A 111,252-nucleotide genomic window follows, 5' to 3' on the forward strand; every position below is an offset into this window, starting at 1 on the left:
GATGTCTTCCCAGGTGCCCTTGCCCTTTAAGATTAAAATGCTTTTAAATCTAACCCCATTTTTATACAGTGTAAAATGCATATCGTTCCCTCTTTCTAAGATTGTAGGGTAGAAGGTGGTTTGTAATTTTCCCGTTCACCCTGGACTCTAAACTCCTAACACAGTTCAGTTGACGGACTGCTTTATTGTTTCACACATTTTGTCTTTGTTCTCCACCAAATCTCCCGAAGATGTGGAACACAACCCCTTTCCCTTGGTTTCCATAATGATTCATTCACGGAAAGCTCTGACATGCAGAATATTTATCTTGATGTTTGGGAACACGGAGGACGTATTTGTGTGTGTTGGTGTGTGCGTGTGTGCATTTACAGCAACACTAACAATTACAAATTGAATAACAGACTTCCTTACCCTTTTTAAAGTCCTCCTCCTTCCCACCATTTCAATGGGCCTTTCTCCCGCTGTCCCCTTTTCTTGGCTGTCTCTTAGCAACAATTCCCGACTCCCATACTCTACCGCAGTGAATAATTCTTCCCACTGTATTGTACAGAGAAAGTCAACTTTCTCAGTCTCACACCCTCAAACTCAGCCTCCTGCCCACCCGTGTATATCCAACTTTCACTGTTTATTAGGACAATATAAAGGCTCACCTACCTACAGTCTCATCCTTGTTCTTGCCCCTATATTTAAGATTTCCCTACTGACAGGAATTATGCCAATTCCTTAAAAGAAACAGTAGTAGCAGTTTGGGTTTTAAATAACATTTTAAAATTTCCTTGTTACATAGTTATATAAACAAAGTGTGATGGAAGCCCTTCCCTTGCTTTTCTTCCTCCCTCCCTCCCTCCCTTCCTCCCCCTTTCTCTGCTACATTGGAAATTATCCCTACAGGTATTTCTTAGAAGTCTCATGACACTCCATGCTAATACTACTGAAGTTGGACTAAAATTCAAGAAAGGAAAAGAAATCTGAAGGAAGGGTTGTACTACAGTGTAGCCAATCTGCTGACTCATGCATGGTACACTTTGTTTTCTGGTTAAGTCTATAATACAAGCCTTCTTCTAAAGCTGGAGTGTTCCTATGACAAGAACTTGGAGAGAGGACACTGGGAGGATGAATCATTCTCACATCTTGCGGATAATCATTCCCTAATCCTATTAACTACTCTTGGCCTTGAAAAGGAGTTATGAACTTAAAATTGGATTAAAAATGAGATTTGTAGAATCAGAAACCGAAACTATCCCAAATATTAAGTTTAAAAATTTTTTTGTTTATATTCCTCCAATCAAGTAAGTTTTTTTTTTTTTTAAGAGCCAATCAGTCAACGATTTCTCTAAGCTTTAGAATTGCTTTCTGCATCACACACACCTCTTGGCAGAAAGGCTGGTGTAGCAAAACATGAATTGCTCTGCCAAGAAAAAAAGAGCAGTTAGTTGCCTGGGCAGTAGTGAGGCCATATGATTGGCATTATGACTACGCCTACTTGGGTTTAAAGAGGGATTGCTTGAATCATTTTACTTTCAGAAATAAAATTAGGGAACTTCATTTGTTCATCATACATACATTTATCAAGCAGCTATTTTATGCCATGTTCTATGCATGTGCTTAAGATACAAAATCAGGCAACATAGTGAGATCCTGTCTCTAAAGAAATGAAAACAATTATCTGGGCATGGTGGTGTGTGCCTATAGTCCCAGCTACTCAGGAGGCTGAGGTGGGAGGATCCCTTGAGCCCAGCAGTTCCAGGCTGTAGTGAGCTATGACAGTTCCACTGTACTCCAGCCTGGGTGACAGAGAGAGACCCTGTCTCTAAAAAGAAGAGAAAAGAAATCAAATAAAACATATTTGCACTTAAGGAACTTATAGCCTAATGAGGAAGGCTAGTTTATACAAAAACCATATATGTAGGAATGTTGTAAATATCTGTCTTTATAACTTTTCAGGTCTGTTCATTACCCCTTGTTTGTTTTTCCAAAGCAATTAGCAGTAAAATACTTAAAATGGTAGGGGCCTTTGTGTTTATTTTTAGACCTCTCACTAATGCTTTAGATGAATTCTTATAGTAGACAAGAAATAGTGTTTCTCCCGACTCCTGGTCTGGTGCACTTTCCATGACACCACACCATGCTTTAGAAATGGTGTCTCATGGCTCTTTACCCAAGGGTTCGTCCTTTCAGTATTAGCAGTTTCCAACAGTTCCCAAATGACTCGCTCATCTTTTCAACAATGGTAGAGTTCTCTGGAGGTCCTCAGTGCTGGATGGTTCAGATTCCATCTCTTGGTATCATTTTTAGAGGGTGACTCAAAGCAGAAATCTTACCAAGCTTTATAATGGTAGCCATAGAAATAACATATCCTTTCAAGTCTCAGCTGTGAAGCAAGCCCACATAACACTACATTGTAGCCTATTCAACTTAACTGGCCTCCCTGTTTCCATTATTCTACAGAATAATCTTTAAAAAGTGTAACTCAGACCATGTCATGCTTTAAAACCCTCCAATGCTTATTGTTGCATGTAGGTTGAAAGAAAAAAAAAGATTTCTTACCTTGATTTAAAACCCTTCCTGATCTGATCCCCTGCCGACCTTGGGGACTTCATCTCATACCACCTCTAGTTGCCTCCTGCACTCCAGACTACTGGCATTCTTTCAGTTCCATGATCAGGCAAAGTTCCTTTCTGCTTTATGGCTTTTTAAACTAGCTGTCTCCTGAGCCAGGCATGCAAAGAAGCATTGAGTAGTGACCTATCTTGGCCAAGGCATTCTGGTATGGGAGGAAAAAGAAGTGGAGGCACACTTAGCAAGTGATGGATAGGCTTCCAAGAGCAAACAAACAAAACCAAAAAAAAAAAACACCCTCTTTCCTGTAAGAACTACAAGGGACAAGGGGATTATTGTTTTTCCGGCACTAAGGTAGATTATTTACTTGCTTTGAGTTGAGATCCCCTTTAGAGTGTAAATTTCTCAAGGAAAAGGACAATGCATGTTTGTGGTTCAACAAATAAGGATGGGCAGGGCACAGTGGCTCACCCCTGTAATCCTAGCACTCTGGGACGCCAAGGTGGGAGGATCACTCGAGGTCAGGAGTTTGAGACCAGCCTGAGCAAGAGTGAGACCCATCTCTACTAAATATAGAAAAATTAGTTGGGCGTGGTGGCGCACACTTGTAGTCCTAGCTACTTGGGAGGCTGAGGCAGGAGGATCACTTGAGTCCAGAAGTTCGAGGTTGCTATGAGCTAGACTGACACCATGGCACTCTAGCCTGGGCAACAGAGTGAGACACGGTCTCAAAAAAAAAAAAAGAAAGAAAAGAAAAAACAAATGAGCATGCACAACAGTGGCTGCCGAACCCACTTATCACCTGAGGATCTTACAGAAAGGGACATTCCTGATTCAAAGAATATGTGAAAAAATTCTTGATACTTATGATGCTCATGGAAATTTGAACACTGACTGGATATTTAATAATATTAAGCAATTATTGTTGTTTTAGGAATAACTAAAGCATTGTGGTGAAGTTTCTAAAAGTTTTTATCATTTAGAGATCAATCTTAAAATATTAGGGATGAAGTGATATCTGGGATATGCTCCAATATAATATCAGAGAGGGGGAAATGTAGGGGAGGGGTATTTTTTACAGGTTTCATCTGAGTACATACCTATCAGACAAATATTAGAGGTTATCACATCATCTAACTACATTCAGCTTTGCAAGACTAGAAATCCATTTTCTGAGCAAAATATGAAATTATTGCATTGTATATATGATATACAAAGGCAATGACAGCTTCTGTGTGATTTACTTCAAGCTGCACTTGTGGGTGTGTTTATGTGTATACATGTGAATCTACCTGCGATCATATCAAAAATCATATAAAATATGAATTTGGTTACAATTTTCTTCTGAAACCTCCATTTCTTTTCATTATTTCCATAGCACCCTAAAAATATACAGGTGGCAGGACTGGTACACTAAAGCTAAATAGTACATGTATGGGAAAAAAAACAGAACAAAAATTCCTTTCTTCAGTACTGTGTGTGGAAACTAAAAAAGAAAAAAAAAATTCCTTTCCACATAGGGTCAGAGTCAACATCATTGGCATCAAGTAGAATTGACAACATTGGCCAGAAGTCAATAGCTGAATGAGGGGGGTTCATTATACTCTTCTGTCTTCTTTGGTATATGTTTAGAATTTTCCATAAGAAAAATATTTTATAAAAATAGAGATTCCTGGGTCCCCAGCAGATTTTGGGTCAGTGGGTCTAGAACCTATGAATCTGTTAGGTTTTCATCACCACCACTACTAGGAGATTTGTCAACAGTACTCCTTATTGCCTACCTATGTATTAGTGCTGGGCAGTGGGGGAGGGTCTTGTTAGTCAAAGCTTTCATTCTCTAAATATCAACCTTAGGGAAAAAGTATCTGATTAGAGTAATTTACAAAAGGTGTGCATTTAACAGTTAATCCAAAGGAGGGATGTTTGCATTTTAAAGGAAAATCTAGTAAATCTGAAAGAACAAAATTTCTTTCAGGGGGGAACACTAGATTTCAGATTAAAGAAATCACACTTAAAATTGTACCTCTACACTTCTATCTCACATCAATTTGTCCCTAGGTCAGTACAATCCAGCCACAGTCACCCCTTGCTTCCTCAAACATTCCAAGCTCATTTGTGCCTAATGACCGGCATTTTAGCCATATGTTTTGTTCTAGGACACTCTTTTCCCAGATTATTCCATGGCTGGCTCATGTACTTCATTCACATCTCAACCTCAAAGTTGCCTTTTCAGGAAGGCCTTCCCTGACACTCCTCCTTCAGTACCCCACCCCTAATAATAACTCCCTTTAACCTTAAGCTGTTATTTCCGGGTACTTTTCACTAAATGAAAAACTGTCTTATTTGCATACTAATTTATTGTTATTCTTCTTTATCAGGAATATAAGATGTCTGACTACAGGGTTCTTGTACTTTTTGTTCACAGATACATCCTGACCTCCTATGACAAGGTCTGGCCCAAACAGGGACTTAAATAAGTATTCCAAACTCTGAATACCAGAAATACGTACATTTAGAAGGGTACCTTCCTGTGTCCCCACATTATATCACAGGTTGCAAACTCAAATGCCACAGAGCTCGGATGGGTGCTAAAGGTAAAGAAAAACTAGTTATCACTTGAACTGATCTAAAGGAGGCAGCTGCTCTTCAGCTTGAACCACTGTTGCCAGGCTATAATGCACATTTTGTAGGGTCACATCTTCCCATTTATTCATGAGATGTCAAAGATCCATTTTTTTATATCTTCAGTTTTAACTGTTAGCAATCAATCTGAAAAAAAATAGCATGTCAGTCACCAGTTTGCAAGCTCATACAAGTGAGACAATTAGAGATTAGCTAAAAGGAGGCATTGAGAAAAGATATTGAGATTGTACCCTATGGTATTGTTCGTAATGGTGGAAATGGGAAATAACCTAAATATCCATCACTATGGGAATTTCCAAATTTGTGACAAATGTATTTGATAGAATATTACATAGCTAAAACAAATGAAGTCTAGCCATATGTATCAATGTGGATAGATCTCAAAAACACAGAACAGGGTGAAAAAATCAAGTTGCAGATCAATGCATCAAATATTCATGTAAAACTACAGAAGTCCAAAGCCATTCTACATACTGTTTATAAATACATAGTATAGAAACGTAGCTTGGGAAGATATATATCAAATTCATAATCCTAGTTGCCTCTAAGAAAGGAGGTGGTAAAGCAGGAATGGGAATAAGAAGCACCTGCCTTATTTGTAATGTTCTATTTCTTTCATTTAAAAATATGAAGTGACAAAACGTAACAACTGTTTATTCTGGATAGTGGGTACATAAGCGTTTGCTCAGTGCTTTTCTTTTCAAAACATTTCAGAATTTTTCAAAAATGGAGGGTGGTAGAAGAACATGGGAATACTTGAAGCCAGAAGACTTTGCTCATCTGTGTTCATCTTTCCTCCTCTGTGTTCGTCTTTGCTCTGCCTCTCTGGCAGAGCTATAGTCTATAGATACAGTTTCCTCATTAGCAAATGCGGGAGGAGTACGTGGTGGCCCTCCAATCCCTTCAATCTAACAGCCTTTGGATCTAAAACCTTCCCACTCCCAACCTCCAAACCAGGAGGGCTACCCAGACCAGGGAATGAAACATGGATTTCTTCCCTCACTTAAGACAAATCCTCTGTCTCAACTTGTAATTCCTTCTCCAGAGGCTGTAAGTGTAGTGGATGGAGAACTGTCTTCGGCGACAGAGGCACCTGGATTCATCAGCCTTTCTGAGCCTCAGATTTCTCGTTTCTAAGATGGGGAATTATAACACCCACCTCATAGAACTGTAGTGAGGTTTAAGGATAATGTATGTCTAGTGCCTGAAAAGTTGCTATTAATAGTAGTAGAATCTCATTTACGGGCTCAGCAGCAGGGTCGCTGAAGAGAATCACGCTCTTCACCCTATCTGGTAAGCCAAAATTGCTTTAGCTGAGAGAAGTCAGGGCAGCGAATCGGAAACAATCAAGGACAGTTGCTATAGCGACAACCTGGTTCCGCCTCCGGGTTTGCTCGAATAGCATGCTGGGAATTGTGGTGCGTGGGATCTGACAATAACCAAGGGGCGGGGCAGCTTCCGGAAGGGATACTACCTTTCCCGTTCCTACCTGCACCACGACCCCTTATTGCGTCCTGCTTCTGAGTCATAGAGCCTAAAATGAAACACTCAGCCATAGGTCTTCCTTTCAACGCCCGCCAGAGTTACACGTGAGGGCACGACAGGGGAAGCAATGAAGTGCCGAGGCCGGAGACGAGAGCGACACTGGAGAAGCAGGAAGAGGCGGGGCTCCCGCCCAGGGCACGGAGGCTCCGCCTCCTTGCGTCATTTCCGTAAACAAAGGCTGCTGCGGAGGCGCGGGTCTCAGGATGTGATGCGAGCTTTAGCTGCTGCTGAGGTAGTAGTTTCGGAGACTCCTGGATCTTTGCAGGTTGAGGAAGGGGGCCCCGATCCCCTTCTTCTTCAGGTATGTAGTGGAAGCAAAGGAACCCCCGAGACTCCCCGTTATCCCTTTCCCACCACCCACTCTGGTCACTGCTGGGTACTGGGAGGTAAGAGGTCATCGCTTTGGCAGATTGGGGAAGGGAGATGAGGTGAAATCAAGAGGGACCGCCACCTGGTCATGCTTGGAGGCAGGACCTGGCACTCAAAACTATTGTGTGAGTCAGTAACTATGAGCAATTTTCTTACGCCTTCTCTGAAATGCCCCTTGCTGCTTGGTATATAAGAAAGATTTCTGCTCTTGTGACAGATGTCACCTTCCCAAACCGGAAAAGTCTCCAGCCCTGGCCCCTCAGAATATCGTAGATTTATTTGCATTACTTTACTTCCTAGACTTGTTTTTTCTTCCTTTTCTTGTATCGCCAAATGTGTATTAGCATCTTTAAATTTGAAGACCAGTGTGTTTATGTGTACTATAAATTTATAGAGATCCTTGCCTTTTCAGAGAACTGATATCCTATCATCTCTATTTGTTGGTCTTTTAAAGTTCCATTTAATTTGTGCTGCATGTTGAAACAACTCTCAGATCACTGCTTTGTTACTAAATATACTTCTTAAAGGAAAAATCGTTAGCCAAGTTTTAAGTGAATTTACAATTGGTATCTAGGATTAGAGACTGGGCATTATAGCCTTTCTTAGAAAGCTTTTTCTTGTTTGGAGGTATCATAGCTCCAGTTGTGATTGTCTAGGATCGGCTTGAGCCAATTTGAGCTCAGTGGTTTAAATTCCAGTGCCAGTGGCACTGAGTCCAGACAATAGCAAAAAAATATATTTTCATTAAAATTCTCAAATAATTATTTTCAGAGTGACAGCAATGAGTTTGAATCTTTTTGAATAGCCATAGCATGATTAAATTCAATACCAGAAGTATAAAAAAGGCTTAATGTTTCTAAGGCAGTTTACAGTCTGATGAGATAAATAGCTGTATAAATTTCTTATCTTATGATACATCAAACAATGGAATTAAGAAATATTTAACACTATGCACAAATAAAAAAGAAATATAGAAAGATATTTTTAGATAGATAGGTGTTAGGAAAATAATACTGGTTAATACATAAAATAAGGGGAAGGTATAGGGATAGATAGAAGGCCTTACACATATTCCACATGGAAGGGCCATTTGTAACTTCACAGTGTTAACTTTTTTAATATGGGCAAAACCAAACATACATCGTAAAGATTCATGTTTCCTTGTACATGGGTGGAAAAATATATTCAAAATAGACAAGGAACACATTTGATTTTATAGACCTTTTCACTTGGTCATGGAACTAGAATCAGTATTATACTGAGGCAGAAACTGAGTTTCTGCTTGGTAGTTGAAGTAAGGCTTCCAGTTGCTGTTTAGAATACTGACGATAATTATATATCTGTTTGAATCTAGTTGGTTCTTCCTGAGAATACATTTTGGAATGTATTCCACCTAAGACCTAAAGTCCACCTGAAGCTTGAGTCAGGCTGGAAATATTACATAGATGATTTGTTTATTGTTTATGTATTGTTCCCCTTGTGTAATATAGGCTTCTCGAGGGCAAGGAGTTTGTTTTGTTCAGTGTGGTCTCCACAATACCCACAATATTGCCTGGCTTGTGGGAAAGAGCAAATAAATTTTTATAGCAAGAAAATGGTAAAAAAAAATTGTCTACCAGACGGTTTCCTAAGGGCTTCTGTAAACATAGTAAAGTGGATTAAACTTAAGAAATCTATATTCTCACCTTCTCTTATGACCTCTGAAATTCTTGATCCTTTTTCAGTCTTTGAAATGGGTCTTTGAATCTCTTTCATTTTTGCATATTATAGCATACATATGTGATTGCCATATTTCCTTATTTAGGTCTTAAGAAGCTGGCCTTGGTGCAAAAAGGATCTCAAAACAATGGAAGAGCGGAAAGTGAAGAGGAGGAGTCCTAAGTCTTTTAGTGCCCACTGTACTCAGGTTGTTAATGCCAAAAAAAATGCCATTCCAGTTAGTAAAAGCACAGGGTTTTCAAATCCTGCATCACAGTCAACGTCACAGCGACCAAAGTTAAAAAGGTGAATTATTTTCTTTCACATTTTCACAGTAAAATACTATTAAAGTAAATCCTGAATCAACTTCATCTTATAACATTTTTGTCTTGCTTTGACTTTTAAAATAATTGAGCAGCTATTATATGTGATTTAGGTAAAAGCATTTATGAAAGTTACAGTGCATAGAGATTAGAAAATATGACATGAATTGTTGGTTTGAAGACCCTTACTTTGTCTTATAGTAAAATACACAGAACAAGAAAACTTACAGACAACATTGATGAGCTAGCCAGAAATGGGAAAAGTGATAAAAAGTCAGACAGTCTTTTTTTCTTTTACTATGATGAGTGTTTGGGCCTTGGTAGTTTTTGTTATCATTATTATTATTTTTTTTTTTTTGAGACAGAGTCTCGCTTTGTTGCCCGGGCTAGAGTGAGTGCCGTGGCGTCAGCCTAGCTCACAGCAACCTCAAACTCCTGGGCTTAAGCGATCCTACCGCCTCAGCCTCCTGAGTAGTTGGGACTACAGGCATGCGCCACCATGCCCGGCTAATTTTTTCTATATATATTTTAGTTGGCCAGATAATTTCTTCCTATTTTTAGTAGAGACAGGGTCTCGCTCTTGCTCAGGCTGGTCTCGAACTCCTGACCTTGAGCGATCCACCCGCCTCGGCCTCCCAGAGTGCTAGGATTACAGGCGTGAGCCCCCGCGCCCGGCCTTATTATTATTTTTTAATATATATAATTTTAGAGATGGGATCTCACTATGTTGTCCAGGCTGCCCTCGAAACTCCTAGGCTTAAGCAATGCCGCCACCTCAACCTCCTGAGTGGCAGAGACTACAGGCATGCTCAACCATGCCCAGCTTGTAGTTTTTATTTTTAAAAGACCGTTGTCATTGTTTTGTAGAAATGATTTGTATTTATTGTAAAGAATTGTAAGAAATTCAAAACACTAAAATTCCACCACCTAGAAATAATCATTATTAATATTTGAAGACAAATGAACATCATTTGTTTTCAGGATACTTAAAGGAAACAAGTGACAAGTTTAAATGTGTTATATATTAATATTACTGTTGCTTATATGTGAGTATTCTGTAGTATTAGATATTTAGAAGAGAAGATTACAGCTTTAGAGAAAAAAGCATTGTAGAATCTCAATCTTCTTTCCAATTATTAAATAAATTTACTGACATGCAAGCTCACCATGGAGAATCAGTTAAGGAAGTGCTGTAGCACTCTTTAGCCATTGGGTTTATAGAAAAGAAAAAACAAGATTGATGCCTCGATGATCTCTCTTTGAGGAAATAAAAGGGACATAGCCAAAGACACGAGAACATTTGGAAAAAATATTCCAATAAGTATTAAACGATAAACAGCAAGTGTTATGAGGGTTTGCTTTGAATAAATTATTATAATGAGGAGTTTTCCTCTTGGAGGAGTTTAATTTAGAGCCAGGTCTTGACGAAGGTTATGGTTGGTAGAAAAAGAAAGCCAAGAGATTTAAAGATAATTACTCCTTTCTCAATAGTAGTTTATTTGTATCATTGTCATTGCCATTTTTTTACCTGGTAAATTTATTTCTATACCCTTTTCTAGATGTAGGCTTCCTGATTCTGGGTCTCTCTCTCTCTCTCTGTATGTGTGTGTATATATACATATACGTATGTATATATATATATCCTATTTATCTTATCCTTATTGTGGTGAGTAGGTTCTGGGGAAGATGTCTTCATTCCAATATTGTGTAAAAATTAATTGAGTACTGAATATACTTACATGTAAGTATCTGTAGTATGCATTGGGTTATAAAGATAACATACAACTCTTCCTTCCTTTTTCCTGTTTTACCCCCACTTGTTTGTCCGTCTTTTTCTTCCTTCCTTCCTAACTGCTTTCCTTCTTTCCCTCTCCCTCCTTCCCTCCCCCTCTCACTTTCTTTCCTTTCCTTTTTTTTCTTTTCCCTCCCCCCCCCCCACCTTCCCTTTCTTTTCGGAAAGACAGAGTCTTGCTATTGCCCAGGCTGGTCTCAAATCTCCTGGCTTGAAGTGATCCTCCCTCCTCAGCCTCCCAAAGTGCTAGGATTACAGGCATGAGCTACTTCGCCCGGCCCCCACTTGTTCTTTAAGCCTTCATTCACTTATCACCATTAGGAAGCCTTTTCTGGCTGGCCCTAGGCTGAGTGAACTGCTCTTTCTCTTTGTTCCTATGTCACAGTGCGCATAGCATCATCACTGAAGTATTTGGGAGCCTTTTATATGCTAGACATATATAATAAGAACTAATTTACTCTAGGAGTTCCAAAAAGGCTTTCCTGAGGAAATTTAAACTGGGGCTTGAAGGATGTGTGGGAGGTAGCCTGGCAAAGATGGCAATAAGTGGAAGGATGCTAATGTAGGCAGAGGATGAGCATGTAAGAAGATAACAGAATAGATTTCTAGGGAACTAAAGAGATTCAGAATGGCTAGAGCATAGACAAGGGAGCATAGGGTTTCTTAAGGATGTTGGACTTTATCCAGCAGATCATCCAAAGCTCCTGAAAGGTTTAAATTAAGTAAATTATATGATCTGATTTTACTTTTTAGAAATGGACTTGACTGCCCTGTGGGGAGAGAAGGAGGATCACAGACCACACACATAGGCAGGGAGACTGGTTGGGAAGCTGTTTGGTCAAGAGAGAGGATGATGGCAGTGGAGGAGAGAACTAGAGAGATTAGGTATTTTATGGGTATAATCAATAGGACTTCATGACTGCATGTGGGGGCCTTAGGAAATTGGAGGAGTCAGGGATGACAGGTTTTTAGCCTTCCATTATATGGTGAGTATGAATTTCAGTGTCTTCCTTTCTCTTAAGCACTCCTGCCATACTGTTGGCTGTAGAGTAGGGAACCCGTAACCACTTGCTGAACTACTGGTAGTTCTTGGAACAAATAGGATGAAGTTTAGAAGGGAAAAGTGTAATATTTTTTACTGAGAAATGAAATGTGAACCATAGGATAGTAAAAAGACTTAGCAGTTCTCTTTTAAGTTTTTTTGCAGTCCAAAGAATTAGCATATTATATAAATGTATTAATCACACTTTTTATATGCCTTAGTAGTTATATTTTATACATTTGTTTGAGATTTTTCACAACCTGTTCTTTCTTTTGGTTTCTGGCTTGATGTTACTGGTTGTATTTAGTTTTGATTTTATTCTGATTTCTTTCTTTTTTTTTTTTTAAGGAAAATTCCACTTAATCCACTAAAAAATTAAGCAGGAGCTTAATTTAGAACAGCCTAAAAAGATATAATTAAAGTTAATTGTATCATCTTTGCAGAGTGACAAAAGAAAAGACCAAACCACAGGGCGGAGAAGGAAAAGGTGCTCAGTCAACTCCAATTCAGCATTCCTTCCTCACTGATGTCTCAGATGTTCAGGAGATGGAGAGAGGGCTTCTAAGTCTTTTGAATGATTTCCATTCTGGAAAACTTCAAGCATTTGGTGAGCGAGACATGTTTCTCTACTACTTTTTTCTCTAAGATGTTAGCATCCTATTTTCTGTATTTATTTTGCACCTCTATTATTCTGTATTTCTTCCTTTTTAAAGTGTCATTTTGTTTTATAAAAAAAAAAAGAGCCCATAAGCATAAAATGCAGTCATCCTAGATTTTATTTGTCATGGAATATAATTTTCATTCTAAACCTTCTGGGAAAAATTTTTCTTAAAAAGGGAGGGTTAGTTGAAATGTTAAAGTAGGATTGCTATCATGTTAAATAGAATAAGTATCTTGAAAGTATAACAAATGAAAGGGACATTCTTTGTCAGCTGAAATATTTTAGACTTCGTGTCTTAGTTTGGAAAAGTATCAAGATCACTTCCCTTTACGCTTTTAAGCTTAAACTTGTTTCTTGCCTGGGATTCCTGATTTAAAGTCAAGAATTAAAAGAATATGGTTTTCTTGTTCTTTCATGAAGATATAAGCATAGTTAACTGATTAGCCTAATAGAAATTCTGAATATTTTTGATATTGAGTTCATGATCGATATTGTCAGAGTTTTCATGTACAGTCTGCAACTTACTTTATAAGGCTTTTCTAATGATAAAATTATTTCCAAGTATTTTTAAAACAATTTAAAAATTATTGAATATGTACATGTCAAATCTTTTACAAATGCTCAAGTGTCATCAATGTACATAATGATTTTTTAAGTTTTGTCTTTCCCTTCCTTGTGTTTTTGTTGCTTGGCTTCCATATTCTTTTCCTGTTACTCCCCCTACGTAACCCTCTGTTGCATCCACCTCCCCTCATCCCAACCACTTAACCATGTTAACAATCAGGCATATATCTTCTCATATTTTTCTCCAGATTATAATACAACTATATATACGTGTATGTATATATACATAATAAATACACACACATACGCACACACGTAAAGACACACAGACTTTTGTTTTCATTATTTCACACAAATGGTATCTTATATATACTTTTCTGTGTCTTGCTTTCCTCCTTTAAACAGTATCTGATGGAAGTCTCTCTAAGTCATTTAGTATAGCTCTAATTCATTCTTTTTTAATGGCTACGTAATATTCCAAGTTGTGAATATACTTTATTTAGCCATTTCCATGTTGAAGGGCATTACTTTGTTTCCAGTTTTGAGCCACTAAACACAATGGTGTAGTACTGCAGTCTGCAAACGCCCCTGGCCGTGGACCAGACGGATATGGTTTGTGGCCTGTTAGCAACTGGGCCGCCCAGCAGGAGGTAAGCAGCAAGGTGAGGGAGCGAAGCTTCATCTGTATTTACAGCTGCTCCCCATTGCTCTCATCACTGCCTGAGCTCCGCCTCCTGTCAGATTAGTGGCAGCATTAGATTCTCATAGGAGCGCAAATCCTACTGTAAACTGCGCATGCGAGGGACCTAGGTTGTGCTCCTTATGAGACTCTAATGCCTGATGATCTGAGGTGGAGATGAGATGGTGATGCACTGGGGAGTGGCTGCAAATAAAGATTATTATTAGAGGTGTGGCTGTAAATAAATGTAATGTGCTTGAATCATCCCGAACTATCCCCTTGGCCCCTTTCTCCTCGGGTCCGTGGAAAAATTGTCTTCCATGAAACCAGTCCCTAGTGCCAAAAAGGTTGGGGACCACTGGTGTTGTAAACATCTTTTTACTTATACTGTTATGCTGGTACTTTTATTTCTTTGGGATGGATTCTCATGAGTGGGATTGCTGGGTCAAAGCATATATGTAAATTTAATTTTAGCAGAAGTATCCATATTGCGTTCCAAAAAAATTACTGCCTTTCTATGTTCCATGAGCAATTTATTAAAGAACACTTTTCCCTAAATTCCCACCAATAGTAGGTATTATCAGTCTTTTATTTTTGCCAGTCTGTTGGTATAAAGTGAGATTTCTCTTATTACTATCAAGTTTGAATATCCATGTGTGTTTGGTAAGCAGTTGGATTGTTCTTTTCAAGATCGTCACCCAGTTTTCTATTTGGCTGTATATCCTTTTGTTGTTAATTGTCAATTGCTAAGAGTCCTTCATATGTTTTAGATACTAACCCTCTGATCTCTATTATTCATTTATTTATTTTTACTAAATTTATTATCTATGGACTTTGTTTATGGTATATTTAACCTTGTAAAAGTTTGTATACTGAAATATGTCTGTCTTTTATAGTTTCTGGGTTTCCAGTTTTGGTTATACTATTATTTGAAAAGAAGACATTAAAAGCACATTATTTATTTTGCGTTGTTTTATTAGGCCCCTACCTCCTTGCTTTAGCCCATCCCAGTAAAGTGGTCTGTTGAGAATACTTTCACTTCCCCCTCTCCTCCCCTCTTCTCTCTTGCCCTTGAGATGAAATCTCCGAACCACTTTTTCTTCTTTGCTTTCTCCCAGCACCCTCCCTGCCCCTACTCTATGGTGACTTTGTATTTTTCGATTGAAGTCTTAGCTAGGTCTGTTACTTGACTGATTGCTCTCTATAAGTGTTGCCGGTGAGAATTCCATTGCCAGTCACATTCTTTCCTACTAGGCCATTTATTTATTTATTTATTTTGTCTTGAAGCTTAAAAAAAAATTTTTTTTTAGAGGTTAGGCGTTTACCAGGAGGATATGCTTAGGACTGCGTCTTTTCTCATCAGTCCTGCTTGGGAATCATATCTGCTGACTCATCTTTCCTCTCATGGAACGTATTTTCTACTGTTTATTATTTCTCCTCCATCTATTCTTTTTTTATCCTCTAGAGCTTCTGTTGTTCTCATGTTAAATCACCTAGATTTGTCCTCTTATTCTTACATCTTCCCTTGTGATTTCTGCCTGTTTTCATTTTTACTGTATCTGTCTCTGTCCCTGTGCACACACACACACACATACACACACCTCGAGGTATTTCTGTTTCTTCCACTTGCCCTTCCAGGTTACTAATTGTGGAAAATATCATTAAAATAGAGGAAATGTGATGTATTTTACTATGAAAAAAGGATGATTTTGAGAGAGGTTCAGTATTAGTATTGCTTAACATAATGTAGTATAGTCAATTTATGAAGATGTTATCAAGCTGACTAGAGGAAACTACTATAATTCACATTAATGCATATTGATTTAAGATATATACTTCAACTTTAGCTGAGGTGTGGTATACTTTTGTGGTACCTTAGGAAAAACTGAAAGTTTTTTTTTTTTTAATTATAGTATCAAGGGGTTATAGGGTCTGCACTTAAACTGGATGAAAATATAATATGTCATATATATAAATTAGTTGTTCAGAGCAGGTAATGTCACTTCAGAGGACTCTACTCAATAAATAACATGATACCCGTTAGCAATGAAGTTTTCTTTGCACTACTGTATATACCACCAAAAATATTACTGTGTTGTGTTGCTCACGTTTCATAACATTTTCATGCTTCACGAATGTCTTCATTTATATTTCTTAAAGGAAGAATATGTAATGGTTGGCAAAATGATTCATGGTTGAAGTTCTTATAGAGCCCTTAATTTCATTCAGGTTATTATAAAATGTTGGGTCACTCAGTTCAAATGCCAGTTTGTCAAATTGGACATGATTAGATGATGCTATTGTTTCTATGTTTAATATTACTATTGAAGAAAATATATTTTCTCTACCTAAGGGATGAGTTTGCTCTTTCAAAAAAAAAAAAAAATCTTTCCTATGTGATTTTATTAAGTGCCTAAGGTCATTTTTTAGGTTGGTCATTTTGCTTTCCTGATCATAAATTTGATTTGTTATTATACATAGAAAATACAATCATTATCGATCTATTTATAAAAGAAAGAAAACTGATTTCTTTTAGAGCACCTAGAGTTTAAAAGTTTTTCCTCGGCCGGGCGCGGTGGCTCACGCCTGTAATCCTAGCACTCTGGGAGGCCGAGGTGGGCGGATCGTTTCAGCTCAGGAGTTCGAGACCAGCCTGAGCAAGAGCGAGACCCCATCTCTACTAAAAATAGAAAGAAATTATATGGACAGCTAAAAATATATATAGAAAAATTAGCCGGGCATGGTGGTGCATGCCTGTAGTCCCAGCTACTCGGGAGGCTGAGACAGGAGGATCACTTGAGCCCAGGAGTTTGAGGTTGCTGTGAGCTAGGCTGACGCCACGGCACTCACTCTAGCCTGGGCAACAGAGTGAGACTCTGTCTCAAAAAAAAAAAAAAAAAAAGTTTTTCCTCAAGTCTATTGGTTTGAAATGTCCTAATCTCTTCATTAATGTTCTTGAATGTTCCCCAGGAAATGAATGTTCCATTGAACAGATGGAACATGTTCGGGGAATGCAGGAGAAATTAGCTCGCTTGAATTTGGAGCTCTATGGGGAGTTAGAGGAACTTCCTGAAGATAAAAGAAAAACAGCCAGTGACTCCAATCTGGATAGGCTTCTGTCTGATGTAAGTATAGCTCTTTTTCTTTGTTCTTAAAAAAAATTTTATGTTGCAAAAGAAATTCACCTTTTTAACCATTTTAAAATATACACTTTGACAATTTTTCACATATTCACAGTGTTGTGCAGACATCACCACTGTCAAATTCTAGAACATTTTTATCACCCCAGAAAGAAACCCATACCTCTCAATTCCCCCTCCCCCAACCCAGCAACCTCTAATCTACTTTCTGCCTTTATGGATTTGCCTATTTTGGACATTTCATATAAATGGAATTATACAATGGGTGGCCTAAATGGATTCTTTCACTTAGTTTAGTGTTTGCAAGTTTTATCTACTTTGTAAAAACTACTCTTTTTATAAAGTAATATGTTGCAAGGAAATTATAATATTTACATCTAAGCATGTATTCTCAGAATACAGATACTGGCAAATCTAAAAGTGAAATATTTGCTTCTGTACATATATAATAAGATCTTAAGATATAGAAGATAGTATTCAAAAGACCTTTTCCTGGCATGATTAATACATTTTGTGTCATTTACTTGGGTGGTGGTTACCTTTTTTAAAATACAGAGCTGTGTTTGGTGTTTATGGTAATTTAGTACATTGCCATGTGTATTTCTCTGCTAGGGCTGCCGTAACAAAGGACCACTGATTGGGTCGCTTTAACAACAGAAATTTCTTTTCTCACAATTCTGGAGGCTAAAAGTTGGAGATGAAGGTGTGGGTAGGGCTGGTTTCTTGTGAGGCCTCTTGCTGGTTTGTAGGTGGCTGTCGTCATGTTCACATGGCATTCTCCCTCTATGCTCGCCTGTGTCCGAATTTCCTCTTCTTACAAGGGTACCAGTCACATTGGATCAGGGTCCACCCTAATAACCTCATTTTGACTTAATTACCTCTTTAAAGACCTTATGTCCAAATACACTCACATTCTAAGATAATGGGAGTGAGGATAAAACATAGGAAACACAGTTCAGCATATAACACCATGTATGATTGTGACACTGGAAGTGTTCATTAAATTTGCTTCTTCAAATCCTTTTTGGACAAAGAAATAAAATTGAATTCAACACACTTTAGTTTTAGATTCTCTATTCACCAGTGAGAAAAAGAGCTCATTTCTGTTTTGGGTTTTTTTTGTCTATCTTTTGAATAAGTTAATGTGAAGGACATTGTATGCCTATCCTTTTAAAATTTCAAACCTATAATATTTTTATTTCAAGTATCTCATGTTCAGTCTTGTAAGTATTTCCTTTTGACAGTTCATGTTTTATGTTTTATTCCCCTTAAATGTAGGCTTAATTTGCTCTACACTTAGGAGAATAACTGTGGTGTGGTGAAAAGAACACTGAATTTGAAACCAGAAAGCCTTTGTTTAGTCCAGCATTTGCATTTGGGTTAATTGTACTGAGCAATTTAGTTAACATTTCTATAATTCAAATTTTTTTCTGTGAAACAGGAGTGCTGTGGTCTGAATGTTTGTGTCCTCCTAGAAATCATATGTTGAAATCCTAACCTTGAAGGTGATGGTAGTACCTTCTAATCAGGTCAAGAATGGGATTAGGGCCCTTATAAAAGAGGCCTGAGAGAGACCCCTTACCCTTTCCACCGTGTGAGGACACAGTGAGAAGGTGTCCTTCTATGAACCGGGAAATGGGTCCTCCCTAGACATCAAATCTGCTGGCACCTTAATCTTGGACTTCCCAGCCTCCATAACTATAAGAAATAAATTTGTGTTCTTTGTGAACCACCAGTTTATGATATTTTGTTATAACAGCCCAAACAGACTAAGAAAAGGGGTGATCAATTCTACTCCATACAGAAAACTGAATGACATGTGAAATTTTTTTTTATAATCCATAAAGGTTTTAAAGATTTTGTTCACGAAAATGGCAACTTTTTTCTTTTAAAAACTGTTATTACAGGCTGGACACAGTGGTTCATGCCTGTAATACCAGCATTATGGGAAGCTGAGGCAGGATGATCCCTTGAGGCCAGGAGTTTGAGACTAACCTGGGCAGCATAGTGAGACCCCTGTCCCGTCTCTACAAAAATTTTTAAAAAAATTATCTGGGCTTGATGGTATGTGCCTGTGGTCCCAGCTACTCAGGAGAAGTAGGCAGGAGGGTTGCTTGAACCCAGGAATTTGAGGTTACAGTGAGTTATGATCGGGCCATTGCACTTCCAGCCTGGGTGATAGAGCGAGACCCTGTCTCTAAAAAAAAAAACAAAAAAACCAAAACCCAAAAAATTGTTATTGGAGGTGATTGTAATTATAGCATTATAGCATGGCTTTAGGAATACTTACAAAACTCCAGTTTTTATCATATGATTTCATTCTTTCCTCATATTCTTGTTGCATAAATGTTAAAGCTATTTTATAATTATCTTGCAAAAAGGAATTTCCCAGCCTGGAAATTTTTTGAAAGTTTTTTCTTTAATATTTTTCCTTTTCATTTAGAGAAAGCTTATATGAAAAATAATTTATTTTAAAACATACAGTTAACAACTATTTATATTTATCTTATAAAAATTAAAATTAAATTTGTTTCTTTGTGTTACAGTTAGAAGAATTGAATACTTCCATGTATCCTTTGCCTACTATCAACGGTGAAAAGTTTATAACTTACAATTTCTGGTGAATAGTCCCAATCAAGTTTTAGAAACATATATTATTTAGATATAGTGAACAAGGACATGTAGTATTATTTACTAAGGCCACCACTCTTCTTTGGTTTCCAAATAGAATTTTCTCATTGTTTGGTATGCTGAAATTTTGTTTCTTTCTGGTTCGTTGTGCTTTGCTTTGTATTGTTTTTGAGTTTTTAAAACAAATTTATTATTTTTAATCATGAGAATTGAGGACTAAGCTAGTTGCTATATAAATTATTTTGAATCTTAGGATTTTGAGGCTCACTGGCAGTCAGATATCCAGAAACAATATACTATACTTAATATCATCATTTAGAATATTTTAAATGAATAAAATTGAAAATTAAACATCATTTAAATGCAGCCTTCAACGGTAGCTTATGAAATGACATTTTATAATTAAGTGTTTTTAATATATTATAGGATTAGCATAGAGGAAATTACCATGGCACGTGTAGAATATTCAGGTTTTTCCATTTCAATTTAGAGTAATTATTTCAGTAATTTTTCAAAATGCACTTTTGAACATAATTATAGGGATAATGGTAAGGTACCAATAAGAAATGATTTTGCCTATCAAATAATTTAATTTGAGAGGTAAGACATCCCTTTTAACAAGTTATTGAGATAGAAAGGATACTGGTTATGAAGAGTCTAGAGATTGAATTTTTGATACTTGGTTCCACATTTTGATAATGTAATCTTGGGTAAATTGTTTAACATCCAGAGTGTCCTCTGTCATACAGGGTAATTGCTACATGTAATGATGTGAATGTGAAATTTTCCAAACTAGTATATATAGACTATATATATAAATTACTATCATTGCTATAACATATGCATACTGTTATTATTTGATGAATTGTGCAGTAATAACAAGAAATAGGGAGATTTCTTAATAACAATTAAGAAATACCTCATACGTAAATCTGGTAATAACAATTAGTAGCTAATCTTTATTAATAGTTACTATTTGCCAAGAATTGTATAAAGGGTTTTACAGGCATTATCTCATTTGATCCTACCCTTCGAAGTAGGTGGTGGTATGCCCCCCATTTTGCAGATGAAGAAAATAGTTTGAGAAGCCACATAAACTGGGGAGAGATTAATGTAAGATATTATTATCAAGAAAGACTTAAAAAAGAGGATCAAATTTGAGTTAAGGGATTTTTCCTAAAAGTAGTTTCTGATTCTTTGTTCTTTTCATTATATTCCTTTAATGCTTTATATACTATACTTTATATTCTTTCTATGCTATGACACATAAGGATCTTCTATCCTCTTACCTAAGTTTTGTCAAACATTCAGACTTAATTGTTTCACCACATTCCATGATTCAGCCTGTGGTGGAATTTATCCACCACAAACAGAGCAACATGGTACCTTGTATGAAAAAGAGCATAGGCTTTGCAATGCTTGTTTTCAAATCTTGGTAAGCAACTGTGTAACCTTGAACAAAGTCTGGCAAGTCTAGTTTCCTCATCTTTATTAAATGTTATCTCCATACTTAAACTTTACCCTCCTAATTTCCCTCTCTGACATTATTGCCTCTGTTATTTCAGTCTCCAAGATTATATGCAAATTCCTCCTATGACCGTGACAGACTTCGCTAATCAGTCATGGCACTTTGTACCATTGAGGCTGGATATGGACATGAAATCTATTTGCCATCTCTTTATTACAATTGTCAGGCATCATCAGTTCTGCTTTTATTCTTTCTTCATTCTCTAAATGATAAAACAGGCCCTTGTCACCTGATTTCATAACTTTTCAATTTTCTGTTCCAATTCTAGAACTACACTGTTCAATATGGTAGCCACTAGCCACATGGCTATGAGCACATGAAATGTGGCTAATTTGAATTGAAATGTGCTATGAGTGTAATATACACACCTGATTTCAAAGACTTAGCATTAAAAAAAGAATATAAAATATCTCAATTTTTATAATGATTACATGTTGAAATGATTTTTTTCAATATATTGGGTTAAATATATATGGTTAAAATTCGTTTCACCTCTTTTTCCTTTTTAATGTGGCTACCAGAAATTTAAAAATTCTATCTGTGGCTTGCATTGTATTTCTGTTAGTATTGTTCCAGACTTTAGACAGTGCTACAAAATTAATCTTCCTAAAACATCACTTTCTTCTTGCCTTTCCTGTTTCTTACCAATTTTTGGAACCATGTCAAACCTTTTAAAGGCTTTCACAACCTATATATCTTGTTACAGTTTTTATTATTTTTCATTCCCACCAGGCTGGTTCTCTGGATGCCCATGTTCATTCTCACCTTAATGCCTTTGTTCAGGTTGTACTTCCTACCTAGAGTTGCTCTGACTTCCCTATTCTCCTTATCAAATTACGCTCACTTCCGTAAAGCTTTCTGTTTGTACCTCAGGCTAGATCTGTTGATTTTTACATGTGTTAAATTTCAGCCTTCCAACTGGATAAGAATGTCTTTGATGGCTCTGCGTATGTCTGTACATTTTTGCAACCTCTGCCATACATGTATTGCTAGCATTTAGTTGGCTTCAGTGTATTCATATGATTGTTTGAATTGGGTCTTGAAAAGTAGGTAACAGGTGGATAAATATAGGTGGAAGAGGAAAATGAAATACAATGATGATGGGAAAGTAGATTTCCATCCTATTTTCAATCATTTTGAGGAATAAATAAGAGGATTATAGAAAAGATTTTAGAGCTGTGATGATTTGATTTTATTTTGGGACTTTTACAAAGAATTGTTTTCCCAAAGATTATAAGGTGGTATCTTCTCAAATGATTTTTTTTTTTTTTTTTTTGAGACAAGAGTCTCGCTCTGTTGCCCGGGCTAGAGTGAGTGCTGTGGCATCAGCCTAGCTCACAGCAACCTCAAACTCCTGGGCTTAAGCGATCCTACTGCCTCAGCCTCCCGAGTAGCTGGGACTACAGGCATGTGCCATCATGCCCGGCTAATTTTTTCTCTCTATATATATTTTAGTTGGCCAGATAATTTCATTCTCTTTTTAGTAGAGACGGGTTCTCGCTCTTGCTCACGCTGGTCTCGAACTCCTGACCCCGAGCTATCCACCCGCCTCGGCCTCCCAGAGTGCTAAGATTATAGGCGTGAGCCACCTCGCCTGGTCTCAAATGATTTCTTTTAATCCATTGTCTTTTCATATTTGTCTCTCATCAGCTCCTTACCATGAGCGTGATTTATGATGCATTGAAAATAATTCCGTGCTCTCTTGGAACCTGGAACATAGTCTTGATTCAGTGATTTAAAAAAAAGTCTTCAAATTCTAGTAGGCAGTATAATTCAGTACATTTAAAAATTGTCTTCCCACAGCCAAGTGTCTCAAGCAACACAGGAGCTTTCCCTTTAAACATATTTCTTTCTTTCTTTTTTAATACCTCTGTCTCTTGACTCCTGAGTATAATTTTCAGAAGTTTAAAAGAAGTACTCCTGTCTGGGCATGATGGCTCATGCCTATAATCCAGCACTTTGAGAGGCCAAGGTAGAAGGATCACTTGAAGCCAGGAGTTCGAGACCAGCCTGAGCAACATAGCGAGATCCTGTCTCTACAAAAAATTTAAAAATTAGCCGGTGTGGTGGTACTTGCTGTCTGTAGTCCTGGCTACTCAGGAGGCTGAGGCAGGAGGATCACTTGAGCCCAAGAGTTTGAGGTTACAGTGAGCTATGGTCCTGCCACTGCACTCTAGTCCGGGGCGACAGAGCAAGACCCTGTCTCAAAAAAAAATAAAAAAGAAAAGAAAAAGAAAAAGAACAAGAACGACTTATAGAATGGGAAACAAATTTTTTTAAAAATTTTCTTAACTGATGAATCCAGACAAAAACTTCATTTGGCAGATGCACAAGATGTTCCAAATACTTCTACTAGCTAAAATGAAATGCAGTTTGCTTTCTTGTGAGTTGAAGAGAAGCAGCAGTCTTTACTTTTCCAGCCAAATCCAGTAGCAGAATCATCCACAATAAGGAATTAAAGTAATTAAAATGCAACTGCAATGATTGTTTTCACATCCCGCTTTTAGTAAATTTGACTCGCTGTAATTCACCATAACTGCAGGCCTGGGTCTTGTTGAGGCTTAATCAGGTAACGCGGGGCAGAGGTTGTGCTGCTATGCTTTATATTTTGTTGCCTTATGGGGTTATACTTGAAATGCATTGTGCTAATAATTAATGTACCTGATAGGGCTGAAGGATTCATCCTTCCTGAGCTCACCACATTTATTCCAGTGTTGATCATAAGTTGGTGACGCACAGGCTCTTTGTGGCAGTCCGGCTTCAGTTTACGTTAGACAATCGGTACACACGCTGCTGTGTTTTCCAATGGCCAGTGATAACAAAAGGTTAAATATGTATTTGTGAGATTTGCTATTTTTAATAAAGTGATTGTTTTAAATTAGTCTCTGTCTGTTTTGAAGAAACCATATACTATTCAATCTGGGAATACAGATTCAATCATCAAAAGTAAACTGTGTTTATAAAATTTGAGGTTCTGTAACTTCTTTGCAAATTCTGTGCCTTGTGTCCATTTAAAGACTGGTATTAAAGAGCATTTAAAAAGCATGGGCTTTAACATTACTTAGACCTTGATTTGAATCCCTAGCATTGTGTTATGTACATTTAACCAGGTTGAGTTTAATTTCTGTTTTTAATCTAGAAAATGAAGTTAGTAACCAACTTGGTAGTGGTTTTATGAGGAGTAAGTGAAAAAGCAGAAATAAGATGCTTAGCACCACGGCTGACACCGGCGATGACCAGCAAACATTAGCTTCATCACCTTTTAAAACCAGCTTTATTGAGGCTAGGCGCTGTGGCTCACACCAGTAATTCTACCACTTTAGGAGGCTGAGGCAGGAGGATCCTTTGACCTAGTAGTTGGAGGCTGCAGTGAGCTATGATCATGCCACTGCACTCCAGCCTGGGTGACAGAGTGAGACCCTGTCTCAAAAAAAAAAAAAAAAAGCTTTATTGAAATAATTGATGTCATAAAATTTATTCTTTTAAAATATACAATTCAGTGGCTTTTAGTAGATTCATAGTATGCCCAACACCATGATCTAATTCCAGAACATTTTCTTCATCCCAAAAGAATCCCATTAGTAGTCACTCATTCCCCAAAACCCTCAGCTTTTGGCAACCATAATCTACTTTCCCTGTCTATGGATTTTCTAGTCTAGACATTTTATGTAAATAGACTCATACAATATGTGGGATTTTGTAACTACTTTTCCTTAGCATAATTTTTTCAAAGTTTCCAGATTCATCCATGTTGTTGCACGTATGAGTACTTCATTTCTTTTTGTGGCTGAATCATATTCCATTGTATGGATATACCACATTTTGGTTATCTATTTATAGCTCAGTTACCTGTACCTGACGGAAGATGCCCATGCTTTTGCCTCAAATAAATACCTAATTGGGGGAGGGGAGGAACACATTGAATGATATTTTAAAAATCTTGATTTTAGTAATTTTTGGCATTCTGAATTAGAAGTATTTTTATCAGTTTGTCTAATTGGTCCTTTTAATATACCCCTCTTAAAAATTACAAAGTCACAGAACTGTATACTTCATTTGAAACTTTTCATTTGGGTTGAGAGAATAGGGATTTTAGGGGGAAAGTAGCACTCTAGAGTCTGGCAGGACAAAAGGAAACTTTGTCATGTGACATGTTTTTCTTGGATGGGTTCTGAGATAAAGCAAAAGCTGTTTCCCATGGGTTAGTGACAGGGCAGCAGATTGACTGTTTATTCACTTGGTTCATTTGCCCTTTGTGTTAAAGGACCCCATGCGGGTCCCAGGTAGCAAAATTTTAGTTTATCTAATTTGTATCTTTTTACACTCCTTAAACATATGTATATTAAAGGCAACAGGATAAAAATGAGGTGCCTGGATTAGAATATTAGGGCTGGGCTCGGTGATGCATACCGATAGTCCCAGCTACCTAGGAGGATCGCTGAGCCCAGGGGTTCCAGGCCAAATTGTCCTATGATCCCGTCTGTGAATAGCCACTGCACTCCAGCCTGGACAGCATAGTGAGACCCCATCTCTCTCTCTTTTTTAAAACTATTAGAATAAAATGTATTGTTTATTACATAGATGTTGCACATCCATTTTAGAAAAATTTGAATTACAGGTGATCTTTAAAAACCTACTACCAGAGCAAACTATTTAACCTATTTTCGTACACATTTCCAGACTTCTTAAACATGTTTTTTTTACAAAAAAAAAAAAAAATAGATCATACTATTCATGTGGTTTTCTTGGCTGCTTTTTGTACTTAATGTATTGTGAACATCTTCCCATGGTGATAACTATTACTACAAAAGAAAAAATTTTAAAGGCTTTACAATAATTGAAGGCATTTTGACCAGAACCATTTAGAAACTAATTTGGAATGCCTTTTCCTTCTAATTTTGTACCTCCTGTATAACGCTAAAATTGGTAATAACAAGTATTAAAAGTTTCTGAGGATTTACTGCAGATGAACATGATAAAGAATAAGAAGCTCTACTTTTGCCATCACACGGCCTTAAAATTGCTGGCTTTATTTGTCACCAAGCAAACGCTGGCTTCAGTGTCCAAGTCTCTTCTTGGGGTCCCATAGCCTTTCGTCTGGCATCTCTGCTCCGCGCCTTGCAGAGCTGCGGGGACGTGCAGTGACCCACAGGGATCCAGGGAAGATTTCTCCCTCCGCAGGCTCCCTGGAGGCAGGAAGAGGAGCGGGACTCGCCTAGCGGGACTCGCTGCGGCCACGGAGAGAGGGGCGCACAGCGCCCCCAGTGCCCGGCGCTCCAGCCGGGAAGGTCAGGGTCGGCCGCGGGAGCGCAGCGCTGGGCTGGACTGCGGGTCCGCGTTGTGGGGTCCCCATGGAGACGGGGCTGTCCCTGCCCCACCCATCTCCTCGGGCTGCGGAGAGCTCTCGCTTTTCACTGCGCGTCCGAGGAGACAGCCGCCGCCGTTCCTGGCCTCTTGGCCATTTCCCGGAGGTAAAGCCCCTGGCTTTTCAGCCGCGCGTCCTTTGCTTTGGGGGCCCGCATGGGGCACGGGGCTTAGGTCCCTCAGTTTCCCCATGCGGCCCCAGGAAGACCCTAAGCAGCGCTGGGGCAGGGCGCCGGGCCCTCCCTCGATGTCCCTGGAGGCCCTTCACAGCTCTGTAAAGGACCCTCGAGAGGCTCTGGGGAGAAACCAAAACGATCCACATGGAGGACCAGGTTTGAGTTGGGCTGTGGCGAGGAAACTCTTACCTCCCCTGGAGCGCTCATGTGGGGTAAAACTAAAGCGAAGTTCTTGAGCATTTGGAAAACACTGATTTTCATGAGACTCCATGAAAATCACCAACTCCCTCTCTCCTTATGCCAGTTCGCACCCTCTTTCCTACTTTGGGGTCCAGAAATGTGGGGAGTAGGGTGTGGGGTGAGGGAGTGAAGGAGAAATACAGAAAATCTGTGAATACGGGTCGTGGTTGTAACTATAGCTCTAAGAGTGAATATGCTAAGATTTATTTGATGAATAGGACAAAACAGTGGTACTTCTGAATATTTATCTTCTTAAAAGCGCTGATGCTGTGCTTATTAATAAACCTTGCCGTAAGCATCAGAACAGAATATATCCTGACGTCATCTGTATCAAAGCTCAACGCAACCCTTGCCATTGTATCCAAGCCCGTTACAGTGTTCTGCAGGGACTTGACGCTTGTGCTCCTTAGCAACCTCAAAAATCATGTTCTATAAACAGTGATTTTAGTGGGAGAAAGCAGAGGTTAAGGACTTGAAAGTTCTATAGCAACAATACAATTTAATTTTTCCTGAATGCATTCAAATAGTGCAGTTGCTTTTTATTTGTTACAGCTTTAATTTTTTTAGCTTTAACCTTGTAGATCAGTGAGCACATCCAGCATTTGAGAATATCAGCACAAGTATGCTGTTTTCTGTCACCACCTGTGCTATCAATAGTGCAGATTTCCTCGAGACATGCTATCACTTTTATGATCCATTGTGCATTCGTGTATTTAATACAAATTGTATACTGGGTTACGTTTTTACATGCCCAGAGTGTGGGAGATTTAACGTAAGTGGAATTGTCTTTCATTTCTAGTTTTTCACTAATCACACACACTTTTCCTGTACTCTAGTTCTTTGGTGCAATCTTTAGAACCAGACAGCCTCTCTTGGAAAGCATATTTAAGGAAGTAAATTTTAAATAATAAATGAATCATTGCACAACTTGCATGTGTGAACTGCAGAAACACTCAAACAAAGGTACATACCTCTGTGCCAAGGAACAATGTTTTGTTGTCATCTTCTAAGCCACTGTATCCACTGTAATGGAGCAGGACCAGGCCAACTTGCGTTTCTCCAGCTGTATAACCTTTGGAAACAGACTGACATCGTGGCTCTTCTGATTTATCCCAGTGATGATTTAGCTGTCTGCATAGATTGGCAATTGCTCAGCCATTGTATCCCTAATCTGGCTTTGGTTGTTATGAGGGGGGTAAAAAATTCTCTCTACTCTCACATACTTGCTTAACACAACATTTCACCTCTGGTCACCAAAATGTGTAGAGATTTCTCCCCACTGACAACCAATTCTCCAGTGTCCACCAACTCAGTGTCCTATAATTTAACTCAATTCTGACACTATCTACCTAGAGCATCAGATCCCACAGGTTAAGGAAGGACTCAGTCCCACAAAACTAACCACTGCTTCAGATGCCAATCACAATTCCCAGCTTGTGACCTGTGCTTCTCACTTACTGGTTATAAATCCTGGTTCTTATGTTTACCCATTTATTGTAAAGACTATCACAAAGGACACAGATGAGTAGTCAGATGGAAGAAATGAGTAGGGAGAGGCACGTGAGAAGGGGTGGGGAGCTTCTGTGCCCTCTGCAGGCTCACCAGCGTCCAGGTACACACACATGCTCAGCTATCTGGAAGCCCCCTGAACATTGTCTTTTTGGATTTTTATGGAGGATCCATTATGTAGGCATGATTGATTAAATCTTTGTTTATTGGTGATCAATTTAACCTTCAGGTCCTCTCCCCTCCTCAAGGTCAAAGGATGGAGCTGGAAATTCTAAGCCTCTAATCACATGGTTGGTTCCCCTGGCAACCAGCCCCCATCCTGAAGCTATCTAGGGGCCCATCAAGAGTCACCTCTTTAGAACAAAAGATGATGCTATCACTCAGGAAATTCCTAGGGGTTTAGGAGCTCTGTGTCAGGAACTGGGGTCAAAGACCAAATGTTAGGACAAAAGATTTTCTGAGCACCCCTATCTACAAGGGTTTTAGGAGTTCTATGTCAGGAATGGGGGCAGAGATTAATAAATATATTTCCTATTATTTTGCAATATCACATTGTCACACAATAGGCCTCTTCTTTTTTTCCCCAAAGGATAAAAGTGTTAATGTCAGTTGCCAAGTTCCTCATCAATATGTCAGTTGTGAAGGCTAGTCGGCCATGACATAGAAACTGCATTCCCAAATAAATCCAGAGCGGTCTTATATCCAGTTCAAGTTACACTCACACTTTAGGAAAAATCCAGTACAATTTTTAAACTTAATAGCCAATTACTAGCTGTGTGACCTGGGGTGATTTTCTTTACCACGTTTTTCTCTTTTGTCATCTAACTCCTAGGGTGAATGTGAGGGTTCAACAAGCTAGTGTATAGGGAAGAGATTTCCTAGTGCAGTGCCACTCGGTGTAGACACTCAACCAAAAATTAAGATGTTTATTTTTGTGTCATGACTGTAAAAATGTATGAACTCGTGTGATTTGTTACATTTATGACACCTGCCCCTTCCCATTTTGATTTTGGTACTTGGTATGTTTGTTGGATCCAGTTACAAATGAGAAGAGCCACAGATTTGGTTTTCCTATTTTATTCCCTTCTTTCAGAAAACTTTAGAAACAGTTAAGGCCCTTGTTTTACTGACCAAAGTAGCTAAGAGGCTTCCAGTTTGCATCACCCACTCTGGAGTTTCAAGTCAAAGTCAAAAACTGTGCTGTAAGTGAGACGGCAGCCGGCTCCTTTACTTTTCCAGCAGTGACATGGCACTTCGTAGAGAAGAACAAGACAATACCTAAATGACCAAGGAAGAACTTCATGGTGCAGTATTTTGGCTTTTGGAGAAAGGACACATAGGAAAGATGAAAAATGGATGAGAATTTGATTATATACACCTAAGCTTTGAATCTCTCTTGGTATTAGAAGAGACTGGTGATTGTCATATTGTAAACATGATTCACAGTAAGTATTCTTGCCCCAGAGTGAATTCTCATCTGAAATGAGTACGTTGAAATATTTCCTTTTTAAAAAATTTGCTGATGTCATGAAAGAATAATCTGTCATATCTACATATTAATCCAATTCTAAGCTTATTTTACCATATGACTCATTTAACATAATGATGGAAATTGCTAACAAGAGGATCACACAAGTTGATAAATTGTTACAGTCGTGACACAGTTGTCAAATCCTAATAAGCAGTGAAGGAACTTGGTTTTTCATTCTTGTTAACTTGCCTTTTAGACCTTGAATATGGAAAATTGGTAGATGCATGTCTTAGTCTGTGCTGCTATAATGGAATATCTGAGACTGGGTAACAAGACAAAACAAACAAAAAACAAGAACAAAAAACCCCAGAAATTTATTTCTCATAGCTCTGGAGGCTGGAAAGTCCAAGATCAAGGTGCCAGCAGGTCCGGTTGTCTAGTAAGGGCTGCTCTCTGCTTCCAAGATGGTGCCTTGTTGCTGCATCCTCCAAGAGGAATACTCTGTCCTCATGGAGCAGAAGGCGGAAGGGCAAGTGAGTTGAATGATGTGTGAAGCCTTATAAGGGCCTGAATCTCATCGCAAGGGAAGGAATCCTCATGACCTAATTACCTCTTAAAGGCTCCACCTCTTAATACTATAACATTGGCCATTAAGTTTCAACACCTGAATTTTGGAGGAGACACATTCAAATCATAGCAATATGAACAATTATTAATTTATTCATTCAGAAAACACTTGCCAAATGCCTGCTCTATGGCAAACACTGTTGTGGGTAGGCAGCTTCTAAAACGGTTCCCAGTAACCTCAGAGTCCTGGCATTTATGCTTTTGTGACTTCCTCCTCTTAAATGTGGGCTGGACTTGCTGCTAATGCAGAAGTTGGCAAACTTTTTTAGTAAAGGTCTAAATAATAGATATTTTTGGCTTTGTAGGCCATATGGTCTTTCTCCCTATTACTCAATTTTGTTGTTATAGTATAAAAGCAACCATAAACAATACATAAATAAATGAGATTGGCTATATTCTAATAAAACTTTATTTATAAAATCGGGTGGTAGGCCAGATTATGGTCTGCTGACCATGTTTTCAGACCCCTGTTCTGACTAATCAAAAAGTGATAGTATGGCCGGGTACCATGGCTCACGCATGTAATCCTAGCACTTTGGGAGGCCAAGGCAGGAGGATCGCTTGAAGCCAGGAGTTTGAGACCAGCCTGAGCAACATATTGAGACCTTGTCTCTACAAAAAATAGAAACATTGGCTGGAAGTGGTGGTGCACAGCTGTAGGCCCAGATACTCGGGAGGCTGAGGCAGGAGGATTGCTTGAGCCTGGGAGTTTAAGTTGCACAAAGACTCTGACTTCCATCTTGTGTGCCCTCTCTTGCTTTCTCACTTGTGCACTTGGGTGGACTTAGCTCACATTTTGTGAGCTAAGCTATACAGAAGCTCACATGGGGGAGATGCCTCTGGCCAACAGCCAACAAGGAACCGAGGCCCTTGTTCCAACAGTCTGGGATGAACTGGATCCTGCCAACAACCACTTATGTGAGCATGAAAGTCAGTTCTTCCCCAGTCCAGCTCTGGGACAACTACAGCCCCAGTTATCACTTGGACTGTGAGAGATCCAGCTAAGTGATGCCTAGAATCCTGACTCACAGAAACTGTGAGATAATAAATGTTTGTTATTTTAAGCCACTGAGATTTGGGACAATTGTTACCCAGTATTAGATAAATCCTATGATAACCACACTGGATAATCAATACATACTATGATAGGCTCCATATAACAATGAACAAGGGAAAACGCTACATACTATTTTCTCCTCTTGGAGATTCATTGTGAACATTAGCATATTAAAATTTTTAGAACATCCTACAAAAAAGAAACAGGTCTAATTTTGGTTCAATGAATCATTTTCCAATCATATTTAATCACAGACCCTGTTTTCTGGGAAAATACCTATTAACGTCTTATGGAACTACTCTTTGGAGGAATATAAAATGCTGGAATAAGAAAAGAAATCATTCCACTAAAGCAGTGGTGATTGCCAACCTGCCGTTTCTCTCTGGGCTGAATAGCTAGTCAGACAAATTGACATCTTACATAATGAAAATAACCTTATGGGAATTTATACATATAGGTACATGCACATAATGCACTGTACTATGCTCACATATTTAAGCCCACCAGCAGAGACAGCAGCTATTATTCTTTTTGTCATGTTCGGTTCATTATGTAACTCAGTAATTCCTTAACACAGAGGATAAGAATAACTTTGATAACTTGCTAAGTAAAAAGGCTGTATGTTGGCTCTTGGAGGGATTTCACATAACAACAGCTGGGCATCTTATGAAACTAAGAATTTGTTTTGATTTAATGTTGATTCAGAAGGAGGTATTTAATTTCCCACATTGCCATGAGGTTTTTATCTGAACAACACATTATTATAATGCAGTTTGCCAAGACACATCCCCGCTTTGTTTTACACATGAGGAAACTGAGGCTCAGACACTAGATTACTTGCAAAGCTTCCATTTGGCAGAGTCAGAGCAGGGATCCGAATCTGACACTGACTATGTCAGGCTGGTCTTCTGTAACATTTCTAAAATTGTTCCTAATATGGTACATGCCTTTCTAATATATTCATTTGAAAATGAGCTTCTATCTCATTGAAGTGTAATAAGAGTAGAGGTGCTGCAAATGTTTGTCTTATTCTGGAATTCCTTTGACTCTTTAATGGTTTCTTCAGCTACTTCAGGCCATGTTGCACTCTCCCTTCTTGGGATTTATAGCAACAGAGGATTGCTTAGAAACTTAGATGTTTCTGATACTTGGATCCCAGCTAGAGTAGCACTGGCAAGAGGTCATCTACCTTGAGCTTGACTATCTCCAGTAATGGACAGAATCTCCTGAGACAACCAGAACTGGGAAGTGATTTTTTCCCCCACTTACATTGAGCCAAAATCTTCCTCTCTGACATCATCCATTGTTCTTAATTTTGTCCTCTAGGGATTCAAAAACCATGTGTAATTGATTTTATGCACATATATGAAAAGCCTTTAGATAGTTGGTGTGTATGTGTATAGTGGAGAAAGGGCCCCAATTTCTTTTCTCTTTTTCTAAAAACAGATAATCTCTTTTCTATAAATGGAAAAATCCATCTCTTCTCCTTTTGATTTGTCATTTAACAAGTGCCCATGTACTCCTGGGTCTATTCTGGAGTTGCCCTTCTGTTCCACTGATTTAGCTGTCTGTCCCCAAACTGATACCATATCATCTTATTACCACAGCTTTAGAGTAAATCTTAACATCTAGAAACACGTCTCCTTTCTTTGTTCTTCCAGATTGTCTTGACTGTTTTTGGCCCTTTAAACTTCCAGAAATAAATTAAAATCAGCTTTGAAGTTACACACACACACACACACACACCTCACAATATTTCTCTTTTTTTTTTTTAACTGAGATTGCATTGAATCTATAGATCAAGTTGAGAGAATTAATCTCTCACTCTACCAAGTCCTCTAATCCATGAATAAGTCATATCTTTCCATTTATTTAAGTCTTTAAAATATTTTAAATAAAGTTTTATAATTTTCTTCATAAAATGTACACTTTCATTTTATCTAGCTACTTAATAGTTTTCATGTTATCATAAATGATAACTTTAGAAACTTTTCGATTGAAATAGAGGCTATAAAAATATGCAAATCAGGAGTGTAGAGCTCGGTGAATCATAGAGAGAAGGGAAGTGTGGGCTCCCACCTCTAGGTCAGTACCAGCACCCAGATCACCTCTCACGTCCTCTCCCCATTACTACCCTCTCTTTTCTCCAGGGTAAACTCTATCCTGACTTCTGACACTATGGTGTAGAACTTTATATAAATGAAACAATACAAAATGTATTATTTTGTTTCCATCTTCTTTGGTTTAATGTAGTATGTGTTTGATTCATCCATATTGTTGTGTAGCAGCAGATTATTCATGTCATTGATGTATAGTATTCCATTACATGCACATATGGCTGTATATTTATCTGTGCAACTATTGATGGATGCTTGGGTTGTTTCCAGTTTGGAGCTATCTGATGCAGTTGCAAATATTCTTGTTGATATATTTTAGTCCACAAGTTACTTTTTCTGTTGGGTCAAAGTTTTTCAAAGTACTTACACCAATTTACATTTTTACCAGCTGTAGGTGAGAGTTTTGAATGCTCATCAACACGTGATTTTGTCAGTCTGTGCTGGATAACAAAACCATCCCAAAATTCAGTAGCTAGAAACAGGAATTATTTATTATTTTTCACAATTCGATGGGTTGGCTGGCCTCAGCTGGGTAGTTATTCAGCTTCATGTTTTGTAGGCTAGAGTGATTCATGTGGTTGCATTCACCTGGGAGCTTGGTTGGAACTGAATTATATAAGACGACTTCATTCCTACATCTGGTACTTTGACTGGGGTGGCTGAAACATTTGGGGGTTGGCTCAGCTTTTATCTATATGGTTTCTTGACATTCAATATTCTCGCCCAAACTCCCAAACTTATTTACATGGCCTCTGGATCCCAAGAGTACAAAAATAGAAGTGACAAGTTTTCTTAAGGCCCATGCCCAGAAGTCACACATCATCACTTCTACCACATCCATTGGTTAAAACAAGCCAGTGCTAGTGCAGATTTGAGGGGAGGCAGAGGAATAGACTCTCCTTCTTGATGGGAGAACTGGTATTTGTGTAGAGGGATGGGAGCAATTGTTCCTGGCCATATGGACAGACAATATACTGTGTTCCTCCCTCTGGCCACAACAATTCACACCTGTAGCATGCAGAATATATTTACCCTGCTCCAAGACACCCAAGGTCTCATCCAATTATGGTAACAGGCTTAAAGTCCAGTCTCTCTTGTGATCTGCATCAGGGTCAATTGCAAATGAGGCTCCTAGTGCATAGCTCCTTTTGATCTGGAAACCTGTAAACTGAAAAGGCAGGCTCTCTGTCTCCCAGACACCAGCTTGGAATGGTGACTCAGAGACTTTTTTCAAATTTTCTTAGGTTTTTTTTTGTTGTTGTTGTTTGGTTTGGTTTTTAATTCCAAGCCAGTCATGCTTTCACTAGAACAACTCTCTTTACAAAGCCCCAATTTGTGGGCTTTGTATGTATCTAATTGTAATCTGTTGCATTAGACAAAAGTTATACCCACAAATCTCTTCGAGATAGGTCCTCCTTTGCGCTGGGCCATGAATCAGGATGTCATGGGACAAAGACTTTAAGATTCTTTGAAACTCCTTTATAGTTGACCCTTGAACAATGCAGGAGTTGGGCCGCTGATCCTCTTTGCAGTCAAAAATCCACATATAGCTTTTGAGTCCCCCAAAGCTTAACTAATAGTCTACTCTTGACTGGAAGTCTTACTGATGACTTAAAGAGTTAACACATACTTTGTATGTTATATGTATTAATATATACACTGTATTCTTACAATAAAGTAAGCCACAGAAAATAAAATGTTATTAAGAAAATCATAAGTTGGGAGGGTGGGGAGGCAAGGGCAATATACGTAACCTAAACTTATGTGCCCCCATAATATGCTGAAATAAAAAAAAAAAGAAAAATAGATTTAAAAAAAATCATAAGGAAGAGAAAATATATTTACTATTCATTAAGTAGAAGTGGATAATCACAAAGGTCTTCGTTCTCATCTTCACACTGAGTAGGCTGAGGAGGAGGAGGGAGAGAAAGGATTGGTCTTGCTGTCTCCGGGGTGGCAGAGGCAGAAGAAAATCTGCATATAAATGGACCCGCACAGTTCAAATCTGTGTTGTTCAAGGGTCAACTGTACTTTTTAAATAACAGGATCGATCGTTTAAAGACCTTCCTGAAGAGTCTTACACTCTCCCCCTTGACTCATCCTGATTTGATCTTTGCCCTGAGGCCATTTATTACTTTGAGATTCTTTTGCCTCTGGAGATACTTTTACTAGATAGTCTTTATTTCCACTAAATTTTGCCCCACAACTAAATAGACCTTTGAAGTTAGTTCATGTCTCTCTTACTGGACAGCTAAAGAAGCCAACCGTGGCTTTCTACATGCTGCTTGGAATCTCTTTATCCAAGTCTCTGTATTCATTGGTACGTTTTCTACCATCCTCATAAAAGCAGGCAAAAGACTAAAGTCTCCACTGCTACATATGCAGGTCACCTTCTCTCTAGCCTTCCATAGAAACTTAACTGCTTTTCTGGACTCCACTGAACGGTCTCCTCAACACCTGGTCTCCTCAACACCTTTAAATTTCCACTTGCTGCCCACTCCTGATGTCAATGTCATTATGTTTTAAGTTATATTATGGAAATAATCTACTTCTGGATACCAATTTTTTTGTTATTGCTGAATAACAAACCATCTCAAAATGTGGTGGCTTCAAATAATGATCATTTGTCATTTCTTGTGATTCTGAGGTCAGCTGGGCCCAACTGGGCCGTTGTTCCACTTCACATGTTACTGACTTGGGTCATCCTTTTCATCTCTTACCACTGCTCCACGGTGCCGCCACCTTTGCCACACATCCAGTTCCATATATGCATGGGTCTGTTCCTAGACTCATTGATGTCTTCCATTGGTTTATTTGTCTATTCTTGTGCCAATATCTCATGCTCCTATTTACACTAGCTTGATAATAAGTAAGTCCTGATATCAAGTAGAGTAAGTCCTACCACTTTGTTCTTTTTGAAGTTTTCTTTGCTATTCTCGATCCTTTGCATTTGTTTCTTTTTTTTTTTTAACAACAACAACAACAGAAAAACAACCAAAGTGTATTTATTTAATATACATCGCAAGAGTTCAACCAGAGACTTAATTTACAAAACAGAAACAAAACGAAAATAACACCACAGCTCAAGATACAGAGTCCTATACAGAAATCAAGGAAAGGACAGACCATCTAAGGAAAAAAATAAAAAGACAATGCAGGGAGAGGCTGGATAGCCCAGGTCAGGGCTCCTGGCTGGATACCTGCTTTGAGTAGGTCTCTTGCAGGTACCTCTTAAAAGCTGTGGGGTTTTCCCAGAGCTGAGCAGCATGTTGTGTTCAAAGGGCTCTCAATGTTGGGTTCTCCTAGCAGGTTCTGAATGGAAAGCAGGGTGGTCCAAGACTGATGTCTTGGGCAGATCATTTGTCCTTCAGGATGTCCAGGCAGATGTTACCCTGGGGTGGTAGTAAGGTGTGAGGAACATCACCATGGGTGTGTTGGGGTAGCCACTGAGGAACTCTAGGGAGAGCTTATACCTCAGGTCTTCATATACTGTGCCAGCTGCTCCATGGATGGTCCCTAGCCATTTGAAAAGGTTGTCTGATTTAGGGAAAGCAGAAATTCCTTTGTCACCAGACATCATGAGGGTCATCAGCTCCTGCTGTATTCTTTTGCCCACGGGGCCCAGGTGGCTCTTCTGCTGGGCTCGGCCCCTTTACGGGCTACCATGATGCTGGTGGCAGCTGGGTGGAGCTTTTGGGAGGCCACCACGCAGTGCTGGCAGGGAGACAGGCACTGGGAAAACACGGCTGCAACTGCTGACCCTTTGCATTTCTATGCACATTTTATAATCAGTTTGTCAAACACACACAGACGCACATACACCAAACACCACACCACACTTGCTGGGTTTTGATGAACGTGTGTTGAGTAATAGATTAATTTGGAAGCATCAACATCTACACAGATGTATATTCTTCTTTTTTTTTTAGATCTTATAAAATTTCTTTTGATAAAATTTTTAGTTTTTTATGTGGAACACTTGTCCCTCCTTGGTTTAAATTGGATTTTTAAATGCTATTATAAATGATATATTGTTGCTTAATAAATATTTGTTATGTGGAAATACAATTGATTTTTATATATCAATCTTGTGTACAACAACATTGCTGAGCTTTATTTATTAAACATGACAATTTAGCTGTAGATGCTTTAATATTTTCTATGAATAATTATGTTATTAACAAATAATGATAATTTTATTTTTAAAAAATGATCATACATTTTATTTTATTTTTTTGGTTTATCACATTGAAAAGAACCTCCAGAACAGTGTTAAATAAAGGTGATAGTAGTGATCAGAGAGAAAGTTTTAACATTTCCCCATAAGTTTCATGTTTGCTATAGGTTTATTGTATATGCCCTTATTTGGATTAGAAATTTCTCTTCTAGTCTATGGCCATACCACCCTGAACACGCCCAGTCTCATCTGATCTGGGAAGCTAAGCACGGTCAGTCCTGGTTAGTACGTGGATGGGAGAAATTTCTCTTTTAGTTCTACTTTGCTACATTTTTGTCATGAATGGGTGCTAAACCTAATCAAATGCACTTTTTTGTTTCTACTGATATCATATTATTTTTCTCTTTTGTTTTGTTAATGATGATAAGAACATTGAGTTTTGTAATGTCAAACCAAATTTACATTGCAAGACTGAATCCAACTTGGTGGTGATATTATCTTTTTTGTATATCTGGGTTTGGTGTTCTAATATTTTAGTAGGATTTTTGCATCTATAGTTACAGTAATAAACATGAAATATTTCTTTCTTGTAAAGTACTTTGTGGGTTTGGGGATCCAGGTTATAGTAACCTCATAAAAGGAGTTGGAAATAATTCCCAATTTTTCTATTCTCTGGAAGATTTTGTGTAAGTTTAGTGTTATTGCTTCCTTAAATGTTTGGTAGGTACAGAAATTGGTTCCAGGAGTAGGAAGCTGCCATAACAACAGCAAGACATTCCAAATTACGTGACATTACCATCCAGTCTGACAGTATGAAATTGTTACTGGAGATATGAGAAGATAGCAATCCATATTATGCAGTGGAAAAAGTTATAAACCGGTAGTCTGGAATAGATTAAAGGACATATTATATACCTAATGAGTTTGTACTTTATGTGAAGAGGTAGAAAATGAATGTTATTAGAATGAATTTATTACTACAGGATGCATTTGCCAAGGTGTTACAAGAAATAAAGGAGCTCAGAAAATATCTGACTGGTTTGCAAACAGGAATGAAAATGAATTCAGAGAAAGCCCCAAACTCAGGAATTTGCAAGGCTGGAAGGAGCAATTTTATTCATGTCTTCAACTAGTAACGAAAAAACTGAGAAGGCCTTTGAGCAACAAATGCTGCTTGAAACTCTACCTAGTGGCAAGGACCAACTCAAAAGTATGGTTGTCATACCATAGTTAGGATCTCTGAATGGAACAAGGTGGTCCCCAGCAAATACTTCCAGTTGGAAAAAGTCTCAGGGAAAAGAGACTTAGTGTTTGGCTCTTCCTAAGGAAGCCTGATAGGTAACTTTATATAGAGAAAAGAAATATCTCTAAACAATTGGGCCATCTGACACTGCTTAGGATCAAATAAATAACTTGAGATATATCATGAGAAATTGGCATTGTCAAGGGAATCACTGGCAGAGTCTAAAAGAGAATGTGATTGTTTGAGACTAAAAATGATAATTGGACTCCAGCCTTCTATAGCAGGATTTCAGAATTGCTATGGACCCTTTTATATGTCATCCTTCTCCTTTAAAAATGGTAATATCTACTGCAGTTCTCCTTTCCCTGTTATACATTACATATATTGTATGTAGGGGCAAGGACCAGATAACTTATCTTTTTAGTTCAAAGGTCTCTGGATCAAGAGAAGCTATATGTGACTCTGTAGACAGTGTTGTGAATCATTCATGTCTCCTGGACTCTGACCTAAAAGTATTGATGAAATGGAACTTTTGGGTTGTCTCCCTTAAAAGGGGCGGGGGGGGGGGGGGTCAGTGTGTTCTGCGTGTGCAAAAGGAAGGGAACTGACCCAAAGGGTGCTGTGATAGGTTGTATTACTGTTTGTGCTTTTGTATAATCTCTCCCCTTCAGTGTGGGGTGGACCTAGTGACTAGCTTTTAACCAACAGAATACAGCAACAGTGACCGGATGTCGCCTGTGAGTTTACGTTATAAAGAGACTGTGGCTTCCCTCATGTGCCCTCTTTAGCTTTCTCATGTGCTCCCTGTGACAGAAGCCAGCTGCCATGTGAGCTGCCCTACGGAAAAGCCCTGTGTGGTCAGGAAGGCAAGGGAGGCCTCCGGCCAATGGCAAGTGGGAGCTGAGTTCTTCTGGCAGCATGAATGGGCTTCAGAGCCTCCAAATGAGACTAGAATCCTGGCCAACACCTTGACCGTAGCCTTATAAGAGACCTTGACACCGAGAGACACCTGTTATGGACTGAAATGTATTTCCCCCCAAATTCACACGTAGAAGCCCTAACCCCCCATGTGACTGTATTGGCAGATAGGGCTGAGAAGGACATAATAAGGTTAGATGAAGTCATGGGGCCTTAATCCGATTGGACTGGTGTCCTTATAAGAAGAAGAGACACCAGAGATCTCTCTTTCTGCATGCACACAGAAGAAAGGCGGTGTGAGGACACAGCAAGAAGCAGCTGTCTACAAGCCAGGAAGAGAGGCCTCACCAGAAACCAACGCTGATGACACCTTGATCTTGGACTTCCAGCCTCCAGAATTGTGAGAAAATAAATTTCTGTTGTTTAAGCCACCCAGTCTGTGGTAATTTGTTATGGCAGCCCTAGTAGACTAGTACAGTACTTGGATTCTTGATCGACAGAAAATTGGAGATAGTGTTGTTTTGAGCTGTTAAATTTTGGAGTAATTTGTTATGCAGCAATAGATAACTAATACATTAGCCTGATTTTTTTCTTTATATACTTCTTGACTTCTGTCCTCAAAAGATGGGCAGATAAAGTGTTTTCTTCCAGCACTTCAAATTCTTACTTTCCAGGGAAAGAAAAAAACCAATCTTCCTGGCTGATAAAGAATCATGCCAATTTCTGAGTCATTAAAAGTATTTCCCGGCCGGGCGCGGTGGCTCACGCCTGTAATCCTAGCTCTCTGGGAGGCCGAGGTGGGCGGATCGTTTGAGCTCAGGAGTTCGAGACCAGCCTGAGCAAGAGCGAGACCCCATCTCTACTAAAAATAGAAAGAAATTATATGGACAGCTAAAAATATATATAGAAAAAATTAGCCGGGCATGGTGGTGCATGCCTGTAGTCCCAGCTACTCGGGAGGCTGAGACAGGAGGATGGCTTGAGCCCAGGAGTTTGAGGTTGCTGTGAGCTAGGCTGACGCCACGGCACTCACTCTAGCCCGGGCAACAGAGTGAGACTCTGTCTCAAAAAAAAAAAAAAAAAAAAAAGTATTTCCCAAAACATTTTTATTTACCTCCCATTTTCTCAGCGAAGTGAAAAACAACTTGTTTAGATTCAGATTTGAATGCAAGTAGGTAAAGGACAGAATAATTGCAATGATTTGGAGTTCATGGGTATATTTGTATGGCTTATACTATATATATAAACATACACATACATATGTGAATTATTGTAATTCTATATATATCTATGTATTATAAATATGAATTACTGTAATTGCATAATTCCTGTAAGGACAACTTCAGCATATTGGATGTTTCTAGGTGATCTTAATTATACATCTATTGAAATAAAACCGTAGTTCCTACAAGTAGAAGAAAATAATTTGCTGAGATGTCAGCTGGGGATTCTTCCCGGAAAACCCTGGAAGTGGAGAGCTACCACACAAGATTCAGTGCCTGGACGCCTTTTAGCAACAAGTCATTAAATAGACAGGTGAGTTACATAGTCTAGAATAAAACTAGTTTTATTCGTAAGGTTAATTTTAGTGTGATATATTGGGTCTCATGTTGCCATATTTTTAAAGAAAACCCCTCTAAATAATTTAGTTTTTGAGTCAGTTTAAACAAAAATAAACCTAGCTTTGTCTATCCCAGAGACAGTCTCTCCTCACCCCAGTCCCCAGCTCCTACCTTATGGGCGGATCAGATCTGCCTCCCTTTTCCCTCTGTACCTCCAGACACAAAACAGAGACCTTAGAGACACACATGGGTTACTGCAGGGGGGAAAAAGATGAAAGGAAGGTGCTTTTAATGCTAGTGGTGGTGCTGTGGGAGTGTTCATGCCTGTCTCTCCGTGTGCTTCTGTAATCTTCTCTCCCCTCCTGTGCCAAGCGCATGGTTCCACGTGGCCTGGAGATGCCCACTCCTATTTTAAGGTCATGCAGGAAGTCATCATTCAATGGCTTAGGGCAGCTCTGGCAATGGAGAAGGCAAACTGGGTTCTCGGAGCTCTCCTGGGTTCAGTCTCGTCGCAGTGGAAGGAGACTAGACAGGGTGAGGGGCTAAAGCCTGACTTATAAGACAGTGAGTTTGTCTATGTCCATCTGAGCAAAGTTGGACTGAAATCCAGGTTTGGGGACTCTGGTTCTTGGTGTATGTCTTCCCTGGAGACACTACTAACAATGGCTATTTAGCAATACTTACTAGCTTCCAGCGTGGAGGGGGCCATGAAGGTCCATGGTTAGTGGGTTGGTGAAATCATACCTACTTCAAAAGGTCCTGTTTTCACAATTAAATAAGTGTAGCCGGCATGTGTTTTCAAGATGAAATGTATGGACTCTGTTTCCCTAAGCCTCCTTAGCCTAGGTAGAAACAAGAGCCAGCAAAAACCTCTGTGTTTTTCGGAGGCCCTCCGTAATTACATCCCCGCCAGTGTTTTCCACCAGCCCACCCAACGAGTCTGGGCTCGTTGGTATCCCTGGGTAAAAACAGCTTAAACTGAAAGGACAGACCCCAACTACATACGTGAAAGTGCTTTGTGAGTGTAAGACGATACGCAAATATTAGTTCTGAGGTTGCTGGTAGATTGCCTAAAGATGGTTTAGCAACGAAGAACGTGCTGAACTGTACAGTGACATGTCATTTCCCCCCTTACAGCTTTTTCAGGAAAGAGTTGCTCTTATAAGTCATTGGTTTGATCTCTGGACTAACAAGCAACGTCAAGAATTCTTATTCACGATTTTTTTACGATGCAGTAAATCACAGCTAAGGTAAGTGTAGCCTAATGATGTCATTATCATTGGTTCTTAAACAAAACAAAATACAGTAAAATTTTATATAACCGTTAAGGGATTATATTTTTTCCTAGGGTAGAAAAAACAATTGCTATTTTAAGATTTACAAACAGACTCTGCTTCCTCCTGGAGGCTGAAGTGGAGTCGCCGTGGGAGACTTTACCACCTTCATATTATTGTGGGACTGTTTCTTTTTGGCAAAAACTTGCCAATAGCTTCAGCCAATGAATTTTTAACATCCTCTTAGGATATTAAATTCTCCTGGGAACTATAAGACAGATAATGTATTCCAAATGGATATCTGGGACATAGGTAGGCACTCTGTAAATAATCGTTAAATAAATGGATAGATCTGAACAATATATGACAAGTGACAATGGTAGCAACATTTAGGAATGTGGGCAAGATTTGTACAGCAGTGGTCTGGGATTGCCAAGGGGTTCTTGTTCTTTTTCTTCCCCCTCCCTCACTTTATGTCTGTAATTTACTCTAAAACACTCTGCATAGACAGTGTGACATTGGTTAGTTGAAATTACACCCAGGGGCAGTTAGTGTTCTGATCAGGAATTAACGGATTGAGAACTCTAGGGATCATTAGCTAGCTCTAGATTGGAAAGGTCACAAAACCTCAGTTTATCAGATACTTTGCTAATTAGCATGGCAAATATCAGTCATTAGTTATTATCAGAGCAATCAGTGGCTTGTTGACAAGCTAGATGAGTGTTAGAAACCTACTGGTGAAATTAAAGGTGTTCATAAAGTGTGGACTGACCAAAATATTCCAGGGAGCCCTCCAGCTGTGCCCGGACCTGAGTGAAAGACTCCAGCGAGGCTGGTGGCAGGTGCCTGAAAGAAAGATTTCCTCCCCAAATAGGTGGACTTGTGTCAGTCCGGGGGATTTCTAGTATCCTGAGGTCAGCAACGAGGGTAATAACAAAATGCTATTACACTGTCTTTTCTCAACTGAATGAACCTCTCACCCCCAGCAGAGAGAGCTGGGACTTCACCGAGCTTACAGAGGAGACTGTATGAAGTGGTTTGGGCTTATGTACTAATGTTAGTTTAGGAAAACTCTAGGTGTTTGTTAGAACCTGGTGGTGAGGTAGCTAGCTAACCTTTCAATTTCTTAGGAAGCTACCAAAAAGGATCTGAGAATTGTGCATGACCAAATTGGCTTGTTTTTGCTTACAATACCGGCCTCCCACTCTTTCTTACACTTTTTTCTTACACTTTCTTACATTTTTTATGATCATGCTCCATGGGAGAGAGGCAGGAAAAGGTCAGAGAGTGACTTCCAAGGTGCCATATTTTGAGCCCCAATCCTACAAATTAGGTTATAAAACCTAAGTAGGTTATAATGGCCTCTGATGGGCCATTTCTGCTCTCCTTCTCCTTGCCAGCTACTTCTGCATCCATGACTGCAAAGCAGATCATTGACGTACTCTCCCTGAGGGAATCATTGGCAGGAGACAGGCACCTTGCTGATTCTGTTGAAAGAGGCTGCAAAGACAGGCCACAGAAAAATAAACCCTTCAGTCAGTGTTTAAGAATCAGGCGGAAGGGACAGTTTAGGATAGTCATTGGCTATATTTCCTTTAACTCCAACTTTGCAGCTTTCAAGCTAGGAAATACTAGACCAAACCCCATATTTATAACCGCTTTGTGCATCACATGCTGGGCTCATGTACTATAAACCAGGCAATTTTTGTTGTGACCACTGGAGGTCATTAGAGATCTTGTGGTGGCAGCTTAACCTTAGGCCTGACATTTTTGTCACTGGAAATTGCATCCTTTGTCTAGTGCTGAATTCTTTCTGTGGAACAAAAATATGACACTAACCTGTTCAGTGAAATCTGTTCAGTGAAATTACTTTGCTTTTTTCACTAGGGTACAATTCAGTGGTTTTAGTACATTCACAGAGGTGTAATCATCACCACAATCTAAATTTAGAACATATTCAATCACTCCCAAAAGAACCCCCCTACCCATTAGCAGTAACTCCCCATTTACACCCCCCCCCCCCCGATCTGGGGAAATAGCACTCGACTTTCTGTCTCTATAAATTTGCCTATTCTGGACTCTTCATATAAATAGAATCATACAGTATATGATCTTTTGTGATTGGCTTCTTTCACGTACTATAATCTTCTCAATGTTCGTCCATTTTGTGGCATGTGTAAATATTTCTTTCCTTTTTGTTGCCAAATAATATTCCATTGTGTGGATATGCCATATTGTATTTATCCATTTATCAGTCGATGGACACGTGAGCTGTTTCCCCATGCTGCTATGAACATCTGTGTTCATACTTTTGTATATGGATGTTTTTATTTCTCGTAGGTATATATTTAGGAGTGGATTGCCAATGGTAACAATGCAATCACCTTTTAATTATTAAGAGTTTCTTTTGAATCATGTTTATTCCTGTAATCTCTCTTTCCCCATAACTATGAACAAGCTTGGTAATAAATGACAGAAATTAACATTGTTTGAATGCTTGAAATCTTTATAGGTAAGCTGAGCTATATTTGTGCAATACCTTTTTTCAAGGCAGAGAGGCCATTGTTTTAGATGTTATGCTTTATAATTTCCGAATACTTTTGTTTTAATTCAGGCAGTTACAGTTACAAACAGGGTATTGCAATATTGGTGGAAAATATGTCATCACAATTTTCTTTAAAAGTTTCTTCTTAACCTCTATGAGATATATTCAAATATCTAAGAGTCTTCTGTCCTAATATTCTCTATTACTAAGTTTTAAGGGGATTTCTTAAATGGAATTTTATGATATTTAAGACTTTTTTTTTAAGGTTCAGCTTCTTAAATCATCTTTCTGGCAAATTCTCCTTTTCACCCCAACTTAAATGTCACCTCTCCTGGAAGCCTTCTGTGTTCATCTTTCGTGCCTCAATCATGGCTTTCTCCCAGTACATTAAGCTTCTGTGTCCACATGACTAATGGTTCCAGTGGTGTCTTTCCCCTGCCACTTGACTAGTTTGACCTTTCCTGTGACTTCTTAAAGGAAACTGGGCTGTTTGTGTCTGTCACACTTGGAGAAACCTATGAGGAGTTTGAATCAGTCTCCTGGCCATACTGGTGAGACCGGTTTCAACTTGCCTCTGCGCCGTGGCCAGGGGCAATGCCTTACACAAAGGCCTTTCATTCCAGGGCTGGAGCTGCTCAAACTTGTAGCCTTCCTGGGTGGGTTGGGCAACGTTTGTGCACCTGCATTGCCAAGAGGGGGCTGGATTCACCCTGGGGTGTGTGCGTGTGCATGCATGTGTGTGTGTGTGTGTGTGTGTGCGTGTGTTGGGGGGAGAGGGAGATCACGACCAGCTCATGAAAGGTTAGCTCTTGTCAACTTGTCTCCACCAGAACAGACTGGACATGGGGTGGGAGGGCAGAAGAATGTACCAACCAAGGTGCATTTCAGAGAGAACAGCTCCCACTCCCACTTTAGGACACCCCCCTCCCAGTTCTTTCCAAGCAGCCTCTGCAAGGGCTCAGTTGAGGACGTCTGTCTCAGTTGTGATCTGTGAGGAAATCAGCTATGTAGTTCTTCAGAGACAACACACTTCCAGGTTAATTTTGAAAATAGAACAGCTGTGTCACTGTGAGTTACTGAATGTTTTTGTGTGGAGGTGGTGGAAATGGTAAAGCAAAAAAGTCACTCAGTGGCACTTGTTGAAGTGCAGTAGGGCGACCATTATTCAGGACTGTGGTGATAGATACAGGGACCACCACAATGGGGCCTTGCAGTGGGGAGAGAGATTGGGCTCCACTCCAGAGACAGCACGAGCAAGTGGGCATTTCCAGCCAAGGAGTGGGGTGGGGGTCAGTGGACAGAAATTACTAAGAGGCCACACCAGGGGGAAGGGGGGAGGCTGGCTACACTGACCTCACAGGACTCTTGCTGAAGACAGGCCTGGGTGACCAGACATTGCCTCGGGGAGGGAGGAGGAGGAACCTGATCACACACCAAGGGTGGGGAGGTCTTGCTAAACTAACTTAGCAGGGTTCTTTGCTAAAACTGGATTTCACAAGGAAGTGCCCAGCTGGGCCAAGGAGACTCAGTCAAGCAGAGACTCTTCGTCAGAGAGGAGAGGAGAGTATTCAAAGACAAACTGTACACTTGTTCTAAAATCACTGCCGTTTAAATATCCAAGGCAAGTCTGGATATTTGGGTCATTGCTCCCTCTCCTTCCCTGCAGCCCAGTACCCTGGACATATTCCTGTCCTTCCTCACAGGTTGGCTAGTTATGGACAACTATGTTATTAGCATTTTGTTATTGGGATGGTTTTTAGGGGTGGATGAAGTTAAAAAAGACAATTCTTGAGTTTAAAAGGAAAGGAGAAACCCAAAACCCAAAGCTGTTTTATTGTGTGGGGGATGGGGCCAGAGGGATGGACAGAAGGGCATTGGCTTACATTAAGCCAAGTCCGTGCACTTGAAGTTCTCACTCCCACTTTGTGAGTAAGTGGGGTGTTCTCCCTTTATCATGTTTAACTTCTCTGCACAGCACTTAACACCACCTGACATTTTGTTACATACAGTACTTGCTTGTTTATTCACTTTCCACCTACTCCACTAGAACGAAAGCTGCATGGTGACATCACTAACACAGTAGCCACTCCATAAATGCTTTTTGAATGAATTGAGATATCCAAAACACTCCCAATTACAAAAATAACAAGAAGATAATCAGAAATATTTGAGTACCTCTCTTTATGCTCCGAGAGCTCTGGCTGCAGGAAGAAGGCCGCCCTGTACAATGATCTGTCTGCCTCCCAGACGGGGTCAGTGTCTCTGTAGGAAAGGGCACATGTTGTTGGCCTTTGACTCTCTAGGAGCGGAATTTACACGCAGCAGGCGCTCAGTGCACGTGAAAGGAACTGCATTATTGAATTATGATGGAGGCTGCAGGTGCTGAGGATGGCATCTCCTCGTCTCCTCGGATTAGGGACTCGCCTAGACCTTTCATTGCTTTTTTTTTAAGCATGCCATAAACCATGACAGTTTGGGAACCTTTGTCCTGTGCACGATCTAAGTCCCCAGCTCTGCTTTCCAGCCCTGTCCTTGCTCAGGGTTGGACCAGCTGCTACCATTTAAGTGACATAAACCCACCTCCAGCGTCCTGTCCCATGCACTCTTCCTGTCACCCACCCCCCACTGACTGATTTCCAACCTGAACCTTCCAAACACACTAAGGTCACAGAAGCGTCCAGCTTTCTCTCTGACAGAATCACTCTGGGCTCGTGTCTGTATTCTCCACCGTTCAGGGACAATCATGACCCCAACCACATTTCAGCTCTCCTGAGTCTTCTGTTGCCTGCTTCACTGAGCCTCCTCTAGATCTGTAAGGAACAAGGTACATGAGACCTCCTTCCCTGAACATGCAGCACGTGGCAGCCGTGGCTCTGAGTGTGGGGGAGAAAGAGCCCATGCTGAGGCCTGGGAGCCCCGCTCTTCCTTGGAGCCCTCACTCACTGCCTCCCCAAAGGCCATTGGCTTCTCTGACAGTTCTCACAAGGCTCTGCAGGCGTCACCGGACACTCTTCCCAAATGTCCTTCTACCTGCCACCTACCACTCAGTGCCAAAGCCACCCCACATTTTGTTACACCTATACCAACTCCCAGCTACCAAAATCTGTGTTAAATAGGTATTGCTACCTAGTTCTCTAAGAAGTTTTTCAAGATAAGTTTTAGATTATGGGAGATTACTAATATTAATACTTTGCTTCATTCAAGACTTTTCATTATTTCATTAATTCAAGGTAGCTGGATAGCTCTTTCCTCTGATCTGTCTTCAATTCCTGCTTCGTAGGTTAGACATGGTGGATTACCTGCCCAACCAAGCCATTCCACATTTTTCTCCTTCTTCCTGACAGAAGCTCTGTTTTTTCTCCCCAGGTAGATAGGCTTCCAGGGTGGCTGGTAACCCCACCCCACCAAGGCTGAGTCAGAGTTGGACTGAATTAATCATGGTGTCTGGTTTAGGAAAGGGTGTGTAGATATTAATTCTGCCCCTGGAAACATAGGGGGTGGCTGCTAGAGAGCTTCTGGAGACTTTTCTTCTCTTTAAAGGAACTTAAAAGGGGACTTGAGGAAGGAACATGCCCTCTTCCACTCCGCCAGCTTGTAGTTGCTGTTGTGTGAGGATCATGCTCAGAGCAGCTAGTTATTTGGGAACCGTCTCGGGAGACAAGCCTGAGAACCAGAGCAAACTTTGAGGATGGCAAAGTGAAAATATGAAGACTCCTTGGCTCTTGAAAACATCATTGGGTCCTTGAATTCCCTAACCCTGAATCCACCCTTATTGTTTAAGAACAGTGAAAGGGAGATAAATCGGTTTAAAAATGGTCTGTCATGGTTCATTTATCTAGTAGTCATTTCTCTGGTCATTTCAGCTCTTCAAACTTTCTCTGAGAATCAGGAAGGAAAAACAAAAAGCATTTAGCAGTCAAACAGATGCCCTTTACACATAGGAGAGAGCCCTTCAGATTCTCATGCATAGTCTACGTTTTTAATTAATTTGGGACTTCTATAAAGTGATTCAAAAAGGAGTTATCCATACTCCGAAGACCACCATACATCTATTCAGTGCTTTGTACTCGACTTCAGCATTAGCACCAGGATCTGTTGTGCTGCCTCTTCCTCCTACCAATGGGAAGTCAAGTTCACAGAAGTTGAGGAGAGATGGCCCATCAGAATCATTTAGAATTTGTGAAACAGATGAGGAGCTCCACCCATAGAGATTTTGGCTCAACACAGTGGAACTGGGTGGAAGAAGCTGTTTTGACCAAGTTCCCAGGTGATTTGGTAACAGCCGAGGGTAAGACACAGGTGTGAGTGACCTGAAGGCCCCAAGGCTTCTTCCGCCTCTTGATTGCACCCTCCTCAGAGGCCGGAACCCAGAGGACGTGAGCTGTCTCATCCCTTCTATATCCTCAGTGCAATGAAACAAAATGGTTTGTTCAGGTTCTGTGGGTGCCTTTTTCATCTTACACTTGTGATGCTTCTTAGTGGTTTTAGAATGTATGTCATTGTAGGGAGCCCTAAACTTGACGTGAATAATAAAGGAAATGTTTTGCTGTCACATAATTGAAAAACCTAGAGGTGGATCTGGCTGCAGTTGCAGCTTACGCCAGTGGTTCAGTAATAACAGCAATGACTTGTCACTTTCTGTCCCTCTGCTCTGTGTCTGGACTCCCAGCTCCAGTCTTACATTTCCTTAGTTGTGTTCAGAAGAAAAATAAGTTTCTTTGGGCTTCACTCTGATTGTGTACTAGTTTAGGTCCACACCCACTTGTGCCCAATTGCTGTGGCCAGGAGATTGATCTATACTTTGATCATGTGCTTTTTAGAGCTATAGAGTCAGCTTCTGAAGAATTATGGGGACCACCAAATAGAAATTGAGGTTATTTTACCTAAAAAAGGGTAAGTAAATGAGGCATGACAAAAGCTAAAGCTTCTTCCTTTAGCACTCAACAAATACTAACTGAGTACCTACTATAGATCGAACACAGTTCTGGGTGCACGGGATTCAACAGTGAACAGACTGTAAAAAGTCCTGCTTGCTGCAGTTTATATTCTAGTAAAATAAAACTAAAATATTAATAGAACAAGGGAGGTAACCATGCCTCTCAATGGATACAACAGTCCTGGCCTTATCCGAGATTCCACGGTTTCAGTTACCTGTGGTCAATCGTGGTCCAAAAATATCAAATGGAAACTTCCATAAGTAAACAATTCATAACTTTTAAAGGGTGGACCACTCTGAGTGGCATGATGGAATCTTGAGCTGTCCTGCTCCGTCCCGAGCGAACCATTCCTTTGTCCAACAGATCCACGCTGTAGACGCCACCCGCCTGTCAGTCTCTCAGTAGCCATCTGGGTGATCAGATCCACTGTTGGTATCACAGTGCTTGTGTCCAAGTCATGCTTATTTGACTTCATAATGGCCCCGAACCACAAGAGTAGTGATGCTGGCCATTCGGATATGCCAAAGAGAAGCCATCAAGGGCTTCCTTTAAGTGCAAAGGGGAAAGTTTTCAACTTAATAAGGAAAGAACAAAGTTGTATGCTGAGGTTGCTAACATCTACAGTAAGAATGAGTCTTCTATTTGTGAAATGGTGAAGAAAGAAAAAGAAATGCACGCGTAGTACCAATAGGGTTCATTACTGTCCATAGTTTGTAGCATTCTCAGGGGTCTTGAAGCATGTCCCCTTAAGTAGCCCCACAGTAAACATTTTGAGGGTATTTCCCATGTCTCAGAAGTTGCAGTAGTTTGGTAGGCTGACTGATGACCCCAAAATAAATCTCTGCCTTCGTCCCTGGGACCTGTGAATGTTACCTTCTCTGGCAAAGGTCTTTAGCTTCACCACATCTGCAAAGAGATGGGGCCATTATCCTGGATCTCTGGGTTGGCCCAGTGTAGTTATAATGGGCCTTATGAGAGAGATGCAGGAAGAGTCGGAGTCAGAAGAGGAGGTGACGAGCTGATGGGGACAGATGGAGAGACCGGAAACTGCCCTGCTACTGGCTGTGAAGGTGGAGGGAGGGGCCGTGAGCCAGGTGGGGCAGGCAGCCACTAGGAGCAGGAAAAGGCAAGGAACGAGTCGTGCCAACACCTTCCCTGTAGCCGCATGAAACTGACTTAAGACTTCTGACCTCCAGAGCACTAAGAAAATAAATCTGTGTTGCTTTCGGCTACTAAATTTGTGGCAATTTGTTACAGTAGCAACAGGAAACTCATCCAAGCAGTGCTTTTCTTTTTCTATTTTTTCAACTTTTATTCTTTTTTCATTATTTTAATTTACAGACATTTATTTAGTCCCAGCCAAGCTGCAAGCACTCTGCCAGCCGCTGGGGACAGAGCAGTGAGCGAGACAGCAGTGGAGACAGGCATTAAATGGTCAAGGAGCCTGAGAAAACTCAAAAACGGTGCTTAGATCACACTGCAGTGCACATCAAGGGTGAGGGACACAGGCTTCAGCAGGGGCTCTGAGGTGGCATCAAGCAGGAGTGCTCAGTGGGTGACAGTCAGTCTCCCACAGGGATGTGTTTGGGCATCAGGAATCATCAGCCTGTTGGGAAAATGGGGGGATTCTGGCTGTACCCCAGACATGCCACCCTAAAACTGCACTATCACCCCCTTATATGCCTGTATGGTGGCCTAAGCAGCTTTTCACCTGCCACAGGACTGGGACCTACTGTACCAGGTGCAGTTATGGTATCTTTCTCCACCCCCAGCACCACATTGCCCAGAAGCTATTACTGACTCTCACACAAGTCTATTATCTATCTCCTCCTTGGATGAGGAGTTTTCTCTTAATTTTGAAAACTATTTTTTTTTTACTTCTAGAATGTCTGGGTTTTTTTCTTCTTCTTTTTTTTTTTCCAAATCAACATTTTAAAAATTCACTCCTGTTGTTACCTTGATTGCTCTTTGACTATTTTAAGCATGCTTATGTTAAAATCTTTTGTTATTGTTTCATTACCTCCAGTTCTCAAGGTGACAAATCTCTTGTTTCATTTGCTGACCTTCCCTAATGGTGTTTGGTTTGGAGGTTATTTTCCATGGGAAGTGTATCCGCCCTGGGTTGTGGGAGCACACAGAGTGGTTTCAGGTTTGTGTCTGCCTCTCTGGGCACCCCCAGGGTTTCTCAATCTCTCACCTGCTTTTATGCTTATATGGTAGCCCGGGGTCTCAAATGTGCTAGGAGATTTAATATGGACCTTGTGCCCACCTGGGGTGCAGGCCTGTTCTGGTTTTCCCCAGGTCTCCCTTTTAGGAGAAGCCACGCTTCTTTGCCTCTTCCCCCAGGGTCTGGGTTCTTCTCAGTAGGAAAGCACAGCCCTAGTCATTAAGACGGGGCCCAACTCCTGTGAAGGTTCGCTTCCACTTCCTGCCCTCGTGTGTGTGTGTGTGTGTGTGTGTGTGTGTGTTTTAACTTCTGTAACTTGCTCATTTCCTTTTTCATTTCTTTTCTTTTTGAAGAGATTATGCTTCATAATCTTGCTGTTATATTCCCCAGCACTTCTAGGTATTTGAAATTAGTGCATTAGTGCTAGGTATTTTCAACTCAGTCTACTAATTTCTAGGAAAATTTTATAGATATACCATAACTTATCTCGAACATTTAGCTTGTTTCCCCTGACTTTTGCTAACACGTAGAAGATCATCCTTTGAGATGAAGGATAATAACAACAACAGCAACAAGAAAAAGAATATCCTTTAGCTAAATCCTAGGCTTAGACATATCTTTAATCATTGTTTTAGGATAAACCCCTAGAAGATAAATTGTTGGATCCAAAGGCACATTTATATGGCCATGGGTATTTGTCACTTGCCAACTTGTCTTTTTTTTTTTTTCCACGAAACTCAGGAGTTGCACAAACCCCTATGGTTCCAGATGTACGTTCCACTTGCCCTTGTGTCTTGTCCTTGAAGCCCCATTAAAACATGCATTAGGGACTAAAACTGGGGCATGAATAGCACTGCAGACCCTTACTATGCCATAAAGTGTTTGTAAAGAAGCCAGCAGACAGGACTTAGAGGTGCTACCTAGGCAACTAGAAAACAGGGACCTCTGCCAAATCCACTCACCCTCTGCAGCCTCTCCAAGCTGTTCTCCCAGTCATTTTCATCACGATTTTGGCAGTTTCTTTCTACTCCTTATCAGAAATTTAAGAGCAGAGAATTAAATTCAAGTCCCATATTACTAAGCTTTGTTATTTTTGCAAAGTACACGTTGTACATTCAGTGGCATGCTGCAAAGCATTATCATGAATTATTTAAATGAAACGATCCTTGTCACAATAAATGAGCAAAGCACATTTTGTTCATTGTCTCCTTACATGTTGTTATTTCTCTTCACAGATTTCTTACTTTGCAACATTAACTAAGGTGCAATGAGCCGCAATGTCATTACTGCAAACTACCCTAGTTCTGCTGCTCAAGTACAGATTTTTTTTTTTATGTGAGGGAAGTATTTTCCTTTCTTCCTGCTTAAGATTCATTATTCTTGAATGTGTCCTTGTAGCAGCATAGACTAGGAACAAATATAAAACATGTATAATTGAGGTTTACTTTTTAAAGTAACTCATATTCCGTTCTTCTCCTTTGCTCTGCTGGGATGGAACAAGAGATGCTGAGAGGTGAGAGGGGGAGGAGAGGAAAATCTAAAGATACTGAGACCCTTCTTTGGAGAGGAGGCTGGAAACATTTCTGTTTTGCCTCTTTTTGTTTGTTTGTTTGTTTTTCTGAGACAGGGTCTCGCTCTGTTGCCCAGGCTAGAGTGCAGTGGCGTCATCGTAGTTCATAGCAACTTCAAACTCCTGAGCTCAAGCGATCCTCCAGCCTCAGCCTCCCGAGTAGCTGGGACTACAAGTGCCTGCCACCACACCTGGATAATTTTTTCTATTTTTAATAGAGATGAGCAGGGATCAGGGGGTGGTCTCGTTCTTGCTGAGGCTGGTCTCGAACTCCTGAGCTCAAGCGATCCTGAGCTCAAGTGATCCTCCTGCCTCGGCCTCCCAGAGTGCTAGGATTACAGACATGAACCACCGTGCCCAGCTTTGCCTCTTATTTTATTAATCTGTTTTATAATCCTAAAGTAAATGAAAGTAAATTTTATCTCAAAGGCTAGCAAAATGACTCTGAAGCCTTCCTCAGACTGTGAGGAGTTCGGATAGTCACCCATTGGAGATTAGCTGTTCTTGGTGGTGTGACAGTCTCATTCAGCTTGAAGGTTGGTCTCTAACTGAAGACATTACAGACATTACACAGTTATTACGTGTGTTTTATCATCGATACCAAGGAGATCCCCAAGTGACATTTATACTTGTGGATATGACATGCTCCCGGTACAGGTACAACCCCATTCTTTGCCCCTCTGCTTATAGACCCACGCTTTCATACACACACACACTTTCCTCAGACTGGCATGCCAACAGGTTCATTTTCAGCCACCCTGTTTTGCCTCAGGATGTGACAAGGCTACATGGACAGGGATTAAGAAAGAGCAGTGACTTAAAGCAAGGCCAGGGGAATAGGAACTCACAAAATAAGTCGGCCGTCATTAAACCTTGGAAGTGAAGTAGGTAGCCTCTTCTTCTTTTTTTAATCTTTGTATTTTGCAATAATTTCTAACTTACAGAAAAGTTGCAAGAATAGTACCAATAATTCCTTTATATTTTTCACCCGGATTCCTCCATGGAGTTAACATTTTAATAGTTAACATTTACCATTGTTTGCTTTATTACTCTGAATCATTTGAGAGTAAGTTGCAAACATCATGCCCATCACCCTAAGCATGTCAATGTGTGTTTCATAAAAAACAAGGATCCTCTGCTGAAAAATCACAGTACATCCATCCATATCAGGAAATCAGCACTGATATAATACTACCATCGAATGCATACACTCCATTCAAATACTCCTGATGGCGCCAACAATGTCCTTTATGGTCGCCCTTTCCTTCTTGGTCCAGAGTCCAATCCAGGGTCATCTATTGTATTTAGTTTTCATGTCTCTAAATCCACCTTCAATGTGGAGTAAATGCTCAGTTTTTTCTTGTCTTTTGCTGACAGTTTTGAAGATCACAGGCCTGCTGCTTTGTTAAATGACCCTCACTTTGTGGTTGGCTGTTGTTTCCTCAAGATTATGTTCAGGTTACACGTTCTTGGCAGAAACAACACAGAAGTGTTGGGAGGGCATACCATGTCCCCTGTCCCATTGTTGGTGATGACATTATCCCTTGATTAAGATAGTTAATTATTGAGTATTTTTGTATTTATTAATTAATAAGTAATTTTAAAGTGTTTGAGTGATTAATCTTAAGGTAATTAGAAAGTATTTGAATCTATGAAAATATCCTGTTCCTCATTCATACTTTCACCTGCTAGTTTAAGCATTCATTGATGGTTCTTATCGGAAATATTTTTACTGTTATGGCCTCCAAGTGGTGATTTCCTAATGTCTTAATTCCCTCTGTGTGTATTAATTGGTATTCTGCTGCAAGGTAGTTTTCCTGCTTATTTATTTATTCATGTATGTATTTATATCAGTATGGACTCAGAGACTCCTATTTTATTCAATAGGCTATAAGACATTACATTAATTATGTATTTGGATGCTCAAACTATTCTGTATTTTGCCAGTGGGAGTCCCTTTAAATAGGCTTCTGTGTTCTTTTGACATATCCATCATTCTTTAAGTACTTTCTTACTATCTGGAGTCACAAGATGTTCCAGGCCCATCTTGTACTTTCCTCAACCCTGGCCTGGTATCAGCCATTTCTCCAATAAGCCCTGGTTTATTTTATTAGAGAATGGAATTGAGAAACCAAGATCTGGGTTCATCGTGTGCTCATTGCCTCTGGGATGTCATTGCTCCTAGGTGCCATAAGTGAACAGGAAATATATGTGTACACATGCATACATATACACCTATCTGTCTCTATTTGTACATTATCCATTTATATATATATATATATATATATATATATATATATAAACATGAGACTTTACACTGTAAAGTCTCCAATTTCAATTCAACTCCATATGGATCATTCTAGCCTTCCTCTTTTACCTATTTGTACATCAGTTTTCCAAAAGTGAGAAACCTGGCTCCTAAAATCTTCAATAGATTTATTTTTTTCCAACCCCCTGTAAACAACCAATCTCCCGTCCATTCTTCTCCTCCCCTCCCCCTCTGCCCATGGCAGTAATACTAACGCATCCTTCCTGTGGCCATGCCAGGCTCAGCAAACCCTGTCACTGACACATAAACAGCAGCCTAGTCTCCTCTATATCTGCTACCCAATCAGGAAAAATGATTGGCGTTTCAGAGTGTGACCAGCTTTGTCTCAAGAGAAGGATTATATGAATCATAATATAGTGTGTTAACTCCAGTGGGGAAGAGAATTTGGTCTTGTTTCAGAGGCAGCCACTTAAAAGGAAAAAAGAAATAAATTTCTTCCAGTAACACTGGTCTCAAAACATGAAAAGAAGAAAGAAACACAAGAAAATCTCAGTGTATATATCTTTGCTTTGAATTTCAACTCCATTAAAAATCTTGAGGGCTGGGTGTAGTGGCTCATCCCTATAATCCTAGGACTTTGGCAGGCTGAGGCAGGAGGATCGCTTAAGGCCAGGAGTTTGGGCAACATAGCAAGACCAAGTCTGTACCAAAAAATTAGAAAAAAATTAGCTGAGGGTGGTGGCATGGGCCTGTAGTCCCAGCTACTCAGGAGGCTGAGGCAGGAGGATCATTTGAGCCCAGGAGTTTGAGGTTACAGTGAGCTATGATGATGCCACTGCACTCCAGCCCAGGCAACAAAGCGAGACTCTGTCTTAAACAAACAAAAAACTTGAGATCCAGTTTTCAATTGATAGAGCTAAACTATTTATGTAGTCTTTTTCTCTTGAAAATCATTTCAAAACAAAGAAGAAACACAAATACATACTACCTTGGATGAAACTGAAACATGTGTAACACAGTCACATATGTGCAAGTGGAAACTGAATGGAGAAATGGTAAATAACAGAATAACAGAAGGATCGTCAAGCCCCACCTGCACAGAGAAGGAAACTGACGAGGAGCAAGCCAGTTCACTGCACAAAATTCTGTAAGCGTTTGGGAACCGGAGGCTGAAATCGGAGAGATTATTTAAAAGTCTGCCTACCTATGAAATTAATACCTGTATTAAAAAAAAAGAGAAAGTCTGCAGAAGAACCAGTTATACTCCCAGGTGCCCAGCTCTGTCCTGTGTGTTCAGATTACTCCTTTCCAATGTAAATAAATCAAAGCAGGTAGGAGCCTCTCAATTCTATGATTTTGCACAGTGAAAACCTAGGAGGTGAACTTTCAAAGCCCAACTTCTCTCTAGTAGATATGAGAGGGATTTTACAATTTCTTTCTGTCACATATTTATTCAACACATATTTATTGAGTGCCTGCTGCGTGCTAGGAATTGTCCTCTGCCATGTAAAGGGGTTACGGACACACACAGTTCCATCCAATGCAGATATAGAGCAGCATATACTGAGGAAACGCTTGTGAACAGAGGAGTAGCAGAGCACGTGAGCTCTTGAGCGTTCATCATCCCACAGCTTAGCAAGTGGGAGACAGATGTACGAACCTTGGCCAAGTGTGAGTAGCGACTCTGCACTCATAATGGTACATATATTTATAGAGCAAGGGAGGGGGGCAGGGAACATTTACAGGACTAGGTAACAATGGGGGCTTCTTAGTTAAGGATGCCATCTTGTTAAAAAGGGAATCTTAGAATTTAGTGGGTTTTTCTCGTTGAGCTAAGCCAGAGCTGCCATGATAGCTGTCTGCTAAGCCTATGAAAAGGGGCCATCTGAATCTGTCTCTTCTCAGTCCAGCCCCTGGAAATGGAGGCTCATTTAACACAATTTTCTGCATTGTCTTTAACTGGCACTGAATTATGGCGGCTGTCATGTTTTTGTTCACAAGTGGGGTGGCAATAAAATCTCATACAGCTGGAACGTTGATCTCACGGAGGTAGAGAGTAGAATGATAGTTACCAGAGGCTGAGAAGGGTGGGTGGGTCAAGGTAGGGATGAAGAGAGGTTGGTTAATCGGGACAAACACACAGTCAGATAGAAGGAAGAAGTTCTAACATTCAATAGAGAGTAGGGTGACTATAGTTAACAACTTTGTATTGTATATTTCACAGTAGCTAGAAGAGAGGACTTGAAGTGTTCCCAACACATAGAAATGATAAATACCCAATGTGATGGATACCCTGAATACCCTGACTATTACACAGTGTACACATGTAACAAAGTATCACATGTACCACATAAATATGTACAAATATTATGTATCAATTTAAAAAAATCTCATACAGCTGGGCCAAGTATAGAGTGACATTTCTAACATTCTCCAACATTGTAAGAGAGTCATGGGAGGCTGCCCATATCTATAATTAAAAAAAAAAAGAGTATTTTGCACTCCTCTTTAAGCCCTACCTACTTCTACCTACTTTCCCATCAATCAAGGCCTATCCCCTCCCCTACAAGATAAACTGGACTGTCCTTTCCCTGGATTGATGAGTTCCACAGGAACATAGGAGTCATCATTTTACAGTCATGAGTGATTTCTGAAAAGCAAAGAGGGTAACTATAGAACCATCTAAGGCAGTCAGTGTCCAAATTTATGTCTACTAAAGTGTCTTTAGTCAGAACAATATGAACTGTTCATCTACCTACTGATGTCAAACCAGGCATGAAAAAGAAAAGAGAGAAATGTACCATTCCTTTTCATATGAGTACTTTTCAAGCAAAGAGGGAGAAATGTACTAGCCCTCCTTAAATTCTCTTCTTTACCACCCAATAATTCCTGACTATCAAAGTAGCTCAGCCAAGGAAGAGGGACAGGATGCCTGTATACAACTTATAGTAACTGAAGACACCTGGAAGAGCCAGCCTTAAAGAGGCCTTCATCCAGTGAGGCAGAATTGACAGATCGTTCAGGCCTTGTGGCAGCAATGACTTCTGCATGGATCAAAAGAATTTCTTGCTGGGCATTCCAGTCCCTTCTTGTAGTCCCACTATTGTAATTCTTTTGAGCATAAATCCAACTGGAAACTTTGATTTATAAGCAAGAATGAAGAACACAGGAAGTGGCCAATGTGTGGGAAATTGTAAAATTTTAAAATTATTTGAAAGACATATGACTGTTTAAAGCAAAACAATGTATTGTGGGGTTTATAACATATATAGATGTAGTACATATGACTACAAAACACAAAAGATGGGAAGGACCATGTTTTTACAATGTTATTTAATTTTATTTGACTATTACCTCTAAGCAGACTATGAAAAGTTAAAGATACCTATTGTACTTTCTAGCAAAAACTTAAAAGAATAATGCAATAGGTATCACTAAAAAGCCAATAAGAGAATTAAAATGGAATACAAAAAAATTCTTGATTAACTCAAACCAAGGCAGGAGAGAAGGAATAAAGAGGAGAGTTAGAACAACCAAACAACAAATAACAAAATTGAGACCTGAATTTAACCATATCGATAGTTATATTAAATGTAAGTAAGTGGGCTAGACCCTCAAATTAAATAGCAACAATTGTCAAATCAGCTAAAGAGAGATCTAACTATGTATTGACTATGAGGGACATACATTAATTATAAAGATACTGATGGATTAAAAGTAAAAGGATGGGAAAAGATACACCGTACAAATAGTAAACATATAAATAAATAGAGAATGACAACATTAATAATAGACAAAATTGAATTCAATATGAGAAATATTACAAGAGATAGAGGGAAACTTTACATTGATGAATATGTCAATTCATCAAAAAGACATAAGAATTATAAACGCATATGTATCAAATAACAGACTTTCAAATTACATGAAACAAAAATTGACAGGATTAATTAATAAAACAAAAGAATAAGAAGAGTATCAGTAAGTATATAGAAGACCTGAACAATCTTCCCAACTACCTTGATCTAATTAATATTTATAGAAAACTGAACCCAACAACTTCCAAATATATGTTCTTTCTATGGGCAAAAATAACATTTACCAAGGTAAATCATTTCTTGGTCCACAAAATGAGATTCAATACATTTCAAAATTCTGACTTAACAATAACACAATAAAATTTAAAATTAATAAAAATAAAATATCTAGAAAATCTCCACATATTTGGAAATCAACTCACTTCTAAATAACTTATGGTCAGAGAAGAAATCACAAGGGAAATTAGAAAATATTTCAAACTGAATGATGATGAAAATACAACATATCTAAATGTATGTGATGCAGCTGCAGCCCAGTATAGAGGGAAATTTATAATTTTAAGTGATTATATTAGAAAAGAAAAAGGGGTTTAAAATGAATCTTCTGAATTTCCACCTTAAGAAACTAGAAAAAAATAGCAAATTATGATCAAAGTAAGTAGAAGGAAAGAAATGATAAAGAGTACAAATCAATAAAATAGAAAATGGACAAATAATAAGGAAAAATCTATGAAAACAAAAGCTGGTTTTCTGAAAACAGCAATAAAATTAAACTCCTAGCAAGAGTAATAAAGGAAAAAAAGGAGAGAACATAAATGATCAATATCAAGAATGAAAAAGGGGATATTGCTCCAGATCCTGTAGACATTAAAAAGATAATAAAAGAAAATCAAACAATTTAAATAGTTGTTTTGCATATTCCTCAGTTGTTTGTAATAGCTGCTTTGAAGATTCTGCATACATAATACATGAATTGAGACAGTTTGACTTCTTTCTTTCCATTATGTGTGCCTTTTTTTTTTTCTCACCTTGTTGAACTGGCTACGACCTCTAGTACATGTTAAATTGAAGTAGAGAGAGTGGACATTCTTGCTTTGTTCCTGATGTTAGGGGGAAGGCATTTAATATTTTACCACTAGGTGTGATGTAGCTATAGGTTTCTATTATAATTTCACTGGGAAGTCATAGTGTTTTACTTGCATGAGTGACATTATCTAATTTACATTTTTTAAAAAACCGCTTGGGCTGCTGTATGGAGAATGAACTCTAGGAAGACTAGAATCTGGACTCTTCTCGGGGAGACAAATCCACAGGCTGTTGCAATAGTGTAGGAGAAAGGTATAAGTGCCTTGGACCAGAGTGACAGCAGTGGAAATGGAGAAAAGTAGTTGAATTTGGCGATATATTTCGGAGGTGGAGCTTACAGGACTTGCTGGTTTACTGAATTTGGGGTAAGGGAAAAGGGAAACAAAAATAGGTTTATGGCTTAAGCAATTAGGTTTATTTTAGAATTTTTTTGTTCCCATGAATGTCATGTGTTTTTATTATTCATGTTTCTCTTCAGAATGGATAATTGTAAGTGGATACAGTGTTTTTTAAAAAAATCTACCCTTATGTTATTTAGGATTTTATTATTTTTTATAGGTATGACATTAGAGAAAGAATAATGATCAATATTTATGCTGGAATTTTAGTCAATTTTAGAAATTAGTGTTCTGAACTAAATTTCTTTATCTTTCTTCTTAGGTTTGTCCAAGACTGGTTTTCAGAAAGGATACAAGTGGCCAAAGTGGATTTCTCTACAGTGTTACCACGCTTCCTTTCTCTATATATCTTTTCCTTTCTGAGTCCAAAAGATTTGTGTGCAGCTGCCCAAGTCAGCTGGCCCTGGAAGTTTTTAACTGAACAGGTTTACTACTTGTCATTTCCTAGTAATAGGGCACACATACAACTGTAATCTGGAATGAGACTACTGGGGTAGCGACCTTCCCTGCAGACAATAGCTGAGGGTACCTGAACCATAAGTAACTTACACTTGAGAGAAAAAATGGGGATAAATGAAATAGAATAATTTTTTCTGGAAATAAATAAGGGGCTATACACTATTCCAATAATTCATATAATTTAAAAAGTCTTTCAATATTCAATGTAATTATTTAGAAAACATTTTATTTTTATTAAAGAAGTTCCTTTTTCTTCATGAAAAATAATTTAAGCTTTGGGTTTTGTATTATATTATTTTATCTATGACAACTGAGCTTTAGAAAATTGCTGTACAACCACACCTTCAGCAGATTCCTCTTTGGGTAACATCTGTTGAAGAACTTATAGCTAGATCTTTTAACAGCGGTTAACATCAGCAGCTGTTTAAAATCAACATCCTCTGCCGTTAATTCTGCCTCTGGCCTATTTGTCTCTTCATTTTCTTTTAAAAGATTTAATCAAATGTAATGTAATGATAGACATACTTTAAATACAAGTCAGTAATTTAGTTTTTTAAATTATACAAAATTTTTGGCTGGGTACGATGATTCATACCTATAATCCTAGCACTCTGGGAGGCTGAAGTGGGAGAATCACTTGAGGCCAGGAGTTCAAGACCAGCCTGGGCAACATAGCAATACTCCCAGCTCTACAAAAAACTTTTTAAAAATTAGCTTTGTGTGGTGGTGCATGCCTGTAGTCCCAGCTACTCAGGAGACTGAGGCAGGAGGATCGCTTGAGTCCAGGAGTATGAGGTTGCTGTGAGATATGATTGCAACCACTGAACTCCAGCCTGGGCAACAGAGCAAAACTCTGTCTCTAAAAAACAAAAAACAAAAAAATAAATTATATAGTATTTTCAGGGTAGCCTTGTGCTGAGATCTGATCTCAGAGATGAGCTGCTCTCTATGGAGGGACCACAGGCTAAAAGCCTCCTATGAACCCTGAATTTATAGCATTTAGAGAGATTCCTCAGAATCCAGGGTTAGTGTTTGCATGGATGGTATATTGTTTTCTGGGAGGGGGGTTGTGTTGTTTTTTTTTTTTTACTTTCAAGCTTTCTATGTTCCTATATTTAAGGTATGTCTTATAAACAAAATATGGTAATGGTGGTTTTTTTTTAACATTTAGCAATCTTTGACTTTTAACTGAGTATTATATTTCTGTAAATACTGATATATGTGAATCTTACTATTTATTTTTTTTCTTCCATGTGTTTTATGTTTTCTTCCCTCTCCTTGTCTTCCTTTGGATTAATTAAATATTTTTTCAATGGTCAATTATAACTTCTTTAATAGTTCTTTTATGGTTACTGTAGCGTTTACAGCATATATCCTTGTGTTATCTTACCATTTCCAAAAGAATACAAGGAACTTAGAACCCTTTAATGCCATTTACCACCCCTCCTCAGTTTCTGTGCTTTTGTTGTCAAATATTTTTATTATATATATTTATAAAACAAACATATATATAATACATAAACAGCTCACAAAACTTTATTACTATTATTTTATATAGTCAATGTTTTTATGTAACCATATATTTACTTTTTCTGTTACTCTTCATACCTTCCTGTATCTCTTCATTTCTACTTGGGATCATGTTCCTTCTGAATTCTCTTTAATATTTCTTTTAGTGCAAGTCTGCTGCTAATAAATTCTCTTAGTTTTTGTTTGTCTAAAAATATCTTTATTTTGCCTTCATATTTGAAGGATATTTTCATTGAGAGTTTACATTCTAGGTTGGCAGTTAATTTCTAATAGAACTTTCAAAATATCCCATTGTCTTCTGGCTTCCATAACTTTTTCTTAAGAAGTCAGTTTTATTGTTGTTCCTTCAAAGGTAATATGTCTACTGTCTCTAGCTGCTTTTTGAACTTTTGTCTTTGTGTTTTGTTTTCAGCAATTTTATTATGCTATACCTAGGTTTTGTTTTGTGGTAATTTTTGACTCTGAGATTGTGTCTTTCATCAGTTTTGAAAAGTTCTCAGATGTTGTCTCTTTATATGTTGCTTCTAACCTATTCGCTCTCTTTTTCTCCTGGGATTTCAATGCTTATATGTTAGACTAATTTACCATGTCCATTAGTTTCATATTCTCTTATATACATTTTCCATTTTTTTGACATTTAGTGTTTTGGTCTAGATTTTCATCTGACCTATTTTTCAGTTTACCAATTATTTCTTTAGCTAGATTCTAATTTGCCCATTGAGTTTTAAGTTTCAATTATCATATTTTTCAGTTCTAGAATGCTGATTTGATTCTTTTGCCAAAATTTTCCTCCTAGTCATTTAATTTCTTAAACATATTAATTATAGGGTGGGTTTTTTCCTTGAAGTTATATCTAATAATTACAATATTTGTATCTCCTGAGAATCTCTCCATAGTTACTAAACACCAAAAAAAGAAACAAACAATGCTTGTTGATTGTGTGTTCTAGTTAATTTCGATGGATTTTAATTGAGTACCAGATATTGAGTATAAAAAATTGATGTGATAATTTGAGTCTCTGGATGATGTTATCTTCCTCCAGAGAGAATTTACTTTTGCTTCTGGCATGTGGTTAGGCTAGAAATAGATCATGTAAATCCAATCAGGGAATGAAATGTTTCAAAGCTTGCTTCAGTCCTTGCCATAGTTTGTCTAACTCAGGATCATCCTTCCTGAAAAGGATCTCATCTGAAAGCCTGGTGTGATTACCAGGGCTTTTCCTCTTAGTGGGCTCGGAATTTCAATTTGTGTCTTCTCGTCCCTATGACAATGCCTTATTTATTTATTTTTTTTGACTTCTAAGTCTTTTTGTCATGGCTTTCTGCTCTGCTTCTCAGCCTAATAAGCTTTACTTTGGAACTGGCAAATGCCTTGAAGCAAAAAGCAATGCCAAATATTAGGTTTACGTCTCTGGGTTTCCCTTCTCTCTGCGGTATTTATTGCACAAGTCCTTATTGCATTGATAGCACTACAATATATTAATAGCTTTCGAATAATTGTTTTATTATATTTAGTCTAGATATTTGATTAGATTGAACCACATGAAATTTGCTGTTTTCATATGTCCAAATGGTTGCATACTGGCAATATCATATGGTTCAATCCAACTTATTCTCAATAGAAGGGTTGCTCTGAAAAAAAGCATTATACCATTGCTAGAAGCTGAGTTCTCAGAATCTAGGGTTAACGTAACCAAATGCTATGGGAATACTGCTTAAGTATCACAAAGATAACATACATATATTCATATACAATGTATATATTAATCAATAAATATTTTTCCTATGGAGTAAGATATGCTTCTTACTTCTGAGTTAAGTTTAGATGGCAAATCAATTGCACCAGAAATCTCAGTGTAATAAAAAATTAGCTGTGTACCTGAAAACATTATTGCTATAAAACTACCCTAAAAAAACTTGCAATTCATCTTTTCCTCTCTTTTTTTTTTTTTTTCTGAAGGATTCCTTATGGATGCCCAAATGCATTAAGTTCGGATGGTTCCTGCCTTATACTCCAACAGATAATGAGTTTGGGGCTTGGAAGCACCATTACATTGCTTGTGTGTCCAATTTAGATTGGCTAACCCCTAGGGAAGCTGCTGCTATTCATGGGACGCTGAATGAACCCAAAATAGAAGAAGAAGAGCTAGCAGAGAGACAAAGAGAAAAGTGCCTAAGAAGAATAACTTGGGAAAAAATCATACTACGTAAGAGTGAGTAGCATTTAAAAATATTAATATATCTAAGTATTGTAGAAACAAATGGATTTACATGCAAATTCTCATAGAAGATGATAGCCTTGTCTTTCTGGAATAGTGTGTGTGTGGCACTTTAAAATTGTGGTCCCCAACCCGGGCCATGGACCGGTACTGGTCTGTGGCCTGTTAGGAACCGGGCTGCACAGCGGGAGGTGAGTAGCCAGTGAGCTAAGGAAGCTTCCTCTGTATTTACAGCCGCTCCCCACTCAGCCCTCCATCACTGCCTGAGCTCCTCCTCCTCTCAGATCAGAGGCAGCATTAGATTCTGCATTATGGTGAATGGTATATTAATAATTATTATTGGCTGGGCGCGGTGGCTCACGCCTATAATCCTAGCACTCTGGGAGGCCGAGGCGGGTGGATCGCTTGAGGTCAGGAGTTCGAGACCAGCAAGAGCGAGACCCCGTCTCTACTAAAAATAGAAAGAAATTATCTGGCCAACTAAAATATATATAGAAAAAAATTAGCTGGGCATGGTGGCGCATGCTTGTAGTCCCAGCTACTTGGGAGGCTGAGGCAGTAGGATCGCTTGAGCCTCAGGAGTTTGAGGTTGTTGTGAGCTAGGCTGACACCACAGCACTCACTCTAGCCCGGGCAACAAAGCGAGACTCTGTCTCAAAAAAAAAAAAAAAAAAAAATTATTATTTCATTATATATTACAATGTAAGAATAATAGAAATAAAGTACACAATAAACGTAATGTGCTTGAATCATCCCCAAACCATCCCACCTTGCCCCAGTCCATGGAAAAATTTTCTTCTATGAAACCGGTCCCTGGTGCCAAAAAAGTTGGGGACCACTGCTTTAAAGTATGTTCAAGATGCCCTCTCTTTTTCTTTATTGTGTATTTCAAGTTAATTGTTAAGAAAAACAAAAAGGTTTCAGATGACATATATAAGGTTAAATATCAGTGCCTCCATTGCTGTCTTAGTTCCTTGGTTTATAAGACCGAAAACAAGGAAGACAAAGAAGTGCAAACATAGGCAAAAGCCAATGAATAGGTTCAGAACAGAAGAATTGGGATTGGTGAAAAAGGAGGAGAAATGAAAATGAGAACAGAAGCAGGAAGAATGGCGTTTAAGAAAGAGGAGGCCGGGCGCGGTGGCTCACGCCTGTAATCCTAGCACTCTGGGAGGCCGAGGCGGGTGTCGCTCGAGGTCAGGAGTTCGAGACCAGCCTGAGCAAGAGCGAGACCCCGTCTCTACTAAAAATAGAAAGAAATTATATGGACAACTAAAAATCTATATAGAAAAAATTAGCCGGGCATAGTGGCGCATGCCTGTAGTCCCAGCTACTCGGGAGGCTGAGGCAGGAGGATCGCTTAAGCCGAGGAGTCTGAGGTTGCTGTGAGCTAGACTGACGCCACGGCACTCACTCTAGCCTGGGCAACAAAGTGAGACTCTGTCTCAACAAAAAAAAAAAAAAGAAAGAAAGAAAGAGAGAGGAAAGGGAGGACGGACAGAACATGCTTTCAGCTAAGCCTTCTGATTTACACAGTGTGGAAAAGAAAGCAATAAAACTGATTTGAGTTCTCCCGTCTTTTTTTCCCCATGACTCACCCTCTGGGGGGATCGTAACAAATAGGAAATTACTTGAAGCCAAGAGGGAGGGCGCAAATGAATGTGAAGCCTATAAATTGATTAACTGGTCTCCACAAGAAAAGAGTTGCTTGTTCTCTGAGCTTTGTTTCTTGACCCGAAATGACTGGCAACTCGCAGCCTCGGTACCGAGAGGATAAGAAATCCAAACACAGTGTGCGAAAATGGCCATAATTATTGTCATTTGGAATATTGCCTCGGTACAGCTTTATTTTGGATGCCTTTATCTACGTAGACTTGGCTGGGAGAAACATGAACTAGTCAGCCCAGCCTGCTGCTGTTTGTTTTTCAGAGGAGTTATTCAAAGCTCGACCCCCTTGGGTGAGTGGAACATGCTGCTCTAGTTTGTTAAAACCCAAATGCCAACCACGTCTCTCCCGGACTGTGAGAGAACAAGTGGGATTACACGAAGCTTTGGAGAAACAGCTTGTTTTGGCATCGTTAGAAACCTTGCCCAAGCGGTAAGCAAACTTTCATCTAGTAGACACTCAAGATCATCCTGTGATACCAAGAATTCATTCTAGAATAATTTAGCTAACAAGCAGAAATCTTGCATAATTATATGGCTCCTCTCCAATGAAATATTAGTAGAAATAATTATGTGATTTTCAAGAACAGTGGTCTTAAACATTCTTTCTGACGAGGGAACTATATAACGTTCAAAACATGTTTTAAATATTCTGGCTCACGCCTGTAATCGTAGCACTCTGAGAGGTTGAGGTGAGTGGATTGCTTGAGCTCAGGAGTTCGAGACCAGCCTGAGCAAGAGCAAGACCCCGTCTCTACTAAAAATAGAAAAATTAGCCAGGCATCATGGCATGTGCCTGTAGTCTCAGCTACTTGGGAGGTTGAGGCAGGAGGATCACTTGAGCCCAGGAGTTTGGGTTGCAGTGAGCCATGATGATGCCATTGCATTCGACCCAGGGTGACAAAGCAAGATCCTGTCTCAAAAAAAAAAAAAAAATTTTTTTTTGAGACGGAGTCTTGCTATGTTGCCCAGGCTGGTCTCAAACTCCTAGGCTCAAGCAATTCTCCTGCTTGCAGCTGAGACCACAGGTGCACTCCTCTGAGCCTGGCTTTAATATTCTTAACCCTGCAATGAGGCTATATTGTGGATGTAGTACAGTTTCTGTATAAAGTTATTGAGCAAAAATAACATTTTCCACAAGTGTTTTTTATCGAGTGAGAGTATCTAAATGGTATCCAAATTTATCTCCCCTATATATTTGTGTGTACAAATGTTATTCTCTTTTATTACCCAAAACAGAGAAACATTGGCTGCATTCGATGACCAAAGTCATAGTATATAATGAAATTGCCAGAAATTAAATTCTTACCCTATTCATCCATTCTATCTAACATTAATAACTATCACAATTTGTGCAGCTACTTAGAAATATTTTTTTAAAAAAACCTTTTTACTCTGGATTCTAGAGATCATGTAATCTCACTCACCTATATTTCAAATGAGGAAATTGAGGCCTACAGAGGTGACATACCTTGCCCAAGTGTCAAAATGTCAAACACTAGAACCTAAAATCCTCAAATCCCACACACTTTCAACTTCACCCATTGACACTACGTGTGGATCTGTGTCTGAACATTTGTGAGCATGGGCATGTGGATTTACTTGTTTAAGGCACATAAAGAACTTTAAGAAGCACAGGGCAGCTCCTGTCCTTGGCAATGTGGGGTTGGAGGTGGCTGTGGAGGGAGTGAGGACATCACTCAGAAGAAACCCCTGAGCCTAGAAGGAGATTGAGAGTCTTGCTGCTACTCCTTTTTAAATGTTTGGAAGTTCTAAATATGTCATTACATTCATTTTCAAGGCCCAATAAGAGCTAACTTCCAAGAGACCTTTCTAGCATCCCACAAACAGAGGAGGAGAGGCTCAGAGGGCAGATTTGGCCCCACCCCACCCGAACCCCATTTGCTGCTGTCCCTCCAAACCGCAGGGAGGGCCTAAGGCACTGAGGCCGTGTGCCTTGTAGAGTACAGGTGCCCAGAGGGCATATGGTGCTCACTAACCAAACATCCAGGTAAGAGAAAATGAAAACTTTTATCTATTCCCCTTTTTTTCTTATAGAAGCAATATTTCTGGAAGACATTCCTATCCTTTATTATCAAAGAAAAATGGGCATGGCGTTTATAAAAATGATGACAGCTCTTCATATTCTTTCCAGCCACATTTCATATTGATATCATCCCGAATTCCTGCATATGAGGTACAGAGTGTGTTATGAGGCCAGCCTTTTCCTGAATCATTTTTTTTTTTTTTTATCTAGATTGGAGGGTATGTGGCAATCTTTTGGCCACTACATGTATGAAAATGATTCATCTCCTAAAAGGAAAACTAAGTGAAAATTTACAGACTCAAAACAGTTTTAAAAATTGGAAGCAATAAATCAAAATTATTTTGAAAAAGCATTCAAGGCCCAAACTGCCTTGTACTTAGGTGTTCAACAAATTCTTACCAAACTGAATTTGTGGCACTTAATCCAAAAGAAGAGCACATGATTAAGAATTATTTTACAACTTCTCTGGAGTTCCCAAAGAATTTAATAACATTATGTAACCAATCTTCTTGCAAAAGAAGAATGTCAGAAATCCAATTTTGTGATCTATTTAATCAATGTTCCTCTAAATTAAAATATGCTCTCTCTATAATGAAGTTAAATATTTTAATTTTAATATAAATAAGAAAAATAAAAGCACAAAGAAGATCTAGGAAAACAAATGTATCTATATAGGTTTGAGTGTATATGTATGCATATGTATTAATACATACACATAGGGACATGTACTTATTTTTTTAAAAATTCCTATTTATAACAAAATAGCTGCTTTCAGGATATGAAATCTTTTCTCCTGGGCATCTAGGAATTGGCTCTAATCATTGACAACTGGTGAACTCAGTGGATCAGAGCTTTGATCTCCACATGGGGCCACAGATCGTTCCCCTGATGTTTAAAAATGCATCATGCTGGGCACAGAGAGTAATTGGCAACAGAGTGTGGGTGAATAAACCGGTTAAGTTCATTCCCTGTTTGTCCACTCTAAAAGGTTATGGCATAAGTTCTTATTGGATTATGATGTGATGGGGGTTTAGGTATAAAATAGGACATCAACATGTGGTACTTCTCTATTCAGTTGAACTGTGACCTTCAGAAAGTGGCATGAGGTTTTGGAGGAAATCAACATCTTTAATGACTTTCCAACCTGTCTGCTGCTAAGAATTAATTTTATCACAATGAAAAGTTTACCTGATTACTGAATTCAAAGAACAATGGTTTTAATATTTATTTAAACAGGAAATATTTATCAATCAATATCAAAAATTTGAAAATTCATAATTAAGAGGAAATGTAAAAATAATGTGATGTCACTTTTATAACTTTTAAGAAGTTATTTATATGCCCCTGTGCATGGTGTGTACAATGATAAAAAGGCTGGAAGAAAATAATCTAAATTATTAATAGTATTTATTTCTGAGTGATGGAGTTACAAGTGTACTGAATTTTCTCCTCTTATGATTAGAAAATAAAATAATTTAAAAAGAAATAAATGAAGGAGGAAGCTTATTTTCTTTCCATAATTTCTGAAAAGAAAATTCTTTAGAAATCATAGCATCTATATCTCCATTATATTTCTTTTATTAATAAATATTCCAAAATAGCAGGCTTCAATTCCTACAGCTTAGGTTTCATTTTCCAGATGGTGGTAGAAAGCGTTAAGGCGGGCGTCATCGCTGTGGTGTATGAACACAGCGGCATAACCTTGGAGAGCCTGCTTTATCTCATAGAAAAAGCTCTGGATGGGCGGAAGGCACGGAGCGTGGGGCTCTTCAGCGATGGAGATAGCAGGGAAATCAATTTACTCCAAGGTAGGACTGGCGATTGGCAATGAACATGAGCACCAACTTTGTGCTCATGCAGTGTTTTTCCACATGTGACCTTCAGAGTACTAGTTAAGTTCCAATTTGCTTAGAAGTGTTGATTTGGGCTTTATGAAGAAGGTGAAGCAATTTTTTTTGATGATCATTTTTAAAAATTGCAATTAAAGAAACATAACATCAAAGTTACCATCTTAACCATTTTTTAAGTATGCCATTCAATACTGTTAAGTACGGTCACATTGTTGTGAAACAGCTCTCTAGAACTTTTTCATTTGGCAAAACTGAAACTCTGTACCCACTAAAAAACAACTTCCCTTTTCCCCTCCCCACAGCCCTTGGCAGCTACAGTTCTGTTTCTATGAATTTTGAGTACGTTAGATACCTCATGGATACACACACTATTTGTCTTTTTGTGACTGGCTTTTTTCACTTAGCATAATGTCCTCAAGGTTCAACCGTGTTGTAGTATGTGACAGAATTTCCTTCCTTCTAAGGGTGAATAATATTTCATTGTATTTATATACCACATTTCTTTCCCCATTCATCCACTGATAGACACTTGGATTGCTTCCACCTCTTGGCTATTGTGAATAGTGCTACTATGAACATGGGTGTGCAAATCTCTCTTTGAGATCCTGCTTTCAATTCTTTTGGATATATACCCAGATGTGGTATTACTGGATCATATGGTAGTTTCATTTTTAGTTTTTTGAGAAACCTCTACACTGTTTTCCATAGCAGTTGCATCATTTCACAATCCCACCAATAACACACAAGGGTTCAAATTCCTCTACATCTTTGCCAATACTTGTTATGTTCTGTTTGTTTGTTTTTTAATAGTAGCCATCCTTATAGATGTGAGGTAACAAGTTCTTTGCACATTTTTAAAGTTGGATTATTTGATTTTTTCATTATTGAGTTGTAGGAGTTCATATATTCTGGATGTTAACCCCTTGTCAGATATACGATTTGCAAATATTTTCTCTCATTCCATGGGTTTCCTTTTCACTATGTTGATTGTGTCCTTTAATGCACAAAAGTTTTAAGTTTGACGAAAGTGAAGCAATTTTAATAGTAAATACCAAGATCTATAAATTGATGAGCCCTGACAACATTCGTTATACTGCAATGGAAAGGAATGGATGATATTATTTGCCTGTTCTTAGGCAACTGTCAAAAAATCTCAATGGTTAACCTTTTTTGGGGGGAAAGAGATGATGAAATGTTTTAGAAGTAAACTTCTAGTTTCTATTTTTCCTTATAACTTGCATCCTTCCTTGCTTATATTTAAAGTAGAATTGTTTTAAATTTTACTAACATGAAATCTTCCATCCTGGTGGGATTATAGCAGGAGGGAATAAGATGGCCCAAGATAGAGCTGGCAGGAAACTAACAAAATGGCAGAGTGAGGCCCCGAAGCACCCATCAAATTGCCGTCTCTGAGGCTAGAACTCAGAATTCTTGGAAGTTTCAGCAAGATTTATTATTGGCAAAAATTAACTGCTTTTTTGTTTAGCTTTACCTTATTTTTAGCTTTCCTTGTTTAGTTTAACTGTGCCTGGAGCAAATTTTGTTGCACATCAATTTTATATGTACCCCCAAAGTAAAGCACAGATACCATTTTGGGGGGATTAAATTTATAATTGATTACCTGATAATTCATCTCTAAATGGTGCAGAGGTGTCAATGGCAAGGTTACACCACTGGAGTAAGTTTACCTCACATGGAGTGGCTATGAGAGGTTCTTGATCTCAGTCTTTTTGTTCTCCAGATAAGAAAGGTTTACAAAGTCACCTTTTCCTTATTTTCTCTTTCTTTCTTTTATTTCTTTTCTTTTCTTTCTTTCTTTCTTTTTTTTTTTTTTTTTTGAGACATAGTCTCACTGTGTTGCCCAGGCTAGAGTGCTGTGGCATCAGCCTAGCTCACAGCAACCTCAAACTCTTAGGCTCCAGCAATCCTACTGCCTCAGCCTCCCGAGTAGCTGGGACTATAAGCATGCACCACCATGCCTGGCTAATTTTCTCTCTCTCTCTCTCTCTCTCTCTCCATATATATATATATATTTTTTCCGATGTCCAGCTAATTTCTTTCTATTTTTTTAGTAGAGATGGGGTCTCGCTCTTGCTCAGGCTGGTTTTCTTTTCTTTCTTTCTTTTTTTTTTTTTTTTTAGAGACAGGGCTCACTGTGTTGCCCAGGCTGGAGCCCGGTGGTGTGATCATAGCTCACTGCAGCCTTGAACTCCTGGGCTCAAAGGATCCTCCTGCCTCATCCTCCTGAGTAGCTGGGATTACAGGTCCTCATCACCATGCCCCACTAATATTTTAATTTTTTGTAGAGGCAGGATCTTGCTATCTTGCTCAGGCTGGTCTCAAACTCCTGGTCTCAAGAGATCCTCCCACCTTGGCCTCCCAAAGTGCTAGGATTACAGGCGTGAGCCACCATGCCCAGCCCTTTTCTTTCTTAAAAAAAAAAAAATAGTAATGATAACAAAATACCTCGAAAAGTCTAGTTGACTTCTGTATAATTGTGGTGTTTTCTCAAAAGCTTTTGCTTTAAAAACAACATCAAAACGAAATCTCTTACCCCATCACACGAAGAGATCTTTCCATTGTGTATGTAGACCTCTCAATGCAATGGAGTGAAAAGTCAGAATTCTTGCGCCTGACTTTGTTTTCATTTCATTACCGGGGCGCAGGGAGGCAGAGCCTCTTTAGAAATGGGTCCAGACTGAGCAGCTCCGTGGCATCATCACACTGCATTCCTAGGAAGCGAGAGAGAAGGAGAGTTTCAGTCGATGTTTACCATCTCTGGGAGCCTTACTTCTGCTCTGAACTACTTATTTTTTGACTGACAATTGTGGGAAACATTTCTACTTTGGAACTTGGTCGCAAAATCCCAGGACTTGACTAGCCCCCGCCCTGACCCCTGCGGGAACCTGGTAACTCACCCCGCTGCACAGCGGAGGCAGAAACGCAACGTCCTAAACCTAAGTGCACAGTGTCCGGGTAATCCTGCGTGCGAAGGGGACCGTGGCCATGGTGGTGGCCCTGACATGGTGCAGTATGAAGCAGAGGTGCCTTAAAGGTCTTGGTCTCACAGGCAGATGTTGCCTTTTTGAATTTGTGGTTGCATTTTCACAAACTGCCAATAGTTTCTGTTCATGATAATGTTACAAACTAAGATGACATTTTGATTTTTTCCTCAGGCTATAAAATTGGTATTAAAAATTTGCTGAGGCCTGACGTGAGGAACTTCTGGGAGAAATTAGGAAGCTATGTGGCTACTGAAAAAGAAGGGGGTCACGTGGACATCTTCGTGCCCCTTGGAGCGTCAGGTCAGCTTGGAACACACTACAGGCCACTTTATGGTGATATGCTGTGCATGTGTGACGTGCCTCCAGGTCAAACGACTCGGTCACATTTCAATTTTTTTTTTTTTTCTCTATTTATGCCTCGTATACCCAGGTATTTGGGGGAAGTAAGGGTTGGGGGTAGTGGTTAGAGCAACTGATCTGTGCAGAGATAAAGTCACTGTGGCAAGACCCAGCAGCATTATTCATATTTATTCTAGAAAACACAATAAAATCAGCCTCCATATTACTCAGCTATAAGAAATAACAGTGATATAGAATCTCTTTTGTTCTCCTGGAGGGAGTTGGAACCCATTCTACTAAGTGAATTATCCCAAGAATGGAAAAATAAGCACCACATGTACTCACCAGCAAATTGGTTTCCCTGATCACCACCTAAGTGTACATTTGGGAATAACACCAATTGGGTATCGGACAGATGGGGGAGGGGATGGGTGTATACCTACACGATGAGTGCATTGCTCACCGTCTGGGGAATGGACACGCTTGAAGCTCTGAATCAGGAGTGGGGGGCAAGGGCAATATAGATAACCTAAACTTTTGTACCCCCATAATAAGCTGAAAAAAAAATTAGAATACATATGTAACGAAATGTATCCCAATAAACAAACAAAAATATCAACCTCCATCGTATAGGGGAAGGTGCCTGAATAGCATAGGACCATAATCATTCAATCTGAGAAACCCCCTGCTGAGTACTGAACCTGGAGAAACTATGAACTTGGTGACAGACCAAGGACCTGAACTGGAGTCCGCCCAGGCCACTTTTTAGCTGTGTGGCCTTAGGCAAGCTTGTGGGCCTCAACTGCCACATATGGAAGTGAGGATAATAGTATTATAGCTTACCTTACTTTAAGGAGTTGTGAATATCAAGATGATGTAAATATTTAAGTAATAAAAAGAAATAATGCTGTAAATACTTAGGTAATATTAAAAGCAGTGAAGTGCTTTGTAAAGATGAGCGTGATTGACAATCACTGAGGTTGCTGGTAAGTGTCTGCCTGTCTAGAATCAGCCACTAGGATTCAGAGTTGATTTCAGTGCTTGAAGAGAAACTTCAGAAACATTATGTCAAATTCAGTCTTTGGATATCTTTTAAATAAAAGTTCTGTATCCAAGCAGAGCAGGGGAGAGGGAATGTGAAATTATATTTTCTGTTCCTTAGGGAACTGTGAGTTTTAAGGTTCTTCCTAATCCTCAAGTTTCACAGGACTATTCAACATATGGGAAGCATGCCCCTGGCGGGCTTCAACCAGGGGAAAGGAAAAAACAAAAAAGGATGGGAAGGAGTTTAAAAGGAGACAAAATACAAAATATTATAAAAATCTTTTTGTAAATAATTTTACAGTTATTCCAATTATTATATATGTACAGTATATATATACACATATGTGTATATGTGTATATATAATCTCAGCTATGTAGAAAATATGCATAGATTCTAGAAGGAAATATACCAAAACATTAAAACAGCACCTATTTCTAGATGTGTTTTACAATTTTTCTACTTTTGAAATCAGGTTTAAATGACGTTACAAAGAATGTGGATAGTGTGATCCCACTGTTTAAAACATACATATATGTGGGGTGGCATACATATGTGTAGAAAAGGGTTTGGAAGGATATATACCAAGGTGTTAACGCTAATTGAATAGGATGATGTGAGTTTTCCTTTCTTTCCCCTCCCCTTTTAAAAATTGTCTTTTGTTTGCTTCTATTTTCTATAATGAACAAATATCACTTTTATAATGAGAGATAAGCAAATTTTTTAAGTGGAATAAAAGAAAAAATATGGGAAAGTTAAGTATTCAAAGACAGAGTAAGAGGAAAGAACAGTGGATTTGGTGACATAAAAATTATTTCAAGTGAAACTTAATGGCAGCCAAAGAAAAAAAATACATTTCCTACCATCATTCTGGGGCCTAACACCATCCCTAAAATTTTCATCAAATGTCATATCCACCTGGATGAGTCATCCAAGACACTTGACTTCTCAGCCTAAATCTCTGTTTTTCTACCAACTCAGCATCACTCTTGTGCTTATCAGCCCCAGTAGCTGCATCACCCCTGAACTCTTGACTTCAAGCATTTGTCTCTGAGCACCACTTCCAAGTCATGTGCTCAAATATCCCCCTCCAGTGATTCTTTGCCTAAGACCCCCTGTCTACACACTCCCACTTTCCAGTCCCTACCACCATGCCTTCACCCTTGCTTCCTTCCTTGTTAAACTTGGACTTAATGGTCCAACATTATCATCACTCCCTTGCAAAGAATTTGAACTTCCTTGTTTCTTTCTCCTGGCTAATCCCAAGTTATTTGGCTAATCCCAATGCTGGTCAAAACACAACTCTCTGCGCACCTACTCCTGCCTGCACTAGAGCAGCTGAAGACTGTTGGAGAAAGTAGTATTAATATAGCTGTGTTAATTGGCCTAACTTTGATGACACGAATGTCAAATGGGATTGCAACTCTGATGAGCAATCCTTTGACATTTTCTTGGTAAATTCATTTTCCCACTTTTTGAGATGACAATTTTATCTCCTCTCTTTAGACAATCTTTCAATAACCCTATCTCTCAGCTTTTGACCTCACCTTTTACTTCCCTGAGAAAACTGAGTCATATGAGAACTCCCTGATTCTCCTCCCACCATCAAATCCACCACTGCCTACACCTTATACTTTTCATTTTCTGTCTTCTCTTCTGTTCTTTTTTTTTTTTGAGACAGAGTCTCACTTTGTTGCCCGGGCTAGAGTGCCGTGGCGTCAGCCTAGCTCACAGCAACTTCAAACTCCTGGGCTCCAGCAATCCTCCTGCCTCAGCCTCCCAGGTAGCTGGGACTATAGGCGTGTGCCACCATGCCTGGCTAAATTTTTTATATATTTTTAGTTCAGCTAATTTCTTTCTATTTTTAGTAGAGATGGGGGTCTCGCACTTGCTCAGGCCGGTCTCGAACTCCTGAGCTCAAGCAATCCTCTCACCTCGCCCTCCCAGAGTGCTAGGATTACAGGCGTGAGCCACCGTGCCCAGTCTTCCCTTCTGTTCTGATGGAGGAAACACCTCTGCTCCAACCAGACCAGCCACTCCACTTGGACTCTCTCCCATCGCCTCCCACCTCAAGACTTCACTCCTACACTCCAATCCTCTCCTAAGCCTCATTTCTCTCTCTTTAGTGGCTCATTCCTGTCAAATCAGGAGCACCTGTAGAATATCCTGTCTTTTTAAAAAAAAAGACAATAAGCTTTCCCTCACTTCTTTTTAAATTGACAAAACCAATGGGTCTCAAACTTTAGCGTGCTTTCAAATCACATGGGGGACCTGTTAAAGTCCATATTGCTGGGCCCCACCTAGAGTTTCAGACTCAGGTCTGGGGTGGGGCTGGAGAATTTTCATTCCTAACAGATTCCCAGGTGACGGTGATGCTGCTGGTTCCAGGCCACACTCTTGAGACTCACCAATCCATTTTCACTGCCTTTTCCTCCTCGCCTCCCATCCTCTCCTCACGCTCCTCCAAGGGGTCTCTTTATCACCACTGAAACTGGTTTTGGAAGACTCCAAATAACTTCCACGTGCTCAAATCCAGGGGTCCCTGCTCCATCCTCACCTTGCTTTGACTCCTTAGAAGCACTGGAGGCAGATAAACACTCCCCGTTGGAACACTCCTTCTCCTCGTGTCTCCTTTCCTTGCTCCCTCCTACCTCAGTGTCCCCTTCTCAGTCCCTTTTGCAGGCTCTCCTCTCTCTGCAAGACCCCTAAGTATGCCCCAGGGCTTGATCCTAGATTCTCTCCTTTCCACATGCACACTCTCCCCCTGGCAGTTTCACCTATTCCTATAACTCTAAGTTCCATCTATATGCTGAAGGCTTCTAAATTTATGTCTCCAGCTCTGACATCTCTGAGCTGAAGACTCATATCTAATTCCGACTTGACATCTTCATATGGATGTTTAATTTGCATGTCTAATAGACATCATCTCAGAGTTAGCACACCTCAAACTCTTGATTACCTCCCCAGCACCGAAACTACCCCTTCCCCAGATTCCTCAGTAAAAACATCATTCACCCAGTTACTGCACAAGCCAAACATTTAAGATTCATCTTTTGAGGAGCATTATTTTTAAAATTTTAAACAGCTTTATTGAGGTATAATGAACACAAAATAAACTGTACATTTTTAAAGTGTGCAATTGGATAAATATCGACATCTGTATACCTACCCTAAGAAACCATAAAACAATCAGGAAAACAAACACATTCATTAGTCCCAAAAGTTCTCTCATACCACTCTATAATATCTCTCTCTTGCTTCTCCGCCCTGCCCCCAACCTGAGCAACCACTGATCTACTTTCCCTCATATTTGCATCTTCTAGAATTTTCTATAAATGAAATCATACAATATGTATTCTTTTTTTCTCAGACTTCCTTCACTCTGAATCATTATTTTAGATTCATCCATTTGATGCATTTTATCAATGGCTCTTTCCTTTTTCCTGCTGGGAATTATTACATTGTATGGATATACCATAAATTGGTTATCCGTTCATCTGTTGATAGATTTTTGAGTTCTTTCTGGTTTCTGCGGTTACAAATAAAACTGCTATGAACATGTGTGAACATATGCTTTCATTTCTCTCAGATAAATACCTAGGAGTAGAATGGCAAGGTCATATAATAGGTATATGTTTAACTTTTTAAATGCCAGCTAAACTGTTTTCCAAAGTGGTTTTACCATTTTACATTTCTACTAGAAGCATATGAGAACTCTAGTTGCCTAGCACTCCAACACTTAATTTTAGCCATTCAAATGGGTGTGTACTGGGGGGTATCTCATTGTGGTTTTAATTTGCATTTTTCTAATGACTAATGATGCCCAGCATCTTTACATGTGCCTATTTGCCATTCAAATGTCTTCCTTGGTTGAAGTGTCTGTCTCAATCTTTTGCCCATTTTAAAAACTTGGTTTTTTGTTTTCTTATTAAGTTTTGAGAGCTGTTTATGTATTCTGGATAAGTGATTTACAAACATTTTCTCCGGTCTACGACTTGTATTTTCCTTCTTTGAACAGTTTCGTTTGAAGAGAAGTTCTTAATTTTGATGAAATCACATGTATGAAGTTTTTCTTCTATAGATCATGCTTTTGGTGTCATATCTAAAAACTCTCTACCTAACCAATGATCACAAAGACTTTCTCTATTTTTTTCTGAATGATTTATAGTTTTAAGTTTGACATTTATATTTGTGATCCATTTGATTCATTTATTTTTAATCTTTTTTAGAATATGAGGTATAGATTGAGTTTTTTTTAACATATAGATACCATAATTTTTTTTAACATATGAATACTAAATTGTTCCATCACTATTCCTGGTAACTACTATCCTCTTCCCAGTGAATTTCATTTGCACTGAAATCAGTTTGAAATCAATTGACTATATATGTGTAGGCCCACTTTCGGACTCTCTTTTATTTCATCCATCTATTTGTCTATGAAAATATTAGCACCAGTAAGTGAGAGACATTCCAACCTTTCAGCTACTGTCATCTTGTTTCCAGCAGTAACTGAAGCATTTTGGAGTAATTATTTATTCTTGGGCCACAAATAATTAAAATAAAGTACCCATTATATTAATTTCATTCCAAATAATTCAATCTGTATGCTGAATTCAGTAATTCAATATATATGTTATGTCACTGAAGAGCGGGTGAAATTAAATTTGCCCCACTAAATTTTAAACATCACATTCCATCCTGTATTTAACTGTTTTAAATCTGTCCTCTTTACAATGAGACTTCTCCTTTGAGTCAGACCATTTTAGAAAATATATGTAGATTTTTCTCTATCTTTGGGCTGAGTATTCCAAATTTGAAAATAAGCCCTAGGTCAAGCTGCATGGCCTCTTTCCCCACCCTGTTGCTTAATCCTCATAAATGAAGTGCTTCAGCTACAGTATTTATGGGTGAACTATAATAAAGTGTTTATGGGCTCTTTACTGGAGGGGTTTGAATGGAAGACGAGAACTGCTAGCAGCCTTTCTTGGCCAGCTCCTTAGTGCTCCTAAGTAATATTTAACTGTTTCATGGCAACACCTGTCAATAAATTAATGGAAGTATTTTTGACTATGCAGAGGCAGGAATGGAAGTTCTTTCTCAGCTGGCTCAACTAACTGGCACGTTCTTTACTGCCCCCACTGGGATTGCAACTGGCTCTTACCAACACAGTAAGTATACATGGGAGATGACCACCATGCCCAATAACACACCCTCTCCAGGATCAACAGAACACAAAGTACAGTTAATAGGACCGGTATGGCCTGGGTGCGGTGGCTCACGCCTGTAATCCTAGCACTCTGGGAGGTCAAGGCAGGAGGATCACTTGAGGTCAGGAGTTCAAGACCAACCTCAGCAAGAGTGAGACCTCATGTCTACTAAAAATAGAAAACATTAGCTGGGCATGGTGGCACATACCTGTAGTCCCAGCTACTCAGGAGGCTGAGGCAGGAGGATCACTTCAGCTCAGGAGTTTGAGATTGCTGTGAGCTAGGCTGACACCATGGCACTCTAGCACAGGTGACAGAACAAGACTCTGTCTCAAAAAGAAAAAAAAAAAAAAGAAAGAAATAGTACTCGTGTAGCCAATGTCAATGACTGTCTTTCATTCCTTCTCTGAATAGATGCTATCACTTCCCAAACTAGGTAATCTCTCATCAGTCAGTCATTTGCTTACAAGGCGATTATAGCAATGTCAAACATTTTCCCTTTTAAAGCCCCCCAGATTCCTTCTTAAGCAGAGCTTGGAGTGATGTAGAAACTATATAAAGCATGGCTTCTCTACTCCCACATGCCTTCCAGGACTGGGGAGAGCTGGCGTGATTGTGGAACTCATAAGGGAGAAGATTCTATGTAGATATAACAAAAGCACATTGACCTAATATATTGTTGAAGCAGAGGCCACTTATTAATTTTAGTCAATGTAGCAACATCACCAAATGACAGCGTATTTGGCACCACAGGGAGTGGGACTGGCCTAGCAGAGCACAGCAGGGTGAGGATGGTGTTGCTTGCAATACAGGTTTTCTTTTTCTGCTCCTCTGCCTCCCCTTCCTCCTGTTCACCCTCCTTTTCCCTTCTTTTTCTCATTCTTTTTATAAAAGAACATGTCATAAAGCATTTCACATGTCTACCAATAAGAGTAGAGGAAACAAAACAAATACCACCTTTCCATTCAGGACAGAAAATTAAATTTAACATACCATTGCTTTTCAAGGACAGAAACTTTCTTAAGCACTGGGTACAGTCACATAGAGAAATCTGTAGAGAGAGGTGGCCATCTGACATAGTTTAAGAAAGATACAGGGTTGCTGACACCAGGGTTGACAGTCAATGGCCTAATGGGGAAACCAGGCAGGGTGGTTTCGTGTATTGTCACTTTTAGACTGGGAAGATAAAGCAATATATTCTCACTTAGATGACCTCTCTGCTTCGTGATGGAAAATTCAGCAGCTATTTAATTTTTGACTTTACATAGAATATATCACCTTGTCTATCAAAAAGGAGGCAGGCATTGGAAATGATTCACTGAGTTTCTAAATTTACTTTGGAAAACAGACTATGGATGTTCATTAGTCTTCTAATGAGAAAGGATAACAAACCTGATACAAATACAACTAAGTGCTTGCTGTACTTTAAACACAAAAGTAGAATTCTCTCATCTAAGTTCATGTCTGCAAGAATAAAAGGAGAAAATAATGTCAGTTCTCAGTGACTGGCTGGGACCCCCGAGGGAAGGGGCGCCCCCTTCCGTCTACTTCAGCCAATCGAAGCTGCAGACGTGGTCCAGCCTCACGGACTTCCTGGAAGACACCTTGAAATCAGTCAGGAAGCAGTTACGTCCTCTCTTCAAGGAGCTGCAGAAGAGCATCAGTGGCAGGATGATAGGTAAGAACTCTTGCGCCTTCTTTCACAGGTTAATCATGAACTTGGTTTCATACCCAGAGCAAATACAAGTTTAGGAACAGTGCAGGTAAATTTTAACTTTTAAACATTCTCAGTAAAAATTTATCCCTTATGTTTTTCACATTGCCTTTCAAATATAATGAATTCCCACTGAGAACAAATATATTTGTATTACAATAAAAATGCTGAAGCTAGTTCCTATTTTTAAATGTTACCATTTTATTAATTCCTATCTATGTCTGTCAATTATTTACCTAGACAAAATTTGTGTTTGCTAAGCCGGAGAGCTGGGTCCTTTTCCCACTAGAATTTGGGCTACAAGTTAAGCACCTCTTACACCACAGCATCTAGTACCTAAATTGTTCTACAATTTAAGTCCTATTTATTTTCTATCTGAAATACGTACTTTGGTAATGGACTCCATGGCCTTTGTTGAGCCTATTGGACATCACTGAATTTATTTTCCTTTCATGCCCCATCCCCATGATCCAATGATCACAATAGAACCTTCTGGAAACAATTTACTGCCTCAACTTTGCATCTTCGCCTAAATCAGTCCATTTTTAAAAATGAAGTATTTTTCACCATCTGGGTAAAGAGGGTTTTTTTCCCCACCTGTAACTACCTATTCAATTTTTTTTCTAATGCTTCCCATCTGACTACAACACCATTTATCAATAAGGTAAGTCTATATCTATGCCTTTCTTCTTTTCCTCTGCCCAACTCCTTATTTAAGGTCTACTTACATAGTTACTATCTATACAAGAGCTGTAAACACACACGTGTGCATGCAGATATTTTATCTTTCGATATATATCCTACATTTCTTTACATAAATGTCTCCAAAACAGGGTTTTGTCTTCTTGTGTTTATGTCCTACCTACTCTATCACGTTTAGGAGGTGTACAACCAATATTTAAAAATAGTTTTGAAGCTATAAACACGGAGAAATTATTTCTCTTGGCTCTTTCATCGATATTAAGGACTAGAAAGAAAAGCAGAAAGGTAAACTTTTTAAAGATAGAAGTATTTTTTGATGATATATGTAGACAATGAGAAGTCGAGAGAAAAAAATGTTTTCAAATAAATGCATGTTGTTCAAAGTGTTTAAAAAACTAAAAGATGTCTGTGTATGTATGTTTGTGTGTTATTTCCTATGGACTTAAAATATTTATGTATTTGAGCACAAAGATAAAGGGAGTGTAAAGGAATTTTTGGTAGGACTGAAAGTCTAACATTTAAATTATGAGAAACATATAGGGTTCTTTTTCATGTGTTCTCCCTTATCGTCCAATTTATAGATTTCATTTCAATATCAGCTTTGGCAGGATGGGTATTTTTTATATGCTGTACATTTAAATTGCTTTGGCTCATTTTGTATCTTAGCATAATAGACATCCTCGTGGCATAATGGAATTTTGACTTCTATTTTTTGCATTTTTTCCCACTAAAAAGCAACTGTGAGGACAGAGTTGTTTTCTTTTCGATCATCTCTCTTACATAAATTAATTCCAGGGCATGTGGCCTTGTATTTACAGGGCAGTTTATGTTTGACACCATGAGTGTGGCCCACGTGCTGAGTAACCAGGAGACCGCACAGGCTCTGGCAGACGGGTTGATGGAGCTGTCAAAAGAAGGTTCTGTAAGTGATCCTTTGAAGAAAGAATAATATAAAAACCCCAACATTTAAATAAATTCTTAGTTTGCCTTTATCATTTTTTTACTGGTTTATCCTTTTCAAAACACAATCCTCAGACAAATGACATCAGTTTATAAAAACAGCCACTGAGAGATTCTGGGCACAAGATGTATTAGGTACACAAAACAGACAAGTGGGAAAATCTTCTAGGTTGTTTGAAGTTTATTGCATTGTGCACTGCTTTCTGTCTCATGCTTAATTTCAGTCAGAAGAGACTGCTTTAAAAATGTGTTGGTGGTTTTTTATATCATGTACACATTATTCAACAGTGAAACCAATTACTAGTATGAGGAAAACCTGAGAAAGGGTGAAGCCAGATATAACAAGATGAAGGGAAAGGGGCTAGATGAGAGAGGAAGAGAGAGAAAACACAATAGAACAGAACTAAGCCGGTCAGTGATTTGGCTGGCGACAGGGCAGGAGGTGGGGGTTGGACAGCCCGAAGCAACGTGTTCGTCAGAAACAAATCCTGGATACTCTCCCAGGAAAGTCGGGGAGGAGAGGCCAGCCCACAGGCCTGCTCTCCCAGCCCTGAAGACGCAAGGTTATAGGAAAGCGAAGTCTGCAGCTCTCTGTTTTGGGGAAGTCGGTACTAGGATGGGAATAGGGATGATGTTAACATACTTGATGCTCTACAAGGTCTTCCGTTTTCTAGGGAAATATTCTCCAATCCGTCTCTTCCACTGTCATAGTTCTACTTTGTGGGTGGATTTAACATGATCTCTGCACACATTCTCTCTCCTTACTGTCCTGTATCCGCTCTGATTTCAACATGGCTTCCTGGGTCAGCACTAGACACCTGCAGGCTTGGCTGTCCTGCCCGGTTTGGGTTCTGAGAAGCTGCAGTTTGCTGTGATTTGTCTCCTCCAAAGACAGCTCAGCAACCTGGCCAAGGCCCTGGCCAGCTTTGTTGATAAAATGAGCAGGGACGTTCACAGAGATGACTCTGCCTGTCTCCCGAAACACCAAAGAATTACTAAACATATTTGGTGTAGGCTCAGTGTCCTTATCCCCACCTAATTATTTAAAAATAACCATGTGTGATGTAATTTTGATAGTGCTCAAACCTATAAACTGAGAGGGAACCAAATTTGAGAGCCTCAGAATGTTTTCCCCAAAGTTCCGCTGCTGTCGCCTCTCTCCCAGGCCTTCTTCCCCCAGAAAACAACAAGACCTGCCTTGTCCCCTTTCCTCACTTGGCCAGAGGTTGCTGTGAGCCACTTTGATTCCAAAGATCTTGAGAGACCCTCCCACAAGACTTTAGCATCCTAACCGGATGGGGACAAAAAGTTGAACACCAAGAGTATATACGGTAACTGGAATATAAGACTAACTAAAAGGTCCCATGTACTGACTCTGAGTAACAGTCACTTTGTTTTCTGGACATGAAAATTAATTGGGTAGAAAGCTGAAAACTCTACTAAAATGTGTTCTCTTTTCTGCTGTATTGTTGATGAACTGTATTTCACATGAATGTCTTAAACAGAAATTTTTTTTGGGGGGGGCATTTTTTAGGACAGACCTCTGGAATTTTTGTCATATTTTCTGCTGAAGCAATGTGGTAAAGAGAGCAAAGATTTTGAAGGAAATGTTATTCTGACAAAATATGACCCAAAGACAACATTCAATGTATTCATGAAGGTAAACTTGCTGCTGTATTTTCATGCCATTGCTTTGCTGTAGAATTAGGCACGTGTGGTGAAGAAATTCATAAACAATAATGTTTGTACTACCCAGAAAGCTTTCAACTTGTTATTTCTCCTAAGAACTTCATTTTCATGGACTATTATAAGAAAGGGTGTTTTGGGCTGGGCACAATGGCTCACGCCTGTAATCCTAGCACTCTGGGAGGCCGAGGCGGGAAGATGGCTCGAGGTCAGGAGTTTGAGACCAGCCTGAGCAAAAGCGAGACCCCATCTCTACTAACAATAGAAAGAAATGATCTGGACAGCTAAAAATATATATAGAAAAGAAAAATTAGCCGGGCATGGTGGCACATGCCTGTAGTCCCAGCTACTTGGGAGGCTGAGGCAGGAGGATTGCTTGAGCCCAGGAGTCTGAGGTTGCTGTGAGCTAGGCTGACGCCACGGCACTCTAGCCCAGGCAACAGAGCGAGACTCTGTCTCAAAAAAAAAAAAAAAAAAAAAAAAGGATGTTTTGTAATTTCATAATATGAATAACATTTAAGCCACTTAAAAGCATAAGCTGCACCATGTTGACTTGAAGAACACTATTTGGTTGTGGAGGAAGAATTAGAAATTTGCATTTTGCTTTGCCACTTAGTTTAGTCCTGAGATAAAGAGAATGTGTGTGTGTGTGTGCAAAAGAGAGAGAGAGAGAGAGAGAGAACTAAGAACGGTTCTTTTTTTCTTACTTGGGATTCAAATTCATAAAAGAAAAAAGTGGGTTGAAAGTTAGTTCTCCAGGCAAGAAAGAATAATTTTGCCAGTACTGTATTCAGAATCCATACATTCTTGGTTATGTGAAATAATCAGGATTCAGGAAATGCTAAGAGTTGCATTATCATTCAGAGGGCTGATGTAGGGGGAAATGTCATTTTAGGACCACTTTATGTTCATAGCAAAGTCACATATCTTTGATGTTTGAAGGTGTGAGATGCCAGTTCCTAGCACTAACTCTCCATGGAGACTGTGAGCAGAAATGGACTTCTGAGTTCCCCCAGCAGGCAAATTGTTTGTTGCACTATTAACGTGACATTCTGGAGGTATTTGCTCATGCACCTCTGGAGGACAACACAGGGCAGGTCAAGGGCAGACACAGAGGACTGCTGGTGGCAGCGTCCCCTCTGCCAAGCTGCTGATAACTCATTCAGCAACACAAAAGACCTGCAGTTGTTCAGACCAGCCCCCCCCTTTTTTTTTTTTTTTTTTTTTTTCAGAGACAGGGTCTTGCTGTGTTGCCCAGGCCACAGTGCAGTAGGGTCATCATAGCTCACTGCAACCTCAGACTCCTGGGCTCAAGTGATCCTCCTGCCTCAGCCTCCTGAGTAGCTGGGTGTAAAGGTGTGCGCCACCATTCCCGGCTAATTTTTTTTTTATATTTGTGGATACAGGGTCTCAGTATGTTGCCCAGGCTGGTCTCAAACTCCCAGCCTCAAGCAATCCGCCCACCTCAGCCTCTCGAAGTGCTGAGATTACAGGTGTGAGTTACCACACGCAGCCTAGACCCACAATTCTGTTGCCACAGCCTGAGCCTTAGTCTAATTCTTGCCAACCACAAACATCTCCCTGAGGGGACTCTTAATAAAGACCTTTCTGGGACATCTCAACCATTTCTAGATGGGAGCCCTGCTTGCCTGCTGCTCCCCCCCAAAATCTATCTTTAGTCCAGATTTAGTTCTTTTCAGGAAACTCTCATGGACCTCTTCTCAGGGAGAGGGCAATTCCCCATCTTTTCCGCGCAGTTCCCTAAATATTTATAGGTGCTAAGCATGCGCTAGGCACCGTGCTAAACCTGAGACCAGGCTGCAAAATAAGACACGGTCCCTGCTGTTGTCGTGGGTGAGATCTGCATATAAACAGACGCCACGGTGTGATCAGTGCCCGTTCACAGAGCACACAGGCGGGGTGGGCACACTAGGGCAGGCGTTTAATCCAGACTCCCTTTTCTGTTTCTCAGAGCCTGCTGCTTTTGCCTTGTTATGGCAGCCACCTTTTTTTTTTTTTTTTTTTTGAGGTTCTCAGGGATTGTTCTCCCCCAGGGTGGACATAGTCTCCCACCATCCTTCAGCCTGTGAAAGCCTTTGAAAAATAGCACCCAGGCCTCAATACCAACTCTGGTTCAGTAAAGGGAAGGATCGACACAGAAGCACATTACACGGGTCCCGAGGTTCCAAATTCTTCCAAAATCCTTTCAACAGCAGCTGATTCCTGCCTCCCTGGAAACCTATTGGAGTTCTTTTATCCACATTTATTCCTAAAGATCAATCTGTCACCCCAAACCCCAGGCATTTAGACCTCAGAAATGCCCCTCTTTGGAGCAAGAAAACTTGAAGAAAGCAGTAAGGGCAAAACGATAGGTACTTCCTCCTCTGAAGCATCATTTTTACGTTTGAAAAACCTAACTATTGGTGAGAACCGTTTCTAGAATCTTTGACATCTAAGGGAGTGGTCAGTTGGAGAATTTCCTCTCAAGTCACTTTCACTCTTGGACTATCTTAGATTTCCTCTGCCAAATATAATAAAATTCACACTGAATCAAGTCTTTTCAACCTGCTGGTGACTTAAACATCTAATCACATTAATAAAATAATGCATGAAATTTGGGCTTAAAGTTGTCTCATTGCTGGAAATCAGACCTGCTGTTTTTCCATTGTCTGCCTGTAATAAAACTGGAGAAATGCAAAAGTCCTTAATGCCTAGGAATTTCTTTGATGTTTTTCTTTTTTTAATCAAATTAGAAAAAAAATGTGTGTTAGATTCTCATTTGGTTTTCTATTACTTAACACTAAGAGCTTTTGCACAAAGCCCACAAAACAAATTTGGGGACCTCTAGGAGGAAAAACGACAGCTTAAATGTAAGTGCTGAATTAGGATAAAACTGAAAAGCTGATTTTCTGCGCACATTAGGGGTTATTTTTAAAAGCATGGATATTCGTTTGGAAGCCTCAGGAGCCATAGTAGGGGAAAGTGAAGCTTCTCTGAGATATTTGTTTTAAAGACCCTTCAAAAGGGGCTTGTGAATAGGATTGTCTGTCAAATCTAGGACTCTGTGTATCTATCTTGCTATCATCTCTCTCTCTCTGTCTTGCTGCCCAATCATTAGTTATTCCTGGTTTTTGTCTGCCTATAGTGTTTACGCTGACACCATGCAACCATGGTGACGGGTGGCAGCCAGAATCATAGTTCCTGAGCTCTACCTGTCATTTTCACAACTATTTATGGCCTCGAATCCAGGCAGCCGAGTGTTTTCTGGCAGAAGCATCAGCACTGACTAGAATGGCTCTGGAAAATGCAGTGTCTGCCTGTGCTCAATCCTAGAGGAAAATTCCTTCCATGTGCTCAAAGCCTATTTCTGCAAGCTGATTTCTTACGGTCTCCCTTACGTATGTCATGGAGAGAGCCGAGGAAAGACTCACCAACTCAAATTAATAGTTTCCTATAACTATACAAAGTTTGTTGCCCCTGTTACTTCCTCTGGATTTATCCCTAAAATCTAAGTAAGAGATGGCATCTTAATCTAAAATAAAAAAAGCTCAGAATATTCTAGCAATTAAATGTATACTATAAAATGAGTGAAGTTGCCAATTTTAGGTGCAAATAAAATTACTATGCCCAATTAATTTCCTAACCACAAAGAAAAATGTATTTTTTAAAACATCGCCACTGACCAGAGGGGAAACAAAACCCCACGGTGAGCAAGCAGGTTCTGAAATAGCCAAGGCGGGCTGCGGGTCCACGCTGACGCCTGAATTGTAATGCGTGAACGTTCAATAGGGCATGAGCTTTACAATAGGGCGATGTCCCAGGTTTAGACGGCTCCCTTACCTGTGAGATCCACACTACGGTTCTGCACTGTTTGGGAGATCTTAATTTTGGCCCAAACAATGTGAGCTTGATTTTCATTTTATGTCGGCAACCACTTTCTACCTACACAACCATTGCTGTCACCACTGACTCGCTGAAGTTCTCTCTCTGCTATACATAATCAGCACTGTTATTTACTTATAAAGAAGAGAGCATTCCAGTCAGAGAGAAATTTTGAATTATTTTGTCACCATTCAAGGTAGATTTTTTTTTCCCTCCAGCCATAAGTATAAATACATGCCAGGCTGGTCTGGGGAAGACAAAAGAAATGACTGAAAGACTCCCTGGAGCAGAGGCGACATGTTTGGGCTCAGATGGGGCTTCCTGGCACCCGGGGCTGGAGCTGGCTGCCCCAGCTCAAGGACCAGGGCTCTTGTTCAAAGGCTGCCGGCTGCCATAGGAATATGGCAGCTACTAAATAAAAATTCATTTTTGCCTGAATAAAGTAAAGCAAAGAAGTCATAGATACAAACTCATGCTTTCCTTCCAGCCTCGCCCCTGGACAGCAAGGGGTTACTTTGATTAGGAAGGCAACAGCCATGACTGTTAATCAGCTGCATCTCTCAGTACAAACACGGGACCGCTGTTCCATTGCTAGGTAGATGCTGGGATGCTGGGATGCTGCAGGCAGTAGGGGTGGGGGTGAGGCTCATTTTTAATGTGCTAAATGATATGGAGGCCACAGCAAGAAGAATCAGCAAGGTAAAGTGAAGAAAGGAGCAGCCAGATTGAAATGTACAGGCCTAGAAAGGGCACTGGAATTGTCAATGACACATTGACATTAGGTGAAAAGGGGAGAATTTTATAAAGTGTTGTTAGCTTTTTCCTTCTGACATCTTAAAAACAGGATAACCTATTCGCCTTCAACTGAGAAGCCACAGAGCAGAGCGGAGGTGGAAGCCTGTTACCCAAGAATGTGTGTGATTCTTTAAGCCTGGGAGGGAGGAGACCTGGCCTAGCAGTATCATTCCCTCCCTCCCAGGGAGAAGGGAGCTTCAGTGAATTTAGCTTCTCAAGTATAATGCAGTTTAAAGGAAGACAAAGGCTATTTTCTTAAAACATAGAATTTAAGAGAGCCATCCCATTTGTCAAGCACTTCATTCATCGTGTCTAGGGCCCGCTGTGGTCATGGCTGCAGGCAGACAGCTTCCGAGGGGCTCGTGGGCACAGTACCCCCTGGGCTTGCAGAGATCCCAAGCCTACTTCCACATAATCAACTTTCCATTTACTCTTCAGGAAAGAAATGTCACAGAAGACAATTCTCAGGATACAAAGTCAAATCTCAGCAAAAATGATCTAAATCTTGAAGCGCTGGTGCAACTGGTAAGCCAATTATTACATCACATGAACATACCATTTGTTTTGCTCCTGACAGTGAAGCTTCAGCTTTTATTCTGGTTAGTTCTTTGTTTTCCTTGAAAATTTCCCTTAGGGGGCTTAAAAAATATATAATTGGGGGAATCCAGCTCATAGATTTTTCTTTCAAATAAGTCCTGGACTGAAAAAGAAGTTGAGCCAGAAGAATGGAGATGTAACACCTTGGGAACAAAACCAATCTGCATGTTACTCCATGGTTTTCTGATATGATACGAGGATGTCATTTAAGGAAATGGCACATGGACAAAGGCTCACAGTTTCTAACTGATCTACCAGCTTACGGTCTGACTTCAAAAGTTGACTCTAACGCAGATAATGTCTAGGGCTCCGTCTTTCTGTCTAAAAAGCACCTGCGGTAGCTGGTCCCATCCTACTGTCTTCCCTGGCATGTATGTCCTGTTTTGTATTCTTCAGCACACGCACACACATTTATCACATTTCAGTCTCCGAATCCTGTAAAGTAGATGTTACTAGCCACATTTCATAGACAGAACTAGAGTTAGAAAAGTTAAATGGCTTCCCTAACGTCAGACAATTGGGAGAGAAAAAAACCTTAAATCCTGCATCCCTGAGCTCAGACCCAAGGGTCTTTCCCAGACCCCTGACACCCCAGGTGTGTCCACTCACTGCAGATGGTGCAGGCTATGGACCCCCAGGGCATGCGTGGTCACTCACTCCCAAATCCACCAGGAATTACCAAGGAGGAGTGTATTTACAGCGTAGTGAGTATAATAGTATTTCATCTGACTATTAATAATAATATCTGACAATGGTTTTAAGACAACAATGAAAGGTTTGACAAGGAAAACCTTAAGTCAAAATGATTGTAAATGTTGGATAACTCCAATATTCAGACATATATATACATAAATACACAGAAAAAATATAATAATGGGCTACAAGCCAACTGCCAAGTGGGATGCAGATGTAATTTTTAACTCCTTTAGATATGTCTAAATAGGTATTATATACAGATCACGTGTTTAGAAAATAAAACTTAGGTAACCAAGAACAGTGTGTTTATAGGTTTCAAACAGAGTGTGTGTTCTCATTTTTCTCCTAAATTACCTTTTTTTTTTTTTTTTTTTTTGAGACAGAGTCTGGCTCTGTTGCCTGGGCTAGGGTGCCGTGGCATCAGCCTAGCTCACAGCAACCTCAAACTCCTGGGCTCAAGCAATCCTCCTGCCTCAGCCTCCTGAGTAGCTGGGACTACAGGCATGTGCCACCATGCCCGGCTAATTTTTTTTTCTATATATATTTTTAGCCGTCCAGATCATTTCTTTCTATTTTTAGTAGAGATGGGGTCTCACTTTTGCTCAGGCTGGTCTCAAACTCCTGACCTCAAGCTATCTTCCTGCCTCGGCCTCCCAGAGTGCTAGGATTATAGGCGTGAGCCACCTCACCCGGCCTTAAATTACTTTTTACATTTTAATTTTAGTTAGTGAAATTATGATTGACTCATCTTGGTGAAGATCACATAGCATTACACTTAGTACTGTTATATATCTATATCTTTTTCATTTCAAACAAGACATTTATTTAAACAAAAAGATGCTTAACTTGAAGGGAAAACTATCTAGGAATAATTTTTTTCAAGTAATTTATTCTCACATAAAGACAGATTGCCTTATATGTAAGAGCTACATACAAGAATGTTATAAAATTGTCCTTGGTTTTACAATGATAAGTGAAAAGCATCAAAATTCTCCAACCAAACAAGGTAGGCAAGGATATATATAGAGAGAGTTAAAACAGTGAGAGCAAAAAAACTTACTGGAATATAAAGACAAGAGCTGAATGAACATGCCACTGAGGGAGAAAAGGAGTCTTTTCACAGAGCCAGAACCAGTATTTTTTCCCATCCTATCTCCTTTCTGATGTAGATCAACACATACCACTAGCCATTAATTTTAAAAATGCTTGTGCACATACACCACTTACTTGATGTACAATAAAGGAATGGGGGAGGGAAAATGAAAGAATAGAGAAAACTACACTGTAATAGGATATGATGGAACCAAATTGCAGTGTTCTAATTGAGAATGTGTTCTTGGTCTGTAGGGACAGCCCTCTGGAGTAAATAGCAGGTTCCCCTTGCAGTAGATGCCCCCTGTCTGCCCCGGGAACAGGTCGGTTGTATCGTCCACCTCCATCTCCAGCTGTGCTGGTGTGTTCGCTTCATTGATTGGGTGCCTGTCACACTGGAACCCGATCTGCCTCACCAACAAACCCTGTCCTTCTCAACAGGCCTTCATTAGTTTACTCTTAATCTTAAACGGTACCTGAGAACTTTCCGGCCCCACCGCCTTCAAATTAATATGGTCCATCTTGGCTCCTTCCTTGGGCTTTTTGCTGGCCATGGTGAGTGCTGGAATCTCCTTAGCTGCTGCACAATATGAGGACATGAGCTGCAGCAGGAGCAACAGAAGCAGTATCGTCTTATTTTATTTGGGGCACTGTGGGGTATACGTAGGGCTGGGGGGAAAGAGGAAATTGAATTCTAAGAGTATTAATAGGTCTAGGCTCAAATGCAAGGCCATTACATTTAAAAAATTAAACACTGTAACAATTTTCTATGATAAAGATGTTCATCTCATACCTTCTGAAATATACAGATAAAAAGAAAAAAAAATACCTAGTTCCAGCAAAATAAAACAAAACTTGGAAATATAGAAAACACAGGACATCTGGCAACCTAGCTAGCCAGAGAGGTGGGCTCACAGCTCCCAAGTCGGATACTTTTTCCTAAATATACTGAAAGAACAGCATATGTTTCAGTTTTTCATAATATGCCAGTAGGAAGCAAATTAGTTAACAATGAGAGGGTGTCTTAGTCTGTGTTGCTATAATAGAATACCTGATCCTGGGTAATTTTAAAGAAGGGAAATTCATTTCTCACCATCTGGAGGCTGGGAAGCCCAAGATCAAGGTCAGCATCCGTTGAGGGCTCTCTTGCTGTGTCCCCGCATGGAGAAAGGAGGAAGGGAGAGGACCAACTCCCCCCACAAGCCCTTTTATAAGGGCACTTAATCCCATTCGTGAGGAAGGAGCCCTTATGGCCTAGTCACCTGCTAAAGGCCCGCACCTGTTAATGCTATCACATTGACAACACCTGGATTTTGGCAGGGACACACTCAAACCTTAGCAGAGGGCTAGCTTGTTTCAGTTTTTCTGTCTGCAGGATAATCAATAAAACACTACTGGGAAAAAGAAACAGGAAGACAGACAAGAGCGGACAACCCAAAGGCTTCCTCACCAGACTGTAACCTCCATGCAGGCAGGACTCTGTTGTTTCTCATCATTACATAGCCAGCACCCAGCATAAGACACTTAAGACACATTTGGATGGATAAAAGTAAGGTTTCCATCTGCCCTCCTTTATATCCAAGGCTAAAAGTCCCCTGTCTACAAAGGCATAGGGCTGGCCTGATGTGAGGGGCTATTTGGTGATACTGGGGACCAGTGATGGCCCGTGGGTCTTCCACAGTCCCCTATCAAAGTTCCCTTCAACCCCACATATCACAAACCAGTACCCCTGACGGCTCAATACTTCCCCTTCTCTAACTGCGTGGACTCCAGGCTTCTTGAGGCTGTAAGCCTGAACAGAGTCATTACGCTTTTTCCTATGAATTCTTAATGCTTTTTACAGGAGAGGAAACTCCAGATGGACTCAGCGGAAAAGCGAACTAGAGTGGTCAGGGAACTCTTACAGAGTGAGAGAAAATACGTGCAGATGCTGGAAATTGTGCGAGATGTTTATGCAAGGCCACTGAAAGCAGCACTGTCATCGAACAGAGCAATTCTGTGTGCTGTCAATATCCAGATCATTTTCTCTGATGTTCTGCAGATTTTAAGTCTCAACAGGTAAACCTTGAATAGATATTTTTAAAAATAGTCATTGTGCCATGGGAGGAGCCCACACTTTATTGTTTTAAGAGGTGTGTGGAGGCTCAGTCCTTCTCTGCCACTCGTGGGGACCCGGGCCATCTCAGAGTCACATCACTCGCCACGCTGCGGGCAGGAGCGGTGACTCCCAGGGCCACGCCGTCCCCAGGTCGCAGCCAGGGTGCGCGGGTGGGGCCCGGCGCCTGTGCGGTCTGCAGTCGACAGGCTGTTCACGCGGCAGACGCGGGAAGGACAGCCACAGGGAGCCGTTTGTTCTTCCTCAGCGGGGTCTAGCTGAGCAACCGGAAAGGAACTGAAGGATTTAACGGGATTAAGCCACGAGGATCATTTGCTTAGAGAGCCCAAGGCTGGGGGTCAGTTTAATAACAGCGTTATTTTTGAGTGCACACTCTGAGAGAGAAAAGGGATCTACCCGAGGGCAAAGAAAACAAACTCAGCATGTGCGTCTCTTGCGGTAACTCTCTGGGTAACCTGGAATAAGTTTCTCACCCTCAAGGGCCCCCAGGCAATGCAGGGCTTGAACTAGGCTCTGCAGGGTTCGAGGCCGGTGATAGCCCTGGCGGCCCAGCTCCCCGTTCCTGCCGCATCCGCACTGCTCCGTGTCGAGAACAGAGTGCTTGCCGGAAGCCCTGCTGCAAAGCACGAGGCTGAAAAAGGCTGCACTAACGACAGTGAATCAATTGTTTAAGTTTCTAGGTTGCTCTAGCTAATAGTTCGTGGCTATGCTTTTCTCACATTGCAGGAGGTTTCTAGATAACCTGAGAGACAGACTACAGGAATGGAGCCCCGCTCACTGCGTGGGGGAAATAGTCATAAAGTTTGGAAGCCAGTTGAACACGTACACCAATTTCTTCAACAACTACCCTGTTGTTCTGAAAACTATCGAGAAGGTAAGTAGTCAGTCATCCCATTAGACATTCTGAGCTCAAAAGGACGTTACGTGTGCAACCCAAAGGACTAGAGTTAATAAGAAAGGTTCTTCTCTGCTCTCAGCTTCTAGCTCTCCTCCTGTATTCTGTGAACTCTTTGAGGACAGGGACCCTGTCTCAGGGGCTAGCACCGTGCTTGACATACTGCAATGCCTGGGAACTGGTTGTTGAACTGAACTAATCCTCATAAAAACTGCCAGACTTTCACCTGCCCCAGACACCCTGCAGTTCAGTTCCAGGAAAAGGTTCAACAGTTGGGTAGAAGCAAGACCAAGCCTTCATTCCAGTCTGCTACTGTGATCCTGTCTGGCCTTGACAAAGTCAGCTGTCTTACGTAGAAAGTGAATTAATAATCCATACAGGCCAGGCGTGGTGGCTCACGCCTGTAATCCTAGCACTCTGGGAGGCCAAGGCGGGTGGATTGCTCAAGGTCAGGAGTTCGAGACCAGCCTGAGCAAGAGCGAGACCTCCGTCTCTACTAAAAATAGAAAGAAATTATCTGGCCAACTAAAATATATATAGAAAAAAATTAGCCGGGCATGGTGGCGCATGCCTGTAGTCCCAGCTATCCGGGAGGCTGAGGCAGTAGGATCGCTTAAGCCCAGGAGTTTGAGGTTGCTGTGAGCTAGGCTGATGCCACAGCACTCTAGCCCAGGCAACAAAGCGAGACTCTGTCAAAAAAAAAAAAAAAAAAAAAAATCCATATATTTTTTGAAATAGGACATTCAACTGATGAAGTCTCACTATGAAATAATGAACCTTTGGGTCTGACATTTGGTCTTCCATTCCCTAGACAGCTCACTATAAACAGTTGTCCCTGTTGTGACTTATGTCATTATTTAATCTGAGCAGGAATATCCAGTTCTCTTCTGCACCATTTGCTGCTCTTGTTGGGATCTCTTCTGATGGGAATAAGATCCCTCTCCCTCCCCTCCTCAATTTGTATTGAAAGTGTGGCAGCAGAGGCCGTCTTGCCACCTGGTAGCCACGTGGCAACGTGGCAGTGCACTTTGTCAGTATCCACTGTGCCCACGTGTCTTCACTGAGACCCTGCAGGGAAGGCCTGCGGGCTGGGAGGCCTCTGGGTGATTCCTGCCCTTGGACATCTTCCTGTGCAGTGTTCCTCCCGCCCCACCCAGGGGGTTTAGTCTCTGCTGGACAACTTGACGATGCAACTGACCTTGAGGACAAGACTTGGAGCAAAGCATCACATGGTATCAGAAACAAATTGGTGCCAAAAATTTTACAGCTATGGATAATAATACTTATTTCATTAGCATAGCATGTGCATATAAGTACTCAATAAATGTTAGCTATTAATATTGAAATCAGTGAATATTTGATTTCTAGAAATTAGCATTACTGACCTCTTTTAGGCATGTAAAAGGATGTAACTTCACAGGTGCTCTAATAGTGATGAATGAATACATTTTAAAACAGATATTAAGTATAGTGGAACACTCATGTAATATTACTACAGAAAACATGAGTAACAGCAGTACTAACAGTGGACATCATTCATAGTCAAGTTTTTGCTATAATGAAATAACATTTACTGCATGACGGGCACTTCATGGATAGGATTGTTTTTTTCCCACGCCCCAGAATGAGATATGATGTCCATTTTACAGATGAGAAACCTGAGGCTCAGAGAAATTAAGTAACATGACAAGGTCACATATTCAATGTATTCTTATTTGAATCCTGGCCCACCTGGTTGCAAAGTCCATTCTTATTTGTCTTTACTGATTAAGTTCAGTGAATAGGGTCAGGTCTATAGTATAACTAATACACCATAGTTAATATATTAGGAAGATACCAATAGCACTAGTAATACTCTGATCAGATGTAGACGTTGCCCTTTTACTTTGAGTGTTCCATAGATCATGCTTGCTCGGTGGAACAGAAGGCCATACAATGGGCCCATAGAGCAAAGTTTGACCATCTAATTCTCACCTTTTAGTGCAGAGAAACGATACCAGCATTCCGAGCTTTCCTGAAGAGGCACGATAAGACCATCGTTACCAAGATGCTGAGGTAAGTGCTGACGGGGAGCACAGCTGGAGCCCCCCAAAGATGGAGCGTTCCTTGACCTTCAGATAAAGACCAGAGTCTCCTTCCATGTGCCTTGTCCAGCCTGCCGGAGCTGCTTTTGTACCCATCCCGAAGATTCGAAGAATATATTAATCTTCTCTACGCTCTGAGGCTCCACACTCCTGCAGAACATGTCGACCGTGGGGACTTGACCACTGCCGTTGACCAAATCAAAAAATACAAAGGTTATATAGATCAGGTTCGTTGCTGATAAGAATCCGAGTCCTTTAACAATGTTACAGCGCTTTTGTGGTACTGTCACTCAGAGACCCTGAGATACTTTTGTCTCCTTGTGTTGTTCTTCACTTCATATCTTTCATCCTTTTAAAGCTAAATCAGTAGTTGTCTTCAGTGATTTTGAACCCTGAAGGCATCTATTCCAAGCCAAACAACATGAGAGAGAATGTGTTCAGATATCCATACAAACACAGTAAAACCTCTACGAAAGTTTGAAGAATGGGGTATTTGGATTGATTTTTCTGGATAACTGAAAGAAAAAAACCAAAATGTAAAATCCATTGTTTCTGAAAATATTTTTAACATTTTAATTAGCTTTCCTGCCTTAGTAAGTACAATGATCATAACTACTCTCTGAAGAAGTAATTAAGCGTCCTGGAGTACAGTCCTACCCTTCTGAAAATACCACTGTAGTATTGTGTGTACTGTACAGGAGTCTGGGCTGAATGTAAACTGCTAATACATTATGCTTTTTTGAAGACAGTTTTGTTACTTGCCTTTGTTTTAAAACATTGGGTACAGAAAATTGAAATTTTTTATTATATGAAATCGTATGCTCTCTATCAAGTGCCATAAAAATTTTAATCTATGTCTTTTATGAATAAAAATGTCACAGTTTGAGTTTGCCTAAAATCACCTTTCTTCCTAGATGAAGCAAAACATCACTATGAAGGATCAGTTTTCAGAAATACAGAGAATCATCGGGGGGTGCCCCGTACGTATTCTGACGTTCTTGCTGTAGCTCACGCTCATGAACATAACCTCAAGTCACTGGCAAAAGGAGACAAACGGATCCCAATGCAGCTAATGTTTGTGGGGTCCCCGCTGAGTGTTATTATTTCAGTTTGCACATTTGGTAGGGAAAGAGAAGTGTTGACTGGATTGCAAAAGTCCAGAATCTCAGAACTCACAGAGTCTGCAGAACTTTATCTCTGGGTCACTGTTCACACCAAGAGATCATCTCTGTGATTAGATTGATACAAGGGGCCTGCCTTTTTAATCTGTACTATTAATAATTCATTCACTTCCTTTTCTTCCTAGCTCCCTTCTTGCCCACCCCCAACTTTGTTTTTGATAGTAAGAAAGCATTTACAAATAAAACAATGATTTCAGTAGTTTAAAAAAATTTGATAACATTCTTGGACATAGTTTTCTTTATCAACACTGTGGTCTTTCTAAAGAAAGCTTGTTTTATAAACCATGAAAACATTCACTTTTTCATAATTGAACTGATTTTTAGTCAACATTTCCATATTCTGGGATATAAAATGGTTCTGCAATAGTGAGATTTTTTTAATTTAAAAAGATTTATATATGCTTCTAATTTTGTTTTTGATTTTATAGACTCTGTCAGAAGCAAACAGATATCTGATTAGGATCCAAGAAGTAGCCCAACTTCACTGCTGTGATGAGGAAATAAGTTTCTCTTTAAGGTAAACAACAATTAACTACCCGAAGGCCGTGAACTCCTACGAGCAGGTGACTCTCTTACTCATCATGTATTCCCAGCATTCAGTGCAATGTCTGACATGTTTTTACATAAATCTTGGACTGAACTGAAGTTACACACATACTCCTCAGAGATAGTGTAAGGTACTGTATGACTGTGCTCTAGGCAGCTACTGGCAGAATGAGAGAAAATAAGCTGTCCCTGCTGGGACCACAAACTCCACAGAAACAGGAATTCTGAAGGTTGGTCACTTTCCTACTTAGATAAGATCCACGTGTTGATTTCACACAGATGATCTTCTCAACTATAAGAAAGAGAGGACCAATTTATTGTTATCCTCAGATAGTTGTTGAGGTCACTATTAAAAATGACCTCATGATATCTAGTTTGCACAGTGCTTAGAGTAGTGTAAGAACAAAAGATAGAAGGATGCTAATTTCCATAAATTAGTTACCCCCTTTCTCCTTTCGAACAAGGATGGGCAAACTTTCCTCTAAGGATTCAGAGTTAGTAAATATTTCAGGTTTTGCTGGCCAAATGATCTCTGTAGCAACTGCTTAACTTTGCTGTGGTAGCACAAAAGCAGCTACATAAATGATACAATACATAACAAATAATACACTACTCATAAACAATACAATACATAAATGAACAAGCATGGCAGTGTTCCAATAAAACTTTATTTACAAAAACAGGTGGTTGACCACACTTCACTGATCTTTGCTTTAAAAAACTATTGTTACAGCCTTACCAGGTTCACTACCCGCTGCTCAAGAGGAAGCCAACACATTGGGAGCACAGGGGTTATAGCAGAGACAGAGTTTAATATCGCAGGTGCCAAGCGAGGAGATGGGAGGAAATTCTCAAATCCATCTCCACATTAATAATTTTGAAAAATTTTCAGCCATTATTACTCTAAATATTTCTTCTGTTCTTTTCTTTGTCTTCTTCTTCTGGTATTCCCATTATACATATGTTATGCCTTTTGTAATTGTCACCATTGCTTGGATAGTCTGTTCTTTTTTTCCCCCCATGGTCTTTTTTTCTCTCTGCTTTTCAGTTTGGGGAATTTCTATTGCCATGTCTTCATGCTCACTGATTCTTTCCTTGGCTGTGTCCAGTCTATTAATGGGCCCACCAAAGGCATTCTTCATTTCTGTTATGATATTTTCTATTTCTAGCATTTCCTTTTAATTCTTTCTTAGAGTTTCTGTCTCTCTGCTTACATTACCCATCTGTTCTTCCATGTTGTCCACTTTTTCTATTAGAGCCCATAACATATTAATTGTAGTTATTTTAAATTCCTAATCTGATAATTCCAAAATCTCTTCTATATCTAGGGCTGGTTCTCATGCTTGCTCTGTCTTTTCAGTCTGTTTTTTTTTTTTTTTTTTTTTTTTTTTTTGCCTCTTGGTATGATTTGTAATTTTTTGTTGAAAGCCAGACATGATGCATCAGGTAAAAGGAACCAAGCTAAATAGGCCTTATTGTGAGGTTTTGTATTTATCTGACTAGGAGTTAAGTTGTGTTTACGTCAGTGACCAGGTTTGTTCTGCCTGCAGGCAGCAAGCCAATTACTGTAGAAGAGAAAAGATTTTATTCACAAGGCCACTCTGTGAGGAGACAGGAGAACAAATCTCAAATATGCCTCCTGAAAAGAGGGCTTGGGGGTACTTATGGCACACAAAGTGGGGTGTGGGGAAAAGCCAATGGCTGGTAGAAAAGGTGAGGTAAGCAGGGTTTCTGTGCACGTGTAATCAAGCTACATGACTTTTCATAGGATCTAAGTGCAGAAAATGGCAGCATTTTAGCATGATCGGGGGTGGAGTTTTGGGGCCTCTGATGTCAAAAGGTCACTCTTCTGGCACCCATCAGGCCCAGTTGAAGGATCAGTGGCCTCAGTTGGCTTGAACTGGAAAAGAGCTACCCTCTAGTTCCTGAAAATCAACTTTTTAAGCATCTGTTACTATAGTGACCCACAGCCAGAGATGTTATCTATAAGGAAGCTAGTGGGAGTTTTAAGATCAACTAGAAGCTATTAAAAGCAAGTGAGGCAGGTTAAGTTTGGAGGGCTTATCAGATTGGCCCTCAGTTTCATTCACTGCTTATTGCAGCTTGGTCTCAGAGGCTACAGTTTTCTCCTGGGTCCTTGCTTTTGTCTTCCTTATTGTCTTTGTGCTTCCCTAGAGATCCCTTCTTAAATAGGGTCTGAGCCTTGCACTTCTTTCTGTTGTTATTCCACTGTATTATACAGGAGTCCTGCTTTGGTAGTAAGATGCGACGGGAGGGGAAACATTCTATACTTCTATGATCAGTTTTCAGTTTTTAATGAGCCTTTCACTTCTGAGCTGTGACCTTCGTAAGTGCTTCTCAGCTTTTTTTTCTTTTTCTACCTCTGAGACAGGAAGGCTAGAGGTGGCTGTTGAGTATCTCCCTTCTCCCAGGTTTGTTAGCCTCTGGTAAAGCCCAAGTTGGTTAGGTTCTGACAAAAGTTTCCCTTGAGCACAGGCCTTTTGTTAAGGGGAACAAAACTTCCTAGGCACATTTCAAAATGGTACTCCCCCAGGAAGAAGCAGGGGATTTTTCTCAGCTCTTCACAGTGAGAACCCAGGGGGCTTCTGGAGGCAAAACACACCATTGTGGGAGCCCCAGAGGTCTAATTGCTTAAACTAGTCTGCACTCAATCTCCAGCAAGTAGTCAATCACCATTTAAGTATTCCTATTCCATGCTGGCTCCCGCATAGTTTCTGTTTCTGATAAACTGTGATTCTCTGTGTCCGTTTGTCTCTCCAGCTTTTGGGGAGGTGATGGTTTGTTTACCCTGTAACCTCAATTCTCTGATAGATCTGAGGAAAGTTGTTGATTCTGAATTTCTCAGCTTGTTTTTTGTTGTGAGGATGGGATTAACAACTTCCAAGCTCTACATGTTAAATGGAAGCGGGTAGCCTCAGTTATCAGAATTTACACTTCTATCTTCAGTATTTGAACAACGGAGTATTTTGGGGATAATACAAAATTATTTTACAATCTAATTATGAAGTAGATTTATATTTAGCAGGTACTGAGAAAAGAAAAATAGCTCAGAGCCAGTCAGCTAGCTATGTGAGGTATGTGCAAAATTTATCAGGTCCAGAGAGACATTAGGTGTGGAACTTGTCATTCCTCACCCCCACCCTGCACCCGTGACCGGGGGCAATTGTTTAAAGGTATTTTGTTCCTGAGTAGCTGCCTCACCCACAATTTTCATGCTCCTGGAATTTGCCATATAAAGAACAATGTATAGCTAATGAAAAGCATGTTATCTAAATGTAAATTCTTGGTAAACGACTCAGGAACTGCCTCTTCCTCAACTCCTGGCCTCCCAAGTAGCTGGGACTACAGGCACACTGCCACCTTGTCCAGCTAATTTTTAATTTTTTTGTAGAGGCAGGGTCTCACTATGTTTCCCAGGCTGGTTTCAAACTCTTGGCCTCAAATGTACCTCCTGCCTCGACCACCTAAAGTGCTGGGATTACAGTTTTTCTTTTCCTTTAAAAATCCACTTGCAACTGCTGCTAATTGGAGTGTATATTCAAGGCAATTTGAATCTAAGCTCTTGGGTTGCAATCCTTAAGCTTGGCTCAAATAAGCTCTTTACTTATATTGATTTTGCCTCAGCTTCTATTTTTTAGGCCAATAGTACTTTCTCAGTGATTCCATTTGACAATAAATACAAATGTAATTTCACATTAATATTTGAAGTTAAGTAAAATGCTAACAGGCTCATATTCTAAAAGATATCAATCAATATTAGCCTGCAACCTTTTCTATCATTTTAGAAAATCACATAAAATCCCAAGAAATGCCATTCCCATGATTTCCATCAGGAATTTTTACTTGGAGGAAAAACACTCTGTTTGTATTTATACATATAGTACTGATTCACAAGAGTATAATGCCTTAGTTTATCATGTTTTAACTGCTCTCATTTGACACATTTATTACAATCACGTGGTGAGGCAGGTAGGACTGTTACCGAGAACTCAGCATTTGTCCACGAGGCCAAATCAGAAAAATGAAGACAAGTGTTTTGGGGAGGAGGAAAGAGATTTATTTTGCCAGCAAAGGAGGAAAAACGGCAGACCTTCTCATCTCAAAAGCCAAATGTCCTGAACATTCCACAGGAATACAGAACTTTTAAAGGGTGGGTTCTCAGCTTCAGGCAATTACTATTCAACTATAGTTGACGATTCTGATCATCCCTTCTCAGCTGAAGACAATCTTGTGACCTCCCTTTACCAGGTCAGGGCTCGGCCTCCCATTGCACAAACAAAAGACTTACCCTGCCCCTCCCAACCATGGGCCTGAGGCAGGGATGCAGGCTTTAGTTCTCAAAAAGGAGTGGAGGATGTTTTAAAGAGACAGAAAATATTTTTGCTGTTTTTTTCCAGGCCACTCCCTCTGTTACAGGACAGGAATCTGGCTTAAGTTGCCTGAGGTCACAGACCTTTTACGTGCTAGTCTGGAATTCAGAACCAGGTCTCAGTGCACTGGCAGTGCTGTTCCCACCAACTAGACTGGCAGGTGGAAAGATGCATGAAACCTTCCTCATAATCACTCATCAACATAGCAGCAATACTAAACAGACAATTAGTTAACAAGAGCTATGACACAGAACAAGTAAATGTTTGGATTCTAAATGAAAAACTTTAGGATAGGGATGAAGTAAGAGAGTCATTTTAGGAGCTAGCAAATTCAGAGAGCATTTGTTCCTCTGTGGACATAGACCAGAGTTTTGGGTATATTAAGGTTTCATAATATGTTATGTACCTTGGAACTTAATTGTATTATTGTTTTTTCAGAAACACTGATTTTCATTTATGTGACTTTAAGCTTGCTGAATTTTAAGCATGCTTTTTTTCTTCCAGTGGTGTCTGGCCAAAGGCACGGAAGTGAAGCTCGCTAAAACCGGTGACTAGAGGCCCAGCCTTAATCACCAAATGGGGCCCTCCACCTGCCAGTCCCAGAGTCTCCTTGAGGAAAGGCCCTACTTACTACTGCCAAAAAGGCCTTTACTCTTTAACTTTACTCTTAGCCTTCCCCAGAGGGACCTATGGTCATTTACCAGTGTGACTTTGCATTGGAGAAAGGGTACCCAGACTTCTCAGGGACACTAGACTCTGGTTCAGAATTGACTCTTCTTCTGGGGACCCAAAAAGGCATTGTGATCCACCAGTCAGAGTGTGGGTGTCCAGGCACCAGGTGATGAACAGTTTTGGCTCAGGTCAGCTCCTGTTCTGTTCATTCCAAAGTTCCTGTCCTGAAAATTTCTTTTAAAGTTTTATGTATTTATAGAAGTTGGGTACTTTGTGCCTTTCTCTGTCTTTGGGCTGGTTGGTGCAGTATTTAACAACAACAAAACACTTCTAGAATGGAGTTAAGAATTTATATTATAGCAGCTGTGTTTCATTTTGCTGAGTCATTGAACCTATCTGTAAATAAGCAAAAAAAAAATCCTATCCAAGTTCAGGGAAAAAACCACCTTTGGAGTTGATTCTGAGTGTGAGCAGAGGCATTTCTGAAACACTAGTAGAATCCACTTCAGCTGCTCCCTTATGTCAATATTAAAGGTGAAATCACAGTTGGCCTTCCATATCTGTGGGATCCGCATCCCTGCATTCAGACAACCAAGAATCAAAAACATTTGAAAGAAATAAAAACAAATAAGAAACCAATACAGACTAACTATTTACATAGCATTTACATTGTATTAGGTATTGTAAGTAATCTAGACATGATTTAAAGTACATGGGAGGATGTGTATGGGTTATATGCAACTTCTACATCATTTTATATTAGAGGCTCAAGCATCCTTGGATTTTGGTATCACAGGAGGTCCTGGGACCAAATCCCCATAGATACTGAAGGACAATTGTATTTGCTTTTGCGTATTTAGAGGAATTGTTAAAATTTTTAAAACCTGTTTTGTCTGTGGATGAGAATTGTTGGGAGAGATCTAGGGGGGCTTAATTTAGTAAATGGCTTTTGAAAAGATTTTCTCTACATAAAAATCATATATATGTGTGCGTTTTAAATAGCACTCTCACAATCAGATTGAAATAACCTCTTGTGTGTTCATCTTTCCCTCACTCATGTCCTCAGATTACAAAAGGTCTCCCTGCTAAGCACCCTGAGCTCAGGTCAGTGTGGCTGCCCCTTCCCCTCCCTGGCCCAGTCACCCATCTGATCCAGGTGGGTCAAAAAACTGTAATTCTCTTTCAATTATCTCTGCTCTCAATGTTGTCCTTCCCAAAGGAAAAGAACAGAACACCTATCTACCAAAGCAAGCACCCTTTTGAATGCCACTTCTTCAAAGCACTCTGTAAGCGTATTCCCTAATAATTCAGATAAAACAGCAAAGTTTTATTACAACTTTAGACATTTTTCTAATCTTTTTTTTCTTTCTTTTTTTTTGAGACAGAGTCTTGCTTTGTTGCCCGGGCTAGAGTGAGTGCCGTGGCGTCAGCCTAGCTCACAGCAACCTCAAACTCCTGGGCTCAAGCGATCCTACTGCCTCACCCTCCCGAGTAGCTGTGCCACCATGCCCGGCTAATTTTTTCTATATATATTTTAGTTGGCCAGATAATTTCTTTCTATTTTTAGTAGAGACGAGGTCTCGCTCTTGGTCAGGCTGGTCTCGAACTTCTGACCTCGAGCCATCTACCCGCCTCGGCCTCCCAGAGTGCTAGGATTACAGGCATGAGCCACCGCGCCCGGCCTCTAATCTTGTATGATAAGAGAAATAATTGTTCATATCAGGGATATGATAAAAATATTGCTCCTCTTCCCCGCTAAAAAAGCAAAACATGGTAGAATTCTTTTGCCTATTTAAAGTAGCCACTCACCTGATACTTCTCAGAGCATTGCAAACACACCCCCACCTTTCCTGCTTCCTTTCTCCCTTAATCTCTATCTAGTTCAGTACACTCCATTAACCTTAGAATAACCTATCAACTTGACCTAGAATATTATTTCTTGCAAGATACCAATAAATGTGAAGGAAGGGTTTGAAATGCAGTGGTCTCCCCAGCTCCTCCCTGTGTATCACCTGGTGCTCTGCTAGAGTACTCACACAGGATGGATGACCCACCCTGGAGCCCAGTGACACCTGCCACACAGTGATCAGGCTCCAGCAATAGAACAGCAAAGAGGTTAACAGATGGGAGGCTGAGGACATCAAATTTTGTCCCTTGATAAATACGCTTACAGTTGACCATGATAGCAACCTCAGTGAAAATGAAGAACTATTTGATTTTTACCTTCCATACTGATAAAGTATATTAAGTTTCCTATCAACTTCTTTCCAATCTAAAGTAAAATTTTTATATTTACTTCTACCTAGCAGTTTAATGCTTCCTCCCAGTCCCCACTTTCTACTAAGATATCTCGTGCCACATTTGTTCTGCTTTTCTCTACCCCAACCTGTTACCCTTAAAGATGAAACAAAACAAAAACTTGTTTTCTTCAGATTGCCCCAATACATCAAGACACCAAGCTCAATAAAAGTTTAACACCACAGCTATAATGTGATTCATTTCATAAGGGAGGAAAAGTTCAATGTTCATCTTTCCCACATTGATTACGAAATACTTGTCCAATGGACAAGCTCAAACCACTCCACCAGGAAATTTGATGGCCCACAGTTTTGGTCTAAGACAGACAGAGAAGGGACTAATCACATCAGGAGGAATATTATACTGAGAACTTCAACAAGCTGCTCAAAAGGTCTGCAGTGGGATAAAACCCTTGACTAATGGCCAGTTTCAAAATGGTTAACCAGTAACCATAGTACCTATGTTAACTAGTAACATAGGTACAAAGCATGTATGTACCTATGTTGCTAAAACTGTCCCTTCTCCATTTTAACCCAGGCTCTATGAACACATCCGTGACCTCAGCCTTTTTCTCTTCAATGACGTCCTGCTTGTTTCTAGTCGGGGCACATCTCATACTCCATTTGAAAGGACTTCAAAAACCAGCTACCAGTTCATGGCATCAGTGGCCCTCCACAGGATATTTGTAGAAGATATTCCAGATTCCAAGTGTATGTATTCTTTTCTTTCCAAGAGACAAATACTATAGCTATATTACACAAAGCTTATTAACCAATAAAAAAGTAGGAAAAGGACTGGAATTATAATTTACCAGTTTGCAAATAATTTCCCAAATATTAGGATTTCATGAAATAATGTAAACTTTCATCTACCTGTGAAATAGCAAGGGACAGGAGTACTGGCATTGTCAGACATGCACCCTGGACATTAGGAAAGCAGCTTTCAAAAACCACAAAGGGAGGCACGACCTCATATTATCCTGAATTCTTTGAAGCAGTCTGACACGAAAGCTGGAGCTCTTAACCACTATTCTATACTGTCTGAAGGTGCTACAGCTTTGAAGCATATTTTAGATATTTATCTATTACTTTTCCATTCTATTGGGACTAAGTATTATTACAGATTGGACTGTACCTTTTCTTCCTTAAGTCTGCATTTAAATTGGGAGGTTTTTTTTTAATAAAGGAATCAACATATTTGTAAAGGATGCTTAGTAACTTAAACATTTCATTTATAATAATTGCAACAGAAATATTTGTCATAAGAAATCCTACTTAAAACTATTGTACCTATTTTTAGTTATTATCCTACGCTCTACTTCCCAAGCTTAAGAGGATCCGTATCTCTTTCCTATATTTCTGTTAGGCCAAACAATGTGAATGTAACATCTCTCATTCTAATATTTTCACTCCAATGTAAAGACAGGATTTAAAGTTAAAGCTGCAACTAAGACCTTAGAGAAGTAACCAACCCCTTAACTAAAAGGGCTGCTTCCCAATGGCTTCAGGCCATTATAAATCTGAGCCTGAGAAAAAATGAATAAATATTTCCACCTAGAAGACAAACTCAGGTAAAAGGAATTAGTTACCTATAACCACCAGGTATGGGTTAAATAGTGTACGAAACATGTCTCCTTTCCCTCCCACCGTGACAATTAGAACACTGCTAATGTAGCCTAATAGATAGCGGGTGCTCAGCCAGGTAGTGGCTTAATTCTGTCACTGGCCCTCATACCCAGGTTATCTAGGTCTAGTTCTCAGCATCTCTACCTACAATAACTATTGATAAAGTCTGTCACTGATTCCAGTTCCTTTTGGAATGGTTGAAACAAGGAATTAAAGAACATTTCATCATCTATCATTTAGTCTTTAAAATAACTGCTAATTACAATGATATAAAAGCAATACTTTATATTTGAATTATTCAGTAATTTTAGGACATTATAAACTACATTTGTATTGGATCTCTTTTTAAATTTCAAAAATTCTTAAAGATGACTTGATTTTTGAATTTTAAAATATTTTGATTGTTACCTGCAAGGATTAATTAGTGTACCTCAAATGCTTTTTACAGATGTCAAGAATGCATTTATTCTTCAAGGTCCAAAGCATGAATGGATTTGTGCTACAGAGGTAGAGGATGACAAGTTCCAATGGCTGTCAGTACTCCAAAATGCAATCAAGAGTAGTATAGAGAAGTAAAACCAAACTTAAAGAAAACATCAGGGGTGCCAATTTTCCCTGGCAAAAATAGTCAACATATATTTTCTGTTCCAATGAACATCCAGTAAGAAACAGAATGATTAGTGGTCACGGATGATAAGAGGATGAATTAGGATGACCCTTAAGGTGCCCTCCAACTTTAAAACTTTATTATCTATGCTCACTTATGTAGAATGTATCATAAAAACAACTTAAGCCCCCAAATTTGAACTAGTTCTTTTGGCAGTATTTCATGGATAATATTACTTACAGTAATTTGACTGTTGTGATGAAACCTAAGACACAGTAAGCATATTGTATGAAGTTTTGTTTTATCATTTAATAAAAAAATAAAAGCAGAATGAAAGGTGTTTTTTTCTTAAATGATCTGTCTAGAAAAGTATTTTAATATGCTGACAATTTACCAATCATCTATAACATGTTCATGAAATAATTACTGATTTAAAAATATGTATAAGAAATATAAATGGCAATTTACTAAAAAACTTGGCATATATATCCTTAACATGAATGTACTCCTCTGTAGAGCATCAAAAATATACCACTAAAAAGTTTTTTGTAATTTTTAAGTGTTTTTGTTTTGGGTAGCAAAACTAAAGTGTTAGATCTTCCAAAAAAGCAGCTTTAAAAATATTTGTGACATTGTTAACTTAGAAAGCAATTGAAAAAAAGCAACTTCTAAAAAACAAAAATAAATGGAAACCTAGCAAAACTTGCCTATGATGGAATTTAGCTGAGTAAAAATAAAAAAAGACAGTTCTGTTTAGAACAACAGCAAAACAGGTGTTGAGTAGATTCCTGGGCCTTTAAAGCCTTCATTTGGTTATTCAACAAACTGAAGCCATACTGTTTGCCACTTGGAATTTTAGCTGGTATGTACAATAATAATATTTTTACCTAGTTGTTGCTAGATGAAAGTTATATTAATCTTGGAAGCTTTAGGTTGTCAGTTTCCTTTTTGCTTCATATTCTCATTTAAGGTAATAAAATTGACTGGTCTAATCTAGGATTGTGAACCTAGGTTATTTAAACATTTTCTTCTTTCAGCAATGAAAATACAAATTCCTAATTCTTAAACATTTAAATCCTTGTTTAAAAATGTACAAAATTATTGTGTTTTATTAGCATAAAATCAAACTTATGATTCTGCTAAGATATATCCATACAGCTTAACATCTATGATCCTATAGACAAAATAAATCTTAAAGAGAATATCTGCTGTTAGCAGTGAATGCAAATTTACAAGTGTGATCAAAATGTATATATCATATAAAACAAATTCTAAAACAGTATATTATCCTGAACAGGGCACACTCCAGAAACTCTTTGTTAATAGGAAAAACGTGTCTATCTGCCAAAACAAAAAAAAAAAGTGAGAAGATGGTACTTGAAAATAATCCCTGTAGCTTAATAGAGTTAATAGAGTTAAGTGCATAAATCATGCAAGAAGTGGTGATGTTTCCAAGAAGACAGTACTCATGTAGTGGATTCACACTACCCTTCACCATGAGGGACAATTAAGAAAGGCCTATCTTGATAGCTACTTCATAAATTTCCAGGACTACTGCTGAATTAACATCTCACACAAAATAATGGTAAGTCACTGATGAAACTGATCAAATATTCACAGAGAAAATACAAAATCTGACATGTTTTGTA

At 39.6% G+C, this 111,252-nt stretch overlaps 2 protein-coding genes and 1 pseudogene across 2 annotated transcripts; 2 read left to right on the top strand and 1 right to left on the bottom strand.

Annotated features, from left to right (window-relative positions):
- Positions 1-6,914: 6,914 nt before the first annotated feature.
- On the top strand, positions 6,915-24,055 carry CCDC28A (coiled-coil domain containing 28A). Its single transcript, XM_069488183.1, has 6 exons — positions 6,915-7,048; positions 8,921-9,120; positions 12,415-12,578; positions 16,846-17,000; positions 19,562-19,584; positions 23,480-24,055. The coding sequence occupies exons 1-6, from the start codon at positions 6,956-6,958 to the stop codon at positions 23,532-23,534; spliced, it is 690 nt and encodes a 229-aa protein (XP_069344284.1). The 5' UTR covers positions 6,915-6,955; the 3' UTR covers positions 23,535-24,055.
- A 2,519-nt stretch (positions 24,056-26,574) lies between these two features.
- ECT2L (epithelial cell transforming 2 like) lies at positions 26,575-110,052 on the top strand. The gene is made up of 21 exons (XM_069488223.1): positions 26,575-26,645; positions 41,438-41,609; positions 42,773-42,885; positions 61,962-62,124; positions 65,648-65,900; positions 67,836-68,004; positions 69,630-69,768; positions 71,258-71,426; positions 74,645-74,773; positions 80,933-81,025; positions 82,560-82,742; positions 84,299-84,402; positions 91,242-91,328; positions 95,032-95,246; positions 96,031-96,178; positions 98,181-98,254; positions 98,354-98,510; positions 99,198-99,263; positions 99,893-99,981; positions 107,909-108,081; positions 109,445-110,052. Exons 2-21 carry the CDS (start codon positions 41,508-41,510, stop codon positions 109,570-109,572), a joined length of 2,754 nt encoding a protein of 917 aa, XP_069344324.1. The 5' UTR covers positions 26,575-26,645; positions 41,438-41,507; the 3' UTR covers positions 109,573-110,052.
- Positions 36,915-37,324, bottom strand: LOC138395786 (ubiquitin-conjugating enzyme E2 C pseudogene; annotated as a pseudogene).
- Positions 110,053-111,252: the final 1,200 nt, after the last annotated feature.

This window comes from Eulemur rufifrons, chromosome 15, assembly GCF_041146395.1.
Source record: "Eulemur rufifrons isolate Redbay chromosome 15, OSU_ERuf_1, whole genome shotgun sequence".
Taxonomy (NCBI): Eukaryota; Metazoa; Chordata; class Mammalia; order Primates; family Lemuridae; genus Eulemur; species Eulemur rufifrons.

Coding starts and splice junctions, on each gene's coding strand:
- CCDC28A (XM_069488183.1), top strand. CDS start 6,956: ATGCGAGCTTTAGCTGCTGCTGAGGTAGTAGTTTCGGAGACTCCTGGA. Junction 9,121..12,414: donor CAGCGACCAAAGTTAAAAAG/GTGAATTATTTT, acceptor TCATCTTTGCAG/AGTGACAAAAGAAAAGACCA. Junction 19,585..23,479: donor GAAGAATTGAATACTTCCAT/GTATCCTTTGCC, acceptor TGATGAATCCAG/ACAAAAACTTCATTTGGCAG.
- ECT2L (XM_069488223.1), top strand. CDS start 41,508: ATGTCAGCTGGGGATTCTTCCCGGAAAACCCTGGAAGTGGAGAGCTAC. Junction 74,774..80,932: donor CGTGCCCCTTGGAGCGTCAG/GTCAGCTTGGAA, acceptor TTGACTATGCAG/AGGCAGGAATGGAAGTTCTT. Junction 98,255..98,353: donor ATCGTTACCAAGATGCTGAG/GTAAGTGCTGAC, acceptor TGCCTTGTCCAG/CCTGCCGGAGCTGCTTTTGT.